At 44.3% G+C, this 118,445-nt stretch overlaps 4 protein-coding genes across 7 annotated transcripts; 3 read left to right on the top strand and 1 right to left on the bottom strand.

Moving 5' to 3' along the window:
• Nucleotides 1-2,548: 2,548 nt before the first annotated feature.
• HSF4 (heat shock transcription factor 4) lies at nucleotides 2,549-29,563 on the top strand. The gene is made up of 12 exons (XM_063312929.1): nucleotides 2,549-3,325; nucleotides 9,049-9,157; nucleotides 12,788-12,915; nucleotides 14,928-15,052; nucleotides 15,775-15,850; nucleotides 16,754-16,818; nucleotides 18,145-18,244; nucleotides 20,072-20,193; nucleotides 22,953-23,171; nucleotides 23,661-23,766; nucleotides 26,357-26,422; nucleotides 28,672-29,563. Exons 1-12 carry the CDS (start codon nucleotides 3,131-3,133, stop codon nucleotides 28,714-28,716), a joined length of 1,356 nt encoding a protein of 451 aa, XP_063168999.1. The 5' UTR covers nucleotides 2,549-3,130; the 3' UTR covers nucleotides 28,717-29,563.
• A 2,807-nt stretch (nucleotides 29,564-32,370) lies between these two features.
• DNAAF1 (dynein axonemal assembly factor 1) lies at nucleotides 32,371-46,005 on the bottom strand. 2 transcript variants are annotated; one of them, XM_063312925.1, is made up of 12 exons: nucleotides 45,908-46,005; nucleotides 44,782-44,908; nucleotides 44,354-44,445; nucleotides 43,225-43,446; nucleotides 41,829-41,995; nucleotides 40,682-40,803; nucleotides 39,653-39,843; nucleotides 39,045-39,296; nucleotides 37,012-37,118; nucleotides 36,799-36,867; nucleotides 34,793-35,150; nucleotides 32,371-32,633 (listed from the first exon to the last, which is right to left on the bottom strand). In XM_063312925.1, exons 2-12 carry the CDS (start codon nucleotides 44,859-44,861, stop codon nucleotides 32,578-32,580), a joined length of 1,716 nt encoding a protein of 571 aa, XP_063168995.1. In that variant the 5' UTR covers nucleotides 44,862-44,908; nucleotides 45,908-46,005; the 3' UTR covers nucleotides 32,371-32,577. The 2 variants fall into 2 exon arrangements, with proteins under 2 accessions (XP_063168995.1, XP_063168994.1); XM_063312924.1 differs by lacking the exon at nucleotides 45,908-46,005 and having other exon boundaries at nucleotides 44,782-45,124.
• Nucleotides 46,006-51,590: 5,585 nt separating this feature from the next.
• On the top strand, nucleotides 51,591-65,410 carry HSDL1 (hydroxysteroid dehydrogenase like 1). Of its 2 annotated transcripts, none has more exons than XM_063313032.1 (5): nucleotides 51,591-51,688; nucleotides 54,603-54,835; nucleotides 58,430-58,875; nucleotides 62,230-62,457; nucleotides 63,451-65,410. In XM_063313032.1, the coding sequence occupies exons 2-5, from the start codon at nucleotides 54,616-54,618 to the stop codon at nucleotides 63,529-63,531; spliced, it is 975 nt and encodes a 324-aa protein (XP_063169102.1). In that variant the 5' UTR covers nucleotides 51,591-51,688; nucleotides 54,603-54,615; the 3' UTR covers nucleotides 63,532-65,410. The 2 variants fall into 2 exon arrangements, with proteins under 2 accessions (XP_063169102.1, XP_063169103.1); XM_063313033.1 differs by having other exon boundaries at nucleotides 51,591-51,693.
• Nucleotides 65,411-73,532: 8,122 nt separating this feature from the next.
• Nucleotides 73,533-118,196, top strand: MBTPS1 (membrane bound transcription factor peptidase, site 1). 2 transcript variants are annotated; one of them, XM_063313228.1, is made up of 22 exons: nucleotides 73,533-74,078; nucleotides 76,251-76,508; nucleotides 80,397-80,597; nucleotides 81,016-81,126; nucleotides 85,073-85,182; nucleotides 85,875-85,991; nucleotides 86,244-86,311; nucleotides 88,060-88,162; nucleotides 88,508-88,659; nucleotides 90,140-90,301; nucleotides 91,911-92,055; nucleotides 93,464-93,652; nucleotides 96,608-96,780; nucleotides 97,584-97,699; nucleotides 104,338-104,494; nucleotides 105,764-105,888; nucleotides 107,340-107,417; nucleotides 108,805-108,945; nucleotides 113,171-113,302; nucleotides 114,005-114,131; nucleotides 114,974-115,104; nucleotides 117,355-118,196. In XM_063313228.1, exons 1-22 carry the CDS (start codon nucleotides 73,892-73,894, stop codon nucleotides 117,546-117,548), a joined length of 3,177 nt encoding a protein of 1,058 aa, XP_063169298.1. In that variant the 5' UTR covers nucleotides 73,533-73,891; the 3' UTR covers nucleotides 117,549-118,196. The 2 variants fall into 2 exon arrangements, with proteins under 2 accessions (XP_063169298.1, XP_063169297.1); XM_063313227.1 differs by having other exon boundaries at nucleotides 80,394-80,597.
• The last annotated feature ends 249 nt before the right edge of the window (nucleotides 118,197-118,445 follow it).

The following is a 118,445-nucleotide window of genomic DNA, read 5'->3' as shown; positions in this document are numbered from 1 at the left end:
TTCCTGTCTGGACTTACCATCAATTTTGCAAGTCTGAAAGTATTCTCCCCTCCTCTCCTTTTACTCTGCAGAGAACTAGGGAGAGTCCCTTCTGAAATGCTTCTGACGACCCCCTCCCCACCCCTTTCTGTGGACTGAGATACCTTTTACATGCTGGTTGTCCAGTCTGTGGTTCTCCCTCCCATCTCCCAAGGTCATTCCCACATACCATTACAGGAGAATGGACTCTGACGCGCCACTAAAAGATTAAGTGCATTCCTCAGCTCCCAAAAAGTGTTGCACCCCTGCTTGGAGGAGAGAGGGTGTGACACAAAAAATAGATTAATGGAAATTCTTAAGTGTCTACAGGTAGTCCTCAACTTACGACTGTTCATTTAATGATGGTCCAAAGTTACGACGGCCTCAGAATGGGTGCTTTATGGCCTGTAAAACACTTCCAAATGTTGCAGAATGTCACACCCCCCTGTGCGGTCACATGATCACATTTCAGGCACTTGGCAGCTGGCTTGCATTTACGGCCAGTTGCAACATCCCGTGGTCATGAGATCACATTTTGCAATTTTTTTGCCATTTTCCAGCACAAAATGTCCATTGGGGAAGCTGGATTTGTTTAACGGCTGCAGTGATTTGCTTAACGACCTCCATAAAAATGGTCGTAAAATCGGATCCGGTCATATGGTTACTCAACTTACGACTGCAGTGACTTACGATGAAAATTCCACTTCCAATTGTGGTTGTAAGTCGAGAACTACCTGTATCAATTAAATATTTATTTATAATTTAAAGGGCTTACTGTAAGGACACTTTCTGCCTTCTCAGTCTGTTGCTCAAGTGCGTAATTGGATATGTCAGAATTGGGGAGGATGTTGGAAGGGCAACTGAGGTCAGGAAGTCCCACCTCAGGTATGCAGGTATCCAAATTCAGGCATCCCAGATAGGAAGCTCTCCAGCCTTTGCTGGAACACATCCAACGAAGGAGCGCTTGCCATCTCTGGTTCATCAGTGCCACGGTCAGACTCTTCTTCCTGTTAGGAAGTTATTTTTCTGACATTCAGCTGGAATTTGTCTTTCTATAACTTAAAGCCGTTACTCAGAGACCTGGACTCTTGACTTTCTAGATCAGTGTTTCTCAACCTTGGCAACTTCAGATGTGTGGACTTCACACATTAATGGAATGAGTGTACAGAATGGCAAAAAAGTTGCAAATGAAAGTTCCCGTGCTTTCCCTAACTTAAACAGCCCAATGAGTGCATGATTTCCCCCCCTTTTGTCAGCTTGGCTGGCTGGGGAATTCTGGGAGTTGAAGTCCACACATCTGAAAGTTGCCAAGGTTGAGAAACCCTGGGACAGACCGATGTAGGATTTAAATTGGGGTGAGGTTGGGGGGCTGGGAGAGAAAGACAGGTTGGTTATGCAGATATATGTGAGACAGATTACTTATAAATTGGTTTTAATTTATTAAACATGGTGTTTGCTGAGACCTTCTGGGATTGCCTGAAACCGTTTGACGTATGGGAGTTCAACCATTTCTAACTCGGTGGTAGTGTTGAATTCCCGTTTTTTCCCAAAACAGTCACTTTGAGATGTGCCATAGAGTGCCCTGCCAGGTTGAAGGAGCACGCGATCCAGGTTGGCTCAGACAGCTATCTCTGCTATCTTTCACTTTCCCCAAAGACGTCACTTTTCTCAGTTCACGGCTTATTTGGGACGTGAACGGGGGCGTTGCCACCCAGAAAGAAAGATAAGGGGTTATCCTCCTATCATCCCGTCCCCCCTTTATCCCCCACTTCCTTGTATAGCTGGGGTGGAAAATAAAAGGGCAACAGGTATCAAATATCTAGGGTGGTCCCTTTTTGGGGTGGATGAGGAAAATTGGGGTAGTAGTAGACCAGGAGAAGGTCCTGTTGACCCAAGCTGCTCTGGGCTTGTCTGAGATAGAATGCTTGCATAACACCTTAACCCTTCCCATGGCCCAGGTAAGTGTTTTGGGGGAACGAGGTCACTGTGCCTGTTTAGAAAAGTTTTGCTCTCCAAGTCCTGGGATGCTGCTGGTACAGGTAGTCCTCAACTTATGGCCACAATTGGGACTGGAACGTCTGTCGCTAAGTGAAGTAGACATTAAGTGAGTCACGCCCAATTTTATGACTTTTTTGCCACAGTCGTTAAGTGAATCACTGTAATCATTAAGTGAATCACTTGGTGGTTAAGCGAATCTGGCTTCCCCCATTGACTTTTTAAAATTTATTTATTTTTCTATCCCACCTTTATTATTTTTATAAATAACTCAAGGGGAGGAACATATCTAATACTCCTTCTATTTTCCCCACAACAACAACCCTGTGAGGTGGGTTAGACTGAGAGAGAGGGACTGGCCCAAGGTCCCCCAGCCAGCTTTCATGCCTAAGGCAGGACTAGAACTCACCGTCTCCTGGTTTCTAGCCTGTTGCCTTAACCATTCGACCAAATTGGCTCTCTGACTTTGCTTGTCAGAAGCTGGCTGGGAAGGTTGCAAATGGCGATTCGAATTCGACCATTCGACAATGAATGGTTGTAAGTCGAGGACTGCCTGTAATGCAGAACAAATTAATACTCTCCATCTGAGAGCAGAACTTGGATTCAGCATCCTATGTTTACTCTGCCGGTAGTGTGTTTCTTTTCTAATGATGGGACTTTTCCTTGACTTTGCTGCCCTTCATCACCAACTCCTTTAGGGCTTATCAGATTAAAAGGTGGCCAGGAAACTGCACGAGTAACTAAGATGCAGACCTGAAGAGCTAGGAGCAGATTGGTTTTCGGTCCCTCCTGCGGGTTGTATAAGCAGAAGATGAGTTAGCAGGTGTTGTCGTTTCCTCTTCTCCCCCCAGTGATTTGCTGACCTCCTGTGTTTGTGCAAGCCCGTGTATTCTCTTTGCATGATGCTGCATCTTTTTTCATGGTATTGTGTGGTTGAATGCAGGGAGCTTTCATTCAGAGTATTGTTTCCCCCCCAGCCCACCCCACTAGCCATGTCTGCATATTGTGTTGTGTTTGGAGAGGAGCCAACGCCTCTGCTGATAGGACCCCTGTGGGGAAAAGGGGTGTTTTCTCAGCTCTGCCCGGGACACTAAATGGCTCTTTTTCCCTCTGATCTATGCAAAAGAGAGGAAGAAGGGGCATTGTTGCAAAACTATGGTGTGAGAGTAGTTTTGTGAGTCGCAACACCATGCAGGACTCAACCACAGCCCTTACCATGGACGGTTACACCAGCAATGTGCCGGCCTTTCTTACCAAGCTGTGGACCCTGGTTGAAGATCCTGAGACGAACCACCTTATCTGCTGGAATACGGTGAGTCTAGCTGATGTTTTGGGCTTTAAAAGGGTCACCAATGAATCCCAAAACCCTTGGACATTGGGCATTCAATTCCTGCTAAAGCAACTTGCAGGAAATCAACACTAAATATTTTGGGGGCTGAATATGTGTCTTGGGTTGTATGTTTCTCCCACGCGTGTCTGAATGAGTCTAGGTCTCTTTGTTTACTCAGAACAACTCCAGTCCACTTTGAAAGGGTCCAAACCAGGCCTGGTCCTTAGCTTATGCCAGAGGTAGACAAAGCTCTTGGGCTGGTGCTGAAGTTTAAATTATTTTGCAATCCACCCAGAGATCTTTGTTACTGAGTGGATCAAAGATGATGATAATGGTGATGGTAGTATCATCCATGGCAATAATTACATGGGCGATAAGCATTCTCATTTTAAAAGCATGTCCTGGGTTCTCAAAGTAGCTGTTGTGATGGATTCACCAGGTCACAGAAAGACTTAGGTACTGGAAGGCAAATAGGTAAAGTTTTTCTTCCTCTTATTCCCCTTTCCCATTGGTCTCTGTCCCATGAAATATTTGTGGTCCATAGAAGCATTATTGCAAATAAATACGCTAAAGACCTGTGCTTCTCTGCATGCCAGTTTTCAGACAGACAGACAGACAGACAGATAGATAAGAGTTAAAAAAAAGATTAGGAAAGACAGATTAGTGGGCACAATTGGTACTGTGGGCACTATATTGCTTTTTCTGTTCTATGGACTCAATTGTAGAGTTAGAACACAACCCATAAATTGTCCAGTCCACTGTCTTGTCATTGCAAAATAAATTCATTCTTTGTAGCCAGCTATCTAGCTTCTGTTTAAAAATAAATTATGTCAAGTCCAAACCCTGCTGAACAGTTTATACCATAAGGTTTTCTCCTGGCATTTCACTGAAGTTTCCTTCCTTCTAATTGAGCCCATCAGTCTGGGCCTTACCCTTCAGAGGAACATCCCAATGCGTTGGTCAGACATGTGCCCATAAGCCCAAAAGTAAGGCCAGATGTGTCCTAGTGTAATAAAGAATACTTGTAGAAGAATTGATTTGTGGCTACTGCGTATTTGTTTCACAGTTTCTATAACTTGTCCCAATCTATAGGGTCTAGGTGACATCCAGCAGAGTAAAAATACAGAATAAAAATACAAAGAGGTATAATTAATAGAAGTCCCCCAGATGGTAATCAGAAGCATTCAATCCTGGTTAAAAATAGAGTGAAATAATGGATTTTAGCAGCCTTACGGAATGCCAGATGTTCCCATATGCCATAAATATGCCATAAATATATGGAAAACACCTCTGAATATTTTGGTTTTTTTATGCTGGAAGAAAGGATGTGTAATTATGTTGAGCTGCCTTGGGGGATTTTAGGAACCTTTTAAAAAATAGTTACGTACTGTTCAGCTGCCAGGCAAAATGGCAGTCTTCTTGAAGCATCTTTTATACTTAATAATGCATTTTGTTGCCCATAAAATAAAGCTAAAGGTTTTGAACAATGTCAAGAAATCATGTAATGCCTTAGGATGTTGTGTGAACCCAAAGATACTTGTCTTCTCCGTATGCTTGTAGATATTTAATTTCTGCTTATCCAGTAAGTGAAAGATTCTTGAGTCAGTCACTAATCTATCAGCAGTGTGCAGACACAAAATTAAAACAGGAAAATTCAATACATAGATTAGCGTGAAGCTATGGAGAGTAGAAGGAAGAATGTCTGGCCTGCAGGGAAGAACCTGGTTTACCAAACCTACATACCTGGCCTGCCGAGTTTCAGACAAGCTTTCTACTTACTCAACCAAGAGCTGCTACTGCAAGGAATTCCATGGATCCTGTAGCTGACTTTTTAGACAGCCTTCCTCAACTGGGTGTCCTCCATATGTGTAGATTTCAATGTCCAGAATTCCCCAGCCGGCATGATCGTTGTTGAGATTTCTGGAAAGTGGAAGTCCACACATCTAAGGGACGTACAAAGCAGGGAAGCTGTCTCAGGAGCTTGTCAATGCTGATCCTTCATCTGTCAGGGAAAGTCAGGGGTGAAGTGAAGTTGGTTCACTCAGGACCCATCAGGGCAAGGAAAAAACAGTGGTTCTTGGCTGGGCAGCTTCCCACCCTACCACTTTGCTCTGGCGGGATGAAGATGAAGCCTTCTCAACTGAGATTGTGTTCTTCCATTCAGGCAAGGTTCGGAGAAACCTCCTGTTTACTCAGGTGGAGGAAAGGCCACCTGTTCAAGAGGAAAAAGCCCACCTGGATCCTACAGTATTTCTGAGGTCAATCTTCTCTTGTCAGCATCTCAGCTGGGGGGCGTGATGCTGCTTTACAATCCAAGTTTTTGAGGCAGAGGCCTATACTTTTGGTTACTACAGTTCAAAAATGGAATTGGGCAGCTGGAAATGGTACCCCAAAAGCTCCCCCTCCCAAATTAGGGGGCTGGAGATTGGAATAAAGATCAGTGAGGGGAAGTCATGATAACACTTCCCATGAAACAGGAACGTAACTAGATCTTTCTCCCTCTCATGCTAGAGAGATTTGAAATTTGGGAAAGGAAGGGCTTCTTTTGTTACTTAAATCAGATGCCATCAAGTTTAGTTCATCGGGGAACTGTCAAGACAGATGCTCTACCACCTTGTCCTCCTTCCAGTCATCATCTGTAGCTGTTCATCCTCAATCCTGTTCATTCATCTTATCTTCACGACCCCATTTTCTACTTCCTTCAACCTTGCCGTGTGTAATAATGTTGTCCTCTCCATCATCCTAACATCTAGCTAAATTGTGGAAATCGCCACTTGATAGGAGGGTCACAAATTTGCATGGCTTTACGTGGAGCTTGGGAATTCATGGAGTGGACAGGGTTATCAGTGGGTGCAAGTTATGAATTTTGTCATCTCCTCCATCAAAAGAAAGATCACCTGCAGAGAGCCACAGTTGGAGTGGACCCAGGACCTCCTGTCTGTGTTTGTGAGCTTCACAAATGTGCTGCTTCTCTCTGACACAGAACGATGGACTGACTCAGCTTGTGGGCTGATCCAGCAGGGTCCTTGTTGCATGAAACGCTTTCTGATCCCCTCGATGCCTGGGAGACCTGTGTTAGCCTGCTTGAATTTATCAATCTCCAGAGCTGCTGAACTGTCATCCACACCCAGTATGCTGCCCGTGGTAAAAACATGGGTTTTCCAGAAAACGCTGAATCAGAAAAAATTCTGGAAAAGAATCTCCTAGGCAAATGAAGATGGTTGGAAGGACCATATTCTCTTCAGTGTTCATCATCTGCATAAATATATAGGCTACAATATTTGATGTGGGGAAAAATCAGTTCAATCGACCCTCTTTTCTAAGGTCTGAACAATATATTTAAAGAAATTAAAGCTTTGGGGTCTGGAGAAAAGTTGCTTTTACCAAACTGTTGGAAATGATGTTGGGCATGAGATGGTAAAATAATAGGCAATTTATGTTTAGCTGCCTGGTTTCACTGAGCACCTGCAAAACAAAGATCAGACAACTTGGGCCTGAAGTAGAAACAGGATTAAGGAGAATGTTGACCTGGGCTTGGGACTGTGGCCACTGGGTGCCCCACATTTGGAGGTTGCTTGTGGTGGTACAGCCTTCCCCATTTTTAAGATTGCTGATGGAGGCCCTTTGCCCTGTCTTGCCCTGAAGATTGCTATCTTTATTGGCAGGGCAAACAGCCACCTGTATGGGGGGTAGTTCCCTTCTGCTAGAATTCTTGGTCTAAGGAGCCTTGCTTGGCATCAGACTTGACATTGGACACCACTGAAAAAGGGCCTGTTTGATCTGGCCTTCTTAGGTAATGGATTATTGCATCATGTTCAGATTGAAAGGACATGTTAAGCCATAATGGAGTTTGCTTGAGTTTGCTTGGTTTATTGCACAAAGCCTGCCAATGATGGCTTGTTCAGTAAACCATGGTGAAGCTGGCTTAGTCATTGACCTTAGCAGGACATGCAGACCCAGCTAATGTGTGTAAATCTGCCACATCTTTCTATCTGTGTGTATGCACGTATCCAGCCTCGTTTTATTAAAAAAAATGACATCAACCTTTCTTGATATAAATAGTGATTCATACTCATGCAAGAGAAGCATACATGTTGATGAGTTGCTTTTCTCAATACAGCCTCCAAATGCCATAGCAAACTTGCCGGGTAAAGCGGGACTGCTAAATTACTGTCCTTCAGGCAGAAGGTCCCTATCCGCAGAGTCTTGCCTGGGAAAGATTCCTGTCTGAAGCCTTGGAGAACAGCTCTGAATCAATGCAGTGGACAGTTTTGAACACGGCAGAGCATTGGCTCAGCTTGGATCAAGGCGGTTTATTATAACCTGAGTATGCTTGGAGTTTATGGAACTGCCTTTGAAGACTACCTGGAAACTGCAACTGGCCCAGAATGCAGCAGCTTGAGTTTGTATCTTCGTAAGTGGTAACCAGTGCAGCTCCCAGATCCAAGTATTACATGGACAATACTTGGATCTGGGAGCTGCACTGGTTACCACTTACGAAGATGCAAACTGGTAACCAGTGCAGCTTGCGAAGTAGCAGTGATAAATGTGCAGATCATGAAATGCCCATCACTGCTTGAGTTGCTGTTTTCTGAAATAAGTACAGGTACTCCTCGACTTACGACCATTTGTTTACTGACTGTTTGAAGTTACGACGGTGCTGGAAAAAGTGACTTATGACTGGTCCTAACATTTGTGACTGTCGCAGTGTTTCCATGGTCATGTGATCAGAATTCAGGTGCTTGGCAACCAGCATGTATTTATGATGGTTGCAGCATCCCAGGAGTCACATGATCACCATTTGTGACCTTCCCAGCGGGCTTCCAACAAGCAAAGTCGATGAGGGAAGCCAGATTTGCTTAATGAGTGCGGCAAAAAAGGTTGTAAAATTGGGTGTGACTCACTTAACAACTGCATCCCTTAGCGACAGAAGTTCCGGTCCCAATTGTGGTTGTAAGTCGAGGACTGCCTTTATAGCTTCTGGTTAGGTTTCAAGGGCAGTCCCATGTAGAGGGCATTGCAGTAGCCCAAATGAGAGATGACTAAGGCATGAGTGACTGAGAAACGGGGCTCCTGCCACAAGGAGTTATGCAAAGTCTCTTCTTGTCACAGCTGTCCCTGCTCCTCAAGCAGGAGCTGGGAGTCAAGAAGGACACCAGTTATAAACCAGTTTGGGCTGGTTGAACATGAGCAATCCAGGACTAAAGGTGGAATAACCCCGGAGATGTATGACTCACTAATCCATTTCACTCCATCTTATCCCAGGAGGTAGCTAAATCCTTGGAGAACTGATCAGAGCTTCAGGAAGTCCATCCTGGAGGGCCATCTGGAAACCAAGTAGTTCCATTTATGCAGTTCATCCTAGTGCAGAACGTTCCCGAAGATTGTTTTAGTGGGACATCTTGAAAAGACTCCAGGTTGACCTTTTGAGAGAACGCGAGGCTATCTTGGAAGCCTTAGAGTGATCTTTCACAGCAGGGGGTAGCATCTGACCCACCTTGACACATTGCAGTAGAAGTTAAGCAGTGTTAGACTTGTTTTTTTCACCCACGGTTGGAGGGTAGCCTTGGAAATAAAACCAGTATCTAGAAGAAGGTTATTTCCATACTGTTGCTGAAAAATGACATTTGCCCATCAATGGAGGTAGTCAGAGTCTCTTGAAGGAAGGTCTAACCCTGCTTGCATAATTTTTTTTTAATTTTTAGAATGGCACCAGCTTCCACGTTTTCGATCAGAGTCAGTTTGCAAAGGAAGTCCTGCCCAAATATTTCAAGCACAATAACATGGCCAGTTTTGTCCGGCAGCTGAATATGTGTAAGTAATGCTCCACACTGGAGGAGCTGGGGGAGGTGTGGTCCTCTGGATGTTACTGTGCTACATGTCCCTCATTCTGAACCACTGTTGTGCTTGCTACACTCTGTGACTACCCAAAATGAACAAATATAAAGGGGGGAAACAAGAAAGGGAGGGACAAAGAGATTTTAGTAGAAGCGTAGATGCTCAGCCGTTTGCAATTTGGGGTTCATCTTGGGTTTGGGGTTCAGTTTTGGGTTCATAAGTTGCATTTTGGGGTTCATATTGAAAGCAACGGCTGAATTGACCTATGCAGTTGCTGTTATTTGGGGCAGAATTCCAGCTATTTATACAGGACAACTGCTGGCCTGCTGGTATTCTGGCTTGGCTTTGAGCTTAAGTCTCAAGTTTGCTGGCCAAGAAAAAAGACTGAAGTAGATGCAGACTGGATGCTCTGAGGTCTCCCTCCCCTCTTTCAAAAGTACAATCAGATGGGGCAGATATTTTGCCATGCAGAAGCCCTGCTCCGTGGACCTCCTGATGGTCTTCAGTGGGCAGGGGCTGAGCTGTGGCACCTAGTAGATACCATTTATTGCATTTATAAGATGCTTAGAAAACCAATTACTTAAATATTGTTTACTTCAAATCAGTGTTTTTCAAACTTGGCAACTTTAAGATGGATGGACTTCAACTCCCAGAATTCCCCAGCCAGCATGGCTGTCAGACTCCCCAATCAAATGTTCCCAGAACACGTTTATCAGACTCGCATCCATCTTCATGAAACCCGTGTCAGCAGACTGTGAGTCACCAGAAGGGAGGGGGACTTTGACTGGAATGTGAATTATGTTGTTTGGGTTAGACACCTCTGCCCAAGGTTAACAGCCAGCATACCGTTCAAGCCGTCTGCTGGTACAGGGAGATGCATGCCTTGGAGGGTAGTAAGGGGGGGGATTTAGAAGTTTGTGTGATTTTGAATTGCAAAGTGCGCAGGAACAGCCATTCACAACTTTTACCTTGTATCCAATGCTTTGCTTCATTAAACAGTTAAATGAGCAAAAGCCTCTGGACTGTCATTGAGTGAATGCTCAAGCGTTCTGGTCGTTACAATGGCTGGCTGGGGAATTCTCGGAGCTGAAGTCCACCCATCTTAAAGTTGCCAAGTTTGAAAAACGCTGCAATAAGCAAATACAGAAATGTTTTAAATGTTTAAAAAAAAAAACAGCGATAGGGAAACTGAGTCATGTGTTAAATTCAGCCATAAAATCTTTGCTTTAATTTTGCTTTAGTATGTGGTGTCTGTCCTGCTGTTGGGGTTTGTAAATCATGGTTTAGTGTTACAGGTGAATTTCAGGCCATGATAGTATGGCTACTGTAGTTTGTCTCAGCCAGTGTTCAGATCCTACGTCAATTTAACCATTCCATGCATCTGATGAGGTGAGCTGTGGCAGACAAAAGTTCATGCCTTTCAATAATTGTTTGTAGTCAAAAAAAGGTGGTACCAGACTCCTTCTGATGGCTTAATCAGTAAATCCTGGTTAAACGGTTCTATAGCCACCCATCTCAGCAGAGTCGCTTGCTGAGATGGGCGGCTATAGAAATTGAATAAATAAATAAAAATAAACAAATCATGGATTTGCATGGGTTAGGCAGTGTGTGAACCTAGTCCATAAAGCACAAAAAAGCAACTAAGAAATTAATCTTGTAAATTTGGATCCAGAAATAACAACAAAAATTAAAACTACCATTTTACCGTTGGATAAAAGGGTTGAAAGCAACAAACTCTAGAAGGTCCTACTGCAGAAAAATATTTTACCTAGTTTTAGGGTTAACATGAAAAGAATAAACTGTACTGAATAGAAAATACTGGTAGTCTTGCTTAACAAACATCTGTTTAGTGACGGTTCAGATTTATGACAGTGCTGGAAAAACTGACTTGCGACTGGTCCTCTCACTTATGATTGTTGCAGCATTCCCGCAATCACGTGATCACAATTCAGGCACTTGGCCACCGTCTCACATTTACGACCGTTGCAGCATCCCACGGTCACATGATAGCCATTTTCGACCTTCCCAGCTGGCTTCTGGCAAGCAAAATCAATGGGGAACCGCATGAGTTGCTTAACAGCTGCGGTGATCCACTTAACAACCACCGCAAAAATGGTCATAAAATCGGGTCAGATTCCATTAATGACCACTTCGCTTAGCAACCAAAATTCCAGTCCCAGTTGTGATCGTTAAGCAAGAACTACCTGTATAGGGCATATCTTCTGTAAGGATAATCTGTAGGGTTGTTATTATGGTTATTTATATTAACTAGATCATATAATTGCATGTGTTTAGATACAGAATGTTCTCTTTGTTTTTCAATAATCATCAAAATATTGTTAAGTGTGTTGTGTAAGGATCATGACATTCACAAAGATTCCCTTTTTCTGATATTAAGGCGTTGGGTTTTTAGTTTTTTTAGAATTGAGGGGCAGGAATGCAATTATCTGAGGAATTTGGGGACTCTTAGAATGTCACCCCTTGCAATGTTCTGAATGTGGATTTTTAGCCTAAAATGTGAAAAGTTTATACTGTCCCATCTTGCTTATCAGTTTCCCATATGAAAGCTGAACTTGTTTTTCAATAAATGTTAGAAGCTGCCCGGTTCCTCCCTCACGCTAGTAATTGTTTGCTGTTAATGGTTTTAGCTTTTTCTCACATTTTTTAAAAAATTCCTTTTTATAGTTACTGTGTTGTTGGCCTTTTTCTCGTGTTGGTCTTGGACTGTCCGTAAATATTGATGATGTGATTTTTGGCTTTTTTTTGCAGATTGAAATATGAGTTATACTGTTTCAACTGTCTGATGTTATTGTATAATCAGGCGGTGAAGCTTAATTTGTCTGCAGCAGATGGCTGCATCTAGTTCACGTTGACAGCTCTCAGAAAAGTTGATAGAATTAGATTTGGCTAGTGCTGTAATAAGAGACTGCCAGGGAATCCCAGGGGTGTAGGGTAGATTGAGAAGTTGGGGAAAAAAATATCTTGGAAGAAGGCAATGCCAATCAACTTCTGTACTGCTGACAAGAAAACTACATGGATTGAGTAGGTCTACCTAGTGGCGCTGCGGGTTAAACCGCTGAGCTGCCGATCGGAAGGTCGGCAGTTCGAAACCGCGTGGCGGGGTGAGCTCCCGTTGCTCGTCCCAGCTCCTGCCCACCTAGCAGTTCGAAAACATGCCAATGTGAGTAGATCAATAGGTACCGCTTCGGCGGGAAGGTAACGGCGTTCCGAGTCGTCATGCCGGCCACATGACCCGGAAGTGTCTATGACAACGCCGGCTCCAAGGCTTAGAAACGGAGATGAGCACCGCCCCCTAGAGTCGGACATGACTGGACTTTACATCAAGGGAAACCTTTACCTTTACCTACCTAGTCCCTTGAGGTCTACCTAGTCCCTTGAGGTCTACCAAGTCCCTTGAGGTCAAGCTGGACTTGAGGGATGCTTGTCTTGAAGAAGTAGGCCCATTACTACTCTTGGGTCTTGACAAATGCCTGATTGGAAACCCTGGATTGTGGGCATTTGTCCTGTCATTGTTTTTGGAGTCATGCCGCAGTGGTAACTGACATCCAGTCCTCTTACCAGATTTCTGCTGTCTGTTGCATGTAGACGGGTTTAGGAAGGTGGTGAATATTGAGCAAGGTGGACTTGTGAAACCTGAGCGTGATGATACTGAATTCCAGCACCTTTATTTCCTGCAAGGCCACGAGCATCTTCTGGAACTGATCAAAAGGAAGGTAGGAGATGCCTTGTTAATGTTCAGTACAATTAATTCAGGGATATTCGTGAATTCCCATTTTTTGGACTGGTCCTTCTAGGGCAGAATTGCCAGTTCCAAACAGTTCTAAGGGTGCCCAGTGAAAGCCTCTCCCAAGATTCACGGGACTTCAAGGCTGGCTTAATGCCGCATGTGTGCTTTGCTGTAGTCTCACCTTGCCCAAGCTGGGAGTCAGCCACCTTTTTTGGAACTTTGAGAGTAGGAGCACAAAACAGCTGCCATGAAAGCGATTTTCCTATTCACAAAAAAGCTGCTGTTGGCAGGGGTGGCCAGTCACAGCTGCCGTTTATCACAGGGAAGCAAAAGATCCATGGGCAGCCCACCAGCTCCCCTTTCAGATCCCCAGAACATTTCAGCCCTCTCTTTTAGTTTATCAGAAGGCTGGAAGGATTTTAAGGTAGCTCAGACACCCGTTCTACTCCCAAATACACACATACTCCACATCCCCCAGAGAGATCAAACCTACTTTAGTCCTTCACCCTTAAGCCTGAAGCCAATTCAGTGGCCTGCTAGAACCACTGAAATGGAGCAGAGCTTAACACAGCTGAGAAGCTGGCACAGAAAAAGAATTATCTTAAAATAGCTTCAATGAGCACGCCAGAGAAACACAGGTTATTGCTCTTACACACTCAGCCCTCCCAAGCATTAAGAATCACATGCTCAGACATATTAGGTTAAGGAGAAAAGGAATTTCTTACTGACTTTATTGTTGCTCTTGTTACATCCATCTTGGTGGAAAAGATGAGGTTCCTTTGTTCTTCTTTCCTTTCTAAATTCTTAGTTTTGCCCTAAACTCTCAGCCCTACAGCTGCCAAGAGCTGCGTGGAAGGAAGGGGAATTCCAGGCCCACCACATGGTGCCCAGAATGGAGGAGTGCAGCGCACATCCTGTGCTTGCTTCTGGTGGAGAAGAAGGAAGAGAGGGAAAGGAAGTGGGAGTGGCAAGAAACAGCTTCCCCAGAGCTGCATTGTGGGACAACTCAATTTACATGTTAATTCACATGCAAATGAGGCATGCTGGATTTGCCAGGACTTCCAACAAAGCTAAAGGGGAGATGCTACCCACCTGTCCCACTGTGATGTCAGCTGATGCCATGTTTGTCCCAGTGAGGGCTTGGAACCTCTCTAGGATCAGGGCTCACAGGAGAGAGAGTGCTATTCCAAACCAGTCACTGGGGGCGAAGACTGGGCAAGCACTTCTCTCAAATCCAGGCTCTCTCCTGATCCAAGAAGGAAGGGTTGACTGTGGCTGCTGGAGCAGCGATGGAGCAAGTCCTTAAAATCAAGCATTGGCCGGATCTGAACTTTTCTAGTAGGAGTACCTGGCAGCCGCTGAGAAAAATGCCCTGCTTTCCAAATTTAGACTTGCCCTCTGACCTCTCTCATAGATGCTTGGACATTCCATAAATACGAATCTGTATATCCAGACTCTAGAACCAACTCATGATGTCCTCCTTCAGAGTAGGCTTCAGTAAGAAAGATCTGGCTGCCAACAATGGACTATGTTGTCTGCTGGAGGCCATTAATTTCAGATACTCGAGCCATATTTTCTCCTGGCTCTTCTACTGTGTTATGGCAATTATCTAAAAGAGCAGTTGGGGTCCTGAAATAGGACAAATTGGTTTGCAGGCAACATCACAGGAGTTCAGAAGGCAGACCTAAATCTCCCAAGAAGGGTATCTCCCTTAGAGGTTGCTGGAGAAGTCCTGATCCTGCCAATTCTTAACTTCAGGTGCTTCCTCTGCCTTCACTCCAGCAGCCATGGTTGGCTGTGCTCTGTTGGACTTGAAAGGAGAGCAGGTTCCAGAAGAAGTGTTTGGGCTGTGAACTGTCACCTTTCAGAGATATTGAACAGCAGTCTCCCCGCATCTAAAGTTTGGAGGACACTAAGGCTTAGTTATGGATCGGGTGACCCACCCTGTTTTTGCAACTGAGTTTGTTACTCTTCCCTTTCTCCTCTTTGTTCCTTCAGGTGTCTGTTGTGAAAAGTGAAGAAACCAAGATGCGCCAGGAAGACCTTAGCAGACTACTCTATGAGATCCAGGTCCTCAGAAACCAGCAGGAGATGATGGAGTGCCAGGTGCAGGATGTGAAACAGTAAGTCAGTCCCCTTACCTTCAAACTTACCACTTGGCATGGATCACAGGGGCTTCATGGAGTACAAACAACAGCTTGGGGATTGCACACGGTCCCCACCACAGGAAGTATCTCTAGAGCAGAGCAGAAGTGACCTAAACAGAAGTTCATTCCTATGCTGAAAATGGAGCCTGTGATTTTGGCCTGTTGGTGGGAGTAGTTAAGGTCAACACCCACTGAGGGAGAATGGGGGAAAGAGAATTTGATGACTTAGAGAAAGCATGCGATCAGGTGAATAGACTTGAACAGGTTTTGCATGAAGATGGGTATGAAAGTTGGCCACTACAGGCAATAAAATGCCAGTAATTCTTAAAGCTCCAAGTACTGTGAAAGGGGAGAAAGTGCATAGCTGCCTTCAGTTACTAGGAACTTCCACCTATCTGTGAAGTCCGTGGATCTTAAGAGTTTCTAGTTGCCAGAATATGTCCCACTCTAAGGAAGTCTTCTCCAACCCATGTCCTGGCAGCCGGGATGATAGCAGTTGTAGTGAACTTTTCTCAGGAGCCCAGGTTGCGCAGGGTTGCACAGAAGTGTGCAAGCATGGAAGTGGGTGCTCTTGAGGAGCCAATGATCCACTGGGTACTCAGCGTGGTTTGCAAACCACAATTACTTGCTTTGTGCATTGTAGTAAGCCAAAATCAAAGACTCCTGGGTGCTCAGCGTGATAACTGTTCTCTTTTTAGGCAGAACGAGGTTTTGTGGAAGGAAGTTCTGTGTCTCAGGCAGAATCATTTGCAGCATCAGAAAGTGATCAATAAGGTAACATGAGCATTGAGGCTATTGGCACATCAGTTGCTTAAATGTGCTGGCAGAAATGAACTTTGGTGGTTTTTCCTGCTGCAGCAGACATATTCTAAGCCTGTGGGTGGGCTTACACTCTGGTTTGCTTAACCATGGTTTCTTTGACTAAGCCATCCTTGGTTGGATTTATATACCCTGCTAAGCGGTGGGTTGTGGTTTGCAAACCACAATTACTTGCTTTGTGCATTGTAGTAAGCCAAAATCAAAGACCCCTGCCCTGTGGAACGCTCTTCCCCGTGAGTTCTGGCAGGCCCCTATCCTTTTTACCTTCCAGAAGCTATAAAGAGCTGGCTTTCCCCCCAGACACTGAGGTAGGGTGTAGACAGAGTTGGAAGAGAGCGTCGTGGGTCGCATCAAAGGAGTCTGGCTGCGTGGCCAGGTTTTTCTGTTTCTGCTTTTGTTTTTTGTTTTTTGCTTTTTGCTTTTTTGCTTATTATTATTTTTTGCATGATCTTGTTTTTATATTATGGTTGTGAGCCACCTGGAGTTCTGGTTTTGAGATGGGCAGCCCTTACAAATATTATAAAGAAATAAATGTGTGTATGCCTTGGTGCAAATTTCAGCCCCTTGGAAGTCCTATGTCCACTTGTGGATACTTCACTAGTGCTTAAACCAAACGATCTCAGCCCCTCTCACCCATCCACCACAAGCTTGCTCATGGGGTAAACCAGCCTTCTCAGTTCATGCTGGTTGGGATTTTGGGGTGTTCACATTCCCAAATACTGGGAGGCCACCAAGTTGGGCAAAGCAGATGTGGGCTCAGGTGCCTGTTCAGAAGGTGTCCCCATGACCAGCATGGGAGCACTGGGTATTCAGAGAGAGGCTGCATTGCTGTGTGCTGACTGATATTTTCCCTAACAGCTGATTCAATTTCTGTTTGGCCAGCTCCAATCAAGTCCCAGCAGTCCTGGGATAAAGAGGAAACGGTGAGTACCCTCATGTGACACCTGCGTGGGCAAGGAGCTCTGGGGAAGGTCCTCTCCTCTTGCAAAATGGGAGCTCAGTTTCAAAGGGCATAGCTGGTCATGGGACTTGGGCACCCTGGTGACCAGGATCTGAACAGAGGTGGAACTGATGAGTCAGAGCTGCTGATATGGCTGATTCAGGGCCCTTGGACAACCACCCGGTCAGCTGCTGAGACCTTTGTTTTGGAAGCATGCTGGGCTGAGGGAGAGGACACCAATGTGGAAGGGTTGGGGTGGAGGCAAGCTGCTTCATGAACCCCACCCCCAAGGGATTATCTAGTCATAGCTCTGAAAGGTGGGGGAGATACACCTGGACTGGAACGATGTCCTATTGCCTTTTTTTGGTCCATCTCATTCATGGGATGGCCTGGGAGCTGCAAAAGGGGGCCTAGGGGACCTTATATGGTCTATGGGAGCAGTTCACCCATCTTTGTTTGACAATCATTGAAGATTGTCCAAGAAGAGATCAGACCAGCCCTAAAGTCTTGTTAAAGCTAGAGCAGTGTTTCTGACACTTGGTGACTTGAAGATGTGTGGACTTCAACTCCCAGAATTCCCCAGCCAGCCATGAGGTAGAGCATTCTTTCCCAGCCACCACCTTCCAATGGGTTGGGTCTACACACCCAGAATTCCTGACCATATGTGGAATTCTGGGAGTAGCACTTTCAAAACATCTGCAGGGTCCCAAACTGGGGAGGGCTGTAATGGTGGTAGTCCAGATAGGCAGATGGAATTGCCTTTACTCAAACTGAACAAAGGGGGGAAGAATAGGAAAATGAGCAAACCAACAAGAAAATTATATATAAAAAGACTTTTCATACAAGTTTAATAAAACAGGCTCAGTAAAGGATGACCATATTTCACTGTAAATTTCCATACATAGTCAACCTACAGTACATAATAAGCACCTCATTCATAAGTGACAAGTAGCATCAAGTTTTCCATCTACAGAGTAAACAAATAACAAGTCCATAAATTTATGGGCCTATAAATGCATCTAGAGAGCCGGTGTGATGTCGTGGTGAAGGCATCAGGCTAGCAACCAGGAAACCGTGAGTTCTAGTCCCATCTTAAGCATGAAGCCAGCTGGGAGACCTTGGGCCAGTCCCTCTCTCTCAGCCCTAGGAAGGAGGCAATGGCAAACCACTTTCAAAATCTTGCCAAGCCCGGGCAGTCACCAGGAGTCAAGACCGACAATAAATAAAAAAAATAATCTGTGATAAAGTTTGTGGCGGCCACACGTCAGGATGGTGGGGTTAAACTGCTTTGCCTCCTGTCTGCCCATAGACCTCTCATGTTGGATGATGGGAACGCTGCCCCACAAGTGGCAAAATTCAGGAGGCCTGTGCCTTTGGACCCCCTGCATGAGCCTTGCTTCATTCAGTCTGTAAGTTTGGGGTTGCAACCCATCCAGTCTTTTGTTTTTAACCTGCTCTTGCATGGGCTGAGAACAGCTGGTTTGGGATATCAATAAGCTCTTGGTTAGCCAGTTTGCTATACGGATGGTGATTTGAGGGAGTGCTTCTGGTCTGAAGCAAAATCATTTGGTATGTGGGAATGCCCTTGGGAGACGGGAGGGAGAGCCGCAGATGGGACAATCGGCATGTAAAAGATGTCTCAGCCCACAGAAGGAGGGAGGGCGTGGGAAAACATTTCAGATGGGACCCTCCCTGGTTTTCTGGAGAGAAAAGGAAAGGAGGGGAGAAAGACTTTCAGTCCTGCAAGATTCTGTTAATGTAACCTTACAATAAGGACAGATCTAGTCCTCCTGGGTGTGCTTCTTGTCTGGACCACCTCATGGGGCTAACTGTCTTACCAGTTTGGGAATTAAATTGAAATAAAATTTAATTTCTGTCCTGGACTCATCAGCTCATCCTAGGAGTGCAGTCTCCAGGTTGCCTTTCAAAGGGGAAACACAGCTCTCAGCTGGAAACTTTTGTGAGAAAAAAAATGCTCAACACAAATAAGAAACCATGTAGTTTGGGCATGGATGCAAGGAAGTACAGACAGTCCTTGACCTGCAACCATTGTTTGGCAACCTTTCGTAATCATGGCAGTGCTGAACTGACGCTGGTTATAACCGGTCCTCGGAGTTCCGGCCCTCCCAGCACCCCCATGGTCACGTGGTGGCAATCTGGGTGCTTGGCAACCCACTCGCACTTACAGCCGGTGCCAAACACCCCGCAATCACATGATCGCCATTTGCGAGCTTCCCTGCGGGCTTCTGACAAGCAAAGTCAATGGGGAAGCCAGCAGGGAAAGTTGCAGGTCGTTGGGGTGAGTCTCCCCCACCTGGGCATCCTCCCCAGCCTCACTGCACTCATGCCACATCGGCTACTTGTGCACCCTTGTGCACCCTCCTTGACCCATGCAACGCCCTTCCTGCACCCTCCCTGGCTCCCTCCCCCACCCGGCAGTGGCCCCATGGGGCTTGCGACTTCCTGCCGGCTTCCCCCTTGACTGCAGTCGCTGAGTGATGCGGTTGCACTCTGCGACCTCATCGCTTAGCGACAGAAATTCTGGTCCGAATGGCCGTCATAAGTCGACTACCTGTAGATTTTATTGGCATGCACAACTGCGGAAGAGTGCTGTGCAAAGCGAGGGTACAGATAATATACATTGGGTTTGTTACACAATCGGAAGAAAGATAAAAGGAATATTGCAAATTATGATATAGCCTTTGCACTGGAATGCTTTTGATGAAGTATCGGAATGACCTCTCTGTTCCTTTTCACACTCGTAGGGTTCAATCCTTTTAGATAATACCAGCGTGTGCAATAAAAAGCTATGGTTTATTGGTTTATCCCTCTCCTTTCACACCATTTCATTCGCACTCAGAAGGAAGGTCAGCTGCCTGGTTTCTGTTATCTGCCTCCGCTGCAAGGTCAGCGCTGAACAACGAGCTTGTTAAAACTTATGCTATCAGAATATGCCATCTGTTTCTAAGGCTATAAAATGAACATAGGAAGTAGACCTCTGCAGAGGAAATTGCACCTCTCCGGTGCATAAGGGTCAGAGGCTGGGCTGGAAAGAGATTGGCAGGGCTATGGAATTGACCCGTTTTCTGGAATTGCACCATCAGTTGATTGGATAAAGCTGCTAGATCAGTAACTAGCTCAGCCTGGGGAAACCGAGGGAGAAATCTGGGACACGCTGTTCTGGAGCTGTATTTGGGCGATGAGAGATGTGTTTTTTTCCTCTTCCCTGTTTCTAGCCATCCACAGAACCTGCCTCGTGTTTAAACAGCCCCGTTCCGAGGGGGGCAATCATTTCCGATGTTTCTGAAACCCCACAGTCCAGCCCTGTGGCTTTACAGCTGCCTCCTGATAGCGAGAGGTAAATAATTACAATTTGCCCTGCTGGATAAAAATAGACTTTTGTTGACACCCAGCGGGAGACCACAAGGAGAAAGGGCTGAATAGGCCACCATCCATTTGAGGAGCTCACCCCTATGCCTTGCTTCCCATTTAGACTGGACTTCCATTGTCTCTAGCCAGCTTATAAATCTGAGCCAGGTTGGGGGAGAAATCCACATAAAAACTCATACAGGTAGTCCTCACTTAATGACCACAATGGGGACCAGAATTTCAGTTGCTAAGCAAAGTGGTCATTAAGCGAATCTGACCCAATTTTATGACCTTTTTTGCAGTGGTCATTAAGTGGGTCACCCAGGTTGTTAAGTGAACCACATGGTCATTGAGCGAATCATACAGTTCCACATTGATTTTGCTTGCCAGATGTGGAGATGGCCATAAATGCAAACTGGTTGCCAAGTGCCCAAATCATGATCATGTGACCATGGGGACGCTGCGATGGTGTAAGTGTGAGCACCAGTTGTAAGTCATTTTTTTCAGCACTGTCGTAAGTCTGAACCATCACTAAATGAATGGTCATTAAGTGAGGACTACCTGTATGCGGCTTTGTATAGATTTCTTTTACAAGAATTGACACTGACTTGATGGCACGCAATCAATCAAGTGCCATGCACACTTTTTTCTTATGTTTGAAAGTTTCCCATGTCTACTTTTCACACGGTTTCCTCTCCATCGCTTTATAATAGAGCCGCACATGATTTTTTGACTTGCAAACAACTTTGCAAAGTCCAGAACAATGCAGAATCCTGAATGGATGCATGAGAGAGTTGGCATCAAAACGCAAGCCAAACACAGCTTTTGTTACCCATCTACTTTATTTAACCAGAAGGCCTTTTCCAAGCAGGAAATCCATTTTGCAAAAGAGGCTTTTCTTTAGCTCATATAAATCTTTTGCTTTTTACTAAAGATCTTGATAGGGAGAGGAAGAGAGGCAATAAAAAATTGGGGCAATTAGTGGCAGAGTGGGTATTCTCTCTGATGTTCTTTCTGATCTTCTGTAAAAAGCCATGGAGGGCAGGAGATACTTCACAAGCAAATGTCAAGTGGGGAAGTATCTTAAAATGTCAAGTTTTAAGCCCTTTTTGTTCTGATCCACACCACCATCCTATTTCTGACTTTGACCTCAGCCCATTGTACGGCTGGCTTTGGGTTGTTTAGATTACGGTATGGATAAACTACAGCTATTGACAGTTATAAACCAAGGTTAGCTTGATACTAAATCAGTCATTCATTGTCCCCCATAGCTCTTCCCCATAAGTATTTGGATTCCAGTCCCCATAAATCTCCAGCCAACATGCCCAACAGTCAAGGAAGCTGTGCTTGGAGTGCTTCAGTTGAGCTGGACCATCAGGTAGAAGCCACAATAGCATCAAAATGACATGGACGTCATAACATCCCTTCCACCATGTCTCTTGCCCCCAACCAACCAGTATGAATCCCCAGTCATTGATGGAAGGCATCTGGTTGGGGAAGTGCGCTCAGGAGGAATTGATTTTATTCATTCCTAAAATTTCTATGCTGCTGCTCCATTCCACCTGGCATATAAGTTAAACCAGTGGCAATCCCACCACACTATCTACCATAATGGGGCCAGCTACTGGGGCAGGTCTGGACAACTTCTCCCAAATGCTTTCTCCCAAAGCCAGGTTTTCACATTCTGGTGGAAACTCACCAGAGAAATGGTCTGTACGCATGACAGTAGGTTGTTCCTCAAGTGGGAAGCCATCACTGAGAAGATTCTGCTAGGGGACCCCTGCAGATGGAACTCCCTAAGGGATCTCACTGGACAGGCAGTTTGATTTTGGTGGTCTACTTAATGCTTGACATTTCACACTGTGGTCCTTTCTGGCTGCAGAGATACTAAATTGCTAGGACTCTTGATTCCTGGCAGGGACAATATTTAGACACAGAGGCTCTTGATCCTCAGTTTAGTTCCTGTTCTAAAAACCAGTCCTTTCATTTTATTATTTTTTTCCCCAAACTTGTAGATGAATGCACTATGCCGTGAAAACTCATTTTTCTCTTGCATAACTTTCACTGAAGATGGGTAAAGAAGAGAATTCTGCCCTTAAGCTATTTGAAAACTCCACATTTGGAGCACTGGGTCGTAAGTCGAGGACTACCTGTATCTCCATAAGTTCCACAATTCTGAATGTGGTGGAAGGAGAAACTTATTTAATACAGGTAGTCCTCCTTTAGCGACCACAACTGGGACCGGCAACTTGGTCATTAAGCAAAGTGGTCGCTACATGAAACCGCAACTGTGCTGCTGATCTCCCTTCAGCTGTCCTTTGCTTTACAGCAGTGTTTCTCAATCTCAGCAACTTTAAGATGTATGGACTTCAACTCCCAGAATTCCCCAGCCAGCCCCTGCGTTAATGCCCTGCAGCCCAAGCCCACATGACCGTGGAGGGCAGTGGCCAGCAACTGGAAGGGAAGCCACGCCTGGGACAGCTTGCAGTGGCTGACAAGAATGGGGTAGATCTCAACCCCTGGCAGATCTTCTTTGCAGCAAAAATTGTGCTGGAAGAAGAGGGAACTGGAACTGCGAAAGTGCACGTTCAGCTCCCCCCCTCAGCTGTCGCTTGGGGATGAGGCTAAAGTCAACATTGTGAGGATGAGTTATTGGAACACGTTTGGGCTGCGCTTAGGATGGGTCTGGAGCCAGCTGAGCGGAGCCAAGAAAGGCAGAATATGGGGATGACCTATTTCTCATTCCAGGGAGGCTAGCCTTCTGCTGATCAAGGAAGAACCCTCTGGCCCAGAGAGGAAAACTACTTTTACAAGTCCTGCTGTTCCCTTGGTTGGTTACAACCCCTGTCCTGAGCCTCCTGTACTGCCCATTACTGTGGTCCAGTCTGTGTTGGACGGGAGAACGAGGTGTGATGACCTGCAGCCGATGTGTTTGCAGCCCCAGGAAAGGCGGTCCTTTCTGGACAGGTGAGGCCCACGTGTCCACCCCAGCATTGTGCCAGCTTGTGGATCCCTCTGGACATGTCAGGGTTCAACTCGGATGACCCCCCAAACCATTCTGGTCTTTGGTCCTGTTGGCTGGGGGTTATGGAATTGAGTCTGGAGGGCAAACATGGGTTATAACTCTGGGGGTGCCCTGTGTAGATTTTCATACAAGATGATTTCAAAATCCTAAATTTAACATTTACTCCCACCTTCTTTCTTGTCCTGATCTGCTGGAGATCACCACGTTTTCATGTTGAAATTTTGTACGTTTTTGGTAAGCTCTTACATGAGAATGCTAATATTTCAGGCAAGAATGCTGAAACCTTGAGAGTTCTGGCTTTCGCATCTGAAAACTGGTGGGATTTCAGGAGGTGACGCTGAAATCTCATGGGATTGGGTGATTTTGTGGGATGTTGACTTTAACGTCACCTGGAATCCTTCTGGGCAGCTGTCCCTTTTGTGCTTCCTCAGAGCAGTCGTTCCTGATCTGTGGGAAGGTGCTGATTTGAATTTGGAAGGCCTTCAGATCTTTCTAAGAAACCAGCAGTACAATCTGGAAGCTACTAGATCTTTGGAGGTACATTTATTTTTCTTATCACCATTCCTAATGTTAAATTATTTGAAGACCTCCGGGAATGAGAGTTAAGGGCCACAGATTTGGCTTCCCATCAAGTGCTTCCTATCTTGACTTGCCTTCAGTAATAACACATCACTTTTCCAATAATCTCGCTGATTCTATCCAATATCATCATCTCCTTCCTGTGACCTCACCAAGAACAACTGGTTTTTTTTAATTAGTTGATAATCTAATTCCACCACGTCCCCCAGATATGCGGATTTCTCCTTGTTGTTCTCTTGCATCACTTCAAGGAAGTTGGATTAAATCCAACAATACAGTAGAGACAACTATTTGAATAATAAAACACTGACCTTGAATTGACGCATATATGACAGACTGATTTCAAAAGCAGCCTTTGAGATTCTTGAATTTTGAGTCTGGGCTGCTTTGGAGCTGTCCTGAGTTAATTAGTCACAGAAAGGGGTGGTAGAAATTCAGATTAGGGGGCAAACAACCCTTCCCAATGCCACCGTTTGCTTTTCTATATGGGGAAGGCTGTAAAGTTTTAATATAGAAATTTGAACCTTGCAAAATTGGTGCTTTTAGATAAGGAAGAGAACATTGCATAACAGACTGTGTGGCACAGTTCCTGTGGAATTCAGGGCCACAAGGTTGTCCTTTGGCTTTCTTTAAAAATGGATTGGGCAAATATAATGGCAGCTAAGTGTTTGTAGCTGTTGATTAGAACAGCCTTTCTCAGCTTTTGACCCTGCAGGAACCCTTGAAATATTTTTCAGGCCTCAGGGAACCCCTGCACACTCAGGCTCAAAGATAGTCCAGAAGTTACCAAATTTTTATATTCGTTTCATGGGTAGGCCTGTATATATGCGTTTACAGTGTTCTTAAACTAAAAATAAAGAATGAAACTTGCCTCTTTAACGTGAAGTTGCCTGAATTTGAAATAATTTTTTAAACAAAATTGTGTTCTCCCAGGGAGCCCCAAGGGACCTCTTGTGGAACCCAAGGGTGCCACAGAACCCTGGTGGAGAAGCCCTGGGTTAGAGATATCCACAAGAGGAATTTTAAAAAAAAGTCAATATGACTGTTGTGCTTGGGTGATTGAATCCCCTCCCATTTTTTATGTTCATCACAAGCTGCGTTAAAAGGTGGTGGGGTTTCAGTTGCATGGCTGTGACTCCCTTCTTGACTTTTTGATTCCCCCTGTAGATGCCCTGATTGGTCATAAGAGAACTTGTTGCAGCTGCATGTTTAAAAGCAGCGCAGTTGTGAGCATCTGTTGTGAAGTGGTCCATTCACTTTATCCATGGTAGTGGTTTCCAAAAAGTACTGACTTAGCCATTCCGAAAACAGGATCCTTGAACAAATAGATCCTGCCCCTGACTGAGCTGCAAAACCTGTTTTTTAAAAATGGACTTTCAACCGTTTACATTACAGGTCTCTCAGTGGCTGTGATCTTTGAGAAGATTTTCTTAACCTGGTCCCTTCCTGATCTGAACAGGCTGAGGTTCTTTCATATCGCCACTAGTTCTACTGCGTAAACCCTCACAACTACTTTGCAAATGATCCCCAATTATTTTCTTTCCTGCTCAACTCACCAAGCAGAAAACAAGGGGTGAAATTGCCTCCCCACTTTGAACTGCTGTAGGTCCTGCCATAATAAATCTGCCTTCCTCCTTTCTGCACACCAAAGGGGGAAAAAAATAAATCCCTTACACACCTTTTCACACCACTCCCTTGCTTCAGGTCTAATCACATGTAAAAATACCCCCAGCAGCTTTCACAAGGGGAGCTATGAAGCTGTCAAGCCACCTTTCCCCTTAAAAGTCCTGAATCCTATGAGCAAGACCATGATAGGAGCCTTCACCAGAAGGAAAATTAACTTCCTTCAAACCACTTTTTATACGAATGCTTGCATGTGTGCGGCTTCAGAAGAATGGGCTTCAACTCTTCAATGCTGCTCTCTCACCAGAAGTCCAAACTGCTTTCAGTCTGGTACAGAATCCCTTTCTCTGGAAATGCTCTTTGTCACTTTTATTTGGAAGGGCTCCACCCTTCCAAAACCATTGAAACTGCTGGTGGCAAGCTTGAAAGAGCTGCTTGGAAGTCAGAGCGAGGTGTGTCCCATTCAGAGGAAACATTCGGCATTCGGCATTCCAGAAAGGGGTGAAGACCTGGCTCTGCCGTCTCGCTTGGGGCAGGGGAAATCAATCCTGGGGGTGGGTAGCACCCTAAAGAGGCCCCCGTGAATTAAATGAATTTGAATTAAGGACTTTTAATATCTCCATCTTGGATTTTATATTTTACATTTCAATTTACATTTTTATTGAAGGAATACTATTTTTATTGTATTTTAATCTGTATTTATTTTTAGCTTCATTGTAAACCGCCAGAGTGTGATGGGCGGTGACGAAATTTGGAAGATAAATAAATACCAATAAATAAAATTTGCACTTGCTGGCATCTTGTGACGTCCCTTTTGGGCGGAGTGAGGGTCAAAGTAAAAGCGTTTTGCTCCTGGTGAGGTTTAAGGGCTGTGCATTTGACCCCAAAGGAAGCTGAGTATCTTTTTTTTCCCCTTTTATATCAGGCCTTTAACCCCATGATACCTTCGAGTGAGTGGACTTTGAATGACGTGGAGGTGGATTTGCCTGGGGTAAGAGATGCCCCTTCAGGAGGGGAGACGAAGGGAAGTGGTAGCTCGACCCAGAACTGCATTTAACGGGGAGCAAGTTGCTATGATCTGCGTCACTTCCAATTAAATTTTCCATCATGCACAAGCGCACATCTTTAACTTGCACAGTCCAGAAGTGCATAAACACTGAGGCCACTGGGTTGGAGGTGACTTCCACAACCCTTGAGTGTGGCCACCAGAGATCTCCAGAAGTTGTTCCTAAAGTGTGATTTTTTTTTTTCAGATGACAAATTGAGGAAATTATTAAATACCCAATCAGCAAGCAGATGTACTAATTACACTTTTTTTGCAATTAAACTGAAGCCTAAGGGAAAGCATATTTGGTTTGTGTCCTGGTCCCACCCACCCCCATTTTGGGGCTTTGATTAAGAGTGCCCTTGCCTAAGAAAAAAACATGCATCCAGTTGCTCATGCAGATTAAACAGAGGAATCACAGAATATAATCCCAGGTCTGGAAGAGGCTGTTTAGTCAATCCCCTGCTCAATGCAAGAACCCAGATTAAAGCCTCCCAGACAGATCTGAGATGAATGAAGGGAAGGGTTGCTTCCAGATCTGCAATCATTCTCTTTTTCCTAATTCACTTAATGTGGTGAACTGAGATGACATCATTGCCAAGCTATTGTTAGTATTTTCGTCCTTACACGTATGCACGTACTGTTTGTTTCTCCAACAGATGTAGACATACATGTATGCACATATGCACACACATGTTTGTGGGTGTATGCACATACTATTTATTTCTACAATAAGTAAGATGTTTATAAGGTAATTTTTTATTCTGACAAGACCCAGCTGGAGCATCACCTGGGATACTGAGAATACTTTCAGCTACTGATGCTGGTTGATCATTAGTTACCAGGATGGGGTAGTGGTTAAAGGTAAAGGTAAAGGTTTCCCTTGACGTAAAGTCCAGTCGAATCCGACTCTAGGGGGCGGTGCTCATCTCCGTTTCTAAGCCTTGGAGCCGGCGTTGTCCCTAGGGACACTTCCGGGTCATGTGGCCAGCATGACGACTCGGAACGCCGTTACCTTCCCGCCGAAGCGGTACCAATTCATCTACTCACATTTGCATGTTTTCGAACTGCTTGGTGAGCAGGAGCTGGGACGAGCAACGGGAGCTCACCCCGCCGCGCGGTTTCGAACCGCCGACCTTCCGATCGACAGCTCAGCGGTTTAACCCGCAGCGCCACCGCGTCCCTGTTGGGGTAGTGGTTAAGGTGGTGGAAATCCAGGTTCGGGTCCTCCCTCTGCCTCAAAGTTCTTTTTCATCTATCTATCTATCTATCTATCTATCTATCTATCTATCTATCTATCTATCTATCTATCTATCTATCTATCTATCATCTATCTATCTATCTCTCCTATCTTGATAGATGATAGATAGATGATAGATAGATAGATAGATAGATAGATAGATAGGGCCACTGATCTCATGAAAAGTAACTCTGGGTAGCATACAACAATCCAACAGAACAATATATAAAAAATCATTACCTAAAACCATTATATAATAATTATTAAAAAAAAACATTAAAAACTATAAAAAGTTGTTCTAGGAAAAGCAGGTGGGAAAACTACATATTCCACCTTGAACTTCTGGAGGAAAACTAGAATATAACTCAAATAAATGATTAAAATCCCCTTATTTTCTTGCCAAAAGCAATCCCAAAGAGGTTATTTAAATTAAAAAAATAACAGCATGTTTGTTTTTAAAGCCACAATTAAGCTGGCTTGCATTTTTTGCTTATGTTAAAGATGTGGTTAAGGCTGCACAGGGCTACTGATTCAGTCTGGAAGAGGTGCATCAGAATACAGTATTAGCTGCGGATGGCTGAAGCAGCCATGGTGTTTCCTGGAATAATACAGCAATTGTGGCCACGGGATCCTAGAAAGAGAAAACCCCTTAAAGGTGGTCTGTGCCTCAGCGGAGACCTCTCCCCACTCTCTTAATACAGGCAAACCAAATCTTGGTTTTTTTGCTTATCCATAAATAGAGTGGGGACATTCATAACATTAGGTTACCCCCTTTTCTCTAGCTGGCATCTCCATTTTTGATAACTTGGTCCACTTTGCAGGGTTGCTACTAGAGGACGGAGGCCCTGTTCTTGCTCAGCCAGCTTTTTTAACCAGCTCTACCCCTCTCCCCTTTCCTAGGGTAATAACTGCATTGTTTGTACTGTAGTCTGTATTTTTTTGCATTTTGCATCAGGCTGCAGATGCCCACTGTGGAACAGCTGGAGAAGAGCACAAATAGGAAGTCCTCCTGAGAACCAGAAGCCCAGCTCAGCACCTCTTGCCCAGTAGCTGCTTGCTTTCATCTGGAAAATGTGGCTTCATCTGCCAGTCCAAGGCTGGCTTTGCATGGGATTCCAGGGATCAATACACACATTTCACGAGGAAAGACATTTTTCTCTACATATTCCTGCACTGTTATTTTTACCAGTTCAGAGCACTCTCTTTGAACCAAGAACACAACATTTTGGAACACTATGCATTCAAGTGGTTTGTTCTGTGTATGCTAGCAGTCTTCCCCAACCTGGTGCCCTCTAGATATTTTGGACCAGAACTCCCTTCATCCACAGCCAGTGTGGTTATTGGCCAGCCATATATTGTATATTACCATATCTGTTTATAAGGGCTGTTCAACAAATGTGATCAGTTTTTAGGGACAACCATCTGATTGTTTGGGTTATACTTCTGTGTCCTCCAAGCTCTTGTTTTTGACTCTCTTGAATTCTAGTTGATTCTTCCGATTTTGGATTTTGGACCAGCTTTCAAACTCCTTGAGTTTCTTGAATTAGCTTAAATGTCACACGCTAATTTGAGCTGTAGATTCCAAAATGCTTTGAGGACAATGAGGAGTATCTGTCGTTTACTTTTGACACATCATTCCTTTTAGGAACAAATTGGTAGACAAGGGTGTCAGAGAATTTTGTGGAGGATTTGGAACCCTGGAAGGAATTGTAAGAAGCAATGAAAGGAAACTGTATTTGAGACTTTTGGCTACTACTTATGACCCAAGATTTGAGATAATTTGGGCATTTACCTTGTTTGAGATTCAAAGTGCAAGTAAAAAATAAACAGTTTTCCCTACTTGCTGAGCAGAGTCTAAGAGCTAGGATGGAGATGTTATACTTTATACATTCAATACTTTTATTGAATCTAAAGAAGCTGAATGAAAACTGTTTTGCAGGCTCAGTGGGGAAAATAGGGCAATGCATTGAAACTTTAGGACGTACTGCCCCTGGTGGCTCACTGAGGAATTGCAGGCTCAATGGGGAAAAATAGGGCAATATAATTGAACTAAATGGGAGTAGTGCCCCATGCTGGTTCACTGGGGTGTTGCGCTCAGTGGGCAATAGAGGGCAATGTATTGAGCTTATTGGACATATTGCCCCCAGGTGGCTCAATTGGGTTTTGAAGGGTCTATTTGAAAAAATATGTATTGATAATACAGGGCATGCTGCCCCCTAGTGGCTGAGTGTGGTATTGAAAGCTCTATGGTGCATATAGGGCAACATATAGAACTATAGGTCATAGTGAACCTGGTAGCCCTCTTGATATAGGATAATAATCTGAAATACCCAGTATTGTCCTGGGCGAAGGACAATTGCATGAAATACCCAAGTGAGCCACCAAGAAGCTGTGTGCGCAATAGTTTGATCTATTTTTCCACTTCAGTGCTGTAATACCAAAGTGAGCAAATAGGGGCAGTATGTGCTATAGGATAAACCCAGTTCTCTGGTTTCCCAATTCAACCTCCAATACCAGTCAGCCACAAGGAGGCAGTATGCCGTGCATGATAAACACATTGCCCTATTTTCACTGCAATACCCATCTGAGCTAGCCAGCAGCATGTCTTCTGTGATGAAAACATTCCCTATTTACTGGTAGGACTGCAGTACACAGGTAAGCCACTGGGGGCACTATCTTCTATAATGTATTTTTCTATATTCCGCTGGGGGCATTCTACCATTGTTGCTGTTCTTAGAAATTTACCCAAGCCTTTGCAACTACCTTTCTTTCACTTTTGTTTTTAGACAGAATGATTTACCTGGAATCAAAGTGTAGTAAAGCTAAGTTTTAGCAATGCAGTTAAGATCATGTCCTATTGCTCTATATTATTAGCCCTTCAACTCCCAGAACCAATTCAACCAAAGGGGGCAGTGCCTCTGTCCTCTGCTTTCATGTCACCATTTTCCTGATGGAAGAGAGAGTTTGGCTTCTGGAACACCCAAGGTGTCTTTCTCCCTTCCATTTGACGATTACCAATAATCAGGTGAGAAGTTGACATAATGGAAACAATGTATTAAATATTTATTTATTGCTCTATTTAGCAACTCTGACCTCTTTTTCCCCCCCTCATGAGAGGTTTTGTACCATTGTAAAAAGGCATAAACTTTCCATGCTGTCTCTGGAAAAAGATTTTGCATGGTCCTCTTTCTTGCTCAATTTTCCATCTTGCCTGCTTAATTATCAAAGTAAGAAAGGACATTCCTTACGTGGGCCTGATCCTAATTAAGATGTTCTATTATCTTAAGAGAGTATATAAGTTCTCTTTAATAAATGTTCGGTGGCAGAATCAGCTTAGCAAATGACAACCAACCAATTCTTCACGCAAACAAATATGCTGGAATGAAAATTACTTTGGAGGTAGGGAAAACCCAATAAATAATTTAAAGAATTCTATTTTTTCCCCAACGTGACCTTTATTTTCCCCACAAACGTTTGAAATCTGAACTGTAGCTATTAGTTATATCTACATACTGCTTTGCATTTAATTTCTAATATCTGGTTGATAGAAGTGCTAAGCAGTCTTCTAAACTTTTTGATATGCAAAAATGCAAACACTTGTAAAATTCTGGTTGAAAGGCAATGAATGTCTGAGTGCCTGCTGAGCCCTCTTTCCCTGTAACATGGCCAGCACAAGCCTCAGCAGAGCCCACTTCCCATCTGTAGGATGGTAGCACCAGAGCAGTGTTTCTCAACCTCAGCGACATTAAGATGTGTGGACTTCAACTCCCCGAATTCCCCCAGCAAGCCAGAATTCTGGGAGTTGAAGTCCACACATCTGAAGCTTGCTGAGGTTGAGAAACATTGCCCTAGAGGATGAATGACATGCTGCAAATGTTATAGAGAATCAGGAAGCTCCAACATTAAGTAGGCATACAGGTGAATGTCTGAGAGGCCAAGGAGGGTCCTGACATTCAGCTCTGCAACAGCTTGGTGGATGGGAAAGGGAGGCTGCTCTGCTTCCTGAGACAGGTTGGAAAATTAGAGGGCAGAATTCAGGCAGGGAGAAAAACACCTGGTTTGCAAGGCTGTGCCTCACAGCTCTTAGGCTGGAGCAAATCTCTGCTTCCTGTTTGCAAAGGTCTTTTGACTTGGACTTAGTGGGGACTCTGTGACTGAAGGGCCACAGTAATTCTCATACCACCCCTGGAAAATACAAGGCAGGGAGGGTGTATGTTCTTAATCTTTGCACTGAACAGGCCACACAACAAGCAAGATAAGGAATGAAGTGCACACGGCTGAGAAGAAAAACCTTTATTTAAGCTGAATTAGGTTTAGAAATAAACGCAAGGAGAAATATGCAACGGCAATTTAATAACTGGCTGCTACCAGAAGGCGCAGTGCAACGAAACTGAAGCACGCTGGATTTTAGTAGAACAAAATAAAACAAAATAGTTGAGACTTAAATATGCTTCTCTTTGGATCCACTGCTTCAGCTGCATTGTGCTAATATAACTACAAAAGTTAAAAATGAATTCATACTTTAAATCAGTGTTTTCCAACCTCGGCCACTTTAAGATGCATGGACTTCAACTCCCAGAATTCCTCAGCCAGCATAGCTAGCTGAGGAATTCTGGGAGTTGAAGTCCACACATCCTAAAGGGCTGAGGTTGGGAAACACTGCTTTAAATGTTGCTGAACCGCCACAGAGGCTTCCTAGCTACATGCCACGTGGCAGGTCAGGATGCCCTCAATCCCCCTCCACGCCATCACACAACTAGGTTTGGCTCACGTGAATGTTGCCAGAAAGGAGAGCCCTGGGGAGACGGAGCAGGCAGGTGATACTGTCAGGATGTATCCTGCTCTATGTCTTATGCACTCCTCAGTCCAACACGTGCTCAGCATCTTCGCTTGCTTCTGATACTTGCTGCTCTGCATCTGTTAGGAGGCAAAACCAGTTAGTTTCCTTGGCATTGGCAGGTGACCCTATGCTCTTCCAAACCCATCTCAAAGCGGGAGAGCCTGTTCAGTTATTAGGCTAGAAGTCACTCCAAAGGGGAAGCTGAGATGATTCAGTGTTTAATTAAGCAAGCAAGCGCATTTCTTGAATGGTCTCCCAGCAGAAAAGACCGAAATACACAGAGGTCATTTGGTAAGCCGGCGTATGCAGCCCCCTCTAGCTTCCCTTCATCTTGGTTCTCATCTCAGCTAAGCTTCTAAGCTCTCTAACCCCTAATCAGGTCTACTTCTTTATAGAGGGAGTTTAGGCGTTGCCCTGATCCTAATGTGGTTTGATTTTGCCTTAAGAGGCTGTGTGCACCCAGCCACTGGGGTTTGCAAGCACTTGATATGGCTTAGTCTTGACTTGCAGCTCTACTTTGTTGCATGCACTGGGGTTCATTCACTCAAGCATGGTTAAGCGCAATGTGTGAGTCAAGTAATGCAGAGACCCAGGCATTCACTGCCGATTTCTGAAAAACTGATAAACCCAATATATTACCCCACCCTGGAATGGGAACTGCTGGCAACCTTCATTCCCTCGTCACCTTGCAGCTGAACTACTGCAACTCTCTCTATGTGGGGCTACCGTTGAAGACTTGGAACTACGGCTGGTGTAAAACACAGCTGCTTGCCTGCTAAAGAGCGAGAACGATATAGCTGTATTATATCTTTATTGTGGGAGCTACAATGGTTACCAGTTTGTTTCCAGGTGCAGCTCACGGTGTTATTACCTATAAAGGACTTGGGTCCTGGGTACCTTTGAGACTATTTACTCCACGTAGAATCTGCCTAGATTACATGAATGGGCAGGCTGTGAATCTCCATTCTTCAGGCCTTCCCAGAACGGCCATTAAAATGCCGCTTCTCTACTGAGCTTTGGGGAATGAGTGTTGTTATTAAATCCAAGCCTCACGAGTGCTACTTGGTGAGTTTTTATGAGAGCATTATACTAACTTTTTTAGATACTAAAAAAACGGACGTACTGATCTGATACTTCTTGGTTATTTTGCTATGGATGTTTTTGTACTGGTTGTAAGCCACTTACAGTCTATGATTGAAGTGCCATACAGTATATATTTTTAAATAAATTAAAAGGTATAAATGCTGCTGTATTCAATTTTCTATTCAAAAATCACCTGGACCTGAGTTTTTACTTTTGAAGATTGTCTCTTTCTGTAATGCACTTAGGTTTGCTGGCTGATGGAGACTTTACAAATCCTGTATATTGTTAATGCCCTGCTTTGTGCAAAAATATTGCATGAGCCTTTCCATATGTGAACTGGTTCTTAAACCAAAAACTCACAAATGATGGGTGTGTGTGGTCCCATGTAGACACACTTATACAACCAGGTCCTAAAGACACTAACATAGTGGCTGGATTCACACACTGCACTGAGTCATAATTAGTTGGTTTAAGTTTCCTTTACTTGCTCTTGTAAGCCCTTATTTGTGGCTCAGTGCTGCTTACTGCAGCTTTGTGTTCCCCAAACAGCTTACAAGTCATTGTGTCTTGTTCAGTAAACCACGACTAAACCAAACTGGCTTTAGCTGCCATACGAACCCAAGCAATGAAAGCATAATTGAAGCAATTAAGTATTAGGTAAAGGTAAAGGTTTCCCTCGACGTAAAGTCCAGTCGTGTCCGACTCTAGGGGGCGGTGCTCATCTCCGTTTCTAAGCCTTAGAGCCGGCGTTGTCCATAGGACACTTCCGGGTCATGTGGCCAGCATGACACGGAACGCCGTTACCTTCCCGCCGAAGCGGTACCTATTGATCTACTCACATTTGCATGTTTTCGAACTGCTAGGTGAGCAGGAGCTGGGACTAGCAACGGGAGCTCACCCCGCCACGCGGTTTCAAACCGCTGACCTTCCGATCGGCAGCTCAGCGGTTTAACCCGCAGCGCCACCGCGTCCCATAATTAAGTATTACTTCTAAAGAAATAGGTGTACGTGTGCTAGAATTACAAGCAGGGCCTATTTCAGTGAGCAGTTCTGAGAAGAAGTTGGGTTACAAAGTGGACTTGTTCCAACCTTATTGAAAGCCACGAACAGATCTTGATGGACTCAGGTCTTTGTTTTGTAGGTGTCAATTTACCTAGGCAAGGTGATCCATCCTGACATTCTCGATTTTCTGTACCCTTTGGAATTAGTCCATCATCTTCACGTTGTGATGGCTCTGAAGATTCTGGAGTGATGTCTTCAATTAAAGGTCCTAGAGGCTTTGCTTGATTTTCTTTGGTTTCCAAGGTGTCCTCTTGTGGTGCCAGAAGATCTTTGACAATTGACCTAATAGCTTCTTCTGCACCAACGTCAGGTGCCTTAGAATCCTTTGAAAATATGGTGTCTAAGGCTTCTGATGTTACTAAATTGTCAGAAGTGGTAACGTTTCCTTCAAAGCAGCTTCCGTCATTGCTTGTTTCAGAAATCACTTCAATTTTTGGAGGAGATATTTGCTATAAACAGAAAACAGATAGCATAAAAACTGGTTTCTTTCTACCAACAGAATCCGGATGCTCTAGACCAGCCTTTCTCAACCTTTTGACCCTGGAGGAGCCCTTGAAATATTTTTCAGGCCTTGGGGAACCCCTGAATCCACGTTCAGGCTCAAAGAGAGGCCAGAAGTTCCAAAATTATCATATTCGTTTCATGGGTAGGCCTGTCAATATGCATGAACAGTGTTCTTAAACTAAAAGAATGAAACTTACCTCTTTAATGTGAAGTTGCCCAAATTTGAAATAATTTTTTAAATCATGATCTCCCAGGGAACCCCTACTGTCCTCTTGTGGAACCCAAGGGTTCCATGGAACCCTGGTGGAGAAACCTTGCTCTAGACTCACGTCGTTTTAAACCATTTTGTTTTTCAAAATCAATCAAGAATTTAACTCTCCTACAGTAGCCAGGATGTTGAATATTCTGTCTCTTGTGGCTTCAACAGGAAAGGTTTGTCAACACACTACATATGTGAATTAGTTCCCTATACAAAGATGTCAGTTTCTTGCCCAGACCTGTTATTTTCAATGGCTGTTATTACTCAGGTTAATATGACTGTTTACGGTTTGTGAATTACATTAATTCTACAACTTTTCCGTACATGTGTCTTTCATGCATCTGGCAAAGTGGGCTTGTATGAAAGCATATACTTTAATACATTTGCTATTATTTAGATGCCAAAGGATTCCCTTCTTTTAGCTCAGAAAGGAGTATATCTGCAATGTCTGTTTTATATCAACTTAATTGCTATGCCTTACTTGCCATCTTAGAATTGCCGTTCTCTTTGGGAAAGGCTCTGGCAGGACTGTTAATGATTCTGATACTGAAATCTACTCTGTGAAAGTATTCTGTGTTCTCATCCAGACATGTAACTTCAGAATAGCTATCTGAATATGCTCTTTTAGATGTTTCCCCACATGGTTCTGTATTTGGACAACAGTGATTTTCTCTGTGTTTGCATTCTGAGGTTGGTACAATCAGAAAAAAAATCACTGTTTTATTGGCATGTTTGAATTATCTTTGAATACATGTAACACTGATTATATGTATCTAATGTAATATGTGTGTGCCATGGTTTTCACTCAGCTGATGGAAATGGTTTTAAGAAAAGGACTGGAGGAATCTGACATACTGGCTTGCAGTCTATTCTAAGCTGGATCTTGTACATGCATGCAACTAAGCTTTAAGATATTACCTGGAAAACACTATTATTTGGAGTAACTGTATTTTCTGCATACAACCAGCTTGTTGTGGCATTTCTCAGGCTGTGAGGTGTCCAAATATATGTGTATGGCAAAACATGGGGATGGGTGAGAGAGATTGGAAAGTCTAGGTGGAATGCATGCAACTTTACTCTGGCCCGTAGTGTCAAGGGGATCCTGACCTAACAAAAAAGAAGAAAAGCATTCCCTCTTACGGTAAAAACCCACCCAAGTTCACTGTCTAAACTAGAGATGGGAAATACAGTGTAGATCCTCTTCAGCCACAGCCACAGCCACAACTGGCCATTCTAACGGCGATTGCTGGGGGCTGTAGCCTCTTCCCCAAGCTTTGCATTCCTGATGCAGAGAAAACATTTTTTAGCAATCCTAGAGGAAAACAAAAAATTACCTTTTTGATGTAGAAGTCCTCCCTCAATGAATCTTCACTGGTGTCTATATCTTCCAAATCAGGAAGTTCCTGAAAAATATCCTGATGTTTATCGAAGAAAATGGCTTTTAAAAATAATGTGGGGATGGGATGGGATGGGAGTGTCATGCAACCCATTTTTTTCCATCCTGCTCACCCCTTCCCCCATCTTTCTGTCCTGCAGTTGACACTTACATCAAGGAAAAGTTTTTCTGGCACATCCAACTTAATGTGTTCTATATCTGCCAAGTCAATGCATTCGGTACACAGTGGCCCTTCTGTAGAGAACTTACAGACTGTTTCTAGAGAAAGAGACAAAAATCTTCAGCAAATCTGGATTCAGTTATTACCAGGGGTGGGAACCCCTCAACCACATGCCTTACCCCTCTCCCTCAAGGTTTAGTTTTTGGGAAAGAAACTCCCAGATCCTGTTGCTGAAATCTGACAGCAAAATGTCACAACTCACTTGTGCGGTTACTCAGTTTGTTCAAATGACACGCAAAACTGATTTGCTGATCTCTGCTTAATTTGCCTATTTTACTTCTTAAAAAAACTCCCCCAAAGCAAAAAACGACTGAAGCAGGATATGGACTACTGCTAGTGTCATTACTGTTGGTCTTGAAGATTTAAAAACAAATGGAGGATGCCCTGATGGCAAAAAGATCTCCTGTTCTTTAACATTGTGGAGGGTCTGCTGAATTACCACACCTTGGCCTCTTATCTGTCCAGGGCATAGAATTCTTCGGTTCCACTGATGTGTCAGACCACAGGAGCTTGATGGAACGGTCATTCCTCTGCCTTGAGAAGCTCCTTGCTCTTCTGAGCCAAAGCAACGCAGGAGCTCCAAAGCACTGTGATGCTCTAGACACACAAGGATGGCCTTGTGCAGCTGCTGCTGCTTCTACCGAAATGAATGAGCACCCTTGGTCTCCTAAGAGCCCTGTGGGCACAGAGGGCTGAATTCTAGATTGCCATCGAGGTGTTCTATATAACAGTCATACCCAGTGCTTTGACGTACAAGCTTTTCTTTCTTCATTAGATGAAGGACACAGTTAATCACAGAAACAACATAGCTATAGTTGGATTTTACAGTTCTTAATGTTCATTTGAGATCCTCAGTGCGAAGGGCTGGGCTCATTTTGGGACCATAACTTAATGTACTTATTTGCCACTGAGTTAAATGACTTTTATCCTCACGTTATTTTGATACGGGGTCTTTCTTGATCCACGACCTTTCCTCCCTTCTCAAAAGCAGCTCTCCTGCAGAACTGGGGGCTGAACAGGGTAATAGAATATGCTGCTCTCCTACTCCTTCAAAGTACTCTGAGTAGTTTATATGTGGTTAGGCTGGCTGTATTTGTATGATACAAGGATACAATGGACCCAATTTTCTGGATTTGCCCACCACGACCATACACTAGACAGGCTAAAGAGAGGTCATCAAACTTGTGATTCAGCATGACAAACGAACAGGGATCCAGGCTCTGTTCCAGGTAGTTATAAAGGCTGGCCTATTTATCTTCAGTAGAAGATCCTCCAACCTGTTCCACTTTAAACCCAATCTAGATCTACCTTTACAAAAAATAATAAATGACAACAGGGAAAGTTTGAAAGAAAAGTGGAGAGCAACAGAAAGGTAGAGCAAAGTCTGATGTAAGTTGCTAGAGTGACAAAGTTTACTCCGGATAAGCATGCACAGAACAACTGGGAGGATAGCTTCACAATGCTGTCCCTTAGTGATGCCAACCTAGGTTAGATGATCCCTTGTCCCCAGGCAGCAGGATGAATTAATCTACTCCTCGGAGTTTCTTTTATTCTCCTAAATTGCTTCTCAATAGGAATACTGGAGAAACCATCTGTTCCACATTTGTCAGTGAATTGACCTAGTTTGTACTTCCTGATCCACACTGCATATTGGACTATTTCAAATTTTATGATCCCTGGCTTAACTTGCAGTGTATAAAACTTTGGCAATGCAACTGTTAGTAGATTATATGCACAAAATTTTCCTGCTTTTTAAAAGATTGTGGAACAACGTCCATGAGTGAGCATATGTAAAATTGGAACGGACCGGGTTTAGATTGGTCTGTGCTCCTATCCTTAGGTTTTTCAAGCAGGCATGGAGTTGGCAGTCTGTGTTTGCTGAGGGCAAGCAGTGTTCTCCCTTCCCGCAAACCCTGGAGAGTGTTTAGCACCACAATTGCTTTCTTATTTGCAGATGCCATTACCTTTTTCAGTAGGTGTAAAGCCTGAAGCCCCGTTAAATGCCGGTTCTTGTGCTTCCTGTTGATGTGGATTATTCTCTGATCTACCCAACGGATCACCCAAGATTGTGGCTGCAGCGATGGCTTCTTCGTGGGCATCCATACTTTCTTTCACAAATTTCTCAATCTTCTGCTTTGTCTCCAGAGATTCCAAAACAGCCAATGCCTCCACTCCATTTTCTGCCACCGTCTCTTTGCTTGAAGATGGCATTTCCCCTAGAATGATCCAATAACTGATTAAAAACAAAGATTTGCCTAAGAGTGGAATTAATTCTTGCATTTGTTGAACAACACTGCTTAATTTAAAAAAAAATAGTAAACTGAAGGATCATTTCTCCTGGCTTCTTTAAACTAAGCAAAGAGGTGTATTAAATAAGAATTTGCTGCCACAAATATGCAAGCCGACTGAATTACAACTAGCAACAAATACCTTTAAGCAACAATATTACAATATCTTATGAGTTTTAGAGGTACTACGTTTGGGCTAATTTGTCAAGGAGAAAATTGGGGCAGCAACATGAATAGCATCAAATGTGACCTGGATACCCCTGCTTACGTGCTGCATCACAAACCTGGTTCATCCGCTGAGCCTCTATCCCTTTCTTTCGTTTCCTTCTGCTTTTTCTTCTCTATGGCTCTTTCTCGGATGGCAGCGAGAGCATCGATACTGTCTTGTATCTTCTTCCGTTCTTTCGATTCCCACATTTCCTTTTCTATTTTTTCAGCTTTGCGCCCCCCTGCAGCCCAGGCTTCTGCACAGGCCCTGATGGGAAGGAGGAGGGTTTCCATCAGATACCTAGAAGTGGGTTTCAGCCATTTTGGTAGGAAGTTCCTACGTGGTGTGGAAGAGAGGCTTCTTAGCCTGCTAGGGTGCCACTGGAGTAAGAGTCTGGCCTGGGGTGCCATAACCACCCTTCTGGGTGGGCAAACGCTACTGGTGCAATGAGGTCTGATGGTGTGCTACCTCTATGGAGGCAAAGTATGTCTCCAGATACATCAGTGGAGAGACTGCCTGGAGGCTGTTAGGTACAGGTAGTCCTCAACTTATGACCACAGTTGGGACTGGAACTTCTGTTGCTAAGTGAGGCGGTTAAGTGAGTCATACCAGATTTTACCATCTTTTTTGCCACGGTTGTTAAGTGAGTTGTGTGGTTGTTAAGTGAATCTGGCTTCCCCCACTGACTTGGCTTGTTGGAAGCCAGCAGGGAAGGTCGCAATTGGTGATCATGTGACCCTGGGATGCTGCAACCATCATAAATACATGCTGGTTGCCAAGCACCTGAATTTCGATCACATGACCATGGAAACACTGCGACGGTCATAAGTGTTAGGACCAGTCATAAGTCACTTTTTCCAGCACTGTTGTAACTTCAGTCGCTAAATGAATGGTCGTAAGTCGAGGACTACCTGTATGAACTAGCCCTGTCAGTTTAGCTCCAGTGGTTTTATGCATTGAATTTTGTGCACATTTGAGTTTTCTAAAAATTCATTTGTTATCATTTGATATACAAATGCAAAATGTACATGTAGGTAGAAGTGGAGTGGTTGTGAATCTTTTACTAGTTTGGCCAAGAAGGAATAACTCTTCTTGATTATTTTACCTCTCTTTTGGAAAAACTGGTCTGTCATCCAAATACGTCAGTTGTTTTAATCGGATAGTAAGCGTCCTCCTATAGTTAGCTATTTTCTTAATTACTTCATTTCCCATTAGGTTCAACACACGCTGCAGAAGAAAATAAGCAGTTTTAGGAGACCATTATGAATACATTCTGAGAAGCTAACTTTCAGTGACTTATTTATGTTTATGCATTTAATGCATTTCCTAGCCACATTATGACTGCGGTCTTAACACTCTATTCCTTATTGTATGGGATATAATCCCATAGGCTTGCCCTGTTTATATATACTTTTTTCCAGTATCTCTTTTATGCCATTTCCCAGACTATTCCTCTTGGGGCAAAGTTTGATTTGAAAGGCATCATCTATAGAGATAAATGTTAAATGCAGCAACTGAAAATAAGGCAGTATGTTAGCACGGGAGATTTAGTACATGTGAGCCTGTATCTGAAAGCATTTGGGGAGCTAATGAATTACTGCTTTACATTAGCAAGATGAGTAAGCTCGGGAAAGGCAGCTATTATCTTGCAGAGGACTGGGATGGATGGAAAAAGGGAATCTTGCTTGTGTCCTGCACTAGGTCAGATGTGGGTATAACCTCTCTGAACACAGACAGTGCCCATCTTTTAGTGTGAACTGGCTGGGCATTACTGAATGTGATTTGTTTCAGTCTGGGTTTCTCGGTGACCAGGAACGATTTCCATCTTCCAGTGCAGTGTTTTTCAAACTTGGCAACTTTAAGATGTGTGGACTTCAACCCCCAGAATCCCCCAGCCAGCATTACTGCAGCCCCCCACCCCACCAAGGGTGCCCTTTCAGCTCAATTCTATCCTTGTATGCTCTATAAGCAGAGGACGATGCTCGGCCAGCAGACGCTGGAGACAAAGACCATGCTTCAGTGCCTCCTGCAGGACTAACTATCAACACAGAAGAAAGCAATGTTACTGCCAAGGGCAGTTCAGAACGGCGGTCCTCAACCCTACAGAGTGTACTGAATCCAGTCTGACTCTCTGAATTGCAGGCAATAGCGGACGCCTTTCCCCTGCATAGCAACGAACTGGAACAGACTCACCCAACTGCTGAATGCTGGTGAATCAGGAGATGTCGCCCCAGAGCTACGTATCTGCTTACCAAATCAGGCATGGTTTCCAGGACATCTAAAATCTGGGGATCATCTAGCTTATTGTGCGAGAGATCAAGTACGCTAATGCTGGGGCATTCCTGTAGGTGCTGTATGTCTTCGACTGTCTGTAACATATTGTGAGCGATTTGCAGTGTGTGCAGAACTTTCAAACAAGCTGTTGAAAAACAGGAATAGTTAGATTAAGACGCTCCTGGACTGTCTGAAATGATAACCGTGGCTGGGCTTTGATGGCTCTCAGTAGCACCGTATAGCCTTGCAATCTTTATGATGGTACCTAGCAATTCTAAAGGGTTTTCGTGCTTTCCAAATTAATTTACATTAGAACAAGGATAACAAGCTTATATGGTTAGAATTACCTAAAGGCCATCTCACGCTGCCAGTTTTTGGCACTCGGGCGAGACAATCAACTAAGTACAAAAGAAGTACTTAATACAGATCGTCCTTGACTTACGACCACAATTGGGACCGGAATTTCCATCATTGTGGTCATGGGTTGAACCACCACGTAACCAGACCTGATTTTGCGACCATTTTTACAGCAGTCATTAAGCGAATCCAGCTTCCCCAATGGGTGTGTTTTGCCGGAAAAAGGCAAAACGTGATCGCATGACTGAGGGATGCTGCAACTGGTTGTAAAAGTGAGCTGGTTGCCAAGCACCCAAAATGCAATCATGTGACAGCAGGGGTGATGGTGCGACATTTTGCGATACTGGGAAGTGCTTTACAGGACATGAAGCACCCATTCTGAGGCTGCCATAACTTCGGACCATCATTAAATGCATAGTCGTAAGTCAAAGATCACCTGTATTTATTGTGGGTTTTTCAATAGAAGAGAATATCTCTAGCTCAGGGTTGAACTGTGCAGTCCTTGGTGCTCTCTGAGCTTGGCAGTTTGCTTGCAGACGTTTCACAGCCCAACTAGGGAACATCATCAGTGCGAGGGAGTGTGGGGTTTGCCGCCTGTTTATACACAGTCGCTTGCCCTGCCAGTGTTGGTGGGGGAGTGGTTTTCTCCTTGGTAGCTCCTTGATTAGTGTATTGTTTTCTGCCTGATTGTTTGCCTGGTGTTAATCCCTGAGTGTTGGCTGCTGGAGAAGATGTGTTAAATAAACCATTACTGTGGTGTGGGACTCAACTAATGGGTCTAAGTTTGAGAAAGGGTATTTAGATTACCTGCTGAGGAAAGAGAACAGGCACATCAAAAACCACTTTCCTTGATAATTAAGTGCTTGCCTTTACCAAGGGTATCAGAAACTATCATGGATGTTTTCTCTGTATTTTAGCACATAGGCCTCCCTATCTATATGTGTCTGACAATCACAATGCAAAATTATACAATATTCAAGTAACAAGCCTTATTTTCCCCAAAGCAGAGATTCTTACAGAGATTTTCAATTGTCTTTACGTAATTGTTGCTGAGGTTGAGAGAATCCAGTTTTTGCAAAGGTTCAAGGTTCTCAATTTTATGAATCAAATTGAGCTGCAGATAAAGGCAACGCAGGTCGGTCTGTGCGCTCAAGTTCTCAATCTTCGTCAGGCCGTTGCATTCCAGCCACAGGCACTTTAAGCCTGTGTACTCTTCCAAGTTCTCCAAGCGATCAAATCCTAAAGGAAGAAAAACGCAGAGAGAGTGTTAAAAGGCACTCTCAGCGTACAGAACGGAGGATGAGTGAGTTGCCATGCAGCCCTCATTTGATCTGAAGTCCTCCAGCTCGCCCTGAAAAATGGTCACCCCTCAAATGCCACTGTGTTAGGCTGAGGAGAAGTCTTCCCAACACAACAGGTATTAGAGGAGATGCGGGGTTACTACAGGGCAGTGCTGACAAGGAAATTTCCTCCCTTCCTCTCCCCCTCACTTCCAGGTATGAAGCATTGCTCTGGTCTAAAGATGTGGTTATCATTTTTGAAATCCATATTCCCTGTGGGATGTGTAGCTTTTAAGTACTCTTTAGTTGAAAGATTTCACTTGCATACCACTTTGCTGGCTGGGGAATTCTGGGAATTGAAGTCCACACGCCTTAAAGTTGCCAAGGTTGAGAAACACTGTACTAGAGTATCAGTGGGAGATTGATGCAAAAAACGTAGCCTAATTTAGCACACTTTCAGATAGTACCTTCTGAAACATTAAAAATAGTGCTATATGTTGTCCAGAAAGAAAGCCAGTTTGGTATAATGGAAAAAGCACCAGGCTAGAAACTGGGAGACCGTGAGTTCTAGTCCTGCCTTAGGCACAAAGCCAGCTGGGTGACCTTGGGCCGGTCCCTCTCTCTCAGCCCTAGGAAGGAGGCAATGGCAGACCGCTTGCAAAAATGCTGCCAAGAAAACTGCAGGGACTAGTCCAGGCAGTCCCTGGGAGTCAACGCTGACTCGAAGGGACCAAAAAGGCACATGCAAGCGTAAAATGTTGTCCAGGATCCATGTGTATTATTTCAACATTTCTACTTGCCCACAGATTTCTTCTCAAATGTCCAATTGTTTAGTGCATTATAGTTTAAAATGTTTGGCTTTTCACCTTTGTAATGGAGATAGAGGGTGTCATTCAAACTTGGAGTCACGTATAACTTGTGTTGTTTGCAGAGATCCCTCAGCAGTTTTTTGGTCATTCTAAAATATTAACAAGAAGTAGGAATCCTAGGATTACTCAGAAGAGAGTACGACTTTAGTACCGTCAGTGAGCAGTGCAAAGAAGTATTTAAAATTCACTACTTGACAATGGCCCAGCTTTACACCCTAGTTTTAAATTTTGCTTAAAATCTGCATCAAAAACTACTTTAACTATGGCCAGGGCCAGCATAGACAGAATGCTTTACCATGATTCATTCTAACAAGGGAAATAACTGAGGGGGGAAATTTGTGATCCTGCTTTGGCCTCTCAACCATTCCTAACTGGTTGTGGTAATCTTGCTTTTTCTGTAAAAAAAACAATAAAAAATAACTTACCTCATGCCGCACTGGTTTAATTCTGATTGTCCAGAGGGTGAATTAGTTACTGACTTATGATTACCATTTGTCTTCTGCATATTCTGTTGATCGGTATCACTCCCAAAGTCGTCTTTTTTCAATGGTGCTTGAACATTAAACATGACAATTAAACATTTGGATTCTTCGGATTCCAGCGATTCAGATTTACAGTGGAAACTAAAATTCAGTCTAGAATCCAATGCATCAGCAAATGATTGTAAAACATATAATATATAGGACAATGTAATTGGTATATCATCATGAATTTCTTGGTGGAAAAGTGAAATGAACATATATTCATATTTTTAAAGAATGTTCAATGTGCTAGCTGCTCCTATTCTTACTATATAAATGCAGTTTTTTACAGGAACCTGACACACAGAAATTGAGTAGGTAGGAAAGAATCTGCATGCTTCCCAACAGTATGTTCATGTCAGTCAATCTGAGTTTTTGCTTTATCATGGACTGTGACTGTGTACACACATCAAACTAAACCATGATGTACCTCATTTCTTACAGCACAGCATGTTGTGTGAACTAAAACCATCAATGGTGTCTTCAACAAAACATGGTTAAACAAAGTATGGCCTAATATGTGTGATCCCAGGCTATATTTGCCAGGTCCTGAGAGCAAAAAAGGACAGGTTGCTATATCATGCTAGTCATCACAAGCTAGACATTTTTGAAAACAGAATAATGGACTAAATGGAAACACCAGCTGACCCAGAAAAGCAATTTTTATCCTCTTAAAAGTACTTGTTAAATTTCAGTACAACAGACTGCTGTTACAGACCAGGAACACATTCAGCAAGAACAAAAGGTATAGCTCTTTGTACTAGAATAGAAATGTTAAACATGGAAATGATTTAATCCTCTAATTTTCCTCATTTACTGTTTATTCATTTTCTCATTTAGCTTTGAACACCTTGGTAAGAACCTGGCATTTTTTTGTGGCTAACCATTAGGCTTCCAGGGCCACTCTCACAGAATGCTCTAGCAGAATCCAGACCTTGACAGCACGGGTGTTGATGGCATCTTACGAATGGCAAGTTAATTCAAAATGCAGAAACCTAATTACACTATTGTCATTTGTCCGGGTAATTACCTGGCTCTCCATTGCTAAAGTCAATATCATCAGTTTTCAGCTTTTGATGCTCATAGCTGATATCCCTTTCAATCTCTCGCTCTCCTTCAGGCAGTTGAGGCTGTTCTAAAATTTAGAGAGACAGAGTCAGTACGGTACAGGTGTTGAATTATCACAATAAGATAGGTGAGCACCCTAGAAGAATGTTTTTGATGCAGCCCATCAGGTGAGTCAATTTCTGTAGGAATCAGACCCATGAAATTAGATTAGCTTCCTACAGGTAGTCCTTGCTTAACAACCATTTGTTTAGTGATGGTTTGGGCTTATGACGGTGCTGAAAAAACCGACGTATCACTGGTCCCCACACTTACAACCATTGCAGTGTCCCCATGGTCACATGATCACGATTTGGGAGCTTGGAAACCGGTTTGCATTTGTGACCGTCGCAGCATCCCGTGGTCACATGATCACCATTTTCTACCTTCCTGACCCACTTCTGGCAAGCAAAATCAGTGGGGGACTGTGTGGCTCACTTAACGACCATGTGGCTTGCTTAATGCCCACAGTGATTTGCTTAATGACCACCGCAAAAAAGGTCATAAAATTGGGTCAGATTTGCTTAATGACAGCTTTGCTTAGCAACCGAAATTCCGGTCTGAATTGTGGTCATTAAGTGAGGATTACCTGTATGAGGCTATTGCTTCCTGGCTAGAGCAGGGCTTACAAAGAACTTTCAAAAAGTGAACCTGCAAGCAAGAACTGAAAACGGTCTTGAAATGGCTTGAAAATAGCCTATGTCATTCATATTGAATTGTATAGCACAGTCAAACATCAGGAGTTGACCACAGGAAATGTCTTAAGACATTTTGTACTATGTCATCAAATGTTTTATGATAATTTTTGTGTCATCAAATGTTTTATAAAATTTGCCAAATTTCTATTTCATGGGAGCCACAGGTCCTGGATTTTGGACAAATTCTGTAAGTTAGACCATATGAGGTGCCTTGGTTCAAAAATTGTTGGCCTATGACCCACCGTTTCGCCCAGGTAAAGGTTACAAAGTATCAAACAGACACAAGAGTTTTAGTAGTATATAGCTAGACTTAGTTTCAGCTTGAAAAAGCAAGGGAGGCTGATTTATGGTTAACTGTCAGCATCCAGTAAAGAATTTGTGATGATTCCCAAAATGAATCTTTAGGGTAATTCTTTTTTGAGAGCTGAATTAAAATAGGGAGGTGAAAAGAACACATGTTCCCATAGGCAGTATCTGAATGATGTATTTTGTTAATCTGTAATATGATCAACCGATTTCATCTTAGAAATTTTATGTAAATCTAACCATGGAAACAGAGCATGTGAACATGTTCAGTAGACTGTGGTTCAAAATCCAGGATTAACAAGATATATGAACCCATACTGTGTGTGATAGCATAAAATAAAGTGAATTATTTCGAATGAGCTGCAATACAACCTTGAACTTCAACAGTAGTTTAAAAAAGCTCTCAAAATCAATCCAAGTAGCAACACAGAAAGAGAGAGAATTGCTGTATAGGTGCAGAAACTGACTAGAACAGACATTCTTTTTCTTCCCAGGGACACCTTCTACTTCAGTTCATACTCCAAGGTTGTAGCAGAATATTTTTACATCACCCAAAGAACTGAGGTGGCTGTATGGGTTAAAAATGCAACAAGGAGATACCTCGGGAGCACATTTTGGATACACGTTAAGAGGTTTTTAGGTGCCTGCATGTGCTAAATGTGCACCTAATAAATATGTGGGCTGCGAACAGGAAGATCAGAGCCTTTTTCCAGGACTTCAAAACGATAGGAAAAAGCCCGTTTCTTCTAAAGACACTTTCTTTAAAATATAGTGTTTGTGTGTAAAAGTGTGCGGGGAGGCAGAAAGAGAGAGGATGAACTTGTTCTCACATTGCTGATGAGTCGTAAATTTGGTTTACTTGATTTTGGCCTGGTATGTGGCATAACCCCAGCCAGTAGTGGTTTATTTGGCAAACTATGAGTTGCTGAGACAAACTACCGCTCACCATGAAAGGCCACTGATACGCTACACAGCTTCGTGGATTTCTTACAAAAACCAATAGTTTTGTCCTGAGGTTTCGGGGAATGGTCCTTAAATACCGCTGTCTAAGAAACCAGCCCCCACTGCTTCAACGTGTTTTGAATTCAGTGACCCTGGAGAGACGTGCTTTGTAGCCGCAACCGTGCGTTCCAATCCTCGCTCAATGACTTAGTTCACGCATCCTTCTAGCTTGCTTGGCTGTGGCTTATCGACAGTGTCTGGTGTCAGCAGTGAGCCACAGACAAGCAAACTAAATTGTAGCCTACCATGGGTCACCACAGTTATTTTAGTACCGCTAGTAGCACATCAGGTGCTTAGGAGCCCATAGGAATAACTACGGGGCAAGACTTCGGACTGCAATCACCGCATTGTAGTTAATATACTTCGCCAGTATGACTTCACGCTCAAAACTGGCGTTTACATCCACCCTTTTTGGCACTGGCTACCTGCTTTAAATACGCTGTCCCCCATGCTGGAAGCGCCACCTTCCCGCTCAGAGCTTTTTATTCCTTGGTCATTTCCCTCCGCTGCAGGAGCAGCCTCTCCCAATCCAGGCTCTTCACCGGGTGGGTACATCTTCAGTTCCGTCACCTAGAAGAGAAGACCTGGCATTTATACAGTCGTAGGCTTCATAGCATTCTATCAGGTACTCAACACCCTGGAGCAGTTTCAAGCTACGGTTCATCTCACCGTATTTTGCTAGCGTAGTGGATCGTGGAAGCCACCTTGAAGCCACCGTATTTTGCTCGAGATTAGTAAATACTGTGACTAAGGATGGCTGTGTTTAGAGTTCTGCTGGAATAAAGACTGGCGTAAAACCTCTAACCCGGGGTGGATAAGCCTCCAAGGTTGTGGGCAGCCTTCAGAAGATGTCTGCGTGGCGTTATAGGGAAGATGTGTTGGAGTAAGAGTGGGAAGACCAAGTTCTAGTCCGCCCTAAGCCACGGAAACTCTCGAGGGTCTTTGGGCCAATCACACTCCCTCAGGCTAATCTATCTCACAGGGTTGCTGGGAGGAAAAGAAAAAAAAAAAAAGGGAGTGCTATGCACACTGCCTTGTGCTCACGAAGGCAAGGCAGGATATAACTCAAACAAATACATCCCTGAGCAGCTGTTAAGCACTGCCCACATCTTGGGCACCCGCTTCTCCCATTCATTCTTGACAACTTCTGTGATTTCATTCCACAATTTCTCTGGTTCCCTATCTACGAGGTTCAGGACTTCCAAGCGATTCCTGATGTTCTCTTTGAAAATGGCAGGTATGATATGTTCAAGGCCATATCATGGACTGTTTGGCTTTGTTCCTCCACGTCAGCTTTACTTGGAACACGCACAGGAAGAGCTCATGAACAGTTCCACAATTAGCCTCTGAACACATTTTGCTGTTACTGAGCACTTCCACCTCCTCATACCAATAGTATACTCAGTCTGATTTCTACGTACTCCATCTTTCGATGTCCAGGTATATAGGCATCGTTTTGGTTGTACGGAAACCGTATTAGCAACGAAGATTGGATGGGCAGGAATGATAAGCCGTTCTTACGCTGCATTTTGGATTCCTAAGCAATGCAGTCCAAATCCATTTTCTTCCTTACTATTTCCAACTTTGGCATTCCAGTCTCCAGCCACAAGCAGGGTATCTTGCCTGCATGTTCTGTCAGCTTCAGATTGAACTTGACCATAAAACGCGTCAACCCCCTTTACTTCTGGATTAGTAGTTGGAGAATAAACTGATAATCATTATATTAAAGGTTGCCTGCAAAGTCTAACTGATATTATACAGTCATTTATTGTATTGTACCCAGGTCCTGTCTGTACCCAGGGAAAAAGCTGAGTATAAAAAAGTCAGTAAACAAAGACTTATAAATTACTTATTCCATCATGTGACTTCAGGCCAGTTTCCCCCCTCCTTTCTCTCTCCCCCTCTCAGTCCAGTCTGCCCCGCAGGGTTGTGGTGGTGATAAAAAAAGAGGAGGAGATCCCATATCTGGCACCCTGATTTGGGATATGTATGCAATAATTAACATGAATGCAGCAATAATAATATAATTTTCTGCAGCAGTATAAGTATATATATATATATATATATATATAATATAAAAATAAAAACTATTCATTAGACTAAATATAAATAAACATATAAATATATATTAAATAATAGGGATATCAATGCAATAATTAGTAACTTGCTGCAGCAGTATAAATATAAAATATAACCATTCTATATCAATAAAAATAAATCATGTATTATTAAATTATTAAATTATCAATCATAATTAATAATGTAATGATAATGATAATAGGGATATCAATGCAATAATGCTGCAGCAGCATACGTATAAATATATTCTTACATATTAATACAAATCTTATATTCAATTAATTATTGATAATAATGATAAATAATTTATTATTTTATTTTATTACTCAAATTTCTGTCACCGCCCATCTCCCCCCAAAAAGGGGGACTCTTTTTCATTATCCATGACGATGATGATAATAGGGTTATCGACGCAATAATTAATCCTATGCTGCAGCAGTATTATATAAGTATATATTAATAAAAATAAATCATTATATATTATTAAATTATTACTCAGATAATTAATGGCAATAATAAATAATGAGGATAATTATTAACGATAAATTATTCTATATTATTCCATTCATTGTTGATTATATGAATACTAATGATCATCCTGCGCCCCCGCCGCCTCACCCTCTCGCCCCTCCGGCGCGGCCGCCCCCTCAGCGGGCCGTCCTGCCTGCTCGCCCGCCCGCCCGCCCGCCCCGGCCCTTCGCCCCCGACGGCCGCTTCCCTACCCGCCTTCAACGGCTCCCCGCCAACGGCTTCCCCGTTTCCACGGCGACGACGCACCACGCACGGGGCCCCGCGCACGCGCCCCTAGGCCAGCTTGTCCCGCTAAGCCCCGCCCTCCATTTGCGACTGCGGCGGCGTCTCTTGCTTCTAGCCCTCCAACACCGAGGCTGGGCTAATAGAGATATGAAAAGTCTAGACTCGTCTCCCGCTGTTTCGAGGCACCATGTTTTGGGTTCAGAGATCCGAAACCAAGTCTGCGAACATCGGTGGAACAGAGCAAGCTTTTGCGGTTGTCGTGATGATCAAGCGTGTTCCTCCCCTCTTGTTGCCCTAATTTAAATATAAAAGAGAAGCTTTCCTGATTGCCATAATGGACGTACTCCTTCTTAGAATGCTTGTAAAATGTAGCCCTGGGTGCCATTGTAACTCTTCCACTGAGCCATATATAAATCCTTCAGGAAGATATATATAATAGTGTTGCTACAAAGCGTTAGAATCACTCGCCCAAATTAACTGGTGACCCAATATTCGATTTTTTAAAACGGTCCTATTTAAAAAAAAGCCGCCATGGAGGAAGCAGGAACACGGGATCTTTGGACTCTGTATTGTTATTTATTACACCGCGTTCAGGATCTGAGAGCTGAGCGTTTGAAAGGGGAAGGAGTCCTGACGCTAGCGATGTGGAAAACGCGGCTGGGGAATCCTCCAGAATTGGATTCAGTGGCAATTGCATTTGCCGGGAGGTTTTCAAACTCTACTTTCCGGGTTTTCCTACTCGCTAGAAGGCCAGGTAGGCTAAAAGGGAAGGTTTTAACCAATGACAATGTTGGATTAGGGGGAAAGTTGCAGTCTTGCAGGTGTTACGTTGTGATGCAAAGCCCACCTACGTCGGAGAACACCTGGTAAGGTCAGTAAAGCAAAGAAAGGTGGGGATTGGTCATTGCCTCTTTGCTTTGTAAAGGCAATGACGGATGAGCCTGTTATTTTGGCATCCTGTTTATCAGCTTATCTGAGATGGGTAGCTATACACATGTGATTGATTGATTGATTGATTGATTTTAAAAATCGTGTTTGCCACGTCGGAATGGAATAGAGATGCCTGCTGCAAGTTGCTGGGTCATTCCTGAGCAAAGAAATCCCAGGGGTTCCAAATAAACATCCATGTATAAAAATGATTATGGGTGGCGTTCATGCCATAAACCAGATTGTCCCTGGATTAAGTGATCCTGATTTCTGAGTAAATGGACCTAAAACAGCCAGCTTGATTCAGCAGCCGGGAGGACCAGGCGGGGGAGTTCAGCTGCGGGCGGGGCGGGGGGAGTTTCAAAGAGACTCCCCCTTAATTGGCTTGTCCTTAATCTGCCTAGGAATTTATTCTTGACGTTTGCAAGATTATGTCTGCACCCTGGCTTGCAATAACTGCCTCTTTGAAATCCCTATGGCTTTTGAGTTCACTAGCCATGTGGGGCTTGCCAGCCATGTGCTGGCTGAGTGTGCAAATGATGCCAAACTATTTATGTTCCATCTTTCCTTCCAAAGGTGGATACACGCACGCTCCCTCTGCATCTGTCAAAAGGAGGGTGTGTCCTTTTTGGCCTCTGTCCATTCTTAAAATCAAGGATTGTCCAGCTTTTGGAGGGTCTTGGTTTAAAAAAAAAAATTAGACTCTTTTCACAACAGTAGTCATTAAAACTTTCATGTGTTGTGATCTTGTAGACCTCTTTCCCTCCTAGATCAACAGACTCAACAGCCTAGATTTATGTCATTTAATTTATTTCCTGATTCCAGCCATCGGCTTCAGTCCAGCCTCTTCAAATCTACGATCCCTGGAGTCTGGAGCTCACATATCGTGTCCTACGTTTCTAGGGTGAAATTTGAAAAGTACGTTGTCATCGGTGCTATTATGATCGCTAGCATGTGTTCTTTAAATAAAGATTCGTTGGAAAAATATTGCAATGGCAAAACCAGTGTTTCTGAGGCTGGAAAAAGGCGTTTCATAGACATGTAGGCCTAAGTACTTTTTTTTTTTTTTTGCATATTTTCACTGTAATTTTTTGTTGCAAATGCAGTTCGTTAAGCAGTTCGTTAAGTTAAGCAGTTCGTGTGTCAGATATCTGGTTCCCATAAAGAGACTTGCTAGTCGGCAGATGTGTAATAATCTGACACCTATGATCCCAATAACAGTCTGACTCATGCACATATACCATATGCAGATTTCATACTTATTGAGAAGGTGTACAGAGCAAGATGGAAAAAGCTGCGATTGGGGATTCCCGCCTAAACTACTTAATAAAAAGCCAAGAAGCAGCCAGAACAGCCCCCACCCCCCTTTTTACTTTTCCCACTTAATTCCAACAGTCCTGCGTGCAAAGCACAGATATCTTCTGCTCGTACAGCCTTGTCACTTTCCTCATTAACCCAAACAGCACACTTTCGCATTCCACGTTGGATCCCCCTTCCCTTGGGTGCTTGACACGTGTTGCCTCTTCATGGCAGATGAACACGATCAAATGATTTCTCAGTCCTTTGATCATGGGTTCTGACAAGATGTCTGTTAGATAATGGCCCTTAAGACACAAAGTTTGTTATATCTTGACTGTATCCCTTTTTGTGGGACATTCTCTGTAGTTTTATATGTACCTTTCCCTATGCAGGCTTGGCTGTCTTATAAAAGAACTATGGGGATGGTGCTGGCCTGGCAAATGCTATGCCCTCCTCCTATTTTTCCCCACAACAGCCCTGTGAGGTAGGTTGCACTGAGAGAGACTGGCCCCAGTCACTGCAGGAGCTTCCAAGATTAGAAGTCCTCAGCTCCTTGGAGGAAGGGCATGGTGCGTGTATATACATATACAGATTGGCTTTTTGAAAGGGTCGCTAATCAAGATGCAACTGCAGTACAATCATCCAAATTTTCATCTTGGTACCATCATTATAAAAAACACAGAAGCCTCTCCTGGTACCTGGTTAACATAACCAGGGCTTCACGGAGAAGGACTTGAACATCCCTTCGCCAGCAGACCATGCCCTCCGCATATCTCGAAGGAGGGAGATTTTGGAAGCTCCCTGTGGAATGACGACGTCTCTGTCCTTGTGTTGGTCAAGTGGAGGATGTTACCCATTATCCACTGCCCCATATACAGTGAGATTAGAGCCGAATTACTGATGGTAGGTGAATTCAAGGGCTCTGACCTTCGAAAACTGGACTGTCGGCAGCCAGGTTGCTACTTTGCTCTAAAGGTAAAGGTAAAGGTTTCCCTTGACGTAAAGTCCAGTCGTGTCCGACTCTAGGGGGCGGTGCTCATCTCCGTTTCAAAGCCTTGGAGCCGGCGTTGTCATAGACACTTCCGGGTCATGTGGCCAGCATGACGACTCGGAACGCCGTTACCTTCCCGCCGAAGCGGTACCAATTAATCTACTCACATTTGCATGTTTTCGAACTGCTAGGTGAGCAGGAGCTGGGACGAGCAACGGGAGCTCACCCCGCCGCGCGGTTTCGAACCACCGACCTTCCGATCGACAGCTCAGCGGTTTAACCCGCAGCGCCACCGCGTCCCTCTCATTTAATTAAACTTAGGAAGAAATACCTAAGTTCTTAGTTGTAGCTTTGGCTTTATTTTGTTGTAGCCTTTTTATATCTGATGCTGCTTTTATTACTTTATTTTATAATTTCACTGTTTTATTGCTTTACTGTTCTTTTCTTTTATTCCTGCGTTATGACCTGCGTTTACAACAATAAACTTGTTTACTTACTGTATGCATTTACATATATGTCACACAAGTTCATCCTAGCACATCTATTGTGTTTTCCCTTTAAAGATAACGGGTTGCAATGGCTGCGGTGGACAGTTTCTCCCTGTTGCTGCGGGAGATCGGACGGTCCTACAACTACTGCGTAGAGATGCTCGCGCTTGCGGGAGCTCTCTATGCCACCAAGGTGTGCGTCACCGTTCTGAATAACACTTATGCGCTGATCAGGGTGCATTTTGTTCCCCGGATGTTTGGCAGGCCTGACTTAAGCAGGCGGTATGGGAAATGGGCTGTTGTCACAGGTAAGAACCTCCCTGTGGCTTTGTGTGCTGTCTCTCCAGCGAAGTAACAAGAACGTAATACTTGGAAAGTCCTCGTGTTAGCCTAACAGTAGGCATCTGCTTTCGGATTTTTCGTTCTGCGTGGGTAACAGGCTATCCGTTAGCTGCCTGAGGCATTAGAGTCGTTGGTTGAGATACTCCAATGTCACGGCAAGGATACAGAACATCCCAAGTACAGGCAGTCCTCGACTTACGATCACAATTGCGACTGGAACTTCCATTGCTAAGCAAGGCTTAAGTGAGTCACGCCTGATTTTATGACCTTTTTTGCTGTGGTCATTAAGCGAATCACCATGGTTGTTAAGTGAATCACATGGCCGTGAAGCAAATCTAGTTTCCCCATTGATCTTGCTCAGAAGCCAGCTGAGAAAGCTGCAAATGGTGATCACGTGACCCCGGAACACTGCAGCTGTCGTAAGTGCGAGCCAGTTGCCAAGCACCTGAATTTTGATCATCTGACCGGGGGGACACTGTGACAGTCGTAAGTGCGAGGACTGGTCACAAGTCACTTTTTCAGTGCTGTCGTAACTGAATGGTCGCTAAACGAATGGTCGTAAGTCGAGGACTACCTGTAGCTGAAATGTTGAATGCTAGAAAAAGGTCCAAAATTTAGGCCATCCGTTTTAGCTATGAGCTCTGGAGTCCAAAGTCAGTGTCAAGATGATGACTAATGACTGAATGTGTTAGTTAATAATAAGTGCTGTAGGAATCAGGTTACACCAAACGCAGAAGGACAAAGGGAATGGCTGATTGCCCCTGCTCTATCTTCTCCTATTCTCTGTATTAGCAAAGCCAAAGGGATAATTTTGTTGCAGTATCTTACAAAATCAGGTATGCCAAATAGTGTGGTATTCCTGGGTAGAAGAGGTGGGTAGATGTAATGGAATGTGGGAAAGACCTTGGGAGACGGGACGAAGAGCTGCTGCCTAGGGAACTGTCAGATAAGAGGGAGCACAGCCCGCAGCTGCATAATGGGCAGCCCAAATTTCTTGGCCTGTAAAGGAGGCAGTGGGAGATTTGTACTTTCAGCCTTGCAAGATTCTGTTAATGTAGCTTTACAATAAAGTAGAATTAGCTCCTCTGGTTGTGTTTCCTGTCTGGTCTGCCTGGGAAGGCTGACAGTAGAAGACTTGGAAACCTTCAAAAGATCAAGTCCCTCTTGGGTTTACTGCAAGTCCCCTTTTTCTGAAATGGATTCCAGGCTTGGCAGCTAAAGGTAGTATTTTCCAAGGCACTTGAAAAGAAATCATAATCAGACTAGTTAATAAGCGGGGGGGGGAAATTATTCCCTATACTGGTATGAAAGAACGAGCAACCTTTTAAGTATTCTGGAGGTCTTCCTGGATGACGATGTTACAAAAAGCACAATCCTGCTTGAGAAACAAAGTCCAAAAACTAGGCCTGACTGTTCAGCTATGAAATGTACAGCTCAGAGCCTGAGATGAATGCCATAGTTCAGGATACTTATACATTATGGTGCTGGGTCCTTATAAAATAGAAAAGGGTTCGTGTGACATCCTTTCCCCCCAGTAAAGCTGTCAAACTGTGGTTATCCCGCTCGGCCTGAACAAGCTGGCTTCTCTAGGAGGTCGGTGCTTTGTAATGGGAGGCCAGCATGCTTCTGGAGTGAGTGTGCGGGATCACTACCAGGACCCATACCAGAAGTTTATTAAGTTTCAAGCAAAAAAAAGACAAAAGCTACAGAAAAACAAAAAACTACAAAGGAAAAAAAAGAAAAGACTAAAAAAGTGTGGAAACACAAGAGAATTTTTTTTAAAGTTACAGAAAGAGATGACTTCCGACTTTTAACAGCAAGGATATACAACGATTTTCCATAATCAATCCCTTACTCCATATTAAACCAAAATCACATTATTTCTATAAATCATTTCATTGGTACATTATAAAAATCACTAAATACAGTTGCTCCCTCCCCTTACATTAAAAGAGAATATATATATATATATATATATATATATATATATATATATACACATATATATATATATATATATATATACACATACATACATACATACATACACATACATACATACATACACACACACACACACCCCCATACACACACACCCTCCTAATCAACTCCCCCCGCAAAGGTAACATTTATTTAACTACTTCCTTCCTACTACTATTCTATACATTCCTGTCTACTATAATAAAGATCAATCTAAAAAACGTATAAATTGTCTGCCATTGTACTTGATAATACAGCCATTTTAATAATCTTAATCGTGTCAAACCCAGAACCAGACATCATTATTTTTTTATTATACCTTAATAATCTTAATCCAAATCATTAAAAATAAGTGAAATCAGCCAAACCCTTAATGCAATCCAGATGAATATTCTTAAACCCTTATCCCACTTCAGAATAGACCAGAGCATCCATATGATGGCTCCTGAGAAGAAGCTGTCCTTGGAAGATGGGGAAGGGGGGGCGAAGAGTGCCTCAGTCCTGGCCTTTTCCCTTGGATGGCTCTCAGGAAGAGATTGGAGATATTGTGGAAGGAGTTGCAAGCCCAGAGACAACCGCAGCGCCTGGATCCGGTACGGCAGGTCCCCGGTTTAAGAACGAGTCCTGTTCCTACGCCTGTCCTTAAATCAAATTTGTATTTAAGTCTGAACAGTTATTTAGCATCAGTTAGTCAAATGTTTGGCTTAGTAGATAGTATATATTTTACCTTTCTATCTGTATGAAACACTTAAGAAACACTTCCAAATACCCTAAAATGTCTTAAACGTAATAATATACAAAGTAGTATTGTGTATTAAACCCGAAACATGGTGCTTAACTTGAATTTTTAATATAATAGGCTTTATGGCAAGTCTGTTCTTAACTAGGAGTCGTCCGTGAACCGGGACGTTCTTAAACCGGGGACCTTGTCCACAGCCTTGTCCAGCACCAGCAGCTCAGCAAGGACCACCTGTGTCCGGGCAGAGTGAGTGCAACCTCCCTGCTTCAGATTTGCTCATAACTCCCCAGGGGTTTGCAGCCCACAGTTCAAGAGCCCCAGCATTAGATAATGATAACGCTCTGAAAGCTCAAAGGTCATGAGTTCCTGTTATGCTCCTTGCTTTGGACAGAGATAGGTAGGAAAGTAACAGATTACTACAGTGTCCGCTGACATGGTAGATTGCTGTTTTTCAACCTTGGCCACTTGAAGATGTGTGGACTCCAACTCCCAGAATTCGCCAGTCGTGGAGTTGACCTCATTTTGATCAGCTGGAATCGGGAGAAATTAGAATCTATTGCTGAAGAGATGGTGGAGACCTATGGCATCAGACCAGCAATTGTTGTGATGGATTTTGCCAGCAAACTGGCTGGGGAATTCTGCAAGTTGGAGTCCGCACATCTTCAAGTGGCCATGGTTGAAAACTCTCTGTGGTAGATGTTCTGTTTGGCTTACCTATTTTTCCTTCCTGGCGAGAGGATCTCTGCTCAAGCTCTGCATCCTGCTCTGCCTTCTGCCCACTTTTCTGTAGTGGAATCTGTTGGGTTGACTCTGCACCCCATGGGTCTCTGCCTCTTTGCAGGAGGAACCTCAGGGATTGGGCTCTCCTACGCTAAAGAGTTGGCCAGTCGTGGAGTTGACCTCATTTTGATCAGCCGGAATCGGGAGAGATTAGAATCTATTGCTGAAGAGATGGCGGAGACCTATGGCATCAGAACAGCAATTGTTGTGATGGATTTTGGCAGGGGCCGTGAGGCCTATCCGGTCATCGAGAAGGCTCTCGAGGGCAAAGAGATCGGCATCTTAGTGAACACTGTTGGGGTGCTCTGCCCTCTGCCCGATTCCTTCACCAGCTTGACGGAGGACCAGGTCTGGGAGTTCATCAATGTAAATATTGGAGCTGCAAACATGATGGTGCACCTGGTGTTGCCAGGCATGGTGCAGAGGAAGAAGGGGGCCATCGTCAATGTCTCTTCTATCAGTTGCTGCAATCCCTGTCCCCGATATACAGCCTATTCAGCCTCCAAGGTATATGTCAACATGGAAAAAGTATGTCTGTTGGTGTTAATTTATTAACCAATCCTGTGGGGGAGAGGTCTCAAGCTGGCACATGGGGAGAATATTCCTTACAATATCCCTGTGGAGTGGGGTGGAGAAAAGGAGAGCAATTCACCCAAAGTAATCTAGTGGGCTCCAAGGAAGAGCATGGACTTCACCTATTCTTCCTGGTTGCAACCCGACACTTTGACTGCTACATCACTTTAGGTACTGTTTTGATTCCTATTCCTAAAATAAAATGGGGTTGCTTTTCTTTTTCCATGGACATGTATTTTCTGTTCGTAAACCTTTGGTAGATGACTAAAAGCTTCAAGGAGATCCTAATATGACAGTGAAATACACAGCCCCTCAGGAAAAAAATAATTGTCTAGAAGGCAGGTGACCAATTTAAGCTGAGCTGCTACACTCCAGGAATGCTGTACCTGTGGGCTTTCAAATGATCATAGAATTACAGAGTGGGAAGGGATCTTGGAGGTCTTCTAGTCTAAGCCCCTGCCCGGGGCAGGAATCCTCATACCGTCCCAAACAAATGGCTATCCAATCTGTTTCTGGAAACCTCCAGAGATGACTTCAGGTTGTTTCATTATTTAATAGCTGTCAGAGTCAGGAAATCCTTCCTAATTTCAAGTTTGGATCTCTCTCTGTATAGCTTCCACCCACTGGTTCCTGTCCTACCTTTGGGCATCACACAGAATAGATCCACATCCTCTTCCTGTGACATCCCTCCATATATTAGAAGATTGCTATATTTCCCCTTAGCCTTCTCTTCTTTAGGCTAAACATACCAAGTTCCTTTAACCATTCTTCATGGGACTGAGCCTTCAAGCCCCTGCCTTGTGGTTCTTCTCTGCACTCTTTCCAGTTCCTCAGCATCCTTCTTGTATTGTGGCAACCAGAACTTTGTGGTGCAATATTCCAGGTGTGGTCCTACCAGGGCAACATAGAATGATACTATCATATCTTGTGATCTTGGCACTATCCCTTTGTTGATGCAACCCAAAACTGCATTGGCTCTCTTGGCAGCTAGGGCACATTGCTGGCTCATGCTTAATCTGTGGTCGACCAAAAGCCCCAGATCCTTTTCACAAGCAGAGCTAAGCCAGGTATCTCCTATCTTGTACCTGTGCACCTGGTTTTCCCTGCCCAATTGCAGCACCTCCCATTTCTCACCATTGAACAATGTTTTATTTTTATTTATTTATTTTATTTAGCACATTTTTCCACCGCCCATCTCAAACACGACTCTGGGCGGCTTACAAGACATTAAAACAACAACAATTCTTATCAGTTAAAAATGTTATAAAGTCTAAAGTTACAAAAGTCTAAAAATACGTAAATATTATAGAATTGGTAAGTAAAAAGCTAAAACCCAAGATGGTAAGATGTTAAAATTCCCCGGGACCGTATTATGGGGCCAGCCACTCCCACGATGAACTATCCCCTTTTCCGCCCCAAGTGAGGTGGCACAGCCACGTTTTAAGCCCCTTCCTGAAGGCCGGGAGAGTGAGGGCTTGCCTTATCTCTGGGAGTAGTTTATGCCACAGGGCGGGGGCCACAGCAGAGAAGGCCCTCCTCCTGGGCCCTGCCAATCGACACTCCCTTGTGGACAGGGTCTACAACATGCCCTCTGTGCCTGACCGGGTGGGGTGGGTCGATGTAATGGGGGTGAGGCGGTCCCTCAGGTAACCTGGACCCATGCCATGTAGCCGTTTTGTCAGATAGTGTGCGACATTCAAGTCTGTTGAGATCCTTTTGAATCTTGAGCCTGTCTTCTGGGGTGTTAGCAATTTCCCCCAGCCTCGTGTTGTCTGCAGATTTTATGAGTGTCCCTTGTTGGTCTCCTCTAACTCATTTAGATGACCTGTTCTTGGACTCCCACCCTCATCAGCCACAGCCTTGTTGGGCCACTGGTTGGGGATAATGGAGTCCAGCAAGCCCTGGAAGCCATTAGATTTCTCAGTCATGGATGGTATGTGGTAGAAGTCTACATGGAATACGACTCCTTCCAACCCAAAGAGAAATAGGACAATGGTGCATCTTGGGGAGTGTCGAAAAGGGCAAGATGGCAGGTGTGGCATTGGCAGTGCAAGCCTGTGCACATGCCCAAGGGATGGGGCTTCAACTGCAGCTCTGCCATCTTGCCTTACTGTTAACACTTCCACAGTTAAAGCAGTAAAAATTGTCAACAGTATTACTGCAGGCTTCTTATGTTCTTAAGATTTACTGCAGTTGGTATACATGTTTACAGGATTCTGTTATTGCATCAGACTCTTCTCTGAAGAAGTGGGCTTTTTGAAGTGGGTCTTGGTAGGACCCGTTTTTTGACAGAATGATTGGCGGTGCATCAGCAGGGCGTGTCAAAGGAGCCAAGATGCTGGCTGCAACTGTATGATTGGAGCCCTGCCCCTTTTTACATGTCACATATTCACCTGGTTGCATCTGCCATCTTGACTTGACTCTTTTGATCCAACCTGTGGACACCCCTCTGATTTGAGATGCAAAAGGTTGAGAACTGTTGATCCCAAGTAGGGGTGGTCAACTTTTTCCTGTGCATTTCATTGTTTTAAGTTGTTCAGCTCCTAAAGGTTATGGTGGATGTGATCAGCAATCCAGTAGTGCACTTACTTTAAGCCTTAAATTGTCAGGGAAGGAAGGAAGGAAGGAAGGAGAAACAGAGAGGAGGGAAGGAAGGAAGGAAGGAAGGAAGGAAGGAAGGAAGGAAGGAAGGAAGGAAGGAAGGAGTAACAGAGAGGAGAGAAGGAAGGAAGGAAGGAAGGAGGAAGGAAGGAAGGAGAATCAGAGAAGGTGAGAGAAGGGAGGAAGGAAGGAAGGAAGGAAGGGAGGGAAATTACTGCAGTACCCAAAATATTTCTTGTGTTGCCAGATTTTGGTAGCCTGATTCTTTGAAGCTTTGAAAGTTGTAAAACTGGGTCTGGGTGTGGGCTGGTGAGTTTGGGTGGCTGAGCTATCACAAGATTAGTCTGATGGTGGAATTGGGGTTTGGGTGTTTATTGGTTGATTCACACAACAGGCTTAATCAGGTCAAATCTGAGCAGCCGCAAGCAAATAAGAAACTAAGCTTGGTTGGCGTTAACCTTGGTTGCATATTTTTTATGCCTGAATGTATTTGACTCAGCTTGTTAGATTGCTTTATGGGTTCAGTGTAGTATGGAAATCCAGAAATGGAGTTAATTAAATTAATTCATTCAATTCATCCCCTGGTGAGTCAAGATGGGCTCCATACGCACTCACGGACCCCTCTTGTGTGTTCTAAACTTGGATCTTCGGTTCTTTAATCGGTGTCCCGCCCCTTATCCTCAACAGGCTTACCTGGATCATTTCAGCAGATCACTTCACTACGAATATGCATCTCACGGCATTTTCATCCAGAGCTTAATTCCGTTCTTCATTTGCACCGACGGGACGAAGTCTGGTAACACGCTCTCCAAAATGAGCTTTTTTGTGCCTTCTCCTGATGAGTACGTACGTCATGCGGTCACCACCCTCGGAGTCTCCCGAAGGACGACAGGATACTGGCGCCACACACTCTTGGTGAGACCACTTTCTCCATAGCTTCTTTTTATTTTCCCTTGCTGTCGCAGCTGTGGACCAAGACCGTGCAGGATTTGGGGCATGAGCTAAGCAGCCTTTCTCAGGTGGGGTTCCGCGAGAGGTCGAAAAAGAAAATAAACAGCGTTGTTTGAACTTAGCACACCACACTGCAATGCTAGCGCATGCAGTGTTGGGAATTTTTACCTGCCATAACTCAGCTGCCAGCCTGCCGTTTTTACTGTTACGGTAAAATGTGGGTTGTGTAGATTAGAAACGAATTGCATTGTGAAATTTTCGTAGTTTTTGCAATCTTCACGCAAAGGCTTCCTGAGGCCTGAAAATTATTTCAAGGGTTCCTCCAGGCTAAAAAGGTTGAGCCAGTGCCTTAAGATGCAGTGACAGTTGCTTAGATCTTGCTTCATTTTATTGCTCAAGGTATATAAAAGGTCTGTCTTTTTCTTTTCCTTTTGAAAAGGAAGGAATAGGAAGATCTGGAATGGAGACAAATTCTGAGCTGTCTTTGGATTTTATTTTACTGTTGTAAACAGGATTATTGTTACAGGTAGTCCTTGCTTAATGACCACAATTGGGACCAGAATGTTGGTTGCTAAGTGAAGCGGTCATTAAGGGAATCTGACCCGGTTTTACCACTTTTTTTGTGGCAGTTGTTAAGCGAATTGCTGCGGGTATTAAGCGAACCACGTGGTCATAGTCATTAAGCAAATCACGCGGTTCCCCATTGATTTTGCTTGCCAGAAACTGGCTGGGAAGTTGAAAATGGCGATTATGTGGCCAAGTGCTCAAATTGTGACCATGTCACCATGGGGACTCTGCAACGGTCATGAGTTGGTTTTTCCAGCACTGTCGTAAGTCTGAACCGTCAGTAAATGAATGGCTGTTAAGCGAGGACTACCTGTAATAATGTAGTTGTAGATGAAATGGTCTTATGAATTCTTCTGTGTGAAAAAAAACCACCCCTCTTTTGTCTTGCAGATGATTTTAGCACGGTTTGTCCCTGAATGGATCTGGGCTTGGGTGGTACCCAGAATAAAATATGGGCAGAAGTCGCTTTAAAAAAATGTTTGTGAAGGATCTTGGCTTGAGCGCCAGTAACATCTTGCAGTCTAGATTGACCGTGGCTACCAAACCCCGACTTCTTTGCACGAATCCCTTTCTCGCTTGCTTTATTTGTTGAAAATCATGTACTTGAGACTTGGAGAAAGTTTGGCTTGGACGTAGCAGAAAGGAACACGGCTGAAACAAACTTTTAGCGTGCTGGCCTAGTACTGTCCACCTAAGGCATCACTGATGTAGGGTTCTTCATAGCCTCCCTCCAAAAGACATGAGGAATCCTGTGGATGGTGAAGAAATTGACTTGTTGAAGAGCTTGGGATTCCATAAAACCAAAAGGGAAGAAATAGCTGCCGATATGGCATTCTGGGTCAATGTTCTCCAACCTTGGGTGCAGGGCTGCAACACCCATCGACCCCAACTGGATTCTCTCTGAGAGAGTTTTCCTCTGGTGCAACGTACCCCCCACCCCACCTTCCAGGCTACGGATGTTCAGTGGAGGTGTCGTCCTTCAACTCCATACAATCTTGTGCTTGATCAGGAAGCTGTTTCCTGTTGCATGTATGATGTCTGCAACCATGCTTCGGAGTGGGTAACACTGTCATGGTTTTTAGGGGCTCGACGGAGGAGGCTGTCTCATGGGGTTATTCTAGTTAGAGACAGGGTGGCACAGAAGTCCTTGACTTTTCAGCCTCCAGACAAGGCTGAGGACAGAAACCCCAAAGAAGGTGGGTCTGGCAGACAGGTTCTTTGGCAACCTTCCCCAATCTGTCTTGCTCCAGGTGTGTTGGATTACATCTCCCCTGATCCCCTGCCTGTCTAGCAGTCCTGCCGGCTGGGAGGGAGGAGGGTGGTCATCCGGTGCATCTAAAGCAGGGTTTCTCAACCTCGGCGACTTTAAGCCGTGTGGACTTCAACTCCCAGAATTCCCCAGCCAGCATGGCTGGCTGGGGAATTCTGGGAGTTGAAGTCCACACGGCTTAAAGTCGCCGAGGTTGAGAAACACTGACCCAAAGGGTGTCAGGCTGATCAGTTGTAGCAGGCTCCTGAACAGTTTGACTTAAGCATCAAATAGGCTTGGTGTCTGTGAAGTGTAGGTCTTTTTCCCCGGCAGGGCAGCTAATGGACTGTTTGCCTGTGACGTCTTTTGAGTTCAGGGTGTCCTCTGAAATCAAGGCCTAGGTATCTTCAGACCCTGAATTAAGGCACGCAACTGAGGCTGTGCGTGCCCCCAACACCTCTCTTGGCAGCCTTAAGAGGCCATTGCAGCAGGACTGCTGAAAACAAACAGCTCCATTTCCCAGCATTTTGGGGGCAGGACACCATTTCGGAGATGAAAACTGTAGTGTAAAAATAAGATAGCTAATAAGTGCTATAACATAGCTGTGGTCACAGAGGGACAGTGCCAGCAGCTTTAGACCAGGTTTGTATACCATCCTAAGCCTTGTGAACCATGGTTTAGGGAATTAACCCACTTGCTTGGGATCACACAGCATCCACAGCCATAAACCATGGTGGACAAACTATTTATTTAACATTCTAAAACAAAGGCAAACATTATGGGTTGATTATTTATTACACATAACACCAGCTTCCAAGATTTTGGGTGGTTAGCCTCATGAATAAATCCAGACTCACTGCTTTTTCTTCAAACAAACAGATTTCCTGACTGTGGAAAGCTATTTAAAAAGATAAGCTGGGTGGTACTTAGTCCCCAAAACAAGTGGAGGCAGCCTGCTTTTTTCGTTCCCAGCTGTGATTTCTGTCTTTTCTAGCAAGCAGTACTTGCTGCCCTATACTATACCTGGAGTGATAGTCATGATATCAAACTGAACTGGATCATCTTTTATCTTTTAGAGTCTTAGCTGTAAAAAAAGTTTGAACTGATGTGTTTTTGTCCTATTAAAAGCTTAAAGTAAAGGTAAAGGTTTCCCTTGACATTAAGCCCAGTCGTGTCCGACTCTAGGGGGCGGTGCTCATCTCCGTTTCAAAGCCGAAGAGCCGGCGTTTGTCCGAAGACACTTCCATGGTCATGTGGCCGGCATGACTAAACGGAACGCGGTTACCTGCCTGCCAAAGCAGTACCTATCAATCTACTCACATTGGCATATTTTTGAACTGCTAGGTTGGCAGGAGCTGGGACTAGCCACGGGAGCTCAGCCCGTCACACGGATTCAAACCGCCGACCTTCCGATCGGCAAGCTCGGCAGCTCAGCGGTTTAACCCGCAGTGCCACCGCGTCCCTTATTGTGCCTACCGATTGCTTATTTTTTTCCTCCTCCTCTTGGAAAAACTCTGAGAACTGGAGGCCTTTGGCAACTTCACTCCAAATTACTCCTTTAAGTAAGAAAAACCAATTAAAATCTATTTACTGCCAGCCTAGATTGTTCCCAGGGATTACTGCCGACCAAGGGCAAGGTGGATGGATGACATTCTAGAGGTGACGGACTCGTCCCTGGGGGAGCTGGGGGTGTTGACGACCGACAGGAAGCTCTGGTGTGGGCTGGTCCATGAAGTCACGAAGAGTTGGAAGCGACTGAACGAATAAACAACAACAGCCTTGCCCTTGGTCGGCCCCTCTTCCTTTTGCCCTCCACTCTCCCTAGCATCAGCATCTTCTCCAGGGTGTCCTGTCTTCTCATTATGTGGCCAACATATTTCGGTTTTGCCTTTAATATCATTCCCTCAAGTGAGCAGTCTGGCTTTATTTCCTGGAGGATGGGCTGGTTTGATCTTCTGGCAGTCCAAGGCACTCTTCAGAATTTTCCTCCAACACCACAGTTCAAAAGCATCGATCTTCCTCCGCTCAGCCTTCCTTATGGTCCAGCTCTCGCAGCCATATGTTACTACGGGGAATACCTTCAAGACTACATGTTCCATAATGCATTGCGGGGGCGGGGGGGGCCGACCGCCCTAGGGCACGCGCACTCCCTGAAGAAGCTCACGCGGCCACCGTCCGTTGGCTCCAACCCTACTCCGCCTCCGCTCTGGGAAATGTAGTTCTTCTGGCCGGCCAGTTCTTCGCGGGGGACGAGCGCCAGGACTACCAGTCCCAGCAGGCGCCGGGCTCCGTCGTCGCCTGTTTTTTCATGGCAGGAGCTTCTCAGGCGGTTGCTCGGACCGGGCTGAGGGTCCGGCTGACGGGAGCCGCGCTTGCCCGCCCCGGAGCTCGCTGCGCCGGCCGAAGCCTCGCTCCCCGGGCTCCGAAGCGTTGAGGCGGCGGTGAGTCGGAGCGGGCCGGGGTGGGGGAGCGGGCCGGCGGGACGTCGCTGCCTTTAGGCCCCGGCTGGACTTCGCGGCCCGGTTCCCCTTCCGCGGAAGGAGGGATCCGTCGGAGGCTGCACGTGCCGCCGCCGGGGTCTCGGATGCGGCCGGGAGAGGCGGGATCGGACATACAAGGCGCTTCTAGATGCCCCCCCTGCGCCTGGCAGTCTCGCCTGCCAGGGAGAGTGCCCGCGGGGCGCGGGGAGGCCGGTCCCCGCCTCTGGCGGCGCAGAAGGCGGCCCCGCCGCGTTTGCCCTCCCGGCCTTGGACTCCGTGCCCCGTCCGCGCCGGCGAGCGATGGGAGCTGTAGCCCGGCGGGGCGGAAGGCGCCCAGCTCGGGAAAGGCGGACTCGGATGGAGTTTTTCCGACCAGGAGCGGGGAGCGGGGCGTTGGCATCCCCCTCTGGCCCCGCGATGAGGTGCGCGGGCTGGGTTCCCACGACGCGAGCTCTACACGTGAAAACGCTTAAGGGGACGCGTCTGCGGTTGCCGGGTGGCCTGCTCCGCCGAAAGGGAGGGGGGGTTGATGGGTGGGGAAGGGGCCGAGGCCGCGGCTCGGGTCCCACCAGAATCCGGGCTGCAGGTCCGGGCACTGGGAGAGAGGGAGGCTGTTGCCCTCTCTGGACCTGCTGCAGCTCAATGGGGTTAGAGGATAAGGTGGGCGAATAGGATGGCAGCGGGGACTGTTTTGCAGCTTTGTGGAGAAGAGATGGGCAGGCTGTGGATTTAATAAACTGGCCTCTCAGTCTGCAGAGGTGGGCACACTGGCTTGATCTCAGTGTGCAGAGGTGGGCTCACTGACTTGATCTCAGTGTGCAGAGGTGGGCTCACTGGCTTGATCTCAGTGTGCAGAGGTGGGCTCACTGGCTTGATCTCAGTGTGCAGAGGTGGGCTCACTGGCTTGATCTCAGACCGCAGAGGTGGGCTCACTGGCTTGATCTCAGGCCGCAGAGGTGGGCACACTGGCTTGATCTCAGGCCGCAGAGGTGGGCACACTGGCTTGATCTCAGTCTGCAGAGGTGGGCTCACTGGCTTGATCTCAGACCGCAGAGGTGGGCTCACTGGCTTGATCTCAGTGTGCAGAGGTGGGCACACTGGCTTGATCTCAGTCTGCAGAGGTGGGCACACTGGCTTGATCTCAGGCCGCAGAGGTGGGCTCACTGGCTTGATCTCAGACCGCAGAGGTGGGCTCACTGGCTTGATCTCAGTCTGCAGAGGTGGGCACACTGGCTTGATCTCAGTCTGCAGAGGTGGGCACACTGGCTTGATCTCAGACCGCAGAGGTGGGCACACTGGCTTGATCTCAGTCTGCATAGGTGGGCTCACTGGCTTGATCTCAGACCGCAGAGGTGGGCACACTGGCTTGAATTTTTCATGAAGGAGCCTTAAGAAGTCTTTGTGTTCCCACCAGCTTCTAGAGTAGAAGAGCCCAAATGTGGTGGAAAGTTGCAGCGTTCTGTCACCCAGCTAAAAAAATCCAAAACAAAACATTGGCCATGTTTCCCTTGTGGGGTGGGAGATATTGGCCCACTAATTTGAAATGGTGGGGGTTAAAATGTTAATATTCCGCTTGGGAAACAGGCTGTTCATTTTTCTAGGAGGACATGAAGGATGTTCACGATTGCAGGAGTGGGAAAAAAGAAGAGTGGGAAGGATAATGCAGTGTTGGCCGGAGAATACTTTAGAGCCATTGCGGTAGAAACTAAGCGTGCAGTTAATTGCCTTTCACAGCTCAGGATTTTTATTATGATTTATTAAATTTGTATGTCGCTGGACTCTCAACAACTCTAAGTGCTTTTCCAGCTGTTGTTGGATTACAGCCTAAATCATGATCTGACCAGCACTACTCTATGCTGACTGAAAGTGGCGAGCATTGTAAGTCCAGCAATACCGAGGAAGCCTAAATAATAGACAGACTTCCTAGGAGGAAAAACCCCCACAAACATGGGAGGGTGAAACTTAAAATATCCTTCTCATCCTGTGTCTCTTCCAGTTCATTGTTTTTTGCTTGTCACATCAGTCTTCAGGGTCTGTTCTCTGAAATAGTAAACAGTCTGGGTGGCGTCACACAGATTGCAGATGGATGTGACTAAATGCTTCTCACGGTAGAATTTTCTCATGTCAGAACTATCTGTTATACAGAAAGGAGATTGCTTTCTGACACTTTGTCTGTGTTGAAGAAAAGCCCCACGTCCAGTCAAAAATAATACACCCCAGGTGCATGAGAATCAGACCATGCTCATAAATACCTCTCTGCTATCAATATTTCCTTGTAGCTGAATGCAAATTCTTTCTCTCCTTGGAATGCTCTTGTGCTTTCAGACGTCCTTTTTTCACTTTTTCACCTACATGCACACATACATCATCTAATTTTCTCTTTCACTGCTTACAGTTACTTCATGTTCTGCTTTTAGATATATTTTAAAGACAGTCTGCTTTTAGACATGATGATCAGAAGAAAACACTAAATGGTGAGAAAAATTCCCTTGTTGCGGCTTATTCAACGATTGGGATTCTGAGAATGAGGTTAAGCAATGGGTGTTCACATGCCATGCTAGGACATGGCCATTGTAATTTATAAACCACACTAGCTTGGTTTACACAACACACTGAGTTAGAAAACAAGCTGCTATTTTTAAAAATAAGTGTTTTTGTAGATGTGCCTGCTTGATTGTCAGTGTGCTCTGTTACCACGCTCTCTATAAATAAGTATTAACTTTTTTATTTTTGACTGCAAACCTGTATGCTGTTGATTTATTTTGAATGAAGTTTGGTTGGTTTCTATAATTTGAAAGGTACTGAGAATACTCCTTGTTGTTTATTCATGCGTGCTTGATTTCGGTGTATGCATTGGAATGGATTTTGAAATACAACTCCTGCGAAAAATTCTCAGGAGATACTGTCCCAAAAAGAATGAATGGGGAATGGTGTTCAAGGATGAGGATGTGGAAGCTGCTTGGGAGAGTAGAAGGAATCATCGGACGGAGCGCCTCAGTTGTGTGTGGAGTGATGCTGATGGGAAGTACGCAGAAGAATGCTTGGTGCAAAGTTGGAGTGGGATGATTACTGCAGAAGAGAAATATATGAAGTGTATAGAGAGGAAAAGATAATTGCAAAGAATGTAGTCAGATTAAGGAGCAGTTAAGATTAGAATTAGAGGAAAGGCAGAATCATTTCGATAGAAATAAAACATTGTTTTGGCAGTGGGTGAGGAGTGCTAAATAAGGAGCCTCCTGGAAAATAAGTGAAATTAAAAATGATTACAGGTAGTCTTCACTTAACAACACTTCGTTTAGTGACAGTTTGGACTTACAACGGTGTTGAAAAAAAGACTTATGACCAGTTCTCACACTTTTGACTGTTGCAGTGTCCCCGTGATCCCGTGATCGCCGTTTTCGACCTTCCCAGCTGGCTTCTGGCAAGCAAAATCAATGGGGGATTGTGTGATTCACGTAACAACCACACGGTTTGCTTAATGCCCACGGTGATTTGCTTAACAACCACCACAAAAAAGGATGTAAAATCAGGTTAGATTCGCTTAATGACCTCTTTGCTTAGCAAATGAAATTCCAGTCCCAGTTGTTGTGGTGGACTTCGGTGGTGCTGCTGGTTCTCAGGAAGGAGGGAGCACATTCCAAGGAGGTGGAGGAGATAAGCGGAGGCAGTCCGGGGGGCAATGATGGGAAAACAAAGAGGTTCTGGATAGCCCCACGCTAGAGCCTTCCCAGGTTATTTTTCCCTTAGGTTAGGTAGAGCAGCTTTAGTCTGGCAAGATTCTGTCTTTACAGTGTGAGCAAACAAAGAGCTGGAGTTGGAATGGACTGACTTTCCTTTGTTCTTGGCTGGGCCTGACAGTTGTCATTGTTAAGCGAAGACCACCTGTAAATGATATATTTACTATATTTACTATATATTTACATATTTACTATATGTAAAGGATAATAAATGATACGGTCGATAATTCTAACTGTGACTGCGGGAATGTCCCGCAAACGTTACATCACCTTGTGATGGAATGCCCGCTCAGAAGGTTCGTTGGCTCCCTGCAAGAACTGCATCATCTTAAGGGCACTGCTGTCCAGTGGCTAAACGGTCTAGACATTCAGCCATAGGCTTAGCCACTCTAGTAACTGCTCATACATAGCTCGATTCTATTTATGATTTTACTCATTATTCGTATTGCATGTTTTTAAAATAATCTACTGTCCCAATGTTTTATGTTTTATACACATTTTATGTATCGTCCTGTGAACTTTTTATGGAAGAATGCTGTATTCCGCTATGCCATACGAAATGAACAAATATGGGATAATGCTGAAATAAGGGAATGCTAGAAGAATATTTTAGAGAAACACGGGGATACTAGTATTATGTCAAACAGTGGAGTTGAAACATGTTGTGAATCTTAGCGTTCGAGAAAAACAGTTAGGAAAAGAGAGTAAAAAATGCTATCTTGAAAAGTGGTAAAGCTACAGGTGTGAATAGTGAAACAGGAGAAATGTTAAAATGGAGGCATAGTTTATTTAACAAAGTGGCTATGCAACTTAGATAAGTCGCCTTGCCACTTTGTAAGTAAACCCTGCCTCTATTTTACATATGTGAAGGGTGCAGCTGTACCTGATGATTGGAAGAATACCATTCATTGTTCCCACGGTACAGAAGAAATGATAACAAAAGCAAATGCAAGGGAATCAATTTGTCAAACGTATCAAGAAAGGTGTTTGGCAAAATTTGGACTGCGAGGGTGTGAGTGGTGAGGAACAGCAACATTTGCAGTGTACTGGCAGGGGACAGGCAGATCAGATTTTTATGCTTTAGCAGGTCATTGAGAAAAAGTATACTGTAGGTTTGATGGTTTAGAGAAAGCATATGATAAAGTGGATTGGTGTCATGAGTACGGATGCTGAGCAGGAGGAGGCCCCTATCCGGGGGGGAAGACGCATGCGTAGTTTAGAGGCTTTGAGCTGTCCTTCGAAGAAACCCAGAACAGACCCACCTTGAGTTTTGGGGTTTATCTGTCTGGGTTTTCCCACACTCCTTCAGTTTGGTAGGATTTTCTGTCTACAATAGCAGTAAATAAAACACTAGAGACTTTCTCCTCGTCTCGGTGTGGTCTTTGCTTAGTCAGGAAAATTGGCTTGAATTATGGAATTACGGAATTATGGAATAAAGAGTTGAAGTTTGATTGCCGATTGCTGAATGTGGTAAGAGTGGTACGTGATGGAAATAAACCATATGAGGGAATACATGGAACACTTAGCACACAGTTCAACGTGGAGCAAGCAAGCAAGTCAAGGATGTGTGATGTCCCCTTGGTTGTCTAATATACTTATGCCAGAATGGATGAGGAACACATGTGTTCGCAGGAATGTGTTGGTTTGGGGCCTGAAAGTGTGTGTGCTTTTCTCTGCAGGGAATATTGTGTTTTTAGCTGAGTAGGTTCTCCGGATTTGCAGCAAATTTTATAGACTGATGCAGCAAGGAGTACGGAGCTGAAAATTAATATATCAGATTCCAAGACAGTTGTTAACTTGTGCAATGCAGAGAAATAGTTGCAAGTTATGGGTAAACAGCAAGAAATAGAGCAAGCAGATGAATTTGTATGCCTTGGGAGGACGTTTACTAAGGATGGGAAAATGAATGGAGAAATCTTAAGACATGGATTTTTATTTCTGCTTTGTGAAGGAATGTGCTGGATAGGAGGCTGACCCACAGACTTGGCTTTTTGGCTATTGTTTACCACTTTTGTTTCCTCTATCTTATCCTTGCCGTGCTTGTTAATGAACCCATTTTTGAAATCACCTTTGGCCCATCCTGCTAAGTTGCATATTTTACTCGCAAGGATTATGTAGCCACTGTGTAAATAGCCTCAAGCTAGTTTCTGGTTTACCTGCCCAAAAGTAAATATATTATAACTCCTTGGAGCTTTTGTATGGGAAGAAACACACACCCCCTCTTTTCAGTTTCGAATATCTTGATCCAATTCCTGTAGTACATCTTAGTCAGTTCAGGTACTTGGATGAGCGATCGTTAAAAGCACATTGCAGTGGGTTCAATACATCTGTTCGTGGGACACCTTCCTGCAATAACATGGCAAAGACAAAAGGCTTGGTGTTGTGGGAAGTCATTCTTCTCCAGTATTAAAGAATGCGGGCATCTATTGTGTTTGCATTGTTTTGTTTACTACGGTTCTACTTTGTATTTCTGTCCGCGCCCTTGCAAGATAGTTCCGAAGTTTAAAATTACAGTTTAACAGACATGGCAAGGTGGTGGAAGACTACTTTAGTGTTTTTATTTATTTATTTAGGGCCTTCATATTGGTGTGGACTCCTGGCAACTGTCTGGACTAGTCCCTGCAGTTTTCTTGGCAAGGTTTTTCAGAAGTGGTTTGCCCTTGCCTCCTTCCTAGGGTGGAGAGAGGGACTGGCCAATGGCTACCCAACCAGCTTTCATGCCCAAGGTGGGACTAGAACTCACAGTCCCCTGGTTTCTAGCCTGATGCCTTAACCACTACTCCAAACTGGCTCTGTTGGCCTTGTGTTTTACCCTCAGCCAAGAATAGCTGTGGGGCTCTTTAAAGTGTCAGGCAATCACAATCTGTTTTTATAGCCATTATCCCTAATCACATTCCACAGGCTGTCATGGCATTTATACCTGAGTACCTAGAGCAGCATTGCAGTCCAGATACTTATCACCATGTCAATATATTAACAAATATTTAACTAATCTAATGTTTATTTTTACAGGTGGACACCTGAAAAAAAAAAAGAATGAACAGTGACCCTTAGCCCTAAATGTTGGCTTATTTTCCGCTTTGTCGTATCTGCAATGGAGCATATGGCTAATCTGTTGAATCCTGAGTGACAGGACCCTGTCATCAAAGATGGAGAAAAAACGGAGGAAGAAATGAGGCTGATTACTAGGCTTCGTCAGGAAAGACTATGCAGGCAAGACTTTTGCTTGGTTGGACAAAACATTAGGACTGTCAGCTTAAAGAGCACTTAGAAGAGCCGCTTTCCCCGAAATCCAGGGACTGAGGGAGAGAAAGAACTGATTCATGGAGAAGCACCGTGTGAATTGAATCCATGGAAATTTGGGAATGAAAGCATATTCTTTCCTGACCATGAGGCTTGCAAACACCTGTTTGTTTCTGACTGCGATCTTACTCTGTGGCAAACAGCACCTGGGCACTAGACTGGGGAATTCATCTCACGACAGCCATTTATGTCCTGAGTGCTCTCATCTGACACTCAAAGTGGAATTCTCTTCAGCCGTTGTAGAACATGGTAATGAATCCTTTGCAGCAGATTTGCTGGAGCCTTTGGGACATGCAGAAAAGTACATTTTGATCTCCTTTTCGAAATGAAACTCTCGGAAAGGCTGCCAGATAGGGCTGAGGAACTTTGTCACGGCAGCAATGGGGTGATTAATTTATTAGCAGTATATTTTTACTGCTGGGAAAGGCACCTGTAGGACTGTTGTCCTCAGAAGGCCAAATAACGTAACTGGCCTTGGGGACTCTGACCTTGGCTAAGTCTAGCTCATTATTAACTACTTGGTCTCCATCGGCAAAGTACATGTTCTGTGTGGTGTAGTGTATGAAATCGGTTTCTCCCTAAGCCAGAGATGAGTCACAGACTACAGCGGTTGCTTTCAGGCTGTCTAATCTTGGGGAATATTGGATGCCTGCTGAGAGATATTGGCGCGTCTGTCATAAAGCTGGGTGTTGCGGATGCATTGGCGCCTGCTGTGTCAGGACTCATCAGTCTGGGTGAACAGGGAACATATTTGGGTGGTTCTGCATCAACACATTTTATGAGAATAACATAGTTTGTCAGATTAATAATCTGTAATTATTAATGGAAGAGCCAGTTTGGTGTAGTGGTTAAGGCATCAGGCTAGAAACCAGGAGACCGGGAGTTCTAGTTCCACCTTATACATGAAGCCATCTTGGGCCAGTTACTCTCTCTCAGCCCTAGGAAGGAGGCAATGACAAACCACCCCTGAAATCTTGCCAAGAAACTGCAGGGACTAGTCCAGGCAGTCACCAGGAGTCAACAATGACTCGAAGGCACCAAAAAAAAAAAGGGAGAGAGAGATACCATTTACAGCTATATTGTTTTGTATACATGTCTGTGAGTTTGCATATCCCTTGTGGGATACTTTTTCCATTTATTTAGTGCCTTCGAGTCAGTGTTGACTTCTGTTGACTGCCTGGACATGTCCCTGTAGTTTTCTTGGCAAGATTTCTTTCTTTTAAAAAAATAATAATAATAAAAGTTTTAAAAACAAAGGTAAAAACTAATCGAAACTAATGTAAAGTAACGAAGAAAAAAAGAAATCAGAGAGAGAGCTAAAAGTGCAAGAAAGAAAAAGTAAAAGAAAAATAGAAAAGAAAGAAAAAAGATACAACGGTCTTCTTTACGGAGGTTATGAGTACAATTATAAATTTCCCTCTTCCTCTAAAGTTACCTCATGCCACTCTTCTTTCTATAATCATCTGTCCTGTCTATCATCAAAACCATAAATCGTAAGTTCATATTTTTCTGTTTTATGCAAAAAGTCCCTAAAGGTTTCCAAGCTTCCTTGGCAAGATTCAGAGGTGGCCTTGCCATCCTGCTAGGGCTGAGAGAGAGGGACTGGCCCAAGGTCACCCAGCCGGCTTCATGTGTAAGTTGAGACTACAGGTTGTCCTTGGGCTACAATGGCAGTTGGTACTGGAATTTCCATTGCTGAGCAGTGTGGCCATAAAATGTGACATCAAGTGACTGCATCGCTTAGCGATGGCAACCCCACAGTACAGGTCTCTGTTGTGACCCAAGGACTTCATGGGTTGTTAAATGGGAAGAGGTGGGAGTCCCAGGCTGGTGGGTGCTGTGGCCAGCCACTCTGGAGTGTGGGCGGGTGAAAAACTGATGGGAGCGGGAGCGACTTCTGACTTCCTGCTGGCTTTCCCATTGACTTTGGGGAGCCAGCAAGGAATGTCAGCAGTTGGGATCATGTGACCGTGGCTTGCTGCGACGTTGTAATCACAATCCGGGCATTGAGCACCCAGATTGCAATCACGTGACTGCGAGGTTGCTGTGACGGTAAGTCCCCCTCATTTCGTGTCATCGCAACTTTGGTCACTGAATGAGTGGTCATAACTCGAGGACAGCTGTAGCTCAGGCATCTGGAAGGAATTAATAGGTTTGTGGAACAAAGGAATATTTGATATTTTGCTGTATGTGACCTTCTGACCTGATGAAAATCAAGGAGTCCTAGGGCGCTCTCTTTCCAAGAATAAGATACGCAATTCCCGCAATGTCTCCTTATAGAGATTGGTTCTGGGCTTTGGTGGCCTCTGAACTTGTTCCAGTTTGTCTGACTCTTCCCTAGAAGGTGGTACGCGCCCATACAGCTGCAGGGTTTTTTCTGCCTTTGCCTTTTCTAATACGTAGTAATGCGTCCCTTTGCAGAATACATTGTGGCTTTCAACGGCTACTTTTCAGCCCAGGCGAGAAGCAAATTTATTTCGAGAGCACTGAAGAGCAGCGACATAGAGAACTGGAGGATCGTGCCCCGCAACAACCCAGCCAGCAATTACCCCAGTGACTTTGAGGTGATCCAGATCGACGAGAAACAGAAGGTGGGAGTGCAGACGCTCGAAGACCATCCCAATATCAAACGAGTTACCCCGCAAAGGAAAGTCTTTCGCTCGCTTAAGTACACTGAAAGTAAGCATGCTCATCATTTCAGTGAACCGTTCCTGACGAGGATTGGCCAGTCATTACGTCACTTACCGTGTCTTTCTCTAGAATTTTGCTGTTTCCAAAGCATTTGTTGTTGTCGTTTATTCGTTCAGTCGCTTCCGACTCTTCGTGACTTCATGGACCAGCCCACGCCAGAGCTACCTGTCGGTCGCCAACACCCCCAGCTCCCCCAGGGACGAGTCCGTCACCTCTAGAATATCATCCATCCACCTTGCCCTTGATCGGCCCCTCTTCCTTTTGCCCTCCGCTCTCCCTAGCATCAGCATCTGCTCCAGGGTGTCCTGTCTTCTCATTACGTGGCCAAAGTACTTCAGTTTTGCCTTTAATATCATTCCCTCAAGTGAGCAGTCTGGCTTTATTTCCTGGAGCATGGATTCCAAAGCATGCTTGTTTTTAAAACTCAGTTTGGATTTTGTCAGTCTTTGTCTTTTCATTGTGTCTGAGCTATTTCTTGAGGATCTTGCTTCATAATCCCACATTAAGCTATTAATTGATGTGGGTTAGGAACAGTGTACCTTCTGTGGGTAGCCTTCCTGAAAATCCAGTGTTGAAGGGGGTTTGATGATCTTTCCAAATGGTTCACTCTCTGCCCAAGCCCATGAACTGGTATTGTGATTTCTTTGGAAGGGATTAGTTAAATGGAGAAAAGTATAACAATTCTGGGGGAGAGAGGAGATTATCTATCTATCTATCTATCTATCTATCTATCTATCTATCTATCTATCTATCTATCATTTATCTTTCTGTCTGTCTGTCTGTCTGTCTATCTATCTATCTATTTATCTATCTATCTAATCACGTTCACTTCAGTCAAGAAATTGCTTTGGAGATTGTTGGAAGTGAAGATACATGGATGGTGAAGTTGTAAGCTATAGTTTGTGAAACAATTGCTGTGCACTCAGGACTCAGTAATCCTAAAGCAAATTCAAACTTTTTGGCTTAGTGTGGGGTTGGCAATCTTTCCTGGTATCACCTTCATCTGATGTTGCATGAGACTGTGGGACCCAACGTATAAAAATAAAATCATTTGAAGTTTAATTTTAAACTGGTTGAAATCTTGTGAGAGCTCATGCAATAGCCACATCTCATGAGATCTTTGCTATCTTGAGAGATCTCAGCCCCCCCCTTTTTTTTAACTTAAAGTGCTTTTAATTTTTTTATACTGGGGATCAGGAGATGCCTTCTGGTGGTGTCATAGGTTTTGGATTGCCTTCTCTGTTCATCCAAGGGTACTTGAAAACCCCAAAGGAAGGGAGCAACTAAATTTATTTGTCGGTTTGTTTGTTTATGAGTTTTGTAGCCTGGCCCAATTGGAAGACTCTGGGTAGGTTGCCACAGTAAAAGTGATAACAGTAAACCCAAATCCATTGTTAACGATCCATTTGGATTGCTTCCTTGTTCCCATACGGGTGATGGAGAAGACTGTTGCCAGCTCTTTCGTGGGATTAGAATGGACTATGTCAGGAAGAGCAGGGCTGAACTCTGCTTCTTCTCCACACATGGCCAGCATCCTCAGTGACAAATGGGAATATGCACCATCAGCAGCTCTTATCCAATTCTTTGGTTTTCCCATCAACTTTGATATCTACGCCCAGTAGGAAAAGGGAGGGGGCTATTCTTCCCTCCCCCCCAAGTATTCCTTCAGCCCATAATGTCCAATCTCTGCATTTGCTGAAAAAGTTAAAATTTCTTTTCTGTGTTAATTAAGGAGTCCACAAATTCCTGCTTTTACTCTTCTTTCAGTCTGGCAAGCTTGTTTCAGCCTTGGGAGAGGGTGGGCCATGTTTTTGGCCATGTCTTTGACCTTGCGCTGAGCTTTGGAGGTACAGAGAACATTATCAGGATGGAGATCCTGCCCATTCGATCTTAGAAGGGCGGAGTCAAGGCATGCACCAGATTATCACTGACTACATGTTTTTTGCTGACTTCCAAGGCTGACAATGAGATTATGGCAATTTAGATATGATTAATAGATTATCACCAGAGATATACACCTTTTATGAATTGGTTTACAAACAGTCAGTCTTGTGCTTCACATAATCCCTTTTCGAAAGCAGTTACTTCGGACCCAACAAGTGCAAGATATCAGCCTTTCTAAGCTCAACGAAGTAGCCAAGAATTCCTTTTCATTTCTTTAATCCGGTAGAAGCTAGCCTGCATTGATTTAGGAAGTTTTTGTAACTTCTTTATGACCTTAGTTCATGATGATCTTACTCGGAAAAACAGCTCCATAGATTTGTGGAGATGGTGAATAAAGTTATGTAGATCTTGGTGTTAAGAAATCTATTTAAGGTCTGAAACCTGAGGGGGTAAGTGAAGTCCAAAGGGAATCAATCATGTTTGCTTTTTCCTTTACTGAAGTCTATTTTCCAACAAAATAAATGTTTTTCTGTGAGTGTGGGATAGCAGTCAGCAGCCTTTTAAAGCGGTTGCTAACGTGGTTCCTGTGGGGTTTGTGCAACACCAGAAATTCTCTGGGTCCCTTCAATTAAACAGTGTCATCTTTTGGGACCCCGGAAGCATTTCCTCTTTGTGACGCACCTGCCCCTTGGAATGAAGTCCCTCCTGATACCCGCGTGGCTCCCACCTTGCTGGCATTCCAGAAAGCCTTAAAGATCTGGCTTTTCTCCCAGGTCTTGGGTCGGGATGGATGGGGCCCCTGCTGGATATTGTTTGGGTGTGGCTAGCTGGATTCACCATTGGTTCATGTTGTTTATTCTTTATTTGTTCATAATTACTGTATTCTGTTTTTATCCTTTGGAGTTTTATTACAGACTGCCCAGTTGGAGTTGGGCAATATCGCAATCAACTAAACTAAACTAAACTAAACTAAAGTTAAATTAAAAAATGAAAAATATTTTTGCGAAAAGAAACAAGGTCCGAGGGCAAGATTTCAGCCGTACGTTTTGTTTTTAAATGGTTGTTTCCAATTAACGTTGAAGATCAGTGGTCTAGTGGTTAAGGTGCTGGGCTAGAAACCAGGAGTCTGTGAGTTCTAGTCCTGCCTTGGGCATGAAGGACAGCTGGGTGACTTTGGGCCAGTCCCTCTCTCTCAGCCCAAGAGCCAATCAGGCGTGATATAAGAGTTCTAGTCCCGCCTTAGGCATGAAGGACAGCTGGGTGCCCTTGGGCCAGTCCCTCTCTCTCAGCCCAAGAGCCAATCAGGCGTGGTATGAGAGTTCTAGTCCCGCCTTAGGCATGAAGGACAGCTGGGTGCCCTTGGGCCAGTCTCTCTCTCTCAGCCCAAGAGCCAATCAGGCGTGGTATGAGAGTTCTAGTCCTGCCTTAGGCATGAAGGACAGCTGGGTGACTTTGGGCCAGTCCCTCTCTCTCAGCCCAACTCACCTCACAGGGTTGTTGTTGTGGGGAAAATAGGAGGAGGGAGGAGTATTGGGTATGTTCGCCGCCTTGAGTTAATCAATAAAAATAATAAAGGGATAAAAAAATTAAACAAACAAAATAAATCTGTCGATGTTGCAACGGCCATGTTGCTGAGCCCTGCTGTGTGTCATAGGAACCCTGGGAAGGTTCAGTGTGCCCTGTTTGTGTGTGAAGTCTGAGCCACCTAGTTCGTCTAGGAGAAATTTTAGAAAAATGTTAGAAAAAGTTTATCTTCACGCTCCAATTCTCACTGAATGGGAGAAATGGCAAACGTGTTTTGCTTATCTGTCAGTCATTCTGGCTCGTCTTTGTAATTGTACAAAGGAACGTAGGTGATGACGACGGGGTTTACTAGCCTCTGTGCCTGGATGAGGATCTATACGTACAGATAGTTAGACAGGAGAAGCTGTTTAGTACGTGAGTACCCTAACTGGTCAAGTTATATATCTGTTCTTCTCAAATGCGTAGCAGATCCAGCCTTTCCCTGTAACGAGACCAGATGGACGCAGAAGTGGCAATCGTCCCGCCCCCTCAGGAGGGCAAGCTTGTCTCTGGGTTCTGGGTTTTGGCACGCGACGGGCAGGCACTCCAGCAGGCGCCTGCTAAGGGCAATACCTCGGCAGGTGGCGCAGACGCTTCAGGCAGATGTGCTCTGGCAAATGGGTTTTACAGGTAGGTGTGCGAGTAGATGCCGTGCACGGTCTTCCTAATGACAAAAAGGCTTTATAATAAGTCTCTGCACAGCTAGCTCTTGATGAGGAAGATTAGGCTTTATTTTTTTTAATGTGGTTACAACGTACAGAATAAAGTTAAAAGTCGTTCATATTGGAAGAATTGCCAATGCATTTAAAAAAAAAAAAAAAGCTTCAGGGTTAGGTAACACTTATGTAACCCTGTGTTTCTCAACCTGGGCGATTTGAAGATCGGTGGACGTAATCTTTTAAAATCTAAGGTGGGCAAAATATTTTCACAAAGCCTTACATACGTGCATTATGCATTTCTGAATATAAGCTTGCGGGAATCGTTTCTTAAAATACCACCAGAATCTCTTCTGATCTGTAATGGTGTAAATCGTCTTCTGTACAAATAGGAGGTGGTGTAAGAGTGGCTGTCTTTGATACGGGACTCAGCGAGAAACATCCACACTTCAAAAATGTGAAAGAGAGGACAAATTGGACAAATGAGAGAACTTTGGATGATGGTAAACGAACAAAAAAAAATCTTTTTATCAGCTGAATGCTCTGTTGTGTACCGAAGCAGTAACTTCGTGAGGCAGGAAGGGTGGACCTGTTTCTATAGCACGTGTGGGCCATCTGGTTGCCCCATCAGTCTCCCCAACCCTGATTGCCAGGGTTGATAGGAAAGGTGATCTAATCTTACGAGGCCCTGAGTCTTTTACAGCTCTTCAGTCTGGTGGCTGTAATTAGGCTCTACAGGCAGTCCTCGCTTAACTACCACAATTGGGACCGGAATGTCAGTCGCTAAACAATGCGATCGTTAAGCGAATCCAACCTGATTTTATGACCATTTTGTGGCAGTCGTTAAGTGAATCTCACATGGTTGTTAAGTGAACCATGTGGTAGTTAATCGAATCACATGGCCCCCCATTGATTTTGCTTGCTGGAAGCCAGCTGAGAAGGTTGAAAATGGTGATCACATGACCGCAGGACGCTGAGACGGTTGTAAATGCAAACTAGTTGCCAAGTGCCTGAATTGTGATCACATGACCATGGGGATACTGCGATGGTCGTAAGTGCGAGGACTGGTCACAAGTCGGGGTTTCTTTAGTACTGTCCTAAGTCCAAACCATTGCTAAACGAATGGTAGTTAAGCGAGGATGACCTGTACTGTTTTTATTAACTTCTGGATTGAAGCCTGTTTGTATAACAAAGTTCCCAGTTCACTGTAAGATCTTTAGATATTTCATGCACGTATATGGATATCTAGTTATTTTCCAGCAGTCAGAGAGGACCTTGGATATGTGTAATTGAGAATGTAATCACAATTTAAAAAACATTTAAAAGGAACAACAACTAGTGCAGACATGAACAGAAATTGTGACTTTGCATCAGTATATGTTCATTTCATGTGTTTCATGCACTTTATGTCTTCTGTCAGTTTTTGCACTCTTCCAACTTGCTTTAATGTCAGCTGAAAATACTTTGAAGAGTATTTATTTAAGCCCGGGATCTCCATATGCGGTGCTTGTGAATATTTTGAAAACATTCCTGATGCACACGCTCATTCGTACCCGCTATAATGAACCTATCTGCATAGTGTCATCCTTTGGGAATATTTTATTTTTTTCCTACAGCAGTCCCAGAACATCCTGCAGTGGTCTCTGCCTCCCACAGAGGCTGGATTAGAAAAAGCTTTTTATTCTGCTTCCAGCAGAAGGAGGTCTTTTCCTCTCCAGTTCTGCCCTGTCTTGCGCCAGAGAGCACGTATGTGTGCTTGGCTCGGTCTAGGTTCCCTGAATCTTGACAGATCAAGGCCACTTACTCCTTTCCTCACCACAGAATTAGCTCCTCCGTGGCCACCAAGCAACCAGACAGCAATTTGCTATCCAGAGACATGCCAGAGCACCTTGCTGAAGGCTGGTGCTCAGCCTCCCACCCCAAGCTCCTCAGAAGTCTCTTTCCAGTCCTGTGGTTGCAGGGTCACCAACAAATATTATGCAACCCTCACAGCCATTGAAGGGCCCATTGCCCTTCTCTGGGGAGCCGGGCAGCCCCTGCACTGGAAGGGTCTGAAGTTGGCAGTGCTGGGCGACTCAGTTCATCCTTTTGTGGAGGGAACAGGAGCCTCTGATCTCAGTGAGCTCCTCCAGATAATTTCCCTTCCAAATCTCCCTGGCCTTCCACTCTTCTGAGATCCTTGAAGGTCAGGCTGCATCCTTGGGTCAGGCCCATGCCAGTCACTCCTTGAACCATGGGGAGAAACGAAACAGGAACACCTCCCCAAACTAAATTGAACTGTGGAGGGCGCTGAGGAGGAAGGGGGGTCAGTGTGTGGTCACCAGGAGACGGCTATGGCTGAAGACCTCGAATGTCAGTTGAGAATCCAAATCAGACCCAGTATCAGGCCTGTTCAAAGGAGGTCAGTCATTGCAGGTTTACTCTGCCTTAGCCTTCCTCTTCTGCCCAGAGAGGGAAGGGGATGACCTCAACAAGTAATGGTACATTCAGAGCCTGGAAGTGATTCGCCCTCCCGCCCCCGAACGTTCCTTGCTTACCAATTAAAACAACAACAGCCTCCTTGCCAAATACAGGGAGACCATTAACAAGGCTTTAAAGGTCTTTGCCTTAACAATTGGAGAGAGATTGGGTTCTAGAGGTGAAAACAGTCCAGTTCCTGCGATGTTGCAACCACATCCTATTTTCTTTCCCGACTTCTTGTTAAAAAGAAACCCTGGGAGAATCTTGCGTTCTGTTGAAGTGGGCTGCTCAGGTGGGCAATCCAAAATACAGAGCTTGACCTGACTCTTCTTCTCATCTCCATTTCTCAACATCTCTAACCTTTGAACATCATTTTTGACTTGTCCTTCTGAAACTTAGAAAGGAGATATCTTCCCCCCCCTCCACTACCAATGGAAACATCACCAACATCTTTTTTCTAGCCCTGCCCGCACAGCAAGGTACCCACTGTAAGATGCCCCATCTCCCCTGCTGAAAAAGCACTGCTGAAAGGAACTTTGCAAACGAGGAGGGTAGGACCTGTCTCCTTCTAGTTATTGTGGGCTGCAAGTCCCATCATTGCTTTGTTGGTCCGACAACATTTAAAGGGCAACAGGTCCTCTGTCATGTAAATATGGATTAAAAATTAAAAGAGGCTGGGAGTAGGGGTGCTGCTACAGACCTGCTTAGAATTTTAATGAGCGTGTAGAGTTTTCAGTGGGGCTCATGCCCTAGGGCAGTGTTTCTGGCTGGGGAATTCTGGGAGGTGAAGTCCACACATCTTAAACTTGCCCAAGTTGAGAAGCTGCCCTAGGAAGAGCATTTAGGGTTGCAAATCCTATAGTTCATTTGAGCTGGAGATTCAAACAAAAGGATTGAGTTAAAGCTTTCACAAGCAAGGAAAGGATAGCTGAGGTGCAAAGAGAAAAGGAGATTTCTTATATATAAATGTACACCGACAGACACCCCAACATTTAAATCTTTGCGTTAACTCTTTTGCCTATTGTACTTGAACAAAATTTATACCTGGTAGGATAGGCGTTACACCATCTTTTTCCGGCCGCCCGTTATTATCTGGCTCAGTTTATGTGATCTGGTGTTCTGCCAACAAGCCTGGAAATAGCTTTGGGTCCATTCTCTCCTTCCTCTTATAGGCAATAATTTCCTCCATCCTTCTCAGCCAGCTAATGATTCCCCATTGCATCTCAAACCATTTTGCATTCACCCTGTGTGTGGTTGTTTGAATTAGAATCTGGTTTGCAGGACAAGTGCAAAATGTTGTTGGCTGGTGCACCTGTAATGGCCACGTTGGGCTTTGTCAGTCTTGCAAAGTAGGGCAGACAAGAGGCGCACCCAGGAGGACTACCTCTGTCTTTATTGTAAGGTTACATTAACAGAATCCTGCAAGTCTGAAAGTGCCCCCCCCGCCCTCACATTCACTCTCCCGAAAACTAGGAAGGGTCCCTTCTGAGTCATTTTCGCCACCCGTGCTCCTTTGAACTCCAATTTTGTTTATCTGACCATTGTCTAGGTTGGATCTCTTCCTCCTGTTTCCCAAAGTCATTCCCACATAGCATTACAGCAGTGTTTCTCAACCTGGGCAGCTGGAAGATGGGTGGCTGGGGAATTCTGGGAGTTGAAGTCCACCCATCTTCCAGCTGCCCAGGTTGAGAAACACTGCATTACAGCCGTCCTGCGAGGCTGGAAAGTTGTAGTGTACAGATCCAGGATGAAGCCCCAAATCTTGGCTTGATGTTACCCTGAACTGTTTGAGTTCTAGTTAGGACTTTTTCTTGTTACTGGTATTGCATGGTTTTTTTTGGGAGGGGGAGGTAATTAAAACATACTTCAAACTGGAAAAGCGGAGGCCGATTCCCCTGTCCCTTGCCGCTCTTCTGTGCTATTTGTAACTGTACTGGATATCTGTAAAAGGAAAGTGCTCTATTTTACTTGACTGCTTATGTTCAACAGGCCTGGGCCATGGGACGTTTGTGGCCGGTGTGATCGCTAGCATGAGAGAGTGCCAAGGATTTGCTCCAGACTCTGAACTGCACATATTCAGGGTCTTCACTAACAATCAGGTAAGGAGAGGATCGAGGTAGCATAGTGGTTAAGGAGTTGGACTAAGAGTGGGGAGACCCAGGTTCAGATCCACCCCCAGCCACAGAAGCTCCCTGGGGGCCTTTGGGCCGCTCCCTAATCTTTCTCCTAGGCTTGTTGTGGAAGTAAAAGTGGAGGAGGGAATGCTTCAGGTGCCGTTCGAGTTCCTGGAGAAAAGGCGGCACGTAAATCTAACAAATGGAATACAAAGAGAAGCCGGTGCAGGGGTTTCTGGCAGCATTCCCTGGTGCTCTCCACACACACGGGGATTGCTTCTGCCAGAATTCCTAGCCGGCGTGTCCAGGGAGCCAAACTGGGAAAGCCCTTTTTAGGGATCAGACCCTTTGTCACCATGCATTATATTGGCACCCGCAAAGGCCTTTTATTAGGAGAAGTTCCCTCCTAAGGTGTCTTGAAATCCATTCTGCGGTTCTCAAAAGAGGGCTTGTTTTAAAGAGTTTGGCTCCAAATACCAGCATGGAATTAGTTTTCGATAGTACAGGGGCCATTACAGAGAACACTTCTCTCTGAGCCCCCACCTCCTTAATTTTGGGTAACGGTGGGCCCCCTAAGCCTCCTTCCTGTGTGCATGCAGAGGCCAGGCAGATTCCACCATAATGGTTTTGTTGTTGTTATGCTTCTTTATATTAAGATCTGTTTCATTTATAAATAGGTTTCATATACGTCTTGGTTTTTGGATGCCTTTAACTATGCTATCTTAAAGAAGATTGATGTGTTGAACCTTAGCATTGGAGGCCCAGATTTTATGGACCACCCATTCGTAGACAAGGTTGGTATGGAGTTGGGGGGAAAAGAGAGTGATAGCAGTTACACAGTTTCTCCTTTTAGAAGATTTGGTTTAAAAGAAGCTTTGGTTTTACAGTATCGGAGCACAAAAGAATAATTGAGTGGGGAAGATGCATCAACACAGTGAAACTTGGAATGCTTTATAATATTCTCTGAACATTAAGTCTTACAATTAGATATTTGTGATAGTAGCTTATCCCTGTGTTTCTGACATACGATTATTTTAATTTCCAAGGTGTGGGAATTGACAGCCAATAATGTGATCATGGTCTCTGCTATTGGAAATGATGGTCCTTTGTACGGGTAGGTGCTGTTTTGATACTTCGAGCCGGGATGTATTCTTTCAGAGTAAATTTAAAATAAAGAAGCATTTCTGCCTTCTTTCAAAAAGAATTATCTTGTTAGGGATGTCTGTTTTCCCAAATAAGTTGATTTTTTTTCAACGTAACCCCCCAGTTTAGAACACATGCTATGATACATATGTGGTAACTAATTTCAGAAACTGTTTTCCAGGCAGAAGAGTGGCAGAAATCCAGTGTGATTTGTGCTTATATCTCACTGAAATCCCATTCCTTTCGCTGGGGCTTAAATATGACAGACATGTTTATTAGGGAGCAAGCCCTGTTGAGCAATGCTGTGCTATGGTCGGTTTTAACCACCATGTTCTGAACAAGTCAGAACATTCTAGTTTGTTTTATGCCATAATTGGTGGGCTCACATACCATGCTTAGTCCAAAGTAGGCAGATCAAGTTATGACTGTTGTGTGTCAACCAGTAAAGATGCATAAAATTCTACTGTATGTTTTCCTAGATTCTGGCCATTGAGTTTTGTGAAGTATGGGAAACCAGCTCAGTTTTAACACTTAAAAACATTTAATTTATGTGTTCTGACTTTTTGGAATACAGTGTAATCTTGGTCAGACCTTCTTAAACTGGAGCCTTTCAGATTTGCTGAACTTGCATAATCCCTCAACTGATATGCATAGCAATTATGAGAGATTAATGCAATTCATTTGAAGGTTGCAAGTTAAATAATTTGTGGCTGGGAATGTTGAAGTTGAGATTCATATTCTTACTTACCTTTCTGCATGCCCTGTTTGCAATCCTATACTTTTTTTAATCTGTTCAATTGTGTTCGATTCTTGGAGACTGCCTGGACGAGTCCCTGCAGTTTTCTTGGCAAGGTTTTTCGGAAGTGGTTTGCCATTGCCTCCTTCCTAGGGCTGAGAGGGAGTGACTGGCCCAAGGTCACCCAGCTGGCTTTGTGCCTAAGGTGGGACTAGAACTCATGGGCTCACGGTTTCTAGCTTGATGCCTTAACCACCACACCAAACTGGCTCTGCATTGTGCTAATCCAGTTTTTAAAACCATAACGAGATGGACTGCCATCATGACCTGGTTCACATATTATCCTAACCATAATGGTTTCATACATCCCAGTTTGTCTAGTGGTTAAGGCAATGGGCTAGAGACCAGGAGACTGAGAGTTCTAGTCCCACCTTAGGCATGAAAGCTGGCTGGGTGACCTTGGGCCAGTCCCTCTCTCTCAGCCTGACCCACCTCACAGGGTTGTTGTGGGGAAAATAGGAACAGGAAGGAGTATTTGGTATAATGCTGCCTTGAGTTGTTTATTAAAAAAATAATAATAAAGGGATAGAAAATATATAAAATGAAAATAAATAAAATAAATAAGCCAAACATAGGCCCACCATTTGTCACTTAACATGATGGGTGATCTAGGGTACTCAGTGTAATTTACTTTGCAGGCTTACTTTTTTTAAAAAAACATTTATTTATTCATCTTTCTTTTAAAAAAAGAGCAAAGAAAGTAAAAAGAAGAAAGAAGAAAAAGGGAAATAATTGGTACAGAAATATAATAACTGGACGGAGGAATTGTACAGTTAGTGCTCAGTGTATCTTTAATTCTTTGCAGGAAGTTTAAACATGTTTCGGGAACAAGGCAGAATTGTATGTACTGCCATAATCTCCTTGGAAACAGATGGCATACAAATGTAATAGATGAATAATAACGAATATACATTCTTTTTCAGCACCCTCAACAATCCAGCTGACCAAATGGATGTGATTGGAGTTGGTGGCATTGACTTTGAAGATAATATTGCTCGGTTCTCCTCCAGAGGGATGACCACATGGGTGAGCACCTTTATAGAGGCATTGTGCTCAGGGTGGTGCGAGTGCACTAAAAGGGTTCAGCGCAGCGCATGGTCTTCCTCACTTCACACCAGTGTTTCTCAACCTGGGCAACTTGAAGACGTGTGGACTTCAACTCCCAGAATTCCCCAGCCAGCTAAGCTAAGCTGGCTGGGGAATTCTGGGAGTTGAAGTCCACACGTCTTCAAGTTGCCCAGGTTGAGAAACACTGCTTCACACTATAGCGAGGAAAGGACAGTTTAATTTTGTTAGATGTCAGGATAAATCTCATTTAATTGCTGTATGAGTATAAAACCAGTTGTTTGATTATTTGAGTTTCCTCCCTAGGAACTTCCTGGAGGTTATGGGAGAGTCAAACCCGATATAGTGACTTATGGCTCTGGAGTGAGAGGGTCTGGCATGAAGGGTGGTTGCCGTTCGCTCTCTGGGACGAGCGTGGCCTCTCCAGTTGTGGCAGGCGCTGTCACGCTCCTAGTAAGGTACGTGCTGTAGTTCCCAGCGTTCTCTGATAAAGCTGCACCGGCTTATCGTCATTCCTACCCCAGGACAGCTGAGGGAAATGATATTTGCATTCTGGGAAATGGGTTCAGACTTTTAAAAGAGGGTGAGGTTTTGTTTTTTTTAAAGTTTATTGGAAGTTTTACAAAGAGCATAAAAACTAACACAAACTAAGAAGGAGAGAAAGAAGGAAAGGAACTTCCAATCCCCTCTGCAACAAGTATGAGTACAGTTACAAAATCAGCTCTTATTCTATGAGTACAAAAAAGCTCACTTTTTTCCATTACCCAATTTTTTTCCCCCCCTAAGCATCAAAACCACAAATCGTAAGTGCATTTTGTTCCGTTTCATGCAAAAAGTCCGTGTGGGGTTTCCAGGCAGCCCTAAAGGTAGATGCTGTTTTTCCTTTAATCAAATTAGTTAATTGGGCCATCTTTGCAAGCTCCATCGTCTTCACCAGCCATTCCTCCGTTGTGGGTAGTATTGAACCTTTCCACCTTTGAGCACATAATAGTCAAAAGAGGATGAGTTTGTAAGCAGTAGCAGTATTTGTTTTACGTCTTGGAATCGCTTCACACAGAATATGTCAGTAATCTTTAAAACAGCTCAGAAAACCAAGCTAGCATAGTTACTCACCCTTACTATTCTGGCCTTTAATTACATTTGATCTGGCCTGCTCTGTTAATATCGGCGGCTCATTTTTGGGTAGAGGTGCATAGATCAATACTGCATTTATTTTCAGATGAAATAGCACGCCAGCGTCAAATCCATCACAGCACAAATGCTCTGTGGCGACTCCCCTCTCTGGAACAGCTTGTTCTCAGAGGCAAGAGTTAATTCCACACGCCTGATTTTCTGGAAGCTTGTAAAAACTTAACTGCTCCAGAAGGATTTTGGAACTTGAATGTTGTAGAGCTCCCAGTGCCAGGAAAATTATTAGAATTATTTTATTTTCTGTGATTTCATATTGAACTTCAGTTACTGTATATTACTGTATGTTCCTATTACTACATCTTTGGATGTTGCTGCTGTGCACCGTTCAAAGTAGCCTTGACTGAGGCAGTTTATACATTCAAAACGAAAGGAATAGATAAATAAATGGGGCACATCGTTCAAAGAGTCTGTTACCAAAACCACAGCTAAAAAGACAACTTTGGGGAAGTGGTAGAAGGAAAAATATGTGTCTTTGAGGAAGCGAGGCATAACAACCACTCCATCTACTTTTTACATTATTTTTTAATCATTATAATTTTCAGGTTGGGATCAGACTTGAGTAGATTCCCTGAACTTTGGCTAGGTATAAGCAACCCTTCCCACTTTTATTCTTGGCGTAGTAAAAAAATATGAGCGCAGTATTTTTAGTCATGCAACGGGTAACTTCTGGTTCGCTTAGAACTTCATCACGATCAGCTCAGCGCTGTCTGCTCAGAGTGTAACGTTTCATTTGTTTCTTGTTTTCAGCACAGTTCAGAAGCGTGAAATGGTGAATCCAGCTAGCATGAAGCAAGCTCTGATTGCCTCAGCACGGCGGCTTCCTGGGGTCAACATGTTTGAACAAGGACACGGCAAACTTGATCTTCTCAGAGCCTATCAAATTCTCAACAGTTACAAGCCGCAGGCCAGGTGACTATTTTCCAGAGCAAACAGCTCAAACCGGACCTTTCCGTTGAAGGATCTGTTCTGCCAAGAAGCTAGCTGCAAATCCTGTTTTTCTATGTTTCAACTGTTAGGACTGAGAGCGGCTCTTTTCTTTTTTTTGCCGAAGCTGAAGGAAAATATTTATTGGAAATGTTACTGAAGAACGTACAAATGTTTCTAAAAAGGTGGTATGATTGAAAGCAAAGATCTAGTGTACTGTTCAGTTCAATTTTATTACGGTCACTGCCCAGTACAAGATGCAATTCTATAAAGATATACACATTAGCCTTAAAATATGAACCGTCTGATTTAGAATCATTTTAAATTTGAATTTACAAGTTCCAACTGAATATTAAAATACGTGTAGATCACAATGTAAATGAGCCCCTTAATCAAATTTAAAAACGATCTTATTAATTTACATTATCATGACTAATATTCTATCAACTATAAGTATCTATAAAAATATTTTACATACCATATTTTTATAGATATTTTTATAGATCTAGTGTACTGGTAGAGTTTTTAAGCCCTTGAACTACAATAACAGTGATAAAGTCAACATGAAAAAAACAGTAAATGAAATGGATTACAAAGTACTGACATAATTTTGTCTGCTGTAAATCAGAGATGGCCAGTGCCACTGTTATTGGCAGGCTGTGGTGAAGAACTGGCGGTGTTTTTGTAGGGCTCTGGTGTGGTTCAGATTCAGCAACAAAAAGGTGCTTTGGAGCCTGTCATGTAGCATGGCAACTCCTTCACTACTGTGTCAACTGGGATTGTATGACTGTCTTCTGCAGCCGCCACACCTCTCTGGGAAAAGGCATATTTTGTTTGAAGATTGAGCAAGAGGTGCTATGTGGGTGCTCTCTCATGTTCTGAAGCATTTCATGGCCCTAATATGTATTGTCCACATTTTTTCAGTCAGCTTAGCTTGCTCTGTTTTTTTTTAACGCCCCTCAGAAGTGGCACATTTAAATCAGAGTTCTGTTGTTGTGTGATTGGCTGGTCACTGGGAGAATAGTTTGCTGGACCAGGTGGGCCAGGGGTCCGATCCAGCAGGGCAGTGCTTAAGTTTTCTTTATGCTACTGCCTTCCTTACGTGTTGGCTATGGATCTAGAAGGCAGCTGGTTGGGGAAGACTGGTTTCCAAGTGTTCTATTTGTGGGCATGGCGTATTTTAGTTTTTAATACCCCTCTTATATTGTTTGGCATCAGCTGGAATAAAAAGTTGCCCCAGCGTACTTTTAAATAAATAAATAGCAGACCATTGTCTCACTTTCACAACTCAAAAGCCATTTTTCCCCTGAAAATGAAAACATGACCGAACTCTTACCTTAGGAGAGGGCATAACGTTGTTGTCTATCCTCTTTCAGATGGCTAGTCGAGTTCTAAGCCTTCTCTGGATTTTGTTCCGTCGTTAATGCCTTCCTACATTTATCTGAACTCACGAAGAGCGTAGTTGACTTTGCTTGACACATTTTCATTTTAAAGCCCAAGGTTCATTGGGAAGTGAAAAGAACAAGTGTTCTATGTACGTTGATTCCTTGTCCTGTGTTTATGCACGCACATTGTATTTTTCTTGATCCTTTAGCCTGAGTCCAAGCTACATCGATCTGACAGAATGTCCTTACATGTGGCCATATTGCTCTCAGCCCATATACTACGGAGGCATGCCCACAATTGTCAATGTCACCATCTTGAATGGAATGGGAGTCACTGGAAGAATTGTAGACAAGGTAGGAGCTGAAGGAGCTGAGCCTTAGCCAGGCTAAATGGCAGCGGTGGTTTCTTCCAGTAATCGCGATGTTTAAGATGACCATTTAGGTTGATCCTAACCATGCGAACTCAAATGGGTCTAAGAAGTCCCATTGATCTCAAGAGATTTAAGTTCACTTACCTTTATTCAGCTCTTTCCATTCTAGACCGGGAGCATGAATATCAATCAGGGTTTCATGCCATGTCATTTTATAGAACAATTTTTAGCGGAGCAGATGAATTCTACGATGCCGTTTGTTGTTGTTCTAATGCATTGCCGTCTTTCTAAATAAATTTGGGATAGGGAAGCTTTATGTCCAGTTCTGATGCGATTGTGTCATCACGGTGGAAAATGCAGTGTTACAGCCCTTGGTCAAATCGTTCAGGTTGATCTTTGCCTGAGGCTTAATCTTAAAGGGGCGGTTAATGGGTTTGGAGTTTTTAACCCGTATTATTTATAATTGTATAATTATATAACATGTTAATATTTACTGTTGTTGTTAATGGCACGCTAGCTTGGTAACCCACCAAGGAAGGATAAGCCTTGAAAATAAGTTTCTGGGATACCTTGAGTGCTGTTCAGAAAACAAGGGCTTGGAGCATCAATCCAGTATTTTGATGAGGCCCATGCCTTGCCTTGCAAACCAAGAATCAGAATGACTCCCTTTTAAATGGGAAGGGGATGAATTCCTGCGTTCACACAAAAGAAAGGAAGGAAGAAGCTGTCTTCTAGGAAATGTGTTAAGCTTTTGCTGAAAAGGTCCAATTTTGAAGATGGCTTGAAAGCTTCACCTTCTTCAAAAGGACCTTAGACTTGTCAAGCAGGTCATGCCAGTACTGTCACAAACTCGCCTGGCTTGCAGTCATCCTGATTAGAGCCACCCTTCTGGCCCTTCCAGGTGAAGTTAGGGTGATAACTATAAAAGAGAGTCCACTTTAGAGAGTCTTATCTGAGGCTTACATTGCTATCTTTTCAGTGACAGATCAAGTCATTGCTCAACCCAGGCTGTCTAGATTTTCACTGAAACACTTGAAGGACCTTTAATGGGTTTGAGGTGGTATTCAAAACAGCTACGGTACATTTGTATCCCCTGTGCTAATGATTGCCTCATTTTATTCCTTTAGTTTACAGTCCATCCTGAGTTGTGTTACTGGCTGGATTACAAACGTAATCCATAAAATTAAGTATTTTGCTTTATTTTTGTAAATGATCGCAGTGTGACACATCATTTGCTACAGACTTGACCTCAAGCAAAAGACCATCCAAACCACGTAATGGCAGTGTGACATATGAGACTAATTGTTGTTTCTTTGTTCCCCTTCTCCAACTCTTCAGCATCTGTAGCCTCAGCGTTTTGATCAATTTGCTTTCTATTTTATCCTTTGTAGCCGGACTGGCAACCGTATTTACCGCAGAACGGAGATTACATTGAGGTGGCGTTTTCCTATTCTCCTGTTTTATGGCCTTGGTCAGGGTATCTTGCCATTTCCATCTCTGTAGCAAAGAAAGCAGCGTCTTGGGAAGGCACAGCACAGGGACACGTCATGATCACCATTTCTTCCCCAGCAGAAAATGAGGTTGGCTATACCTTTTAAAGATCTTTGCGTTGTTTTGATATATGCGTGCTTGATTTTATGGCCAAAAACTGCTGCAGAGAGACGACATGGGCATCCTTTGGTTGGGATCACCAGAGGATAACTTGTCAAGCCTTATTTTGGGCCTCTGATATGTCTTGCATAAATTTCATAAATCTTATTTAGGAAAGCTGTATTTGAAAACGCAGTGGCCCCTCTGCACCAGACATTGCTACAGGGAATGTCTCTTAGATCTTGACCAGCATAATACTCAGCTTTCTTTCCCCAGTCTTTTCTGCATCTTCAAGGGCCTCTGAAGCAGCATGACCATTCAGTTATGCATACTGTTGCCATATGGGAGGGAGGGAGTGATAAAGCATGTAGTGTGATAATGTCATGACACACTCAAGCTTGCGTTGTGTGTCATGACATCATCGCAATACATGTTTTATTTAATGACACACTCAAGGGTGGATCTTGTGTTGTGACATCACAACGCATGTTTTGTCATTTTGGCATTGCTGGGGCTAGCTGCAGACCCCTGTAGCTGTACTCTTTATAGTAAAAGATTACTAATCTCCCTGTCACTTTGAATTTGCTGTATTTAAGGAGTTATGATTTCATAGTTTCGGAAGCCTTGAAAGCCTTGAAAAGTTCTAATTCCGTTTTAATTTAAAATATGGCGTTAATTTATTTCTAATTTAATTTATGGTGTTTTGTATGTTGTAACAATATTTCAAGACGATTTCAGAGCAACTTAAGTGATAAAGTACAACACCTGTAAAATGTGGAATGAAATACTATAAATACCAAGAACATGAAATAGGACTATCTTGTTTTAAAATATGTGGGCTGGATTCCAAGGGCCTGTTTCACATATATGTCCAAATTCTTGGATGTATTTAGTTTTTAGTCTCTTTGTTTTAAAAAAAAAAACTGTTTCAGAAACATGGCAATAAATTCCCTGGACTTGTATTAACATCTGGCTGATGGCTTATTGTTCTACAGTTGGCCTGTACTCTTCTCTTTGTCCAAGGGGCTTGGAGAGATGCTTCTGTCTCCAAACAATGCTGCAGAATGGAAAGCTTCACATCCAGTGAGCTCTTGAAGTCAGATTTCCCATATCTAAAACATTGCCGCAACCATTTTTGGCCTGAAGGCAACCCTTGCTTTTTGACTGGTGTGCCAGGAGCAGTGCCAGGAGAAAAACAATATTTGATTTCAGTTCATTTAAATGTGAATATTTAATTTAATTGATTCAGTCTATTATGTAAATTAATTTAAATCAATGCACCAGAGAAGGAAAGACAGAATGATTCAAGAGGCCATCTCGAAGGCTTTTGTGAGCCTCACAGAGCCCCAGGGCACCTCTGTATTGTATAAATATGTATTTCTTAGATTTATATCCCACTTTTCATCCTTGGGCTCAGGGTGGCATACTAATCTTCCTATGTTTCTATACAACAACAGCCCTGTGAGATAGGTTGGATTGAGTGAAAGTGACTGGTCCAAAGCTCTTCAGGAAGCTTCCATGGCTGAGTGGGGACTTGAACCTGGCACTCCCACCTCCTAATCCAGGACCTTCTCCATTACCCAACACTGGCTCTTGGGTTGAGGGAGAGGGGAGCTTTGAGGCTGAAGGGGAACTAGAACTTACTTACTTACTTACTTACTTATTTCCTGCCTTTATTATTTTTATAAATAACTCAAGGTGGCGAACATACCAAATACTCCTTCCTCCTCCTGTTTTCCTCACAACAACAACCCTGTTAGGTGGGTTGGGCTGAGAGAAAGGGACCGGCCCAAGGTCACCCAGCCAACTTTCATGCCCAAGGCGGGACTAGAACTCACAGATTCCTGGTTTCTAGCCCAGCACCTTAACCACTAGACCAAACATGGTCTCCCTTCTCCTCACCCAACACATTGACCACTGCACAACACTGGCTTTTGAGCTGAGAGACAGTGGCTGGCCCAGAGTCACTCAGGAAGCTTCTGTGGCCGCGTGGGGACTAGAACCTGGTCTTCATTCCTAGCTCAACAAGTGAATCACTACACAACACTGGCTCCCTAATAAGATCAGGGACTGTAGGGGGTAAGAATATTCAGTGCTTTGAAATGATACCGAAAAGTTGCTATGAAGAGTTTCAAAGCACAAAGGCTGTGAGCTGGACCATAAGGAAGGCTGAGAGAAGGAAGATAGATGCTTTGGAACTGTGGGGTTGGAGGAAAATTCTGAGAGTGCCTTGGATTGCAAGGAGATCAAACCAGTCCATCCTCCAGGAAATAGCCAGACTGCTCACTTGAGGGAATGATATTAAAGGCCAAACTGAAATACTTTGGCCACATAATGAGAAGACAGGACACCCTGGAGAAGATGCTGATGCTAGGGAGAGTGGAGGGCAAAAGGAAGAGGGGCCGACCAAGGGCAAGGTGGATGGATGATATTCTAGAGGTGACGGACTCGTCCCTGGGGGAGCTGGGGGTGTTGACGACCGACAGGAAGCTCTGGCGTGGGCTGGTCCACGAAGTCACGAAGAGTCGGAAGCGACTGAACGAATAACAACAACAACAACAACAAAGCACAAATGCATGAATTTTCAGATAACTGCAGCGTATTTGCTCCCTTCAGTTAAAGTATCCGTAGGAAGCAGTGAATGGATACGGTTGAAACAAGGATGGTTTGGAAGAAGAGGGAGGTGTGGAGAGGTGTAGTGAACAGCATCGGTATTCACTATTGGGTGTATTTCCTCTCTTTCTTATCTCATGCCTTAATTTTTTTTTGATTTGCTATTTCTTACTACCGTGCCACACTTTGCGGAGCATTGCTTGCCCTGAAACGGAACAGTGTGGTGGCTACGTAAGGATGGATGGATGGATGGGTGGATGTTATCAGTAGACTGGACTATAAAATGGGTTGTGTTCAGGGAATTACTTTCATCTTGTTTTGCTTGTTTTCAGTCAAAAGTTGGTGCGGAACAAACTTCAACCGTGAAACTCCCCATAAAAGTGAAAATTGTCCCAACCCCCCCTCGGAATAAGCGGATCTTGTGGGATCAGTATCACAATCTTTGCTATCCACCAGGATATTTTCCAAGGGATAATTTGAGAATGAAGAACGATCCATTAGATTGGTATGTTTGTTTTTATACAGTTCTGATAATTATTTAGGCACAACAACGCTGACATATTAGGAGATACGGTTAGCTCAGTGTAAATTCATGCACCGTGGGCCTGATCTTGTCCATTATCATTGATTTTTATTCTGAAGATATAATACTCTCCTTGAAAATATATGCATCTGCAAATGAAATCATCTACTTGCAAATATGCACAATGTATATATAGGCAATAAAAGAACTAACATTTTAAATAAGGTAAGAATAAATGTCTTTTGACTGAAACTCTTTTGAATAGGGTTAGGCTGGTTTTAAAAAATGTTCTAATACTTTCCAAATTTGCACTTGAATTCTGAAAGGCAGTTTATTTTCAAGTTAAAATATAATCATGCTTAGGAAACCAGTGTGTATGTTCTTTCAGTGTTTTGATAAAATCATTTTCTCTAGAGAGATTATAAGTATTCTTTAGTTTGTTCAATTTTAGATTTTATTTGCTTTTTGTACTTGTTACAAGTTTAGGCAGCCTGGCAAATAATTCAAGAGCTCTTTGAATGTTCTTCCTGTTGTCCATTTAGTTCTATGTTCTGTGAATTGCAATATTTTATTTATTTATTCTTCAAATTTCTATCACCGCCCATCTCTCCCAAAAGGGCTCTCCTCTCCTCTCCTCTCCTCTCCTCTCCTCTCCTCTCCTCTCCTCTCCTCTCCTCTCCTCTCCCCAACAATTTGATTCCGTAAAAGTAGTTCAAGTTTTTGGTACACTGGAAAGCAACTTGAGAGAGGATTAGGTTACATACTTGATTTGTTTACATCTTTAGGAATGGTGACCACATTCATACCAACTTCAGAGATATGTACCAGCATCTGAGAAGTATGGGTTATTTTATTGAAGTACTTGGTTCACCGTTTACCTGCTTTGATGCCAGTCAGTATGGTAAGTAATGAGTATGAGTTGGTTGGTGTTCATCTTCTTTTAGATGAATCCAAGGCTCTTTGGTTTAGGATTTCAGAACATGAAATAAAGATAGGCAAGTTCAGGGTTGTCTAATCTAATGGTTTGCTGAACAACCAACTCTTCCACAGTCTGAAGTCAAGTATAAAAGAAGTACATCTGGTTTGAAAAAAGGATGTTTCTGAGGACAAGGGACTTATTTTCCATGCCAGATCTAACTTGAGTTTTCAGTGCTCAAGACCACTTCTGGTATCCCCATTTTGTGCATTTTGGCAGCCTAATTTAAATGTCGTTTAGTTGTTACGGTAAAAGAAAATGCAAGGCAGTTATCAAAAAGAGATGGGAGAGCGGGACTTGAAATTGACGTCGAATAGGGCAGCAATTACAAAATCTGCTGCTGCTGGTTTTATTTGAATATGTTTCTATCTGAAAATTCAAATTGCCATCTTTCGAAGTTGATAACGTGACATTGTTCTTTATAATTACCAGGTTGTTTAAACACTTAAGAAATGAATTTCAGGTCCTGAATCTTAAGTGCTTTGTTAATGTAACATTGTCATTGTTACTTGATAGAGTTCATTAGGCTGATCTATTTTAAGGCTTTTATTATCTTTGATATACAGTGTCACATTTTCTCTTGACCTCGTTGAAATACTGTTTAACATTCAATCCTTTTATTGTACAAGAGGACGCTGAGGGCAAAGTTATGCGGGGTAGGATGAAAAGTATACCAGTTTTAGAATTCATTGGGAACCTAAAGCCAGGTTCGGACTTGACTCCAATCCCGAGTTAACAAAACAATTCCTCTGCCGACATAATTATATTGTTTTATGCCGCAACGTACAGCCTCGTGTGGCACAGAGGGGCAGGCGGCAGTATTGCAACCGAAACTCTCCCCGCAGCCCGAGTTCGATCCCAGCAGAAGCTGGATTCTCGGGTGGCCGGCTCAGGTCGACTCAGCCTTCCGTCCTTCCGAGATCGGTAAATGAGGACCCAGCTTGCTGGGGCAGGGGACGACTGGGGAAGGCAACGGCAAACCACCCCGCTCTATAGTCTGCCAAGAAAACGTCATGAAAGCGGCGTCCCCCCAAAGGGTCAGACATGACTCAGTGCTGGCACAGGGGACCTTTCACCTTTCACACATGCCCCAATAAAACATTATGGCTTAACGTGATGACAGGTTCACCCAACTTCTTAAGGGATGGGTTTCCCAGAAGATGGATCACAAATGATCAAGCCCCATTTAGCTTAATCTGGCATATTTATGCAAACCCAGTCATAATGTATAAGTGGATAGAGAGAATTTCCTTCCTTGTCTTTTGGGATAACTGTAGCCTTTGGGATCTGAGATTTAAACACTCCTGGTGCTTTCATTTCTCGTCTGTCTGTCTGTCCGTCTGTCTGTCTAATTTGTCCCCGCCAATCTCCTCCCATCAGGGGACTCTGGGCGGTTTACAACAATTGATTAAAAACAACAACCATAAAATACACAGTATAAAAATATAATAATAAATAATATAAATAAAGGTAAAGATAAAAAGTCCAAGTGGTGAAAGAATCTAAAACAGTCCAAGTGTGGGAGGAGTGGTCTATAGCAACCATCCCCATGTAGATCTATTCCCCTCTCCACCCCAAGCGAGTGTCAGAGCCACGTCTTCAGACTCCTCTGAAAGGCCGGGAGCGATGGGGCCAATCTCACCTCCGGGGGCAGCATGTTCCACAAGGCGGGAGCTCCTGCAGAGAAGGCCTGCTTCCTGGACCCCGCCAGATGGAATTCTCTTACAGACGGGCTCCGCAGCATGCCCTCTCTGCACGATCAGGTGGGACCGGTTGATGTAATGGGGAAGAGGCGGTCCCTCAGGTAACCTGGCCCCATGCCATGTAGGGCTTTAAAGGTGATAACCAATACCTTGAATTGGACCCAGAAGCAAACTGGTACCCAATGCAGCTCGCGCAGCAGTGGTGTTACATGTGCCCTTCTGGGGGCACCAAAAACAGCTTGCCCGGCTGCATTCTGGACCAGCTGAAGTTTCCGGATACTTTTCAAGGGTAGCCCCATGTAGAGCGCATTGCAATAGTCCATATGAGAGATAACAAGGGTATGAGTGACTGTTCGAAGGGCCTCCCGATCCAGGAAGGGGCGTAACTGGTGCACAGCACGTAGCTGCACAAAGGCTCTCCTGGCCACGGCTGCCACCTGCTCTTCGAGCAGGAGCCGTGAGTCCAGGAGGACCCCCAAGTTACGCACCGGGTCTGTCTGGGGCAGTGCAACCCCATCCAGAACCAGAGATGTTAATGTCCCGGATACAGAAGAACCATTAACCCACAGCCACTCAGTCTTACCAGGGTTCAGTTGAAGCCTGTTGTTCCCCATCCAGGCCCCCACAGCCCCCAGACACTCGGAGAGGGTGGTCACGGCATCACTTACTTCACCCAGGATGGAGATATATGATTGAGTATCATCAGCATGCTGACGATACCTCATCCCATGGTGACGGATGATCTTGCCCAGCGGTTTCATGTAGATGTTAAAAAGGAGAGGGGGGAGTACTGATCCCTGTGGCACCCTACAAAGAAGGGGCTGTGGGGCCGATCTCTCCTTCCCTATCAACACCGAATGGGATCGGCCCTGGAGGAAGGAGGTGAACCAGCGTAAAACTACGCCACCCACCACCAACTCCCTGAGCCGCCCCAAAAGGATAGCATGGTCGATGGTATCAAAAGCCACTGAGAGATCAAGGAGAGTGAGGATGGATGCACTGCCTCCAACCCCCTGCCGCCAGAGGTCATCCATAAGTGTGACCAATGCCGTTTCCGTCCCATAACCGGGCCTGAAACCTGACTGAAAGGGGTCTAGATAATCCGTTTCCTCCAGGACCCTCTGGAGCTGCAAAGCCACCACTTTCTCAACCACCTTCCCCAAAAAGGGGAGGTGGGAGACTGGGTGAAAATTGTCCAGTATAGTAGGGTCCAGCGATGGTTTCTTCAGGAGGGGGCGCATCAACGCCTCTTTAAAGGTAGCCGGAAACACCCTCTCTGCCAAGGATGTGTTCACCATCGCCTGGACCCAACCACATGTGACCTCCCGGCCTGCTTTTACCAGCCAGGAGGGGCACGGGTCTAGATGGCATGTGGTGGCACTTACTGTCCATAGGATCCTGTCCATTTTCTCAGGTCCAACAGGATCAAACTGCTCCCAGATAACTGGGTAAGCCCATTCCCCTGGTATCTCTCCAGACCAAGCCTCACGCCTGGAGTCTAACTTGGAGCGAATCCGAGCAATTTTGTCCTGCAGATGCTTAGCAAATTCCTCCGCACGGCCCTGTAGATGGATGTCTGACTCTCCTTTCCCTAAAAGGGATCGGGTAATCTTAAACAGGGCCGCCAGGTGGCATTCTGCGGACGCAATAAGAGCGGAGAAGTACTGGCGCTTCGCCGCTCTTACCGCCACAAGGTAGGCCTTAATCGCGGCTCTAGCTTGTGTTTGGCAGATTTGGTCTTCGTCTTCCTCCAGCGACGCTCTAGGCGTCTCTTAACCCTCTTCAAAACCCTCAGCTCCTCCGTGAACTACGGGGAGTGCTGGGTTGGATGAGGCAAGAGAGGCCGCACAGGCGCGATCCTGTCCAAGGCTCCGGCCGCCTCCCTATTCCAGGCAGCACCCAGGGCCTCCGCTGGACCGTGCAGCAGATCACCAGGTATAACCCCCAGCTCCCTCTGAAACCCTGCCAGGTCCATCAGTTGCCGGGGGCAGACCAATCGAATGGGTCCAGCCTCCCTGTGGAGGGGGGCGGCACGAGAGAATCTCAAGGCCACCAGGGCATGATCTGGCCATGACAATGGGGACAGCTGTAACTCTCCCCTCAGGTCACATTGCCACTGCTTCGACAAGGAAACCAAGTCCGGGGTGAGGCCACTGTCTTGAGTCAGGTCCCGAATTATCTGGGACAGGCCCATGGCTGCCATGGTAGCCATGAACTCCCGAGCCGCCTCCGGGGCACGCCCCAGGGATGGCAGGTTGAAGTCCCCCAGAACCATAAGCCTGGGGAACTCCACTGCCAGCCCCGAGACGGCCTCGAGCAGCTCAGGCAGGGAGGTTGCCACGCAGCAGGGAGGCTGGTACAGCAGCAACACTCCCAGCTGTTCTCGGGAGCCCAACTTGAAGAACAGGGTCTCACAGCCAGCCACTTGTGGAGCAGGACCCCTGAAGGCCACAAGAGACTCTCGGATGACAACAGCCACCCCTCCTCCCCTGCCCTGGGATCTCGGCTGGTGCCATACCGTAAACCCAGCTGGGCACATTTCCAAAAGGGGCACCCCCCCTTCAGGGCCCAGCCTGTTCTCGGTAATACATGCCAGGTCTGCCCCCTCTTCAGTGATCAAGTCACTTTAACTTACCTGGCATTAAAAAACAGCAGCTGGAGACCAGGGCCCCTATGGATTTGCTGACCAGGGCCTGGGTCTGAACACAGAGGGCCGGAACACGCCACCGGTAGCAAACACCGGGGGCGTCTTCCCCGAAGATAGCCCGCCCTCCGGCTCCCGCCATAACATCTTTTGATATTAAATCAAACTTTCTGGTTCAAGACCCTTCTCCCCATGATAAGCTATTAATTTAAAGGTCAGGTTTTCTCTTTTCTCCATTTTTGACATTTTTAAAAGTTGTGGGTCACTATGAAGGACATGAGTTGATTTGGTAAGCAACATTCAATTAAGAGTTAGTCTCTTTTTTGCTGAATTCCAGGGAATAATAATTTTGTTTCTCTGAGAATTAAAAGCTGCATTTCATGAAGGGCAAATAAAATGTTCGTTTGTTTCTTGAGGGTGTTAGGGACACTGTGTCCTAGGATCAGATGCAAATAGATTTAAAGATTTGGCTAATAGAATCCTAGACCAAAAAGGTGCATACATACTGCTCCTTGGAATTCATTCTGCTCAAGGAGCTATGGGCTTGAATTTCTCAACCAGTGGTTCCTGATGTGGCTTGTAGATGCTGCTCAACAGGATAAAGTCCAACATCCAACCTTTAGTTGCAACCAAAGTTGGGTCGTTTTTGATAAAAGTACTTGAATAATACCATTTATCAAACTTCTGTTATATGATGGTGACAGTGGTAGTCAGATCCATGTAGAGGGTTACACACTGGGAAAGATGGATCTGTGGTAATTTTTTTCAGTGAAGCAGCCAGTATAAGTAGGATCCAAGGAGTCCCTGATGCAGTGATGTTGGTGACAGAACAGTGGAAGACCAAGTGAGGAAAGAATCCTAGAGGCTGACAGCCTTGCCCCAGGGTCTGCAAGTTTACTTGACCTAGAAGGATATGTCTTGATCAAAGGCCAGTTTAAGAGCCAAGACTGGCAAACAGTAATAGATTTATGTGGAGTGGGGAAAAAACCAACAGTAAAATTTAAAATTTCGCAAGACTCAAAAAGGAAAGGTGGATTAGCTTTCCCTAACCTTAACACTATATTACAGAGCAAGTTGCTATCACAGATAACAGAATGGATAACGTTTCCTTATAGCAGAATATCATCTATTGAAGGAGCAGACTTAGCCAATGGACATCATAGCTATGTAGGAACGTTTCATCCTATGTGGTGGTCACGCAAAAGGACTCAAAAACACTGGAAAGGAACACACCAAAACACCCAGAAAATTTTGGGAAAAAAAAGTTTGAATTGAAACCACAGATATTTTTATTAGGTATGATTCCAATGAGTACGGTTGACAAGCATCACAGCTTATTGAGATACATGCTGACAGCAGCAAGGATCAGTCTGGCACACTGGGAAAGGGAAACCGTGTTGTCAGTACAAGATTGGAAGACCAAAATTGGGCAGCAGGCAACAGTGGAAAAATGGAATATATATTCATAACAGAAGTCTAACCAAATCCAAGCAGGAATGGCTCATTATATGTAACATATTATACAGCAAGACAAGCTAAGATATTTAGAATATGTTTTTTTAACAAAAAAAGAGAAACTATTAAAAAAATTTAAATGACTTCTATAGAAATGAGTGATACCCACTGAGGTTTAAAGCACAGTATAAACATTTTTAAGTAGCAACTAACAGGGAAAAAGAAGAAGAGAAAAAGGTGGGGGAATAAATGAGAGGGGGCTTCTTGAACGTTTTTTTCCTATAATGTCTTTTTTTAGTTTTATTTCTCAAATTTTGCTACCACCCATCTCCAGCCCAAGATGCTTAATTTTATGCTTTTCATTTTAATCACTATATCAAATTTCATCCTTTGAATTTTTATTTCAACCTGCACCTTAGTACAGAGTTTGGCAACAGTAATAATGTAAACCCAAAAAAGGGTTAACCCAAAAGGTTAACCCAAAAAACAAATGATAAATGACCTTAGTCAGGGATTACAATGTTATGTATGCATTTTTATGTGTGTTTGTGTATTCTCCCCCTTTTTTACCTTTTCCTGTTTTCTACTTAATTAATACAAATTTAAAAAATTAAATATACTGTATAATATAAAAAAAAGAAGAAGGGGGAGGCTTAAGGGCAGTGTCCTGGATGGTTGTCCTACCTCCCCGTTTCACTTTGTCCCAGTGTCTGATATGCTTGTTGGCCCCGATGATCTGCAGCCTCCCGTTATTTATGCAGGGACATTATTGATGGTGGACAGCGAGGAAGAGTATTTTCCAGAAGAAATTATTAAGCTGAGAAGGGATGTTGACAATGGACTATCGCTTGTAGTATTCAGTGATTGGTACAATACTTCTGTGATGAGAAAAGTCAAGTTTTACGATGAAAATACAAGGTATGGGAACCTGTTGCAAGCTGTTGCCATCTCCAGGGTCATTGGCCACGGGGGAGGCAGGGCCAGTGGAGCACAGGGTGGCCAGAAGGGCAGAGATGGGGGGCGGGGGGAGAGAGGCAGGTGGAGGGATTGGAAGGGAGGCTGCGCCTTGGAAGAACCAAGGCTCAGAGCTAGGAGGAACCAAGCTGGGAATGGCCTGGAATGGGGTGGGTCCTTGGCTAACAAATGGTGGAATCCGGTTAGCGATGGCAATGGGGACTGCGGGATTGTCGTTGCTAAGTGATACAGCCACGTGACGTCACACTTCACGGCCGCATCGCTTAGCAACAGCAGTCCCGGTCCCAATGGCCGTTGTGACCTGAGGACTACCTGCATATGTTTTCTTCCCGTCATGAATAGCAGGATAGGGGTCCTTATCTAGAAGTTCCCAGTTCCCTTCTGAAAGAGAACGGAAGGCAGTGGCCTGGTTTGCGTGTTACCTTAGGCTTGTGTGCTTTTCTTGCGGGGCTGGGAGAACCTCCAAGAGATTTTGCCTCACTTTCTACGGAAGCTGCCTCTTTGTTCCATTCAAACCAGCTTCAAAAACACTTCAAACTCTGTTTCTTTTCTGCTGCTTTGCTTCGCCAACTTAGATTTATTTTAAGCCGCAGAAGCTGGTTCAAATACAATATTAGGCCAGCTTTCGCTGCAAGTGGGGTCCTCCTCTGCTAGATGTGTGGAAGGCAGAGCAACCTGTGAGCCTGCAGCTTTACACGGGCGTGTTCCAACCCACAGCACTAAATCCCGGCTTAGCGTCGCTTGCACATCCATCAGCTCTTTTTTGCCTTAGAAACCTGATTAGAACATTCTGATTCATGGTCAAAGACCGTATTTCAGTGGGCTTTTGGTGCCTTCAGGTGGTGATGCTTTTGAAATCTAAAAAAGTCACTGCAAAATGGATGAGATAGAGCATTCTGAACCTTTAATTAATTTAAGCCAGGATTACAGAGCTTTCTGAGGTGCTGGGCATCTACTCAGTCCTTAGAAGGCCTGCCTAGAATTTTATTTTAAGCCTCTTAAGATCTGAGGCTTCGATCTAAAGGGGCTTCTTCTGTAAAGGAAGTCTGCTTGCCATTGCCCTTGGCGATGGCGGTCTTGGCCTGCATATTAGGCACGTGGGCTCCTCTTTACTGCACGTGTAGTAACTGGTTTCTACACGAGTCGTCTTTTTTTTTTCCTGAACATCTTCTGCACGTATAACAACCGGTGCTCTTCTGCTGATTTTTCCAGGCAGTGGTGGATGCCAGATACTGGAGGAGCGAATATCCCAGCACTAAACGATCTTCTATCCGTCTGGGGCATGGCCTTTAGCGATGGGCTCTATGAAGGAGATTTTACCTTGGAAGGCCAGGAAAGTAAGTATACGGAACTTAGCGGTACGTGACAGCTGAGGCCCTGATCTGGAGAAAACCTATTCACGGGGCAGAGGTGTTCCCAAGCTGTAATGCTGCCAGTTGCAAAGCGATGGGGATGCAGGAGTGGCAAGGAGGGTCAAGAGCGTCGTGACATCACGGAAACGACACAAATTCTGTACTTTGCCTTGGTTGCATGACACTGTTGTGGCCTCCATTGGACACCCAGGATTTGAATGAAGTTCCATAGAGGTGACTTGCACACACACAGACACACACCCACACCTGACACAGAAAGACAGCCCAAGCTTGGACCTCCTGGTGTTACCATACTACCTTTCTCATCACCCTGATTGCTGATCAAGCTGACTGAGGGTAGTGGGAATTGTATGCCAGCCACCTTTGGGGTGCCATGATCTGGAAAGGCATCTCTCCTGTCTGTAAGGAGATTCTTCTCTGCTGAAGAAGAGCCTCCCATCTGCGGTCTGAAGTGGTACAGTCATGAAAGGGCTTGTGATGTCATCGGCCACTTATCCAAACGAGGCCTGAGATTTGTTAGCGTCTCAGGGAAGAGATGATAAGGGCCAGATTGAAGGACACGCAACCGTGGTTCCACCATGCCCAGTGGGACATAATCCAAGACATGTACAGACGCATCATTAGAAGACCACATTTAGGTTGTCCTTGAAGTGGGCTTCACACAGTGAGTCTGACATGCGAAGAACAAGCAACGGTCTTCAGAGTTTTCTGAAAGCACAATGTTAGCACATTCCGTTACTTGTCAGAACTTTCAACACTTCCCTTTTGGCTTGATAGGGATCAGATAGAGCAATTGCTTCATTCTCCCTCCCGTTTCCCCCAATATTTCTATACATCTGGGAGAATGACAAGTCACTCTGATAAGAGAGAGAGAGTTCCCAGCGGTGAGCTAACTAAGGACAACATAATCACAAAATGAATCTAGAGCTTGGAGTAGAAGAGACAGTAGATTGAGAAATAGAACTCTGAGGAACAGACAGATGGAGGAGGCCTGAGGTAAAGGACAGTGGAAGAAGCATTCCTCAGAATAGTCAAGGTTGAGAAGAAATAAAAGGAAATGTGCCGAAAGGACTTGTAGACAGATCTCTTAGTATTGTCTGGAATAGCATGAGATGCACATAGGAACTGGGAGAGGTAAATAATGGCACTGGATTGCCAGTTCTGCATCCTGGAAGGATGTTTATTTCTTGTAGGATGTGGAGGCGCTCAGTGTGTCTCAGGCCTTCACGCCACCCCCCAATTCTTGAGCATAGCTCCGGGGTCTGTGCTCGAAACAGCCACTGCGCTGTAATTTTTAATGTGATAGAAAGAAGAAGAACTGATGAGGATTTACTGACAGATCATTGGCTACAGGTTTCTAATGAAGATGTGCTGGAATTGTCTAATGCATATATATATGTACCCATTATTTTCAGTGAATTATGCCTCAGGATGTAGTATTGCGAAATTTCCAGAAGATGGCATTGTAATTGCACAGACTTTTAAGGATCAAGGTACAGAGTTCCTCTTTGTGTTTGATGTTCTTCTAGAGACGGTCTTGGATATTCTGCTTTCTCTTAACAAGAAAAGCGTAGAAAAGCTTGGCATTTGCATGCCTTTAATTTAGGTAATCTGTTCATGGGGAGATATAGGAAATGTGTTATTTTAAGTGTATTGAGTGCATAAGAAAAGAAGGAAATTGTATTTTACATCTCTGTTCAAGGGGATGTGTTTTGCTCCTTCAGTATTTTATTTTATTTCCCAAGACTCCTACACCTCTAAATTCCCATAAGCAGCTTTCTGAATGCCAAAATATAAGATTACAAATGCCTAACATAAAGTGCCAGGCTAAAATAACAACCTGTGAATAGTGTCACTTACAGTGGCAGGCTAAACCATGGCATCCCTGAATGTGTTCCTAAAGAACCCTTCAGAACTCAGTGAGGTAGACGAGGACTGGATACCTGGAGTAAGCCATTCCATAGAAGTGATGTTCAGTCCTCACTGAAAAGTCTCACCCCCAGGGTCCCTGTAGATGGCCTTCCGTCAAAAAAGGGAGCCTCACAAAACCCTCTCTTCCCAGTCTTTCCGGGTGGGTATAGATATCCAGACTTTGAGAGCTTTAAGGGTGGCAACCAGCTTTTTAAATTGGCCCCAGGACCTAAGTGGTAGTCGCTGTTCCATGGGCAGATTTCAGACTGCCCATCACTACATGCTGTTCCAGCTGAAGGTTTCGAATGGTGATGATGATGATGATGATGATGAAGATCATGGTGGTGGCTGTAATGATGATGATAATTTATTAAACTTGCATGCCACCTGATTCTCAATGACTCTGGGCAGCTCCCCACATTCAAGGAAATAATTACAATCAAATCAATCAAACACAAAAGATAAAGATCAAAGATGGCAAGCACAATGAAGCAGGTGGGGGGTCTCACTGTCCCCTGCCAAAGGCCTGGATGAAGAGCCAGGTCTTCACACCTCTTCTAAGCAACAGTAGAGTGGGGGCCATCTGGATCTGGTGGAGAACCTCGTTCCAGAGGGCAGGCACTGCTACAGAGAAGGTGTGCCTCTGGGGTCCCAGTGGATGGTGTTATTTAATCGAAGGAACCCAGAACGTGCCAACCCTGCCTGATTGAATTGGTAGATGCTGTGGGAGATGGGTGGTCCCTCAAGTAACCAGGTCCTATGCCATGAAGGCTTTATATGTAACAACCAGCACCTTGAATTCCACTCGGAAGGAAATTGGGAACCAATGCAGCTCATGAAGCAGAGGTGTTACATGGGCACACCAAGACATGCCCATCACTGCCCCCACTGCTGTATTCTGGACCGGTTGAAGCTTCTGGGTGCTGTTTGATGGTGTTTGATCCCTTTCCTCTCTCCGTTTCTTCCCAGGTCTTGAAGTCTTAAAGCAGGAGACGGCAATAGTTGAACACGTTCCCATTTTGGGCCTCTTCCAAGTTCCTTCAGAAGGCGGGGGCAGGATAGTTTTGTACGGGGATTCGAACTGCCTGGATGACAGCCACCGGCAGAAAGGTGTGTAAAACCATGCAGTGAATTGTGGTTATCACAACGCCTGAGCACAGTTGCAGGTTCCAAAATGGAGAACTGTGCATGCAGTTGTGTGTAAATCAAATAAAAATACGTTTATGCACATTGGGATCTGGAATTTGTAGATGTACAAGCCGTTTTATTACTGATGCTTCTTGTGATACTTTCATCAGCCACTGCTGAAATACAGAGGACCAACATTGTCACTCTCCTCATAACTGATTGCTCCCCCAAGACGAGGGACGTGGATCTGGTTCACACCTAGTGCTAAGTCAAGTAGTTGGCTTGTTTTTTTCAAGTAGTTGGGTTTGCACATGGTCTAATAACAAAACATAACTGGCTGGTTTTGCACAGCGTTCCATATCTGTGGGTTCAGCAGTGTATCTGTCATGAGCACTGATGGTGAGCAGGAGGGGGCCCCCATCCAGGGTGGAAAACGCATGCGTAGTACTGAGGGATTAAGCAGCCATTCAAAGAGACACAGATCAGGCCCGCCTTAGCCTTTGGGGTTTATCTGTCTGGGTTTTTCCCACACTTCTTCAGTTTGTTAGGATTGGTTTATGTAGCAGTGATAAACACTAGAGACCTACTCCTCGTCTCAGTGTGATTTCTGACTGTTAGGACAGTATCTTAATGTAGCTCAGTGTTTTTCAAACTTGGCAACTTTAAGATGTGTGGACTTCAACTCCCAGAATTCCCCTGCCAGTATTGGAAGATTATATCTGTAGCTTTATTTTGTTCTACCTACCCACCCACCCACCCACCCATCTATCTATCATCTGTCATCCACCCACCTACCCACCTACCCATCCATCCTTGGATAGCTTGCCTTAATAAAGAACTTTTAAATAGAGGCAACTTCCTGTTCGAACCTCACTAACAGGATTCTGTTGGAACCAATTGTTCTGACTTTATGGGAAGTAGGCTGGCTTTGAAGCAGTCTGTGCCAGCTAAGGAATGGAGGTTGAGACAGTCCATGTTCAGATCGGACCAATTCCAATAATGTTGGAACAGGTGATATTCAACATATCTGTTGAAGCTGGAACAGGACATTTTGGAGTCAGAACATTGCAATCTCCAATTGCTTTATAAATCTCTACTTGAAATTTTTGAAATAAACTCTGTAGGATTCAGAATCAGTCTGTGTTGATCCCAGAACATGCAGCCTATGGACTCTAAATTTCGGAACAAATTAACTTTGCTAAGGGTTTTTTTTTCATGTCAATGTGAATTGTAAATACGTACAATAATAAAAAAAAGATTATTCTACCTAGAACAGTGTTTCTCAACCTTAGCAACTTTAAGATATGCAGAATTCCCCATCCAGCACTGACTTAGGGTATTGAAAAAGTACCAATCTTCCTTCCTTCCTTCCTTCCTTCCTTCCTTCCTTCCTTCCTTCCTTCCTTCCTTCCTTCCTTCCTTCCTATTTAATACATTTATTCTCTGCCCATCTCTCCCTCACAATCTTAAGCCACCCTACTGAGGATTATTTAGATTTAATGAACTAATCGATACAAATTCTTTAGTTGATATTGCCATTGATGAGTCAAGACTGCTTTGGCATACAGTGTCCCCCGCCTCCCATCCACTGTTTGAGTAGCAAGGTGCCTTTTACTTCTAGAGAAAGGCGCTCAGGTCTGTTTTTAGCTGTGAAGTAGATTTGCATTGAATATGGCATAAGACAGCCTTTCATGTTAGGAATTGGAAGCGATGACTCCTGCTGTGACTTCAGTAAGCTTAGCGGTGTTTAAAATTCCTCACATACATGATTCATAAATCCTAAAAATGTGTCTGACCTCTGTATTGAAGAAAGAAAAAAAAATCAAAGGTGCGTATTTCGGTGACACGGGGATTATGAAGATTAATGTCCATTCCCACCAAACAGTAATGTGGGGTGGGGTGGGATTTTTTAAAAAATGCCTTTGAACTGCGTTTAAATGATTTTAGATAAATCTGGCCCTCAGCTCCAAGTCCTAGCTAATTTCAGTTTGCCTCGTGTTGTTTCAGAGGCTGTATGTGTCTCAAAATCACGTTTTCCTTTTTCCAGTTCAAAGATGGTGTTGCTGCAGTGTTAAACTCTCAAGGGCAAGCCTGCTAGCCATAGATAGCATCGCTATGGACTGATATATTGAAATACAGAGACGAAACATTTTAAGAACTTGAGACTCTTCCTTTCAAAGGGCTAAAGTTGTGTAGGTAGACGGGGTAGGTAGATGAGGTTCACACCTCACGTTTAATCATTGTTTGCTGAGCAAGCCATAACTGGTTGGATCCCCACACCCTGTGTTAAACCAAGCCAGTGACATAGCTGAATGCGATGAATAAACCTAGCCGTTCTGTGATCTCGTTTAGTGCTTGCATCAACTTCCTGGTTGTCTGAAGAACTGTATTTCGATGTGGTGTCTGAGTGGACAAACTGTTGTTTGCAGTCGGCTGGTAGCCCAGAATCAGAAAGCTGGCTTTGAACTGGGTTTGCAAGGCAAGGTTTTCTGTAGTCGGTGTGATGTCTGAACTGACAAAGCATGGGGTTATGAGCTGTTGTTCCACTCTCTGAGGAATCCTCATTAAAGAAACAAGATGTGGAAGAAGGCAGAGGTACAAGCATGATGTGCTGCTATGTTTCAAAGCTCTAAGGATTGTTATTACCGTTGCAAAGGATGACTTTGCTGCTGAAATTTGCCTAGTCCACCTCACTGTGGCTTCTACTGAGATCTGTTCAACAAAGCAGCAGAGAGCCAAAGCCTCTTTATTCCTGTTGCCTTGGGGCCTTTATATCAGAGTTAGCTAGGTTAAGTACATTTTTCCAATTCTGTTGAAATCCCTGCGCTGTTTGGACCCACTTTATTTTTTTGTACTTTTATTGGCTATGGAGGAGCACATTATTCACCAGTGGCAGCATTTTGTGTGGTAGTTTGTAACATCATTGAGGAGGTACAGGTAGTCCTCGCTTAACGACCACAATTGAGACTGGAATTTCAGTTGCTAAGTGAAGCGGTCATTAAGCGAATCTGACCTAATTTTATGACCTTTTGTGCGGTGGTCATTAAGTGATTCACCGTGGGTGTTAAGCAAACCTCATCGTTAAGTAAATCAGGCGGTTCCCTGTTGATTTTGCTTGCCAGAAGCTGGCTGGGAAGGTAGGAAATGGCGATCATGTGACCACAGAATGCTGTGATGGTTATAAATATGAACCAGTTGCCAATTGTGATCAAGTGACTGTGGGGACGCTGCGATGGCCGTAAGTGTGAAGACCGGTTGCAAGTTAGTTTTTTCAGCACTGTCATAAGTCTGAACCATCACTAAATGAATGGTCATTAAATGAGGACTACCTGTAACATCTACTCAGGCTGCCATCATTTAGTACCTGTTAGTAAAGCGTATCTTAATTTTTTAAATTGGAGCATGTTAATTAGTGTTGAGAGCCAGTTTGGTGTAGTGGTTAAGGCACCAGGCTAGAAACCGGGAAACCTGGAGTTCTAGTCCCGCCTTAGGCACAAAGCCAGCTGGGTGACCTTGGGCCAGTCAGTTTCTCTCAGCCCTAGGAAGGAGGCAAGGGCAAACCACTTCTGAAAATGCTGTCAAGAAAAAAATTGGTGGTAAGGAATTTTATTCAGTTTGTTAACAGTTTTACGGTTGGCCTTTGGCTGTAGTAAAGATGAACGTGATAGGGTCCTCATCCCTACAGCATTGTGGGGATATACATTCGTACATCTTCTTAAAGAGAGAAACAAAAATGTCCCTGATATTGGGTGCCCTCCCCACCACTACAATGGCATGCAGTGGAGGCTAGAAAGTAAAAGAGACAATGAATGAAAGGTCTGGTCTTTTTTATCCTGCGTTGCTGCCAGATTGGGGGGAATGTTACCAAGGTCTGTAGCCAGCTTATACACAATAGCCTCTTTCCTCTTACCCACCTACTTTGCCTTCAACATGTACTTTCAGGGAAGTAGAAGATGAATGCTGGGCATTTTCAGACCTCCTTTCTCTTAAACCCCCAGAAGCAGGATAGGTTTCAGCAGCAGAGTGCCGCCAGTAGTGGCACAGAATGTCAGGAGAAGCAGACGGTAGTGATAGGGATTCTTTTTTTAATCGAAAGAAATACTAGTTCAAGAAACAGGGTTTGATACTCACAGTTGGCCCATTGGGCAGAAGCACGTCTATTCAGAGCACCTCTGGAATTTTATACATTCGTTTTTGATTCCCCCAGATTGCTTTTGGCTCCTTGATTCCATCCTGCAATATACGTCATACGGAGTGATGCCACCAAGCCTCAGTCATTCGGAAAACAGGCAGCGGCCCCCGACTGGGACAGGTTATATTCTTCCACAGAGAATGGAAGGTGATTTGATTTGATTTCTGCAGTTAGAGCTGAGATTGATGGCATTTGGCTTGGAGTGCCAAATTGAAGTTGTCAGCCTCAATCTCTTTTCGGGAATGGGATAAAAGTGGATGGAGAAAACAACAGGGGTGGGGTGGAGAAAAGAGGGTAAAGCCAGAGGTTAGATCAAGGGTTAGCAGGTCACAGGTTGAAGCCCCCTCCCTCCCTATCGACCCACTTGTGGTTTCCAGAGGTCCCACCGAAGTGGGCATGGCTGAGATGGTCAGCCCCTTTTTATATGCTGTTCTAAGGGGTGATTTTTGCCTCTTAATGCTGTCCCCAAGGGCTGAAATGTTTGGCACCATCTCCTCCTCTGCTGTTGTGATCAAATCCACTGTGCCTCCTGAGATCTGCAGGTTGTGCAGAAAAGCAAAGGGCAGCCTTGAGCTTGCTAATCCTTTTCCCGGGATCTGCTTGTTTACTGTTGATTTTATTTACTGGAAAATCAGCCCGTCTCAAGGCTCTGAATGGCTTACGCAGAACAGAGTGCTTTTCGGCTTGCCTGCTTTGGCTGGGTTCTTTCGACCAGCTATTTCCCTCCTCCCCCCCCCGCCAGATAAGTTGGGGAAATGGATAGCTTCAGTAAAAGCGAGGTGTAGCACTCCAGCTTGGGAAAAGACCTTCAAGGATGTTTGATGTGATTCTTTTCTGTGACCTTTGCAGGGAACCACCTTCATCGCTACTCCAAAGTGCTCGAGGCTCACTTGCGTGACCCCAAACCGCGCTCTCTTCCAGCATGTCCTCATTTGTCCTGGGCAAAGCCACAACCTCTGAACGAAACAGCGCCCAGGTTGCCATTTTTTAAAATGTTGCTTCTGTCTCTTAGTAAGATTTCAGTTTCAAATTTGATCAGTGGATTTGCTGAATAATAAACTAGCAGGCCTTGGGGTCTGTAAAGGGAAATGTGAAAAGATATATTTTTAAGGTGCACAGTCTAGAACAGTGTTTCTCAACCTTGGCAACTTTAAGATGGGTGGACTTCAAATCCCAGAATTCCCCAGCCAGCTATTTCCCCTCCCATATCAGGCCAATTCCTGGCTTGGGGAGATTTTTGCCTCTTAATGCTCTCCCCAAGGGCTGAAATGTTTGGCACCATCTCCTCCTCTGCTGTTGTGAATCCCAGCTGGGGAATTCTGAGAGTTGAAGTCCACGCAACTTAAAGTTGCCACGGTTGAGAAACACTGGTCTGGAAGCAACAGAAATTGGAAGGCCACAGTGATGCTGATTTTATTCTCATGATATCCAGTATGTGTCTCACACATTGTCAAACCTTGTGGCTGAAAGCAAAGCCAAGTAAATTTGGAATGGGTTGGTAAGGGGCAACAGTGTTTGGTTGCCAGGAAGAGCCTCAAAAAGAGCTATTCTAAACCTTTGACAGACTTCAGGAAATATAATTTGACTTCTTTAAGCAGATATTTCTGCAATGTCCTTGTTCTACAACCCAACTCTGACTGAACAAGGCTAAATCAGCATCTCCCAGAACACCAGACTGAGACCTGTTGCAGGCATTACAGCTGATGCTCTCAAGAAGAATATTTTCTTTTTAGACATTCATTATATTTTTTCTGCTAATCTAAATTGACTGACGGCCCAGGACACATAAAAAGTTTGTATTGCTGTTGTCTCTTCCAGCAACCTTTGGAAACATCAGAAGTTATTATCGATTGACCTGGACAAAGTGGCCTTGCCAAGTTTCCATCAGAACCGACCCCAAGTCAGGCCGTTATCACCTGGAGAGAGTGGAGCATGGGATATTCCAGGAGGTAAATACCAGAAAGTCGCAGTGGAGTTGCCCAGAGTTCAGCACTTCTTGATCTGGTTCTTTGGTCATCTCTATAACAGCCTACTTTGGGGACCAGGTTATAATTAATGCTCGCACATCTGGCTGCATTTGCAGTTACCCAAAATATGCCTGCCACAGCATAACACTTCTTTGTTTCACATCATCCCTTTCCCTATCCATTAGCACTTCTAAATTCCTTTTTGTTGCAGAAGACATTGTGAGAAGAGCTCACTTATTTCTGCAGGGGTAGGGGTGGGGCCGTTCAGTTGGACTTGACCATTATGGACCTGATCTCTGTGGCGTCAAGTAAAACATGGGAGTGTCCTAAAGCATGACCAGCATTCCTCCTTGCCCCCATCAGCTCCCACAGCTGCACAATGTGGGAAACAATTGCAAGTCCTGGGCCAATTAGCGGAATTAGAAGTTAATCATGGTTTACCGATATTCTCATTGAGGAACTGTAGGGTCCTTCAGATACTAAACACTCATTTTCAGCTTGGTCCACCCCAGGTGACTCCTGGGTCCCCACATCGTATTAACTTGTCATATTGGGAGGTTTGGTTTTTGCCTTAGCATGTAGAATGAACCTGAGTCATTGTGGTTGATTGAGTAGACCAGACATGCCCTAGAGCTGAACGTGGCCTCCAGGTGGCTTCCAAAAGTTGGACTGGATTAAGAGGGTTTTATTACTTATTTTCTAAACTTTATCTAACCACTGGAACCTGCTGGACTCTAGGCATTATAAAAACAGATCAAGAATTAGTTATGATTAAAATTCAAAACTAAAACGCGCAGTATTAATAATAGTGTCATGATATGTCAACTTCCAGAGGTCGTTGGACCTCCAGAAGAGCTCTGTTTTCACCAGTTACTGGAAGGCTGTGTGGGTGGAAGCCATACCTACTTCAGGAGGCAAGCTCTCCTATTATATACGTAGGAGATTATCTTATTAATAGCCTTCAATTAATTCCTTTTTCTTCTGGCCTAATCTACTTCTTGGGGGGGCAGATCCCCAGCATCCCATTCAAAAGCCAAGTGTGTCCCCTTGGCTCGACAGGCTTACCTGTGGTATCCCACGATTAAACCAATCATATTTTGAAGATGATGTTTTTACAGTACAGGTAGACCTCGTTTAGTGACTGCCCTGTTTAGCGACTGTTTGCTGTTACAACGGTGATGAAGAAGTAACTTTGCAACCAATCCTTGCATTTACGACTTTTGCAGGTCTGTCAAGTAAAGGAAAGCTTTGTAAAATCGTAAGTGCAGTTGCAGTTTTACTCAGTGACCACTTTACTTAATGACCAAGTTACCAGTCCCAATTATGGTTGCTAAACGAGGACTACCTGTATATTGTAAATCTGTGCACGTGATCCAGGGATATTTTGAATTGCAATGCAGCTGTCCTTTGAAGAATCTTCAGGAAAACAGCCATGTAAAAAAGCCTTCCCTGGGTCCCTGTCTGTTGAGGTTGATGATCTTTAAAACCCAAATGGCTTAAAGATAAAGGCTGCTGCTTCCCTTCCTTCCTTGCTCATCTTCTGATCCTGGATCCCAAATCCATGAAAAGGTGGGCTGAAGAGAGTAAGAAGAATGTATTTATTTGTTGCTGTTCCTAAATTGTGAGATTCATTTTTCTAGGTAGCTTATTTAGCCTTGTCTCTTACCATGTTTCACAGTAAAACGGAGTCAATCTTTTGTTTAGGTCAGTGTTTCTCAACCTTGGCGACTCTAAGATGGGCGGACTTCAACTCCCAGAATTCCCAGGCAGCATGGCTGGCTGGGGAATTCTGGGAGTTGAAGTCCACCCATCTTAAAGTCGCCAGAGTTGAGAAACACTGGTTTAGATAGTCATTAGCTTTATCAGATCAGTGCAGTTCATTCAGTGTCTATGTTATCCATTGCCAGCTGGGATTCTTTGTCTTTTTAGAATATCCCAGGATTTTTAACTGCTCAAAGGGAGTGAGTGGTATATTTATACCTTGGCTGCTGATTATATGGTTTTACGTTTTTTTTAATGTTTTTATTCTGTTTTTTTATTTGTTTTGCTTTCACTCGTTTAATGTATTTGAGGTGAGCAGCTCTATAAACTGAAGTGATAAATAATGCAATTTAATGCAGATAAAAGTATTCCTTTATTCAGAGGTTTTAAAAACGGTATGTTGTTTTCTGGAAACATTAATGAAATCTTGTTTGTGGATTTTTACACGCGCATTTTTCCTTCCCCGTGCAGGAATAATGCCTGGGCGCTACAATCAGGACGTGGGAGGGACGATTCCCGTCTTTGCCTTCCTTGGCGCCATGGTGGTTCTGGCATTTTTTGTGGTCCAAATCAAATCTAAGAGCAGGCCAAAGCGACGGAAACTTCGAGTGAAACGGCCACAAATTATACAACAGGGTCACCCTCCAAAGACACCTTCTGTTTGATTGCTGTAGCCAAAGACGATCTCCTCTCGCTGACCGCTTTGTGGAATTGTGATCAACGGCTAAAGAAGGTTGACCCGACCGAGCAGCTGGGACTGGTAGACACAACCTTCTCCTTTCGTCTTTGGCTACTGACGAGGGACAACTCCGCGGATGATCTTCAGATTAAGAAACACCCTGTTCTTTTCAGTAGCTGAACTGACCAAAGGCATAAACACTGTTTAAGAAGGAATCAGTTGCTTCTGATTCTGGAAAGGACCTTTTTTTTTTCCTTTGACATTGACCAAACCTTTTCATTAGAGGCTATTTTCTGTATTTATTTTCAGAGGGACCAGGGGAAGATCCTCATCAAGGCCCTTGACTCATGGGTGGCAGCACCGTTTTTTTCCTGAGTGGAGAGCCGTTTTTTATGCTCTCTCTTATGAAGATAAATAGAATTCTTGCCATCCCCCCGTCGGGATGGGAAAGAAACCGACCACTGGAACAAACTAGGAACAAATCAGTGTGGCTGATTTGCCTGATCAGTGTGGATCTGTAGCCCTTTCATTTATTTTTATAAAGCAACTTACCATGATGTTTTGTAATTCTTCAGCATGATTTCACCATTGCTGGTGGATAAATTTTTTCAATAAATATGTTATCTATATTGAACCTGAAACAAGAAAGAGGCAATTTCCCTCCTGCCCTGAAAGGAGGAGGAGAAAGTCAAATAATTTGGAGAATTATTCTGTGAGTCTTCCACCCCCCCGCCCCCCTTTTGCAGAACATTTCACATTTACAGCTTCAGCAAAAGACAGCCCTCTCTAAGTTCCATTGAGAACGATTCCCAGAGGGAGCATCAGTAAAACTGAGAGCCTTGCAGGTCGTTAAAGGGAAACAAAACTAAGGCGATAGAAATAT

The sequence above is a fragment of the Candoia aspera genome, chromosome 11 (assembly GCF_035149785.1).
Source record: "Candoia aspera isolate rCanAsp1 chromosome 11, rCanAsp1.hap2, whole genome shotgun sequence".
Taxonomy (NCBI): domain Eukaryota; kingdom Metazoa; phylum Chordata; class Lepidosauria; order Squamata; family Boidae; genus Candoia; species Candoia aspera.
This window is presented reverse-complemented; position numbering and strand designations above follow the sequence as displayed.

Bases quoted from the DNA above. Each gene is read 5' to 3' on its own strand.
- HSF4 (XM_063312929.1), top strand. From the start codon at position 3,131: ATGCAAAAGAGAGGAAGAAGGGGCATTGTTGCAAAACTATGGTGTGAG. The intron at 3,326-9,048 runs GTGAGTCTAGCT...TTTAATTTTTAG, and splicing joins ACCTTATCTGCTGGAATACG to AATGGCACCAGCTTCCACGT. The intron at 12,916-14,927 runs GTAGGAGATGCC...TTGTTCCTTCAG, and splicing joins TGGAACTGATCAAAAGGAAG to GTGTCTGTTGTGAAAAGTGA.
- HSDL1 (XM_063313032.1), top strand. From the start codon at position 54,616: ATGGCTGCGGTGGACAGTTTCTCCCTGTTGCTGCGGGAGATCGGACGG. The intron at 58,876-62,229 runs GTATATGTCAAC...TATCCTCAACAG, and splicing joins CAGCCTATTCAGCCTCCAAG to GCTTACCTGGATCATTTCAG. The intron at 62,458-63,450 runs GTGAGACCACTT...TTTGTCTTGCAG, and splicing joins ACTGGCGCCACACACTCTTG to ATGATTTTAGCACGGTTTGT.
- DNAAF1 (XM_063312924.1), bottom strand. From the start codon at position 45,095: ATGTTCATTTCACTTTTCCACCAAGAAATTCATGATGATATACCAATT. The intron at 44,446-44,781 runs GTAAGTTATTTT...TTAATATTTTAG, and splicing joins TTAAACCAGTGCGGCATGAG to AATGACCAAAAAACTGCTGA. The intron at 32,634-34,792 runs GTAAATTGACAC...GCCTCCTAACAG, and splicing joins GGATGGATCACCTTGCCTAG to ATGCAGAGCAGCAAGTATCA.
- MBTPS1 (XM_063313227.1), top strand. From the start codon at position 73,892: ATGAAAGCATATTCTTTCCTGACCATGAGGCTTGCAAACACCTGTTTG. The intron at 86,312-88,059 runs GTAGGTGCTGTT...ATTCTTTTTCAG, and splicing joins AATGATGGTCCTTTGTACGG to CACCCTCAACAATCCAGCTG. The intron at 114,132-114,973 runs GTTGCCATTTTT...TGTCTCTTCCAG, and splicing joins CTGAACGAAACAGCGCCCAG to CAACCTTTGGAAACATCAGA.